This window comes from Lygodium microphyllum, chromosome 2, assembly GCF_053477565.2.
Source record: "Lygodium microphyllum isolate KBCC chromosome 2, Lygodium_microphyllum_v1.1.10, whole genome shotgun sequence".
Lineage (NCBI taxonomy): Eukaryota > Viridiplantae > Streptophyta > Polypodiopsida > Schizaeales > Lygodiaceae > Lygodium > Lygodium microphyllum.
Window position 1 is genome coordinate 2,628,548 of NC_141136.1, and position 144,179 is coordinate 2,772,726.

General features: G+C 42.6%; 3 protein-coding genes and 2 long non-coding RNA genes across 9 annotated transcripts; 4 read left to right on the forward strand and 1 right to left on the reverse strand.

The window, feature by feature from the left end:
* The first annotated feature begins 26,887 nt into the window (after positions 1-26,887).
* Positions 26,888-27,877, forward strand: LOC148039420 (uncharacterized). Its single transcript, XM_087690175.1, has one exon. The coding sequence runs from the start codon at positions 26,888-26,890 to the stop codon at positions 27,875-27,877; it is 990 nt and encodes a 329-aa protein (XP_087546301.1).
* A 4,701-nt stretch (positions 27,878-32,578) lies between these two features.
* Positions 32,579-76,624, forward strand: LOC148039421 (uncharacterized). 5 transcript variants are annotated; one of them, XM_087690549.1, is made up of 14 exons: positions 32,579-33,012; positions 33,193-33,315; positions 33,387-33,786; positions 33,929-34,909; positions 35,030-35,104; positions 35,196-35,372; positions 35,465-35,593; positions 74,612-74,851; positions 74,941-75,121; positions 75,573-75,727; positions 75,824-75,944; positions 76,010-76,201; positions 76,297-76,407; positions 76,490-76,624. In XM_087690549.1, the coding sequence occupies exons 2-14, from the start codon at positions 33,276-33,278 to the stop codon at positions 76,538-76,540; spliced, it is 2,853 nt and encodes a 950-aa protein (XP_087546675.1). In that variant the 5' UTR covers positions 32,579-33,012; positions 33,193-33,275; the 3' UTR covers positions 76,541-76,624. The 5 variants fall into 5 exon arrangements, with proteins under 5 accessions (XP_087546675.1, XP_087546669.1, XP_087546682.1 ...); XM_087690556.1 differs by lacking the exon at positions 76,490-76,624 and having other exon boundaries at positions 32,581-33,012; positions 33,387-33,513; positions 33,601-33,786; positions 76,297-76,467; XM_087690526.1 differs by lacking the exon at positions 76,490-76,624 and having other exon boundaries at positions 32,584-32,718; positions 32,919-33,012; positions 76,297-76,467.
* LOC148039422 (uncharacterized) lies at positions 34,969-76,473 on the reverse strand. The gene is made up of 4 exons (XR_015692788.1): positions 76,343-76,473; positions 74,244-74,342; positions 55,792-55,936; positions 34,969-35,799 (listed from the first exon to the last, which is right to left on the reverse strand). It is a non-coding gene; the product is annotated as an uncharacterized LOC148039422 (long non-coding RNA).
* Positions 37,645-38,584, forward strand: LOC148039423 (uncharacterized). The gene is made up of 3 exons (XR_015688300.1): positions 37,645-37,721; positions 37,817-37,977; positions 38,107-38,584. It is a non-coding gene; the product is annotated as an uncharacterized LOC148039423 (long non-coding RNA).
* A 36,200-nt stretch (positions 76,625-112,824) lies between the features above and the next one.
* Positions 112,825-122,715, forward strand: LOC148039424 (putative glutathione S-transferase parC). Its single transcript, XM_087690198.1, has 5 exons — positions 112,825-112,940; positions 113,141-113,374; positions 118,420-118,473; positions 121,627-121,837; positions 122,341-122,715. The coding sequence occupies exons 1-5, from the start codon at positions 112,825-112,827 to the stop codon at positions 122,713-122,715; spliced, it is 990 nt and encodes a 329-aa protein (XP_087546324.1).
* Positions 122,716-144,179: the final 21,464 nt, after the last annotated feature.

Here is a 144,179-nt window from a genome sequence, read left to right on the forward strand (position 1 = left end):
GTTGGTCGCTTGCCAACTGGGATTCTCTTAAAGAGACTCCTCATGTGGGTGATGTAATCTTGGATATCTTGCTTATCCCTTTGCTTGACATTCATTAGCCACACTAGTAGGTTATCAGAGTACCATGAATTGAAGAATCTCTTAATGAAGAGATTTTTAAGGCTATTGAAGTTAGCTTTCTCAACAGCATTTAGATTTGTGTACCAAGTCCTTCCCTTATCACCTAAGCATAGACTGAATGCTTGTGAGCATTGGAGTAAGGTAGTGAGACAGTTGGCATCACAAACCTGGTTGAACTGCTCCAGAAGCTGTACGGGTCATCATTCGGCTGGTATTTATCCAGCTGCTTTGTGGTGATGGGGATTTTCAATTGGCTCTTGGAGCCCTGATTAACTCCTAGTCTTGCAAATAGTGCCATTGCTAGTGCCACAGCACTCCACTCTGTTGCCATGTTATCTGGCAATCGCTTCACCATAAGCTCGCTTAGCGTGAAGTCTCCTTCTAGAGCTCTCACTTTCTCTGCATCTGGTCCTATCCGATTTCTGCTCGCTAGGGCTAACACTTGCTGGATCTCTCGCATTTCCATGTTCTAGCATAAGCTCTTAGTTTCCTAATCCTAGTTATAAGTCACTAAGCTTCGCGTGCTAGTCTCCTCTCCTCTCCTAGATCTATTATGACATCCTTGAACGTCCTACCATGGTGGTGTGTCCGGGTCTATAGATCGTAATTGGCGACTAGCCACTTGATTTCTGTTGGGCAACCACCTAGGTCAAGCTCCTCGTCTTACCGCCCATGGTTAGTGCTTGTTTTTGCCATGTCCGCGGTCTCTCTCTCCACCAAGTTATCGATGAGATTGATTAGGTCGGGTAGATCCACTCCTCTAATGGTGTCTGTCCCTCCTAGCTTCCTTGTTGCATCTTCCGCTTGGTCCTATGCTTAGGGTTTCGATTACCTAACTATGTCTCTAGATCTTCTCCTACTGGTGTGTTCGTTCTTTAGGTTATTACATCTAAGTGAGTTCCTTGTTAATTACAAGCAATTCTCAATTTACAGTCACTCTGTGTGTGTGTGTGTGTGTGTACTCTTTTGCATGCATTGTGCGCAATCAGGCTTTCAATTTTTCTTAAGTGCACTTCAAGTGCTAGAAAATAGTACGTTTGTAAAGACGAGATGACTATTCAGTTTTCGCACTCCCACTTATGTTCGTGGCCCAATGGGGCTCTAAGCTCGGTTCCTGGCCTTTCTTGCTGCTTGCCAGGGTATGCACCATGTCATTCAGTTTGTTCAAGGTCAATTTGGGGTCAGCTGGTCAGCTTACGGCTCTAAGCATGTCAAATTTGCTGCTAAGTGCATCAGCACTGTTCCAAACCATGCCGGCTACGATTTCTAGGTCATGAACTGCATGTAAGCCGTTGAATGAAATCTCGTGGTGTGGATCATGCTGCTCTAGTCTAAGGATGTGTCAAATTCCCAAATTTTTCTATTAGGATGTTTCCAATTATGCAAGGTCCAATTCTGAAAATCAAACGTCTGATTTACCAGAGGTCCGATTTGTTCTGGTCTGATTCAAGTATGTCCAATTTAGGTATGTCCAATTGTCACAATCAGATAGGGTGTGTCCAATTGGACAGGGTGACTGGTCCAATTTGGATATGTCCGATTTTTGGGATTGAATGGGTTGAACGTCGGCCAAGCAGTGGGTCGAGCGTCCCGATTACAACCATGCAACGGATCCGATTCTCACCTATCTGATTCTCAAAATCAGACAGGATGGGGTAGTCCGAGTGGTGATGTGGCGGAGTCCAATCCTAGTAGTTCGATTTTTAAAATCGAACAAATCACTTGGTCTGAGTGTCCGAATTCGCAGAATTAGACATCCGATTTTGGGAATCGAACACTAGTAGACCTATTTAATTCCGATGACCGAAATGCAATTTCGACTACAATTTGATCAAAATCTAGCGATTGGAGCTATGATAGCTAGCAAAACTTTTTAGAAATCAAATATGGGTGTAGGGCAAGGGCCTCATATACTTGAATCTCACAAAAAACTCTGGCACGCCCTGATTAATCTGAGGTAAGCTCATGGCCTCCAAGCTCTCTCTCTCTCTCTCTCTCTCTCTCTCTCTCTCTCTCTCTCTCTCTCTCTCTCTCTCTCTCTCTCTCTCTCTCTCTCTCTCTCTCTCTCTCTCTCTCTCTCTCTCTCTCTCTCTCTCTCTCTCTCTCTCTCTCTCTCTCTCTCTCTCTCTCTCTCTCTCTCTCTCTCAGAGGAACAGAGTCATCAAACACATTTACAGCAGCTTCAGGGATTTTCTCGATGACACAGGCAGCTCGTGACCGCCTCACTAGAGGATACTCAACATTGGCTCTTATGGAGCGACAGTGTCATCAGGCACATTTCCAGGAGCCCTGCACCAAGGGGTGGCTCTTTGATACTCTAGTCACTCCAGCACTGATGTATGGAGCAGTTATATGGGGGCCAGGCCTTGCCGATTATGTATGAACATTGATGGAGAGACCTCAGGTGATCATGATATCTAGATTGATTCACAGCAAGGCCTCAGTCCCACATGACATTGTGCGAGCAGAGCTTGCCACACCGCCCATGCTAGTTGAGGCATTATTTCAGACAGTCTGCTTCCTACACAGATTTCAGGATATGGACAGAGATCGCATTGCATACAGAGCATATATGGCATCTCAGGAGATGGCTCGAGCGGGGGATACCACATCATGGTATGCACAGACTAGAGCTTGGTTTGACAGACATGGGCTGGACATTGATAGACTCCCACCTCTTCTATATGATACTCAGGCTCCCACTTACACCCTCTCTCTCTCTGAGAGGAACAGAGTCATCAGACAGGAGATATGGCATATTTATATACAGAGGACATGGGTCAGCCCTGCACAGCTGCCATCGAAGATGGCACATTATTATACACAGTTCTTGAGCATATCAGAGCAGGGATTCATAGAGATTCCGAGATATATGCAAACCTATATGCCACATCGATTGAGAGTTCTTATTGGACAGCTCAGGGTATCATCACATCAGCTTATGATTGAGAGTGGCAGAGCTAGTGGCATCCCGCGGGAGGAGAGGATATGCCCCCTTTGCAGATCAGAGGTGGAGAGTGAGAAGCATTTTGTTCTCAGATGCCCGGCATACTCAGAGTTGAGATCTAGATACACATTGAGCAGCTAACTTCAGGGATGTATGACTGATATGGATCAGAGATCATTTGGTCGTTTTCTGGGAGAGGCATGGCACATCAGAGAGCAGACCACACAGCGGGTCCCAGTCAGAGAGGGGCCCACCCAGACGACTATTACACAGTTCTTTCAGACAGACAGAGTGAGAGCTACTATACCAGCCTCCAGCCAGACCTCCAGGCTCACACTACAGCAGGCTGAGGACCAGCGTACCCAACGCCGCACGAGGATCCGTGGGTTTCGGACCCCACAGCCACACCGATAGGAGATCCGGAGGATTCTTGATCTACATCGACAGCAGACTGAGATCCGACGACACTCGACACATTGGATCTCAGATCTCCAGTTTGCTCTTTCTCCACCGCCGATGTACCACATCCTGCATCTAGGAGGGATCACCTGCTATTAGCGACTTCGACGACTGCTACTACATCCCAGGATAGTATATCTCCCTGCATCTATTACATATACACATCGCACCACTTTATCACAACCGACAGTTGTTCCCCTATCACAGCCGACATTTGTCCCCCTTTTGTAGCCATTATCTAGAGTACCAGAGCTACATACGCACATACACATACACGACACTTATCACACTCACAGCACCGTATTTTCAGTTTCTAGTTTTTAGCTTTTCATTCAGCACTTTTATTTTGGATAGCTGGACCTCATCAGTTGTATCACAATTTGTCTCATAGGCCAGTTTTGGTCTTTAGAAGACGTTAATATAACTTTCTTTCTTTCTTTTCTTTCTTTCTCTCTCTCTCTCTCAAAGCTACGATTGCAAATGAGGCTTTTCCTTGCCTCCCGGGGTCTTAAACCCTTGTTGTGCACAACCTTAATCTTCCCAATCACTCCCCTTGTGATTCCAAACATCTAAGCACTCATTTTTTTCATTTTTCCCCTGTTTATGCCATGTTTGGGCCTATTTTACAATAGCAAACCCTAAGCTTTCCACTCTGATTTCTCATCCTAGCCTACTCCAAATGCAATAAATATCAAAAGCAAAGTACTGAAATGATTTCTTCCACTCAACTAATCGTCAAAAACCAAAAATACTTACTTATAGCACGGATTAAAAACCCAAAACCTCTTATCTAACTCAAGCTCCAGTTCGAGGATGAAACCCTTACTTCCATGCTCGATTTGATGTGCACAAGTGCTCAAGCTTGAACAATAATGGAACCAAAATGTAGAGGGAGTTCACGCTTAACCGCCAAGACCCACGGACAGCTTATTCCTTCAAGTGTTTCAAGCAAGCACCAATGAATATCTCTCACCTAGCCGATGCCCCTTCGATCCTACCAAGGTGTAGTAAGCTTACCTCAATGCCCAAATGAGTTGCCTCCTCCCTCAAGCACACCGGTAGCTCCATGATTCTTCATGCAAGCAAGGAGATGATGGAGAGCTTTACCTCCAAGATCCCTCACCTCACACACTCACTTCCTCACACTCTCATACACTCTCTCTCAAGCACACATAAGCAAGCAAGGAGAAGAGGAGAAGAGAAGAAGATGAGTCCACTTTTGCCACACACCAAAGAATGAGCTCTCTTTCACTTTTTGGAGTTTATATATATGCCCTAAAATCCCTTGGGCACCCATCCCTTTTTTACATGACCGGCCATTGTGGCAAGGTCCTCTTTTCCATTTCCATTCTACTTACCCTATTCTTTAGCCTATGCCCATCTCCCATTTACATTTTGCACAAGAGGGAGCCTGGCGCTCTTTTACAACTGGTTTTAGGGTGCTTTGCATTTAAACATTTTGCTTTTTGCCTTTTGACTTGATTTTTTAGGCCGCCCTTGCACCTTGCTTATTCTTTGTCTTGCTTCTTCCATTGCATCTGTATTTTACTTATTTTTCTTCCTTCTTGAGCTACGGTTAACAAATGCAGTGGATTCGATAGAGTTAGACAAAACAACCACAATATCGTCTCTTCAACTCTTGCCACCTCGGAGCCGTTTGCATGGGTATGGAAGATAGTTGTTTTGATTATGCTTGCATGAAGGTGCTATGTATATTTTTGGACATAACCATTTAGAAGTTTTGTTGGAATCTAAACATGGGCTCTAGTAGAGTGAATATGCAAAAGATGAAAGAGGTAGAAAGGAGACAAAGAACACATGTTGCCAAGTTCTTCGAACTTTAAAAACCTTGAGACAAAGATGAATGAGTTGATGGAAATGCAGACGGATCTATGTGTGTATGTGGATCATGCACTTGCCATGTACTCGACAAAGTTGCACAAACATGCTAAAGGTTTGCACGGTTTTGTGTGTGAGACAAAGTACACCCAGAGTATTCTTCACCAGTTGTCGACGATCTAGGTGGTGAAGTAAGGACACTCTTGGCGGTTGTTTCTAAGACAAGCAAGTTAATGAATCTACTAGTCAATGATATGTGGGCATCGTTGTGGGGGCCCAAGGATGACCATGAGCATGTGATTTGCCAGAAGGGTTGTCAGTTGACGTTCTTGTAGTTTCAAATGAGTGTTAGCAGGTTTAATGACTTACTGCAACAATTGAGTCATTAGATGGGTGGTCCCAACTAGGGAGGGAGATGTGCTTGGGGGAGACTTATAAGATCATACTATCTTGCATATTTTAAAGTGCTTGGGTGAGCTTTTTTTGTGATAATATGCACTTCATTTTTGTGAAGCTTGCATGGGATGTGCTAAGATTTGCAAGACTTTCTAGGGAGGAAACTTATAAGCTCATACTATCTCTCATGTTTTAAAGTGCTTAGGCCAATGGTTTTTTGTGATAATATATGCTTCTTTTTTGCAAGGCTACATGGAATGTGCTAAGGTGTGCAATGCTTCTGATGTGAGAAGGCATATTTGAGTGAAGTATGTTGAGTATATACAATGTCATGTCTCTTTCTTGAGGTTTACGCGAAGTAATTTTGATAATCCAATGATGATTGGTATATTCACACTTAATATTTAAATATATAATATTAATGGTGCATTTAATATGCATGTATGCAAGATGTATGCATATATTGAGACACGCCTTTGATGAAGCGTGTTGACAATAGATTCTACCGGCGTTTAATCAACATGGGGTGTTCGCATCAAGCAATTGGCATAGACTGGCCAGGTATGGAAAATATTTTTGGTGCCAATGGTAGAGGATATCCTACATAGATTGCAATTACAATGCGTGCATGCCTCTCTCGGTGTTTTGTAGTATGAGGCATCTAACATGGCTCTATTATATCTCCAAGACCTTTTACACCATATAGGGTGAAGACTCTCTGGTTTTGATGGGTTGCCAGAACCTCATCAACCAAACTCTCACCTGCATGCTAACCCCCTTTTACAAGACGAGTATGCATATAACACATCTGAATAGCATAGGGTTTCTGAATCTATGGAGGCAATGTTGAATGATGGACAAAGAATTTCCTTTGGTGCAGTTATGGATATTGTTGATGCAAATGGTGGGGGTGTATTCTTTTAGGATAGCCCCGATGGGTTTCGAAAGACTTTCATGTATAAGTGCTTGCTTACGAAGATGTGCAGTGTTGGTCATATAGCATTGGCTATAGCATTGTGTGGCATTGCTGCCTTGCTCATGTGTTGGGTGGTTGTACAACTCACTCAAGGTTTATGGCCCATTAATATGTCTTTAAAGTAGTTGATATAACTCTAAGAGACATTATGAGCTGTGATATGCCATTCGACAGAAATGTTGTTTTATTTGGAAGGGGTTTTAGGCAAGTCTTGCCAATTGTGGTGAAGGGAATATGCAATGATATTGTTAATGTTGCACTGTGTTACTCTTATTTGTGGCATTATGTGAGGGTCTTAAGGCTATTTGGGAATATGCGAGTGTTAGCAGCTGGTAATGTGGTGGACAATGGATTCATTTGTTGGATTCAAGGGATAGAAGATGAAGTGGGCATTACCGAAAACTGTGATAAGTTGTGTATTCCACCTGGCATTGTGTTAAATGGACACTTTATCAAAACTTTGATTGGTAGTGTCTATGGTCACGTGTCCAATAGTATGAGTGACTATACAATGTATTTTAGTGGAGCAAGCTATACTTGCATTGCGGAATATAGAGGTGGCTACTTTGAATGAGTGTGCATTGTAGTTGATGCAAGGGGAGGTTAAGTAGTATTATAGTACAGACAATGACTCATCTTTATACTCTGTTGAGTATTTAAACACGTTGGATGTTGGAGGTGGATTTTCTCCTCATTTATTGTTGCTAAAGGTAAATGCAATTGTTATTCTTCTTAGAAACCTAAACCCAAGAACGGGTTTGTGTAATAGTACATGGTTGATTTGTAAGGTCTTCAATAGAAAGGTGATAGATACTGAGATAATAACAAGGGAAAATGCGGGTAAATAAGTTTTTATTGTTAGAATGTAGGCATGGGAATCCACCCTAAGCAAGGGTCTATAAGGGTAGATGTATGTGAATGGCCTTAAGGGGCATGGGAAACCCTAACCCTAGCTTGGAAGAGGCTATATAAATAACCTATGGGTCACTATCAAGTGTAAGAGTGTGTACCCAAGTTGTACTGTAAGCAACTTACTAAGCAAGATTTTGTTCTTGTACTTTGAGCTCTCTTTTCCCTCTTGTGCACATTCTTCTTGATGCAAACTCTGATTTTCCACATGGTATCAAAGCCTTCTCTGATCCTTTCAGCTTCCTCTATCCTCAGCTTCACTAAGTGCACATGAGTATTCATCATCTTTATCTTTTCCTTCTTACTCCATAGCCAAACCTTGACCCCCTGACCTTGGAGGGCTTTGGGAGAACAGAGGAATGTTGGGGGTAAAGGCGCCTCCACCTAGCCGCCCGTGTATTACTACACTGACAATCACCGCCACTGCACACTACAAGTGGCGGGCGCCCGTCACCGTCACTTTATTCTTTATTCTTTTAGTGACAGTTTGAATAAAGGAAGGCCCGGTCACACATTGTGACTGTTGGAGTTCGCATTTCTTGTCTCTCTCTCTTTCTTACTATTGCTCTCCCGCCATAGCTTTCGCGTGCAAGCTTCAATCCTTCTCACCTTTCAACTGGTATCAGAGCTCAACTTCCTGACTTTTGAGCTTGGCTCGTGGCATTCTCAGCTTCCCATCGACTCCCCACTCTCATTGGGTCTCCTTCCCGGCAGCCATAGCTCATTCTCTTGAGCTCCCGTCACTCCCCAGCTTCTCGAGCTTCTTCCCGGCCTATTGAGGCACCATCAGGGCATTAACATTGAGGTATTGCTTCATTATTTCAGAGATTTATTTCAGTCCACAAGTCTAGGTAAACAGGGCAGCCACCATTGAAGCTTCCAATCTTCATATCTCTTTGCCACTGGTTGTGGGCTGCTAGAGGCTTATTCCAAGGCCTCTTTGGCTCATGTTTGAGCCCTCCAATCTCTCCAGACCTGCCACATGGACCACTAGGAGCAGCATCATCATCATGCTGATCTACACCTGATTTTGGACAGATTTCATTCAGCCACACACTAGTTACTTCAGCTCTAGCTCCAACTTGGCATTAAGCACTTGTTTAGGCTCCATTTCGGGCTTTTTTGCACATGTATTGATACTTGGCATTGATCCTTTGAGATTAGGCATTGGTTTGGTGGCTAAAAACAGTGTTTTAGGACCATTATAAACAGTCTACAGACATTTGATGCTAGTGCTACATTCACAATTTATGCCTATGCTTGTTTGGGCATGACTACATAACCGGTTTGATGCCTATTGCATCCTGATTGATTGGGGGATTGAAGCTACATGTCATGCTATGATTTTGGCTGATTGTGGGGCTAGAAATACACAATTTATAACAGTAAATGCATGCCGAATACTCTTGGGCTGAAGCTATCTTTCATGCTTTGATATATGCCTATTGGTTCAAGGTGTATGTCTTGGGTTATGCTATGATGTATTGATCATCAAGGGACGACTTCAAGCTTGTCATTGGATCCGGATACTTTTGGAAGCTTGAGATTATTTCAGCCCGCACTTATTGACATCGATCTATGCTTGACAGTGGTCAATGCTTTGATAGTTATATGCTCTTTGGGTACATGGTTACCCGACGCCTACGACTTGATGCATTTGTCTTGGCACAGTGTACCATGTACTTGTTGAGCTTTAGTGCTCTCTGAAGACTTGACTTGGATTCTCATTTGCTATTCCGAAATTTTTTATTGGATGTCATTTTGGTTGTCAAAGATCTTTATTGGGATGTATGTCTTGCTCATGGATGCTACCTACAATTGCTTTGTAGCCGTCATGCTCTTGGGATGCTATTGAGGCATTGTCTTGGTTGCCTATCTTTGGTACTTTGACTTGGTTTGATTGAGATGTTGAGCTCATTTATCCGCCATTTGTACCAGCGGGAGCATCTTGTATGCTTGACTGACATTGAGCAGGAGGTTTATGCTATTTGAGCATTTTGCAGATACTTGAGACTTTGGGATCTCTTATACTTAAATGTTGCATGGTTCATGCACTGATATCTTGGAGTTGCTTTTGACCTAAGCTTGGGTTTTGCACTCTTGTGAGCATACACCTACTAGTGTCAGGTCTTGCCAGTGTTATGTATACTTTGTCCTACTGTCCAGGGGGTATGCCTACTCATCACTGACGGATGCTTTGGTGACATGTTTGGGTGTTTTCTCATGGTCTTGATGACTGTTTGGTGCTGATTTATGCATGTTTATGGCTGGTCATGTCTTGGCTATCATTTATTGACTTGGTGCAGTGATTTGGTCAGCAATTGACTCTCACAGTACCCTGCTGTCATTTATTACAGAAAGCATATAACTTCGGACTAACATGGATTTTTCATGCTAAAATATTTTGAAATGATGTACTTCCACTAGTACTTGGTGGGCAGCAGCTTTGGTTACACTTTTCTTGCCATTTTCTCTCGATTTTGGTGATTTTTTTGTTATTTTCTACAGTAAACGGCAAGCAGTTTTGAACTGTCTGCAACCTTTCAGCGTGCATTATGGCGAGTTCGTCCACTAATCATGTTATTTTCAACATCACTAAGCTTGATGGTACGAATTACTCTTATTGGAAGAGCCAGATTTGGCAGGTATTGGTGCAAAAATTGCAGATCAAACTATTAAGGTTGAGCGGGCAGCCGCCTGCAACTATGCCAGATGAGGAATGGCTTGAGCTTAATGAGTTATGCAAGTCCACTATTGTATTATCTCTCACAGAATAGGTTCATTACAATGTATTTGAGGAAGAATAGAGTGCATGGAAGTTGTGGGATAAAATCAAGAATCTCTATGACAAGAAAAGTCCAGCGAGTCAGATGTATTGGCTGAAGCAGCTTATGGATCTGCGCATGAAGGAGAATGTGACTATGTCTGCTCATTTGAGCCAGTTCCATGCTATACTCAAGAACTTGACTTCGTAGGACATCACTTTTGCAGAGGATGTCACTCCTCTTTTCTTTCTTGGTACTCTTAATGAGTCATGGGATGTATTCCGCACTGCATTATGTGCCTCTGCTGCTACCTTGAAATTATATGATGTTGAGAGTGCTCTTCTATAGGAAGAGGTTAACCGTAAGAATTTGGATGCCTCTCGTGTGTTGCATGCTATGACACTTAGAGGCAGGAATGATGGATATGGAAAGCATGGCAATGGCAGTGGCCGTGGATGGGATTCTTAAAAATCTCAATCCAAGTCTCGTGGGAAGTCACGTAGCAAATCCCGTGGCAGGAATGCAGATGTTACTTGTCACCATTGTGGGAAAAAGGGCCATATTAGGCCACAATGCCATGAACTGTGCAATGAAAGGGGCAAAGATAAGGGGAAAGACAAAGTGTAGGATAAGTCTTCTGATCGCAACATAGTGCCTGCAAAGTCCAGTATTAAAATTGAAAAGATCAATGTTATGCAGCCTGAGGATGTTGATGATGATTATATCCTTGCAGCTTCTTCTAGTGCTTCGCAGATGACAGAGGTACACTCTACGTATGCACAATGTTGGCTCTTGGACTCAGGTGTGTCCTTTCATGTGACACCTTGCCAACAGTGGTTTCATTCATACCGTACTATTTCGGGTTCTGTGTGCTTGGGTGATGACATGTCTCTTGATATTGTGGGCATTGATGATGTTAGGCTGCAATTTTCTTTTGGCAGCAGTTTTGTTATGCAGGATGTACGTCATATACCTGCTTTGACACACAGTCTCATATCAGCTGGATAGCTTGATGACGCAGGTTATCATGTATCTTTTGGAGACTCTACATGGAAGATCACTCGTGGCCGACTTGTGATTGCGAGAGGTGCCAAGACTAGTAGCCTTTATCCCTTGATTGTATCCACTTCTTCCCTTGGTCATGTTTTTTCTGTGGATTCTATCCCACTTGTATCTCTTTGTCATGCCCGTTTGGGCCATATGTCTTTGAAGGGAATGAAAATACTTTTTGGTTTGTAGTACTTAACCGCCCCTTGATTATACATGTTTTGATTCATGTGACCATTGTCTTTATAGCAAGCAGACTAGGTTTGCGTATAAGAAGTGTGGTAGTCCACACATGAGTGAGCCCTTGGCATTTGTACATTCGGATGTCTGTGGGCCCATGCCTTGTTAGTCTATGGGTAGTGCAAAGTATTTTGTTACTTTCATAGATGATTTTTCACGAAAAGTTTGGGCTTATCCCATTAAGCTGAAATCCGATGTCTTAGCTGTGTTTCAAAGATGGCTTACATTGGTTGAGAACCAGTCTAGATATAGGCTAAAATGCCTAAGGACAGATAATGGGGGTGAGTATGTCTCACGTGCTTTTGAGTAGTTATGTGATGAGAGGGGTATTAAGCGTCAGTTGACCGCCCCCTACACCTCCCCCAGAATGGTTTGGCTAAGCGGATGAATAGAACCATCCAGGAGCGTGTACTTAGTATGCTTAGCCATGCAGGCCTACTACAAAGCTTTTAGGCTGAGGCAGTTAGTACAACTGTGCATATCATAAATAAATCACCTTCTAGTGGTTTGGATTTCCAGGTTGCAGAGGAGGTATGGACTGGAAAACCTCCCTCTTATGTGCATCTCCGTGTCTTTGGATGTGAGGCATTTTGCCATGTGCCCAGGGATTAGAGAAGTAAGCTGGATCCTAAGAGTGCCAAATGCATTTTCCTTGGTTATGGGGATGCAGGGGAGATGGGTTACCGTCTCTGGGATCCGCAGGCGCGGAAAGTCATCCGCAATCATGATGTAGTCTTCCATGAAGACAAGATGCATAGGCAGCCTAAGAGAATTGTTGAGATCCACATCAAGAGGAGCCGAGAGCTCTCGCACATCCAGTTGGACAGCCTACAACTGCAACAGATGCTCATGGTCAGGGTGTTAGACAAGCAGTTGGGCAGGCAACAGAGCTTGCCGTGAGACGGGGAACGTCTGTTAGAGACAAACGTCCACCTAATAGATTTCAACCCGCGATGCATTATGTCTTGGTTACATATGTAGGAGAGCCTTTCACTTATGATGAGGCTATGCGCAGGGGTGAAAATCACTCCTGGGAGAGGGCTATGCAATCTGAGATAGACTCCTTGCATAAGATAGTCTTATGTATGTATGATAGCCACTTGTCCAGATATTGCCTTTGCAATTGGTGTTGTGGTACGCTATATGGCTACACCTAGCAAGAAGCATTGGGATGCCGTGAAGGGTATCATGAGGTACCTGAAGGGCACTGCAGATATGTGCATATGCTACGGCAGCCAAGATACAGGTGTCGTGGGGTACACTGACTCTGATTATGCAGGACATGCAGATAGTAGGAAGTCCACTTCCGGCTATGTATTCATCTCTGTTGGAGGTGCTATTTCTTGGATGTCCAGGGTGTAGAAATACACGGCCCTTTCTACTACAGAGGCCGAGTATGTTGCAGCCACTGAGGCTTGCAAGGAGGCCATTTGGTTGGGTCGTTTGGTTGTTGACCTTGGTATTGATGCTATCCCTACACTACATTCGGATTCTATGAGTACTATTCAGTTAGCCAAGAATCCGGTCTTCCATGCGACGACGAAACACATTGAGATTAGGTATCACTTCATACGTGCGGTTGTTGAGGACAAATCTGTTGACCTTGTCAAGATCTCGACTGACCAGAATCCTGCAAATCTGCTCACGAAAAGCCTCTCTACAGAGTGCTTTGCCTTCCTCAAGAGGTTGATGGGGCGTGGGATGAGATGACGTCTTTCCGCATCCTGTTGTACATGTTGTACTGTCTTTTTTTCTTTTTTCTTTTCACTCCTGGGCAGATTCGCCTTTAAGTGGGAGGTTGTTGGGGGTAAAGGCGCCTCCGCCTAGCCGCCCGTATATTACTACACTGATAATCACTGCCACTGCACACTACAGGTGGCGGGCGCCCGTCTCCGTCACTTTATTCTTTATTCTTTTAGTGACAGTTTGAATAAAGGAAGGCCCGGTCACACATTGTGACTGTTGGAGTTCCCATTTCTTGTCTCTCTCTTTTTCTTACTCTTGCTCTCTTGCCATAGCTCTCACGTGCAAGCTTCAATTCTTCTCACCTTTCAAGGAGGAGGTTTCAGCTCAAGAGCTCTTCTAAGAAACTCCTCCTTAGCTTAAGGTGACCTGGCATGGCACATCAAAGGGCAACATAAGGCATCGTGGAGGGCAACATTGCACAAATTGCGAAAAAACAACGTAGATCTACAAGTGACATCTCCCAGAGCTCAGTGCGACCTATAGATAGAGCCATCCTCCGAGCCACCATAGGTCTTTCAAAGCCCCCCTAGTGGGCTATCTCCCTCTAAGAGGGTTTGAAGAAATTCTCCCTCTATTGTTTGCTATGAGCCAAACCCTAACTATAGTTTTCTAGCAGCCATAGCCAAAAAGCTTCAAGCTTTTCCATTTTACAAATTTTGTCAATTTCCAAGCATTAACAATGATTCTAATCACTGAAGCATATGCTTTGAAGTGTATTCCTGGTCTATGAGTAGCTCCAATACTGAGGGGACATCATAAATTCACCGAGAAGCGTAACTTCAATATCGAAAATAAGTCAAGTGTCTCACCAAGCTTGACAAGATAATACCTAAACATCTCAATCATGAGATGAGTGCTTCTAAGCACTGAAAAGGCATTTAATGACATCAGTACTATTGACCTATGAATACTGATGTGATTGAAATCTCCTCAAACTCTTCATTAAGTGTCGAGGTCATTAATCAACCTTGCTCAACCAAATGCTCGTATACTAAACTACAAGGAGGGGAAGAGCCTGAAGTCCAATCAAAGCTCATCTCGTTGAAACCTAGGAAAACAGTAAAGCTTAAATCAAGAGTCATTCGAAGAACATGACCTCCTAAATCCTATCTTGAGATATTGCATATGTATGATTTCCAACTGTTTTCAACTCTACAACTTTAAAGTTGGCTATCAGTTCTACTATTCGGTTGTACTTGGTCACCTGTAAAGGACTAGACATTGCCATTGCTTAAGGCAATAGGTAAGACCTTCCTAAAATGGCCATGGCCTATGCAGATGTAAGGCCTCAAATTCGCAAGTTCAATGGAAAAGATTTCCATCCTTGGCAAGTCCTGGTAAAATATAAAATGATGGAAAGAGGCTATTGGCCCTTCATAAAAGGAACCAAAGTTATTGACCCATCCAATCCCCTTGATGTAGAAGACGATGAAAGATGATGAAAGAGCTCAAGCTATCATCATGCTTCATTTAGATGAATCTTTAATTCATCATATTGACCAACTCTCCACTACCAAGAAGAAGTGGGATGAACTTGAAAGGCTCTACAGTGCTATAGGGAAGAACTCCAAGATCTTTCTAAAGGTGATTTTACCAATGATTCCTTGAAGAAGATGAAGCTTTGTTTCTATTAGGCACCTCTAAAGTGGTGCCTTTTTTTTGTTTTGGCATCGGCCATTTACATGTGGTACTTGGAAACAGTCGAGCGTGTGTGGATAGAAGATAGGATGTCTTAAACTTGGCCTTTGTGGCTTGCTAATGGAAAGTAGGATGCCTTATATCTTCCTTTCATGGGATGACCAATAGAAAGAGACCAATGATAATGGCATCGGGCTTTACTTCACCTGTGAATGCCCTGCTTAGAGATAAAAATGATTCGCGCTTCGAGAAAGTCATTTTCTGGTGCTTGGTCTTTGTTTCAATCGTGATCCATTTTTCAATATAACATTGCTATTTCTAAGTACCTTGTAGAGCAAGCAGGTGATTTCTTGCCTTTGTGTAAGAGTGAACATTTATAAGTACGATGTATGGAAGAGATTGTTTGTATTTCTGGAATTCTATGTTGCAAAATTTATAAATTGCTTTTAGTTTTAAGTTGAGAGAGAGAGAGAGCCATTTCTAAATATTATGGCGAAGTAAGCATGTGTTTTCTTATGGTAGTGTATGGGTGAGATTGTATGTATATTTGGCATTCTTTGTTGGAGATTTTATAGATTTGAGAGAGAGAGAGAGAGAGAGAGAGAGAGAGAGAGAGAGAGAGAGAGAGAGAGAGAGAGAGAGAGAGAGAGAGAGAGAGAGAGAGAGAGAGAGAGAGAGGGAGGGAGAGGGAATAAGGAGACGAGAGAGAATAGAATAAAACAAAAGATGGAGGGAGAGAGAAATAAGATTTATAGAGAGAATTGGGCAGGAAGCGAGAGGGGGAGGGGAAAAATATCTAGACATAGGGAATTTGGGGGGGGGAGGGAGTAGGGCACAAAGAGAGAGAGAGAGAAATAAGATTTATAGAGAGAATTGGGGGGGGAAGAGAGAGGGAGGGGAAAAATATCTAGACATAGGGAATTCGAAGGGCGGGGAGGAAGGGAGCAGGGCACAAAGGGAGGAAGAGAGAGGGAGAAATAAAATAACTTGGGAATGAAGAGGGGAATGAGAGGAGAAATGGATTATTGAGCGAAGTTGCCATGCTACTTCACGTAGAGCTGTCGCGAAGAGGTCTAGAGTTTCGTGAGTGTAAAGTGCGCATGGAACTCTAGTAATTATTACTAGCGTTCCGTGCGCGCTTCGCGGTTGGTTCTCTCTCTCTCTCTCTCCTTTTTTTCTCTCCTCACTTTTCTTTTTTCTCTCTCTTTTTTAATTCTCCCCCCTCTCTCCTCTCTTTTCCTTCTCTCTCCCTCTCCTCTTTTTTCATTTTTTTCTTCTCTCTTCTCTTCATTCTCTTTATAAATTTTTTCTTTTCTCTCTCTCTCTCTCTCCTTTTATTCTCTTTGCGCTTTTCTTCTCTCTCTTTTTAAATCTTATCTTTCCTCTCTCTATAATTCTCTCTCCATGTTCCCTCTCTCTCTCTCTCTTCTTCTTCGTATGCTTCTTTCACTTTCTTACCCCCAATCTCTCTTAAAGTATGTAAATTTTATATTTTTCCTATAGATAATTCTCTCTCTTCTCCTCTCTCTCTCTCTCTCTCCTTTTATTCTCTCTCTCTCTCTATCCCTTTTCTTCTCCTCCCCTTTCTCCTATTTTTTCTTTTTTTTTCTCTCCCTCTCTCTCTTTTAAATTTTATCTTTTCTCTCTCTCTCTCTTCCCCCTCTCTCCTTCTTCTCTCTCCCTTCCTCTCTCTCAAAAAATATTTAATTTTAAAAAAGACTTTTCTCTTTTCTCTTTTTTCCCATATCTCTTCCGCTTTTCCTCTTTCTTCTTATTCTTATTCTCTCTCTTTCTCTTTCTCTCTCTCCCCCCTCTCCTCTCTTTTCCTTCTCTCTTCTCTTTTTTCCTTTTTTTCTTCTCTTTAATTTTTTTCTCTTTCTTTTAAATTTTATCTTTTCTCTCTCTATAATTCTCTCTCTGTGTTCAAATTTTCTCTCTTCTTCTTCTTATTTTCTTTCTCTCATTTTCTTCTCTCTGTCTCTCTCCCCCTCTCTCATCTCTTTTTCTTCTCTCTCTCTCTCTCTCTCTCTTAAATTTTATATTTTTTCTCTCTATAATTCTCTTTCTCTCTGTTCCCCCTCTCTCTCCCTCTCTCCCTCCCTCTCCTCTTCTTTCTTTTTTGCTCTTTGTATCTCTCTCTCTCTCTCTCTCCAGAGAGAGGGCTCCCACGCATTACAGGATTTGAGTGGGTATCTGCATACCGGGCTACTACTAGGCAGAGCACATCTAGGGGCTCAGGAGGGGTGGCAGTTCTATTCCGTCAGGGGATACAGAGACATATCCAGTTAGTGAGACGAGATGAGGAGGCCAGTTACATATGGATCAGAGTACAGATATCAGATGAGAGATGAATCTATATGGCAGTATGCTACTTTTCACCACGAGGGTCCAGATATGCTACTACACAGGGTGATATTCAGGCCAGAGATTCCCCCTCCCCTTATTCACAGCTCTCAGAGGACATTATTCTGTATTCTAGTTTGGGTGAGGTCTTCCTTATGGGGGACTTCAACGGGCGCACACAGAGCCGACAGTGTGAGAGTTTTGATATGGAGCAGCCAGAGATCATGAGAGCATTAGACCCTGAGGAGTTGGGGATCAGTAGGGAGTCAGCAGATATTGGGCCAGACGCCACAGGGTATGGAGGGCATTTACTTGAGCTTGGTAGTAGACATCATCTCGTTATTTATAACGGGGTGGCACGATGGCCATATTTAGGAGGTCTTACGTGCTTCCCACATGGAGGGGGCGAGAGTACTGTAGATTATCTGCTCGGACCGATCGATGGGATGCATACTATCGAGTCCTTCGGCCTTGGGAGACTTCCACTCGGTGCCAATCACACCTTTCTCAGTTTCTCACTCCTCAGCTCATTACCATCACCACCTGCAGATATCATACCCCACATGCATACTACCATACACTTCACTCATGAGCTCTCACATGTTTACTCACAACATCTGGAGGAGCACATCACGTCACTTGATCCATATGCACCCTTTGATACACTGACCACTGATATCACACGCATTTTGCATGATTCTGCTACACTCAGTTTTCCACATCACACATACACGCACCCCCCTCGGACCGGTACCATGCCACAGAATAGGTGGTATGATGATGAGTGCAGAGATCTACGTCGACAGCTACGCGATTTGGAGGCCAGAGGAGAGATCACACACAGACATGCGCAAAATCGCATGCATCGCTTGACCCGCCGTAAAAAGCGGGAATGGGAGGAGGAGAGATATTGGGATATATACCACCTTCTTATGAGCAGAGATTGTGCAGAGGCATGGAGGCAGATTAGAGAACCACGCTCACCCACACCGATACATGACCTTGCAGTATGGCATGGATACGCATAGAGTTTATATCATGTACCCGCACAGCCGCTGATACCCACACCATGTACACCGAGACCAGGTATTTCATCCTTTTTCACCACTAGTATGGTGAAACATGTTATCTCACGGTTACAGCATGGCCGCGCTCGAGACCAGTTTGATCTTCAGGCAGAGCATATTATATATGGCAGAGACACATTGGCTCCACTCATTGCTCACCTCTTCAACCCTGCATTGTCTGAGGGGTTCCCTGACTCGTGGACAGAGCACACCATTGTACCTATCCACAAGTCAGGGGATCCTATGGATCCTAACACATATAGGACCATCATGATTGGGCCAGTTTTGTCCAAACTTTATGGCACGGTGATGGAGGAGGAGCTCAGCACGCTGGCAGAGAGAGAGTGCATGCGCACACCCAGACAGGCAGGGTTCACACGGGCATTTTCTACCATAGACCACATCTTCACTCTCCGTTGTCTGATCGACCAGACACGAGTGAAGAAACAGAGATTGTACTGTTGCTTTGTGGATTTCCGCAAAGCCTTTGACACGGTTCCGAGAGAGAGGCTTTTCAGACGCCTACTTGATCTGGGGGTGGATGATGACATGATGTGGGGTATTTATGCACTATATGAGCGGGTTACTGGCAGAGTCAGATGTCCGGGAGGTATATCAGATCCCCTTGTGAGCACCATTGGTGTAAAGCAAGGATGCCCACTCTCACCGACTCTATTTGGACTATACATTGATGAGATAGCAGAGTTTATTCAACAGTGAGCCGGTGGAGGTATAGATCTCAGTGGAGCCATAGTTCATATCTTACTATATGCAGATGACATTGTGTTGGTCTCAGACTCAGCTCAGGGATTACATCAGCATTTATTAGCGTTGGATGATTTTTGCATACAGAGAGACATGACAGTGAACCTTGGTAAAACCAAGGTTCTTATATTCCATACATCAGCTCAGATACGCAGACAGAGTATTTTCATGGTAGAAGGAGGGAGTATTGAGGTCACTGGATCATATGTATATTTGGGAGTCACCTTTACAGCAGCTTCAGGGACTTTCTCGATGACACAGGCAGCTCGTGACCGCCTCACTAGAGGATACTCAACATTGGCTCTTATGGAGCGACAGTGTCATCAGGCACATTTCCAGGAGCCCCGCACCAAGGGGTGGCTCTTTGATACTCTAGTCACTCCAGCACTGATGTATGGAGCAGCTATATGGGGGCCAGGCCTTGCCGATTATGTATGGACATTGATGGAGAGACCTCAGGTGATCATGATATCTAGATTGATTCACAGCAAGGCCTCAGTCCCACATGACATTGTGCGAGCAGAGCTTGCCACACCGCCCATGCTAGTTGAGGCATTATTTCAGACAGTCTGCTTCCTACACAGATTTCAGGATATGGACAGAGATCGCATTGCATACAGAGCATATATGGCATCTCAGGAGATGGCTCGAGCGGGGGATACCACATCATGGTATGCACAGACTAGAGCTTGGTTTGACAGACATGGGCTGGACATTGATAGACTCCCACCTCTTCTATATGATACTCAGGCTCCCACTTACACCCTCTCTCTCTCTGAGAGGAACAGAGTCATCAGACAAGAGATATGGCATATTTATATACAGAGGACATGGGTCAGCCCTGCACAGCCACTGCCATCGAAGATGGCACATTATTATACACAGTTCTTGAGGATATCAGAGCAGGGATTCATAGAGATTCCGAGATATATGCAGATCTATATGCCACACCGATTGAGAGTTCTTATTGGACAGCTCAGGGTATCATCACATCAGCTTATGATTGAGAGTGGCAGAGCCAGTGGCATCCCGCGGGAGGAGAGGATATGCCCCCTTTGCAGATCAGAGGTGGAGAGTGAGGAGCATTTTGTTCTCAGATGCCCGGCATACTCAGAGTTGAGATCTAGATACACATTGAGCAGCTCACTTCAGGGATGTATGATTGATATGGATCAGAGATCATTTGGCCGTTTTCTGGGAGAGGCATGGCACATCAGAGAGCAGACCACACAGCGGGTCCCAGTCAGAGAGGGGCCCACCCAAACGACTATCACACAGTTCTTTCAGACAGACAGAGTGAGAGCTACTGTACCAGCCTCCAGCCAGACCTCCGGGCTCACACTACAGCAGGCTGAGGACCAGCGTACCCGACCCCGCACTAGGATCCATGGGTTTCAGACCCCACAGCCACACCGACAGGAGATCCGGAGGATTCTTGATCTACATCGACAGCAGACTGAGATCCGACGACACTCGACACATTGGATCTCAGATCTCCAGTTTGCTCTTTCTCCACCGCCGATGTACCACATCCTGCATCTAGGAGGGATCACCTGCTATTAGCGACTTCGACGACTGCTACTACATCCCAGGATAGTATATCTCCCTGCATCTGTTACATATACACATCGCACCACTTTATCACAGCCGACAGTTGTTCCCCTATCACAGCCGACATTTGTTCCCCTTTTGTAGCCATTATCTGGAGTACCAGAGCTACATACACGACACTTATCACACTCACAGCACCGTATTTTCAGTTTCTAGTTTTTAGCTTTTCATTCAGCACTTTTATTTTGGATAGCTGGACCTCATCAGTTGTATCACAGTTTGTCTCATAGGCCAGTTTTGGTCTTTAAAAGACATTAATATAACTTTCTTTCTTTCTTTCTCTCTCTCTCTCTCTCTCTCTCTCTCTCTCTCTCTCTCTCAGTTTACATTAAAAAGTTTAATCTAACTGAGAGAGAGAGAGAGTGTGTGTGTGTGTGAGAAAACCTAGGGGGAGGGGAGAAGAAAAATGTTTATTTAAAAAAAGACTATTCTCTTTCCTCTTTCTCTCCCTTCTCTCTCCATAATCTTCTTTTTATCATTCTTCTTCTTCTTCTTCTCTCTCTCAAAGCGTGTGAAAAACTATGTTTGAAAAACTTTAAATTAAAAAAATATTTTAAAATTTTTAATTAAAGAAAAGTTTAAATTAAAAAGTGTAATCTAACTGTGAAAGAGAGAGAGAAACTTTTGATTTAAAAAGAAGTTTGATTTAATTAAAGGAGAGAGAGAGAACCTAGGCCCTACACATGAGAGAGAGAGGGGGGAGGGGGGAGGAATTTAATTAAAAAGGGGAAGGGGGAAAAGAAAGAGAGAGATTATAAGTGAGAGAGAGGGGAGGGGGTTTTAATTTAAAAAAGGGAGGTGAGGGGGGAGGCTTGAATGAAAAAAAGGAGGGGAGAGAGAAAATGAGATATTACGTGTGAAAAAGAGGTTTGGAAAAGGGGTGGGTTCGGGAAGCCCTCTGGAGGTTCGGGGCTTTTCGAACCTCTAGCGAAAATAATATAGTAATAAGAATAAGATAGAAGTCTCAAATAATTGTACGTATTTACTTGTGTTGAAGAACTTTGTTGCTTAAGTAAATGTTTCAAATTCATGTGCTTATCATCGAAAAGTTACTAATATATTATTGTACAATGCGTTTCAATGTGAAGGAGAACTTAAACATGGTAAGGGCTACCACATACATTTTGAGCCTAATTACAAGTCTTTGATGTCAAAGTGTCAATGCATTTAAGTGTAATTGTTTGAAGAAATACATGTTATGAACTCATGCATATTAACTTACACCCTTTGAAATATGAAATATGCTTAAAAATTTGTTTGAAGAAATACATGTTATGAACTCATGCATATATTAACTTACACCCTTTGAAATATGAAATATGCTTCAAAAAGTGTTTGAAAAGCTCCAAAAGTACAAGACAAAGGTGGAAAAACTCCAAATCCTTACTATATATTAAGGGGAGGTCGGGGGCTGCATGTGGCAGCCCCCGACCCCCCCTTCACTTTCTGTAGGGGTGCCACGCGTCCGGCACCCCTCGCCCGCCCACGATTCGTGGATCGAAGCGCCCATCGCCCCCTCTCCTGCGAATCCATATCCTCGGCCTATGTGGCGAGCTGCGTGGGGGCGAATCGCGATCTTTGGACTGCCTCAAGCTGCGCAGCAGCCAGCTCTATATAAAGAGCTGCTGCAAGTACCGTTTGCGACTGTGCGACTGCTGCGAGTATCGACGTCTACCACTGTTGTGAGTGACTGCTGCAAGTATCGATGTTTGCCACTGCCTGCGAGTATAGTCTTCGTGTATCGTCTGCAACTGCTGCAGGTATCTCATTATCCTGAAGCAATATCAGAAAGAAACCAAGCCAAAACTATGACAAAGAAATCAGAATTCAAACAACACACCAATCCCAGGGTCTGTGTCAATTATGATCTTTCTTGGACGGCCTGGGCTCTTGGCGATCCCACACTGTTGCTGCATGATGTGGCATGATAGCTATGGCACCAAGGGAGGATCAATGCAATCTTCTATCCCCCATGCATTATACACACAGACGAAGGCCGCTACGTGCGGTCTGTCTCTTTCTCTCTCTCACACATTTGATTGATTACTCTTATGATGCATTATACACACGACTTGATCAAGAAAGTTAAGCCATTCATCCTCTAATTAACATTTCCATCCATTCATTATGATGCTCATTTTCCTGAGCACCTTTCCTCTTTGCATTTCAAAGTTTAGTAGGCTCAATAAAATATCTTTGGAAAGAAGAGTCCCACAATTTGAAGCTATTCTAGAAAATCCACAGGATTTCTCACATATTCAATGCATGGCTCTAGGTCACATTCTTTAGGTTCCTTCTAAAAGCTATATTTGATAGCTTACAAACTATAAAGTATAGCTCTAGGTCTCATTTTCTAGGTGAGTCCTTTTGTGTAATGGTAGCCATTTCTATAACTTTCTTAAATAGGTCAAAGTTCAAAATAGCAAATGCATCTTTCATAACTAAAGATTTGTGCTACATTAAAGTCTTTTGATATGAAAGTGTGTTAATATTATTTCTTATGTGTTTATGCATGTTATTAATTAATGTGTTATGTGTGTCATTACATTATTAAGGTGTATTACGTGTTTTAAGTGTTTGATTAATTAATGTGCGTATGTGTTTTAGTATAAAAAATGTGTGATAACATTATTATGTTTGTGTTAATAGTATGTATTCATATGTATATATGTGCTAATAATATTTTAATTAATATTTTTTTCATTTAAGTTGTAATCAATGCTTGAATACTTTAATAGTTTAATGCTTTTATGATGTCCCTCATGTGTGTATGGATATTCATGCTTTGATGTGGAGAAAAAGGTGTGTCAAATATTTTCTCGACATAGTCTCATTGTGTCTCTGTCATGTATGCATAAATATTGTAATACTTTGGTGCGCCTACATCATGAAAGTATTCAATTACTTTTTAAATATGTTCTCTGTGTGTGTGTGTGTGTGTGTGTGTGTGTGTGTGTGTGTGTGTGTGTGTGTGTGAGATCTCTTAATACTTTGTGTAACCATGGCAGTATGGAGCATGCTGAAACATCTGATGCAAGAAACAATGTCCATGTACCAGACATTGTTTTGTGTACTCCCAATGCACGAATGAATGTGCGTAAAGCCAAAGACATGGCTAGGAGGAAGTCAGTACAGCATGCCCTCAAACGTGTCAAAGGACACAACACTTCTGTTGTATCCCTAAAGATCCTGCATCAGTTGGATGCAATTGAGAAGCAAATCAAGAGTTTAAACAAACGTCAAAGAGCTTCGAACTCCTTTTGTCAAAACTTTGGTGATCGCCTTCAAAGAATCGAAAAAATCCTGGCAGAAAAATATGAAGGAGGCTTGGCTGATGGGATAATGTTGCAAGACGAGATAGATGAAATAAAGGGCTATATAGGAGAAATCTATGAGTTGGTTCACAAGCACTGGCCAGGGTGTGCTTTGGAAGACCATGCAGAAAAGTTGCGAGACCTTGCTAAGAGCAATAATCGTATAGAGGATGGAGTGTGTGAATTACTAGCTCAAAAGAATGCAAGCGTGCTTGCACCTGAGAGCATTTACCTCAATGTGCATGTCACATCTCTAAAAGTTTGCCTTAATAGGTTCTCTGCAATGTTGAACCTATTGAATCGTCGCATGAGTTCATCATCCAATGCATAGTTCTCTTAGCATATCTAAGGATTTCAATAAATTTTTGTCGGATCCTCCGATAGATATGTCATTCTATTGTTGGGTTTGAGAATTTTCATGTCATTTAGACTTTTGTATTCCCCATGATAATGACATAATATGCTCTTTCAATTTATATTCTTGCACATGTAACATTATATTGTTGCTTATGTGATGTTATAATCTTCAAATTTTATATTGAAATAGTGTTTAGAACAAGTTTATCTTGAGGTATATCTTTGCTAAAGTCTTCCCTAAGAGATAGGAAGAAATTTTAGTACTCCTAGGTCATAAAAGTATGCAATTACTAATATCAAAGTACATTTTTCTTTTGCTCGACAATGGTACCTCCAACACATTTTGTGCTTAGAGATCGTGTATTACGTGCACGTAGGGAAATGCTCAAAATTACTAGACATAAGCGTAGACACGTTACAAGAGTTAGGACTGAATTACATGTTCGTGACCATGCAAGAGATATGTATGAACAACATCATGCAAATGGAAACTATATGGATGTTCAAATCCCAAATCAGCTATATCAAACCAATCAATTTCGTGATGCATCTTGCTCTGCTGCTCATGATTTGGTATCCTTTGAGGTTCAGATGTCTACCACAACTCGATAATACAATCCTAATGGTGGCTTGAGTGTGCATAGGCAAATGCTTAATGTCATGAGAGCTAAACATATGCACATGGCAATAGTTAGAACAGAATTGCAACAACTGCATCATGCTACCATAGATAGAGATAGATACAATGGCATCCAAGCTACAAGTGACCAAATGCCAGTTGCACCATTGTTGCCATTGGAAGTTCAACCACATCCTATTCGTCAAGGAGACAATGCAACTATCCACAATATAGATGTTGAGATGTTGGATAACCATGAATTGCTACCCTTCGGAGTGGGGGTACGTAGCACAAGTCCACAAAGAAATGGAAACACAAATAATCCAGATGGTGGATTAAGAAAATTTAGGCAAATGCTTGATGCTACTAGAGCTGAACATAGACACAGGGCAAGAGCAAGAACGCAATTACAACAATTGCATCGCACTACAACAAATACAATTGATATAAGTGCTCAAATGCCTGGTGCACCATTACTGTCCTTAGATGTTCAATTGCCTCGCCTTATTCAAGAAGAGAATGAAGCTATCCATAATGCAAGTGCAAGTACTGAGATGCTACATGACCAGTACAATATTCAAGCTCCTATATTTCTACCTCAAAATGGTGGATTTTGTTCAATTCTCCATGACACGCCATCTAATTTGGATATTCATCCATCAGTAACAATTTTGCTCTTCCAAAAACCAAATTTGCATGCAATTGGTACCCTTTGCAAGGTTTGTCACCATTGCATGGCTAAGTTGTGGTACGATGAAACTAAAACAATGCATACAACTTTGATTGGAAAGCATTGCTGTAGAGAAGGGAAATTAATTTTGCCACCTCTACAGCAGCCACCACAACCTCTATGGAATTTGCTTGATGGCATACATCCACAAAGCAGAGAGTTCAAAAAAAATATATGTGCTTATAATAGCGCATTGGCTTTTGTTTCAATGGGTGCAAAAATTGATGAGCTTTTGCCTCAAAATGGAAATGGTTATACTTTTCAAGTTCATGGATCAATATATCACCGGATGGGTTCCCTATTGCCAAGTGAGGATGGTCAACAAATACCAAAGTTTGCACAACTTTATATTTATGACACTGATCATGAGTTATTGAATCGCATAGGGGTTTTACCTGAGCTTTTGCCAGACTTACTACAAGAGCTTCAACAAATGATGCATGATCACAATGCTTATGCACAGGCCTTTATAGCAGTTGGTGCAAGCTTGCAATGCAATCCATCAATAGAAATAAGAATGTCCATTTTTCAAAATCGATCCACCTCTAGACGATATTTAGTTCCCACTGCAAGTGAGGTTGTTGCGATCATGCCTGGACAAGGTGATGATGATACACTTGATCATCGTAGCATTCAAGTTCGCACACGACAAGGCCATTTGATTTATATTTCTAACTTACACAAGGCATATATGCCATTGTTATATGTTCTTCTTTTTCCAAATTGAGAGGATGGATGGCATACTAAAGTTCCATATGCATTCATGGATGCTCATATTAATGCCAATAATCTTGCAAATAAAGATTGTGTCACTCAAATGCAATATTACGCTTTTCGACTTCAGATTCGAGATGATACTAATGCATGTCTTTTGTGTGGTGGTTGCTTGCTACAACAATACATTGTCGATGCTTATTGTAGCATTGAACAATGTAGATTGGCTTGGTGTCGTCGAATCAAGCAACATTGTGAGTTGAAATGTATAGGGGATTGGCTGATATGGTCAATGGTTTAGATGCAGTTGATACTAATATTATTGGGATTAGTGTGGGCAAGAGAATAGTATTGCCATCTAGCTTTACAGGTGGACCAAGTTTCATGTACCAATTATATCAAGATGCTATGGCAATTGTGCGTAGCAAAGGTAAACCTGATTTGTTTATCACCATGACATGCAATCCTAAGTGGTCTGAAATTATAGATGCTTTGTGGCCTGGTCAAACTGCACATGATCGACCAGATTTAACTGCTAGAGTTTTTCATTTGAAACATAAGGACATGATGCAGTCGATAGTGAAAAAGGAGTTGTTTGGTAAAGTTGCTAGATATGTGACTGTCATAGAATTCCAAAAGAGAGGCTTGCCTCATTCACATACGATCTTGATATTAGAACCACGCTTTAAGCCACTAGAAGCACGTCACTATGATAGATTGGTGTGCGCTGAGCTACCTGATAAGGAAAGGTTCTCGGATTTGTACCGAATTATTACTAAATGTAACATGCATGGTCTGTGTGGTGAGTTCAATCCAAAAAGTGCTTGCATGGTGGACGGAAAGTGTATAAAGGATTATCCAAAAAAGTTTATACATACAACTACATTTGATAAATCTGGTTATCCTTTATACAGACGTCGAGAGGATGGAAGAACTCATAATGCTAATGGTAACCTCTTGGATAACCGATGGATAGTGCCTTACAATCCTTATTTGAGTTCCAAGTATAGTGCTCACATAAATGTTGAGGTTTACTCGACAATTGCATCTGTCAAATATTTGTATAAATATATATTTAAGGGCCATGATCGAGCAACCATTCGGTTTACAAGTACGGGTGGTTCCGGATCCAATGATATTGACATAGAAAATATTGATGCACAAAATATTGATGAGATTGAGAGGTACTTAGATGCACGATATATTTCAGCTTCTGAAGCATGTTGGCGAATATTTGAATTCAAACTTCATGATGAGAAACCCGATATTCAATGATTGCAAATACATTTACCTGGAGAGAATATTGTTTCCTTTCGTGACTCTGATAACATTTGTGATGTGGCACAAAATGAAAATGCTCAAAAAACAACTCTCACAGGATGGTTTACATGCAATCGTTTGCACCTTGATGCTAACATAGTTCTCTATCAAGACTTTCCAATGTTTTGGGTTTGGAATGCACGCAAAAAATTGTGGACAAAGAGAAAGCAAGGAAACACATGTGGTCGAATATACTTTGTTTCACCTACGTGTGGAGAAAAATACTATTTGCGGCTACTACTCACTATATGTAAGGGGTGCACATCCTTTGAGGCATTGTGTACGGTTGATAATGTGGTGTATTCAACTTTCAAGGAGGCTTGCATTGCAAAAGGAATGTTGGAAACAGATGATAAATGGAAAATGTGTTTGCATGAAGCTGCATTGATGCAAACCGCTGCTCAATTAAGAAATTTGTTTGCATCCATCTTGGTATTTTGTTCACCTGCCCGACATGGGGCTCTATGGGAAGAGTTCTTAGGTCCGCTGACAGAGGATATAAAACATTGAATCTCCTTGCAAAATAGGCGAAATATTGATATCCAAGATGAGGCCAATAATCATGCATTGATGCATATTCAAAAACTTTTAGATCAACATGGACGCAATTTGGAAGAGTATCATGGATTGCCTGAGGTGACAATGCAAGAGTATACAAATCCTTTGATCCTTGATGAACAACTATATGATAAGGTAGAACAAGAGAATACCTTCTTAACAATGCAAGCTTTGTTGAATGATGGACAAAGAAATTGTTTTATGGCAATAATGAATGCTATTGATATTGGTTTGGGTGAACCATTTTTCTTAGATGGCCTAGGCGGTTCTGGAAAAACATTCCTATACAAATGTTTGCTTGCAAAGCTTCGCAGTCAAGGTCGCATTGCAATAGCTACAGCATCCTCTGGTATTGCTACATTGCTTTTGCCACATGGTCGTACTACCCATTCAAAGTTCAAAATTCCATTGCAGGCAGATAATAATTCTACATGCAGTATACCTGTTCAAAGTCACCTTGTAGCACTGTTAAAAGAGGCAAGTCTTATTTTGTGGGATGAAGCTCCTATGTTGGATCATAATACCTTTGAGGCACTGGACAGAACTTTAAAGGATATAATGCAGAGTGATATGCCATTTGGTGGTAAAGTTATTCTACTAGGTGGAGATTTTAGGCAAATATTGCCTGTTGTACCAAAGGGTACCCGTGAGGATATTGTTGGTGCTGCTATATGTTGTTCCAATTTGTGGCAATATTTCAATGTTTTAAAACTTACACAGAATATGCGGGTCGCATCAGATCAAGATCAGTTTGTTGCACGGTTGCAAGACATTGGAGATGGAAAAGATTTGACACATACTAATAATATATTGCAAATTCCACTTGCATTGTTGTTAAAGGGAGGATCTATGCAAGACTTGATCAAATTTGTCTATTGTGAAATGAATTGTGTAATTGATTACAAAACGTTCTTTAGTGGACGTGCCATTTTTGCACCTCGAAACAATGATGTGGAAATGATAAACAATCATGCATTGCAGCTGATGCCGGGAGAGGTTAAACAATACTACAATGCTGATTCTATGGATATAACTGAGGAGAACTCATTCCTCTATTCTGGGGAATATCTAAATTCCCTTGACCTCGGTGGAGGTATTCCTCCTCATATCTTGCTGCTCAAAGTAAATGCTCCAATAATATTGCTCAGGAACTTGAATCCTTCTAAAGGTTTATGCAATGGTACTAGGTTGGTATGCAAGGCTTTCAATAACAAGGTCATTGATGCAGAGATAATTACGGGGACCAATATTGGTGACAGAGTTTTTATCCCGAGGATAACTTTCATCCCAACTACACTGGAACTTCCTTTCTCAATGAAACGCTTGCAATTCCCAGTCCGTTTGGCGTTTGCAATGACAATCAACAAATCTCAAGGCCAAACGTTATCATTTGGGAATATATCTAAAAATCCCAGTCTTTACTCATGGTCAACTCTATGTTGCTTTCTCAAGAGTAAAGTCTCTGGACAGATTGAAAGTCTTGATTAATGAGAAAGAGGACATGGTAAATGGTACCATCAATATTATATATAATGAAGTTTTACAGAAAGTATTGTAACCTCTATTTTTTCAAAAGTGTAATGTTTGTTCTCTCATATTATATTTGCATAATGTTTTTATTTCAATACAATCAAAGCGTTTTTTTCTTCTTTGTTCACATATCTATAAAATGTAGTGTTGTACTTTCTTATGCTCTTTTTCAGTAGTGAGTTCTTTGTTGATGAAAAGCAAGTTTGACTTATTTTCTCTGATTTAATACTTTAATGTTTTAATCATATCTCTCATGTATGGATAGATATTCATGATTTTATGTGGAGTTAGACGTATGTTTGTTTTACTATATGAGAACATTGTGTTTAAATTATTTCTACCATAAGAAGTTATTTGAACTTTCTATCATATTATATTTGCATAAAACTTTTGGTGCAATATCATCAAAGTTTATTTATTCTTTTTTAATCATATATTTTCAGGAAATGAACTATTTTACTGTCTCTTGTTCTTTTTAAGTATTAAGGTTTTCAAAGAAAATTTCAAAGAAAAGTAAGTTCAACTTTTTTCCTTTAACAAAAAATGAAATGTTTTAATCTCTCATGCTCTTTTGAAATATTATATTCCTTGAATAGAACCATGTTTGACTTATTTTCTATGAAATTTTGTTTGCATTTATACAAAAGTAAGTTTTGAAAATTTATCATGTATAAAGTTATTTTATACAATATGCATTACAAACTCTTTTTCTCTTCTAAATTGGTCTTCTAATTTCAATATTGTAAAGTTATTTTTTAAATAAAAAAATTGATCAATATTACTAATTTTTATATTTTCTAAATATTATTGATAGATGGCCCAAACAGTATTTGAATATTATCGTGCCTCTCCTTATCAAATGAGACTTCAAGAAGCATTGTGAACTATTGCTACGGATGATATTATCCATAGAACTTTGGCTAGGGTAATCGAAAGATTACCCAATGATGGATTTACTAATGGAAACACTCCTTTATATGTAGAAATTTTATATTTTGGATGGATCCAATGCTACTATGTTAGACAAGCAGATGTTGAGTACTTCATATCTCGGTCCCATAGTAGACACATACCGAATGACTGGAGTAAATCAGAGTTTCAAGATTTATCATGTTTTGTAACTTTGCATCAGTTTCATCCAAATTCCGCCGACTGCTCTACTAATGTTAGAGCCAATCATATCACGTCCCCAGGTAATACTTACTCACCATTTTCATTAATTAATGTTTTGCTTTATAAATTTAATATTGTTATTTCTAAAGTCTTTTTTTTTTCGTTTTTAGATGTTGCAGCACAATCTGGGGCGGGGCGTGTCACAGCTTCGCCCATACATGTTCCCCGTGCTAGATCCACGGTTGATAATTCATCTAAGAAGAGAAAGCTTTCTTTTCGATAGTTGATTTTCTACAGTACAACTATCTTTTTGAAAACATTATATACTTTCTTTTCCATTTACCAGTTGTTATAGTTGGAATTCTTTCAGTGATATTTAAAAATCACTTTTGCTTCAGTTATGTTTTTCAATTATTATGGTTGAGATAATCAATGTTATTGTATTGAATTGTTAGATTTTATAATGAAGTTTAAAAATTGCAAGACTATTTGATTCATTACTAAGTGGAAGAATGTGTGAACAAATTAAAACATTTGTGCTTCACATCCCGGCGCGAAGCACCGGGCTGAGTCTAGGCGCGGAGCGCCTAATGTAAATAGAAAAGCTACAAATTAAGAGCTTGCATGGAAGTAACTCTTCTTTAATAATTTGTAGATCAATACGAAGACCCTCAAGGTCCAATACCTCTAGGCTCTATCTTTCATGTACGTGGCAATGAGTATTTAACCAAAAAAGCACCCACCATAGTTTGACCATCTATAGCTAGTATATAGTTTAGCAAGTAGAGTGAGCTGAAAATTATAGAAAGAAGAATGTGTCACATAAGGTTGACTTTGACTCCAAGAGAGTCTAATCTAGCATTTGCATGCACTACCCTATCTTAGATGCAAAATGATTTTCTATTCATTGAATATCAATGCTTATAATGATCCTTGTAGTCAGGGGAACCCATATCCTTTACCACCAACTCATCAATTGTTTCCATTACAACATCCATCTTGGTGACCAGCCAAGTGGAGCCATACTCACTTTTTACATAATACAAGGTGTCTTCATTGCTGCCCGTGAGAATGGAACCCATGACCTTTTACCACACCATTTCACTACCACTAGAGCTGACAATTCTTGGTGACACTAGGTCTAACCTCACTTTTTAAGTTCAATGAAACTTTCCATTTCTCGTGTGAAGCATGCCCTTTGTAAATTTGTCAATTTCTTTACTTTACATGTGCACCTATATGTCGTTTTTCCCTAGAAATTCTCTCCCTTTTTCTGGAAAATAATAATTAAAAGTCAAATCGATTATTATTATTTTTGAAATCGTAATTTGCTGACTTTCTGAAAAGAATAATTAAAAGTCAATTTGATTTTTTTTTGAAATGAGTAATTTGCTGACTGGTGGACGGCGGACGACGTGTTGAATCAGGATTCAGCAGCAAGAAGCTGGGCCGCTGGCCTTTCACCATGCTGCTCATTATTAGCATTTGTTGCATTGTTGCATTGTTGTATTGCAATATGGTTAGTAGCTGCTCCCGAACATTGAGGGCGCGGACCTCCATCAGTTGACCCGACACTTGACTGCATTCTCTTCATGGTGCGTGCCAGCATTCCATTCTCTCTGCTAATTTACTTTCTTTTGATGCGGACCTTCTTGCGGAGGCTGAGCAGCGGAGCATCCATGGAGTGCGAGTGCGCCTTTGTCCTACATTTCCCTTTGATCAGCATAATCTAACCTCTGGCAATGGTCCTTTTTCAGTTGTTCATGCCTTCAAACTTTCGTGCTCTTGTTTGTAGCGTTTCGCACCTTGGAGCACAGAAAGCCGCAGCAAACTGATACATTTTCCCTGTAAACGTCCGAGTACAGACACTTGACTGCATTCTCTTCATGGTGCGCGCCACCATTCCATTCTCTGTGCTAATTTACTTTCTTTTGATGCGGACCTTCTTGTGGAGCATCCATGGAGTGCGCCTTTGTCCTACATTTCCCTTTGATCAGCATAATCTAACCTCTGGCAATGGTCCGATTTCAGTTGTTCATGTCTTCAAACTTTCGTGCTCTTGTTTGTAGCGTTTCGCACCTTGAAGCACAGAAAGCCGCAGCAAACTGATACATCTTCCCTGCAAACGTCCGAGTACAGACACTTTTTTGGAATGGAGAAGTCAAGCAAACCTGCTGCAAAGAGTAGCTTTGGTGCGTTCACAGGAAAGTCGCTTGAGCTATTCTTGTAATTTATGGCAATGAACGTCTGTCTTTGCTGCCAGAAGAAGACCTAGGCGATGACTTTCTGTCTTCATGGAAGCCTAACAAACCATTACCCACGGCTGCCCTGGACTTTGACGATGAGCCGGCCCCTAAAAATCGGAAGTCGTCTTTCTCCCTGGCTAAAATGTACCTCTTGGCCACATATTATTGTTGTTTACCGAGATTTCTTCACTCCGATGTGAGCTTTATGTGTGATGCTTTCGGCTCTACCAGGGACATGGATTTTGATTTCGATGGTGGATTTAAGGCCTTAGAGAGCTTTGACGTTGATATGTCAGACATCGACTTTCCCAGCACTCGCAAAGCATCAAAAACAAAAACCAGTGGACAAGAAAAGCATGCGAAGGAAGATACCAAGATAGGAAATACTAGCACAAAGTTTTCTTTTGATTTCAACGGGTTAGCAGTGTGCTTTAATAGCTTCGCTCTTGGAAGAACTGCACGAGTTTTGCACCAAGAAACATCCCTAAGAAAGATTCGAGTTCAAATGTGTGTACGAATTATAGTTTTGTTCGCAAGCTAAGCAAAGCACTTCTTGCAGATTTGATGATCTTGATTTGGACGATACATTAAAGAAAAAGGAACTTGATAAGCCAGATGGTTCAAGGAGGAAAACGGCCTTATCAATGAGCCCCTCCTCTAAGTATTGCAAGCAAACGTGCCTATTGGATGATTTTGAGAAAGAAACATCTGGATCCAGCTCAGTACCACATGTTGGCATCAGCATGAGCAAGGAAATTGTTAAGGATCAGAAATCTGACTCTACATCTTCAGAAGAGCCATGCTTTAATGCTGCTGCTCAACCTAGATCGACTCTATCACCTCAGGATTCTCAAGAACAAATGTCTATTGACTCAGCTAACTGCTCACCGTTGGATGAAAAGGATCATTCTATGAAGGCTGCAGATGTATTCTCTCAAGACAGGGAGGCAGTGCAGGTTTCTGTTCAATCTGCAGAGTCTCCAGATGTGAAAGAGGCTGTACAACAGCCATGCAAATCTTCTAAGTCTCCAGAAGTTAAAGATGCTGAAGAGGCACCCATACTTGAAAACTCAATTGAGATGAAAGAACCTGGTAACATCACTCATTTTATGGAACAACCATATCATGATCTATTGCTTAACAGAAGCAAACAAGAAAAAAGCTCTGCAAAGGATCAAGGCACATCAACTGCTAACAATGACAATCACACAGTAGAATTTTCATCATCAGAAAATTTTAAGGCTCATTCCAAATCAGTCAAGCCCTCAAAGTTTTTTCCAAAGTTTCATGACAGAAGTGAAAAAGAGAATCTATTGCCTTTTGACATTGGCGTGGAAAGCGGCTTAGCATCACAAGAGCAGATAGGAGCTAAGCAGTGTATGGTAGAAACTGCTAAACTGGCTTCAACAGATGTTGTGCAGCTACCTTCACCATGTGATGACAAGCCTGATAACTCAAACCTGGGCATATCAGCACCAAAAACATATTGTGACAAAGACTCAGAGGATAAGAGAGAGCTCATTTACCAATCAGAAATCAGGTGACAGTCTAAGTGAAATTTTAGTTTTGATGTCAAACTAAGGAAATTAAATGGTGGCATGCACTTTTTGAACCTCATTAACCAAGGCACGAATTGTTTGCTTTGTCTGAAAATATGAAGTGGTTCCTCGCAAGAGATTTCAAAGGAATGCCACAAAATGCAATCAAGGAAAGAACTGCGTGATTTACAGGCCAGGTATCATTGACCTGAAAAACTCCAGAAAATTTTGACATTTACTGGCTCAAATTTCTCATTGGTCTTTAAATGCATGTGGAATGATGTACAGAAGATTTGGTGACAACAACGATGACACCGTAGATAAGAAGAATATCACAAGCAACAGTCTGCAGAAATTCAGCAATGAGGACTGCATGGGTGATCGGGAGAATGCCACAAACACTCTCCCAAATATTGCCATACTTGGAGAGTCATGTAAGACAAAGGATGTGAGATCAAGCAGCAGGTCACATTAATCTTTTTACTGCGTTGTTTTAAAATAGGTTTTTCTATTCACCTTAGTGCCCTTACAAGAAGAAAAGGTACATATTTTTCCAGTGGTTTTACTAAAGGAATGAAGAGCAACATGATGCAAGCAGATGCAAATGATGACAAGAACACTGAGGTAGCACTTGTGAGTGTCTCTAAAAAGTTGCCCCAGAGTTTGCCTGCAAGACCAGAAAAAAGGTGAATATCCTGGTAGCCTTTGAAGTTTCCCCCTCTGATATCAGTTCACTGCATTGTTTATGTCGGCGCCATCACCCGGTCTAGACCCTTCAAGTTACCATCGTAAGAATCTTCTGCTGTAGTGTTACTTTGTGGCACCATCAACATCTTTTTGCTTTTGAATCTGAATTCACGGCATTGCCTTTGTTGGCACCATTCATGTAGAACTAAGGAATATACAAAATGAATAAACAGACCATTTGTGTAGAACCAAGCAATATTCATGTAGAACATTCATGTCGAGTTACAAAACAATTACAAAGGAGTTGTTTAACTAGATCTAGGATACAACTTTACATGCCTAAACTTCAATTGCACTTTCGACCCTGCTTCCTCCTACTGTACCAGTGATAGACATTCTTGTCATGTGTCTCTTGTTTTTCATGTGCTCCATTGCTTAAATGCTAAAGCTGAGGTCTTCAATCTAGAATTTTGGCATAAATTTGGGTATCGGTTGTTTTGGATCTTCAATCTTCTTGCCTTGCTGTTTTAAAGTCCACTTACAGTGTTATTGGGGGAATCCTTCTAGCAAACCCCTGCAATTCCTAGTTAATCTTTAGGCAACTTGGGTAATTTCACTTTCGTCTACAGTCAGTCGCTATCATAATAGGATAAGCAACAAGTTTAAGATGGTACATATTTGAAAGTTGCATGACTTTAGATCAGAAGGAAATGGACACCTTTGAGGATTGCTGTTATCAATAGAAAGTTTTGAAGAACCAGCTTCAAAGTTCTTGAACCTTGTACGACGGTAACAGGGCTAGAAGAGCCACAACAGCAGCCCAAGACCCTAACATAAATGCACCAATGAGTTGTGCAACTTCTGAGCACTGAGAAATACTGTAGCCTAACGTAGCATCAGTCTGGCTGAAAAAGAAAGCCAAGATCTAACCTAGTGGTGTACATTGAAAATTAGCCATAAATAGTAACAAGTGGCCTCATTTTTATTCTAAAGTGACATTGCTTTTCTAGAAAAAGATTTGGGCTAATTTTAGAAGAGGGAGACATGTTGGATGAGCAAATTATGAAATGATCCACAAACAGGTCCAAACTCTAAGCATGCTCAACACTGATTTGCAACTGCACAGGGGAATGCCTTAAAAGTCTACGTGACCTTGAGTTGTTGACCAAACACTTATCTTGGCTTATGCACTGATCCTAGACATGTCAATTGACCCTTTTGAAGCACATACAAGTTGAAAGTACACTCTAGACTAAGGCTTAAAAGAGTAGGGGAAACTAGCCTTTCTTTCTATAGGAGGGTGGTGGAACCTTGTGTTAGAGATTATTCATCCCCTGGACTAGCATTTATCAGGTTACCATTGGTGCAGTCAGTTCTCTCGGAGGTACTCTCAGAGGGCATTATTCATTATTACTATTAATCAGTGAGCATTTTCAGTAGGCACAGTTTTGTCAGGCAGGCGTGATGGTGCCATGTGGCAGCAGGAGGACTGATCGTTGATTATTTTATTCATTTATGTTGTAGTTGGCAGTTTTTGATCAGGTCAACCAGTTTTTTTGCTGACCGACTGCATTATTTTATTGCATTCTTTTCTCCTATTTAGCCCACTTGGCAGCCTGCCCCACACACTTGTTTTTAGGTGTTCGGCTTGAGGAGATACGTCTACAGCCCTTGTATATCTGCCGTCTTCATTTCAGCATTCATTGACTGCAGATTTCTGCATTCTTCTATCTCTTTTCTCTCTACCTTTCTCTTGTGTTCATTTTCTTTTAGTCTTGTCCATATGGTTTCACATTTGCTGCACTTTGACATGGTATTAGAGTAGCGTAGGAGGGCTGATTGATTGTGGGCAGAGCTGATAGGGAGGATTCTTTGCGGCAAAATTTTTGAGTTTTAGCCTTTGGAGGTTGTGATAGTGAATAGTTGTGTGCGGAGAAGGAGCGAAGTTGCTGTTTTTTGCAGGTCTTTGCTGTTTGTGGAGGAGGAAAGGCTACGTTTTCAGCCTTTTGCTGCAGATTTTGAGTTTTCATCACCTCCGGTGGGTGAAACACTTTGAGGACGAGTAGAGGAAGCCCTAGTAGGCAATGGTACCGTGCGTGGAGTTAGAGGGGCTGCCCTTGTTTTTGTGTAGGTCATTCTATTTATAATGTTGACTGAAATTGACGTGGAGTTTCAAGCTATTATGGACCGTAAGGTCCCCATGTTGCTTGCTCTTCCTACAGATCAAAAGCTTGATGGGAAGAATTACTGCTTTTGGCATGTAATGATGCTTGCCATCTTGGAGTCTTATAATTTGGTGGAGCTTGTGACCGAGGCTATAGACCGTCCTATAGCTCGTGATTCCTCCAAGATTTCTTCAGATGAGAAAGCTGAGTTGATGAAGGTACAAGCGCATTGGGATAAATTGAATGTCCGCATCTGTTCTTTCCTCTTTTTCTCCTATAATCCAGCTGTCATTGCTCACATTGGTCACTTGACTGTGGCTTGGAACATATGGCTGGAGCTTGATCAGATGTACAACCAGATGACCATGATGAAGCGGGTGTCCTAGAGGATCAGATAAGGAATTTTAAGTCCTAACAAGTCTTCTTCTACGTGAAAGCGTGTTAATAAGCTTCAGCAATTGTAGATGCAGGTTCAAAATGCGGGGAAGGTGATTACCTCGGAGGACATGGTGATAACTCTTCTTTCTCAATCACTAACCAAATTCAATGCATTTTACTTCGCCTTGATTGCTTTAGGGCAGATAGGGACTCTTTGTTGGGAAGAGTTGGTTTCTATCGTTTTGGACCAAGAGGAGCAATTGAAAGGACAAACTGCTTCCAAATAGGAGGCATTGAGAGGTCAGTCCTCTCAAAAGAAGGGGAAGGACCAAAAGAAGAAGGACAAATCGAAGGACAAAGAGAAGGATTCTACTTGTCACATCTGTGGCAAGACAGTCACTGGAAGAAGGATAGCCTCGACAAGGAAAAGGAGAAGTCTTCAAAGGATTTAGGAGCAGTGGCTGCTCCCTCAGTTGCAAAGCATGTGTGTATTCACTGACCTTTGCTTGCTCTAAACTAGTCATTGTGTTGCATTGATGTCTCATTTGCACCTAACCAATTGCATTGCTGATTTTGTGCCTTTTTGACTGGTGTGTTTGGTCATTACTTGCTCGTGAAGTGCAATCTTATGTCTGTGATGAGATGCTCTAAACACAAAAACAGAATACCAATTGTATGACAAAGCACAAACTAATAACAAGGATTAGGATAACTCAGAGAGACAATGAACACAGAAAATAATGAAGTAAATGATTCCTGAATATACAATGCTCATGCAGCAAACACACTATGCCAAGAGTGAATACTGTACCACAAACTCCTATATCTCGAGGATTAGGGCAAGGGTAATGAGCTAGAGAGTATGTTGTACTCCGAATAGATCTCAAAACGCATCAAGGTAGCCTCTGTATGTCGAACACCAGCAAACGCAGCAGTGTGAGTGTTGGATCTAATGCAGACGGCAGAGAGGAGAGAATATTCAGTAAACGCATAGTGAGGAGAGAGAAAACAGCAAATGCAGCCTGCAAAGGGCTAGGTGATAGTTGCAGGAGAGAGAAAATTGCCGAATGCAGCTAGCAGAGGTTGGGCGAGAGCTTGCAGAGTATGGCGACAGTTGAGGAGAGAGAAAACTGATCAGGCGACAGCTCCAATAGCAAAATGTAGGCAGGTTGGTGATGTGGCAAGCTGGCGACAACAAGGAAACTCAGTAGTAGCAGTTGCCTGGCTGAGATCAGCTCCGAACAGTGGGTGGAAGATTGGAAACAGGTGCTAGACTATTGTAGACAGCAATGGCTAGCTTGGACTGCGATGTCCTCCGCATTCGGGGTGTGGGCAGAAACCGGAAATACCTGAAATCTGCAAAAACGAGATTGGGAAGAGTGGAGGGCAAGCTGCCTATTTATAGAAAGTTTGGGAGCCCCCACTTAACTCTATTGACAATCTGCAAAAACAAGATTGGGAAGAGTGGAGGGCAAGCTGCCTATTTATAGAAAGTTTGGGAGCCCCCACTTAACTCTATCGAAAAACATCCCATTTTAGGGTTTTAAGTAAAATAAGCCTAAAATAGGCATAAAATAAGTTGTTTAGGGGTTGTTTAAGTGGCTAAAGACATTTCTTAGCTCAACAACGTCTTGTTTGATCTTGTGGGTTGATGGTCTGCTGACTCGTTGCATTGACTTGCTTGCAGAGTTTTGAGCTATGACATGTGCACTTCGTGTCCTATGTTTTAGAAAACAAGTTGACTTTAATTGTGCGCCAAATGTGAGGTTGGAACAAGTACAAGTTATCATGTATAGGGGCATTGACATTGGGAATCTTTTGGAAGTAATATCGGCCATAATCTTATGGGCCATATTATGTCACCTAAATATGGACAATGGAGTTCGACAACTCTTTTGTAGCTCTCAACATAACAAAGTGCTAATTTTGCAATGTCTTCAGACTTTGGAGTTAGAGCTTTTCAAAATTTGCTTTTCTCTGAAACCTTGAAGTTAAAGACTATGGCATGCTCTCCTTCTTACACTTGGTAGCTCTTCACTGGTTTTTCTAAGTCTTCCTATTGCACTTCACATCCTCCATAGTGGTGTCCATATTTTGGCCACTTTTTTAGTGGGCGCCCACATAGTGGTGTGCCATCCTGGACAGCTTATGCCTATAAATAAGTAGTCACTTCATTCATTCTTCACTTCTACCACCCTACACTCTCTTTAGTCATTCTTCACGACCTTCTTTGGTCACCACCACCACCACTTCCTTTCTCTCACTAGCCCTTTTCACTACCCTCACACCCCTTCAGGTCGTCATTGTGGTTCGTGGCTTGTGGCTGTCTTTACCCTTCCTTTTTTGCTTCAAGTGCCCTGTTCCATCATCAAGCCTTGCATTTGGAGCATCTTCCACCTGGCGTCACCATCATGTGCGTGGCGCCAACATCCTTCTCCTTCAGGTTCCATCTTCACTTGTGTTTTTAGTTTGGAGGCCTTCTCCTTGCCTGGCATCATCATCTCCAACTTGGCATTAGCATCCTAGCCTCTGGCAATAGTCTCCATCATCGAGCGTAAGTGATTTCATCACTCGTCTATCACAGGGGCTGCCAGACCCACGCTTTGCTGCTTGGCTCCTCCTCCATCACATGGCATCATTCATCTATCATAGGGGCTGCTGGGACTTGCGTTTTTGTAGCCTGGCTTCTCCTCCATCACTTGGCATCACTCGTCTGTCATAGAGGTTGTTGGGACGTGCGTTTTTGTAGCCTAGCTTATCTTCCATCATTTGCGTCATCATTATCCATGTGGTGTCAGCATCTGGGCTGCTCTCCCTGTGTTTGATAGCTACGACATTATGGGATTTGCATTGTGCTGCCCTAGTCACTTCCTAGCATAAGAGGACTGTGGTTCACTTCCTCGATAGCTGGTGATCATCTTGCACGTCTCGAACATCATTAGAGGACTGTGGTTTACTCTCTTGACAGTTGTCTTTCACCTTCCAATGATTACTTCGATAGCCCACTGCCTGGAGGACAACATTTCACTCCCTTCACTGTCCAGATTTCCCACAGGTGTTGCCACTGATTTAGACAAAACAATGCAGTTATCTTTTGAGCTTTGGCTCCATTGTATTAGCTTTTCTTTGCATAGCATGATTTAGTGCATCATCACCGTCTTCTTGTGTTTCTGAGTTTCTCTTCTCTCTCAATGTTTGCTATACACACTCTATGTTACTCCCTGCAAATCCTATGGTCTCTCTCCATTGTTGCTTATTTTGACATGGTATTAGAGCATACTTGTTATTTTTGACAAGTAGTTGTTATGTTTTGTGGGCATCCCCTTTTGTTGTTGAGGGTGCAATTGATCAAGTGGCTGGGAAGGGATCCGTTCATGTGGCATGGTTTGCTACGCTTGGTTTATCTATTAAGGCCTTTGTTCACATGTGGAGTCCATTTTGATGGTTGTTCTAGTGCTTTTGTGTTGCGGGTGTTCATATACATTGTACGGCTTTTGTGTTTGTTTTGTATTTGTACTCGTGATACTTTGCTTGTTGTTTTCAAAGGTTTGTGTAGCTATTCACACTCCCTCAACTACTCTCTCCTTTCCAAGATAATTGTGCAAGTACTTTTCATTCTTGTTTCACTTCGTTGTGATCATACCAATGCCCTTGTGATTGAGCGATCCAATTTTCTATCCTATGTTATGGAGTTGTGGTCGAGTGTTCACGTGCTTACCAGTGCTCTTCACAAATGGTGTTGGATTGCTCTAGTCTTGGGAGACTCATCTTTGCTTCCATCATGATGCGGCATAGTGGTGGTCATGCATATGAAGGTGAAGAGATGGAATGGTGTGGTGTAGTGTCACATTTGAAGAGCATGAAGATATAGATGACATGCTACTGCTCTATGTAGTGGATATCATGGTTGTGCTTGGTGGAGCACAAGATGGCGTACATGTCTGTATCTTGGTTCACTCGGGGCCTATCGATGGCTCGAGTGGACGATTCTTCTCGGCTCTAGTGATACTACACACCCTCACATGCTCCTAGATAGAAGGGGCATGTGTGAGGGGTGGAGAGAGGACATGCCAATGCTCTTTCGTTATTAGTGGATTTGATGTGTGTCGTCAAGTTCACATCTTCCGATGATCCAAACCTTGGATTGGTGTGTCCAGCGCCAAGTTCATGTTGGGATGAGTGACATGATGCGTTCATGTGGTCTCGCATGAGGGGATATGAAGGGCGCGCCGATGCTCTAGTGGAGGAATCTTGGTGTCATGGCGAGCTATCCATGGAGCTTGTGTGACTTCAGGAGGTGCAAGTTGGCTAGCTCGACTACTTTACTTTCAAAGAGGGCTTATGGCATTTGGACTTCTTCTCTAGGTGCTTTCTTACACCGAGGTGCATCCAGTGGGGTGCATGTTGTTGGAGTATTCATGGTGCATCCTAGGTGTTCTTGTTCATTGCTTGTTCACCTGTGCTTTGAGAGAGGGTGTTAGAAGTGGTCATATCACAAGTTCACAATGCCCACAGCCTAATTTATGGGCACTCTCTTATTCTTTGTTTGGTATCTGTACATTGCCATATGCTATTTCCTGTCCGATGACATCTCGCTACGTCCCACCCAAGGGGCAATCACCATATGTAGCTTTGGACAAGGATATTTGGGAGTTTTCGAGGGAGGGAGATGTCATCCTACGAGGAGACTCTAATACTAGGACGGCCTCCTCGTGTCTTTCTTTGATACATCTGAGGAGATGTTATAGGAGTTGGACATGGCAGAGTTACAAATGGAGAGGATCTCTCAGGACATGGGAGAAATCCTGGAATATAGGAGATATCTTGCGGAGATGGACAAGGCACTTTGACTAGCCATCCTTAATGGCTTGGGTAGATACCCCCTTATCAAGCTCCTTCACATGTTACCCCCACCGGCATGGCATTAACATGGTAGATTATGCACTTCCTCCATCGATGCTTATACCATACATTCAGGATCTCTCACTCTCATCACATCTCCTCAGAGTTGTAGTAGATCATACTTATCTATCTTTCATTGTGGATCTCCGGTTTACTGATGTGTAGACCTAGTATACAGCCCATCGACACTCCAGGTGTTCTTTCCACAGAGAGAGAGAGGATATCCACGAGGCAGAACTTATCAGACTATTATAGGATGCAGATGCCGACATTCCACTATAGGATCTCACTCGAGAGTTTAGTGAGTCTTTTCACACACTAGCAAGAGTAGCCTTCCTACACTCTCGGCCTACATAGAGAGTTGGTGCTTCTTCCAGTATATCTTTATCTTGAATTGCAATCTTGATGGAATACAATGAGATTCCATGAATCTTCTTCACTCTTCAATTGCCTCTTGTTGTTATAAATGATTAGCTAGCCTTCAAATCAATTTGCCCCTTGATTTGCTAGGGGATTGGTTTTCAATTGTGCTTCTTGGGTGACAAATTGGGCCCCAAATATTTATTGACTCAATGGCCACTTAATCTTGTCAAATTTCTTTTAGTGATTGAAATTCAACTCTCTAGGCCTTCTCAATTTCTGAGCATGCTTTCCGAGGTGGCTGTCAAACCCTAATTTCTGTTGTAAATTAGGGTTTATAGTAGAGGGTAGTCAAAATCTCCACCTCCAATGGCTGATTTTACTAGAAATTATTGAGGGATGATAAGGATAGGTTGGAGGATGCGAGAAAATGCTGAGGAGAGAGAAATACAAACTTCCGTTTTGCGTGCACAAATTGATAACACAGAACACAATTAGGGTTAGGGTAATTCTGAGATAGTGAACACAATGAATAATGAAGTGAATGACTACTGAATATACGTTATTCATGCAGCAACAAACACACTATGCAGTGAATATTGAAGCTCGAACTTGTGTATCTCAGGGATCAAGGCAAAGGTTATGAGTTGGAGAGTGTACTGTACTCTGAACGGATCCCGAAATGCAACAAGGCAGCCTCTGTGTGTCGAACACCAAGAAACGCAGCCAAGGAGGTTGGATTTGATGCAGACAGGTAGTGAAGAGAGAGAAAGACAAAAAACGCAAATACATGAGGAGAGAGAAAAACTGGGCGACAGCTGAAAACAATAGACGATTGTGCAGGAAGTGTAGGTGACCGCTAGAGGAGAGAGAAACTCAGCAAACACAGATTCTAGATGATGGCGACAATCTAGCCATTGCTGTCTACAACAGTTTGGCGCCTATTTCCGGCCTGCCATACACTGTTCGGAGCTGATTTCAGCATGCTGATTGCTGCTGCTTGTTTTTTCTGCGTTTTTAGTATTTCTCTCTTGTGCAGCCAGCGTTTACTGTTTTCTCTCTCCTACAGCCAGTGTTTTTAGTCTTTCTCTCTCTTGCAGCCTATGTTTGCTGTTTTCTCTCTCCTCACCTGCGTTTTTAGTACTTGCATTGCCGTTTGCATCAGATCCAGTCTTTCTTGGATGTATTTGTTGGTGTTTGACATCCGGAGGTTGCCTTGCTGTGATTTGGGATCCATTCGGAGTACGACACACTCCCCAGCTCATTACTCTTGTCCCGATCCTTGAGATACAAGAGTTTGAGGTACAGTATTCATTCACTGCATAGTGTGTTTGTTGCATGAGCATTGTATATTCAATAGTCATATCATTTCATTCATTCTTTGTGTTCATTGTCTCTGAGATACCCTAACCCTACTGTGTTCTTCTATCAGTCTGTGCTTTGTTGTACGGTGTTATTTGTGTTTCTATTTTAGGGTATTTCTTCACATGGTATCAGAGCTGAGTTCTCAGTGAGAAACGTGGGCCTTGATTTGAAAGCTCTACACAAGAAGCAGGAACAATAGAAGGGTAGGTGACTTCGAACACTACTTCCACACCACTTCTCACATCCGAGCTAAATCAATTGAGGAACGAGTTGAAGTGGGCCTCACAGCTTGCTTCACAATTTGATTGAAACAAGAAATTGTGCGAACTCCTTTCTCTTCTTTTCCTTCGAACAATTTTGTTTTCAAAGGTCAAAATGAAGTAGCTACATCTTTATCATCATTATTTTAATTTAATGCATTTAATGGACAAAAGGAATCCACATTATTTCCCACATCTATACCTATCACAAATCCATTTAATCTCCCTCCCATCCCTTCCTCTTATTCCACTGCCACATCCTTTTAGCCTCCATTAAGTGCACCGCATGTTGTATCTCATGTAGGATCACATGTGTTTTCATTCATCACACTGGGGGGTTCTTGAAACTTAGACACAACTATTAGGACTCCATCTCTTCCTCAACCAGGTGGTGTTCCATCTTTTCCTCACGCACTTTCGGGATCACTGCAGCTTGGGTATTCACCCAAGTCTCTCTCGAGTGTGGATCAGTTGGTGCCACAGTTTGCCTCCATGGCATTAGCTAGTGGACCCTTTGGTCATTATGCTGTGTTCCAACCGACATTTGGATAGGGCTTACGTGTCCGAGTGCCTCCACCTCCACCTCCACCGCCACCTTATGGAAACATTCATGTTTCAATGCCTCTGCATTTGGCACTCATTAGACACTCACAACCTATTTTTGCCTACCCACTTCTTTCCCCTTTTCCTTATCAGACACCTCCACCACGACCACGACCACCACCATCTTATCCTCCACATCCATCATACCCCACATTTTCGACACCTCATGGTTCTACCTCATCTTCCACTAAGCATGCATTCAATGACAAGACTTCTTTTAACGGGTCAAACTTTACAACTTGATCGAACTTGATGAGATATATCCTTGACTCACAGAAACTATGGGATCTTGTGTAGGGGTTGGAACCCCAACCCGATCTTGCACTTGTTCCATACGAGGTCGTCCGCTCATGTAAGGCTAGGAATGCCTCTGCTATTGTGGAGCTGATGCAGGGCTTATTGCCTAAGTTTCATTCTTGGCTTCAGCATTTTGACTTAGTGTCAGGGCGATGGTGTGGGACCTTTCGCTTAACCGCCAAGACCCACGGACCGCTTATTGTTTCAAGCGTTCCAAGCGAGCTTTAATGGCTATCTCTCACCTAGCCGACGCGCCGTCGATCCTACGAGTGTAGTGAGCTTACCTTGATGCTCGATCGAGTACCCTCCTCTCTCTTGCACTCCGGTAGCTCCACGATTCTTGATGCTAGCTCAAGCATCCTCAAACCTCCTCCATCTCCAAGTTCCATCCTCCATAGCCGCGCACGCAAGAGAAGAGAAGAGAAGAGAAGAGAAGAAGAGAAGAGGAGATGGTGAAGAGCTTCACCCTCTTGATCCCTTCACTCACTTCCTCACACTCTCACACTCCCTCTCTCAAGAGCACACACAAGCAAAAAGGAGAGAAGAAGAGAGGAAGAAGAAGACTCTTTTTGCCACACACCAAAGAATGAGCTTCTCATTCACTTTTCAACTTTATATACAAAGCCCTAAATCCTTTTTGGGCGGTCATCCCCTTTTCCCCCTTTTACATGGCCGGCCGTAGCCTAGGCCCTTTTTCCAATTTCCCACCATTCTAATTTATCTTATTCCCAACTAATGCGTATACTTTGCACAGGAGCGAGCCTGGCACTCTTTTACAAAGATTCAGGGGTGCTCTCACATTTTAATGGTGCGCCCTTTTTCTCTTTTGTTGTCTCGGGCCAACACCGAGGTTTTTTGAGGGTCGTGTCCGAACATTTAATTTTTCAGGGACTGGTTACCGGTCAAGGTGCGTTTTTCTGCTTTTATCCTGCGCCTTTTTGCTATTTCCATTTTTTTCCATTTTCCGCTCCTCTGTGCTGCGGGAAACACGGTAACATTACCCCCCTCCTAGCCAAGTGCCAGTCCCATGGCACTGCGGTGGGACGTAGTGGCTAGTTAGGTCGGCTGCTAGGTGGAACAGGTGGGTGGATGACACTGCTTCCAATGTGGTTGGGTGAATGATAAGTGATGGGGTTTAAGGACGATGACCAGGAAAGATTCCGGCATGCTTTAGGTTCCATGAAGATACTCGGCATCTTTCACACTGTTGTGGCGCCCCTTATGTAGCCGGTCGTCTTTTGAGTATCCGAAACGCTTGAAGCAATAAGCAATCCCTTAGGAGGATGGTATTGGAGGGATTTATTCTGGAGAAATCCCCCGAATGTTGTTTGCCTTGAAAATCCATGGCCTTGATTGAAGATCCTTGTCTTTAAGTAGAAGATCTTCAGGCTTGTGGAATCAATAAGTGATCCGTAGATCTTGAGGTGTTGGGCATGGATCATTGGACGATGAGGTTCCAAGATCTATGCCAATGGCAGTTCTACCTTGACTTGGTTCAATCAGGGTAGCCATCAGCATGCAGATGGTTGGATGCCGGCACATGAAAAGAAGTTTTGATCATTAAAGGATGCCGTGGGCGATCCTCTTCCGCGGGTAGCCATTTCTTGAAACGCGAACATAACCTGCAAGAAAATTTATGCACTCCCTAAGGGGTGTGTCTGGCTCGCCGTGTAGTGTGTGGTGCCCGTGGCAGTGGAACTGGGAGATGGGTCTAACCTTGGGCAAGCCCTTGGTAACGTCCTACACTTGAGGACCCAGTTCGTGCTTCGTTGGAGGTGCGGTGCAAGTCTTAGGGTGACAGGTCTGAAAGTCCTGCCCTTGATGTGCCCTAAGCGTGAAGTAGGGAGGGGGCTAGGGAGAACCCTAGGTGCGGTGATTGTGGTGCTTCTTTTTTTTTTTTTTTTCCCTAAAAAAATAAATTAATAACATAAAGAGGCGTATACATGGAGACAAGCGATACAAGGGCATGACGGGAGTTTAGTCCTCGTCATTTGAATGGCGGGAATGGGATGGCGGAGGGCGGGGGGCCTTGTTAAGGAATCTTCGACTCAGCAAGTAGCCCTTGAGGTTGAGGCGGATTTTGAGAGTGGTGGTAGAAAGGAAGGGGTGGTTGCACTAGGTGAATTTGCTGTCGCTCATATCTTCGAGCAGTGCAACACAGAAAGATGGCAAAAGAGAAGCGCGTATCATGAGGCGAGTCATGGTGCTGTTGTCTATGGCGTTGGGGTCGAAATAGAGGGGTGGGAGGTGGCGTTCTTGGGGTGCGGGCTCTTGGTGGACTAGGATCCTAATTAGTCTAAGATAATTACAAGTGGTTATGAAGGCGGGGTCGGGACAGGAGGTGAACTTGCTAAGAAATCTATCTATAGAGCTGTACAAATCAGGGAGGGTGAAGAGAAGGGCGTCCCTATGGGAGGTGCTATTGGTGTTATAGATAATAGGGAAGTCGAACCTGCCGTGGATGGACGGATTAAAGTCGACCCCTACCCTTCGAGGATACGGCATAAAAGTAGGGTCGTTTCTCTCAGAAGGGAGGGTGTTGCAAAATGCCATCCACGCGTCAAGGTTGACGTAAAAAATGCGTCTCCTCCGGGTGGGTTGGCAATTATAGCCTTCCACTGATCTAGACACCTGGAGGACTTTATCCTGCTAAAATTCGCGGTCCTCGGCTCCCCAAGCAGTTGGGTGGGCCTCGCGCTCCACTAACCACTTGGCCTTGAGCCTTGCACCCATAGTGATGACGTCCTCTACAAGTTGAATGGGCAGTACTCTGTTCAAGGTAGCGGGAAACTCAAAGCGCAAGTCGAAGGGGTCGCGGTTATATTCCTGCTGTTCCCAGATAATCAATTCGGCATGGAATTCAGCAGGGGGATCTTGATGGCGCGGTAGGAGAGGGGTAGATTGTCTTGGAATAGGTCTAACATTCAGCTTTTTCCTTGCCTTCTCTACCATTTCTTTCCTGCGGTTAGCCTGGGCTGCTCTTCTCTCAGCAGACGTATCAGGGGGCTGCACTTCCGCTTGTTGTGGCTGAGGGGGTGGTGGGACGTATTCCTCCTCCTGAGGTCCCAGATCGAACTCTGGTTCACTCCCTTCTGCTTGCTCGTCTTCTTGTGCCTTCGCCTCTGTGAAACCAAGTTCATCTATTTCCTGCGCTATCAGGCCTACCTGTGCAAGATATCTTCTTTGCTCCTCTAGGCTCTGCGGCGGGCCTCCTAGCTGCAGCGGCACGTGCAGGCCTGCTGTTAGCGCTCTGCGTGCAATGGTTAGTTTCCTTTGCAGCTGATCATTGGCTTCATTTCCTTGCGGTCTGGTGGAGTGGAGCAGTGTATTGAGGAAGGTGTGCTGCTGTGCTATCATGGAGAGTTGGGCCGCCTCTGCCTAATTCTCAGCCAGCACCCTGTCTCCTTCGGCTTTGGCTAGCCGGCGTGCTAAGTCCCGTATTCTCCCCTCATTGTGATCAGCCTATTCTTTTGCTCTTTTTTCCATATCTTCCAGGCTCTCCCCCTGATGGAGAGTCATTGCCATGAGTTGTTGTTGCTGGGCCTGAGTTGGTCCAGCTTTACCTGCATTCTTCGCACCTGCTCTTCCCTTAATTGGTCCAGCTCTGCAGCCTCCTGTCTGATCTTGTTAAGCTGGCTTTGTGCTTTCAGGTTGACTGTAGATAGCTGATCATTCTTGCGCCGAAGATGAGCATTCGTTTCCCTCTCCCCGTTGAGACGCTCCATCAAGATTTTTCTCCTTTCTTCCCAAGCAGCGTCATGTTCCTTCAAGGCCTTTAATTCCTCGGCCTCCTTAGTGCTGGCTTCCTCCTTGAGCGCAGCGATCTCCCTTTGATATTCTGTTATCTACTTTGTTCTCTCGAGCTGGAGAGCGGCTTGTGATTCTCATTCTGCTGCCAGCTCCTCCACGGCTGTCCTCCTTTCTTCCCTGGCCCTTTCTAACTGCGAGAGCAGCTCCTTAACATATTCATTGTATTGGCCTGTTGGAGGTGGGGGGTGGGGCATGGTGGCGGTGGTGACAACGTCTTCTATTTTCTGCCTTTTCAGCTCCAGCCTTGGCTCCAGTTCAGCCGTGGCTGCCCTTTTGGCTCCTGATGCTGGGGTGGCCATGGCCGCTTCTCTTGCCAGCTCCCGTTCCACCAAGAATTGTAGCCAAGTGACCACGTTGCTCTCGTCGACTTTTGGGGTGGAACCTTGGGTGACTCTGTGTCAGAAACAGAATCATAATCAAAAGGCACGGGCTCCAGTGGAATTGTAGCAGGAGCCCAACTCTCCCCTGGATCTCCAAGAACGGGATGCTCCTCACTCGTTGATATGGCCGGAACCTCCACAAACCGCACATCGCGGCTAGTTTACACATCCCGCTTTACGGGATCATACAATCGATAGCCTTGGGACTGGGAGCTGTAGCCAACAAATACCTGTCTTCGGGAAGCTGCTTCAAATTTATCACGGTGAGCCTTGGGAATGTGAACATAGGCATCACACCCAAAGACCCGAAAGTAAGAAACATCTGGCTTCGTCCCAAAGTAAGCCTCAAACGGGGTCATCCCTTCCACGGCCGAAGTAGGGGATCGATTAAGGATGTGGACTACAGTAGCCACAGCCTCGGCCCACAGAACCTGAGGGGTCTGTCGGTGCTCCATCATGGTGCGCGCCATCTCGATCACACTGCGGTTCTTCCGTTCAAGAATGCCATTTTCTTGAGGAGTGTTGGTTTTGGCAAACTCCTGGTGAATTCCTTTATCTGCACAAAACCGAGCAAACTCATTAGAAACAAATTCACCGCCCTTGTCGTATCGCAAGGTCTTCAACTTCCGGCCCGATCGGTTCTCCTCAAAGAGAAGCCAATCCTTGAAGTGTGAGAAAGCTTCTGACTTTAATGCCAAAAAATAGGCCCATGTCATCCTGCTGTAGTCATCTACGATCAGCATGAAGTACAAGCTCCCACGCAAGGACTCATTCCTCATAGGGCCACATAGATCCGTAGATACCAGCTCCATCGGTGAAGTAGACCGCCGCGAAGCTGTGTGGGGAATGGCATCCCTATGCTGCTTCCCCCGAATGCAGGAGACACATGGCTGTTGGCTCACCACTATATCCGGCAACCCTCGAACAAGCTGTCCACGTGATGCCCTTCGAAGATAATCATAGTTCAGGTGACCAAACCGAGCATGCCATAACTTTGACTGTGACTGAGAGGTAAGAAGAAGAGTAGAGAGGGCGGTGGAAGACTTCAATTTATAAATGCCGTTCTCCTCATATCCAGATGATAGAACTTTTCTTGATCCACGATCAAGGACTCGCACCGGAGTACTGTCAAACTCCACCAAAAGGCCAAGGGAGCAAATCTTATGAACTAACAGGAGATGGTACCCTAAGCCTGGTACATGCAAAACCTCTGAGGTATGGGTACCACCTCGTCCATCTGGAATAAGCTGCATCTTACCCCGACCTGCAATAGATACTGAAGAGCTATCTCCAATGAGAATCTGCCCACGCGAGGGTCGCAACTGGGCAACACCATTTGATGAAGGAGTCATGTGCCGCGAGGCACCACTATCAACGATCCACTCTCGAGCCTGGGGAGCCGTCATCGCAGCATCAGAAGCATTCAGTGAAGCGTCTTCAATGACAGCTAGATGAAGAAATGCAGCTGATGAGGGTGCAGCCACCGCTCCAGAATCCTTAGTGTCCTTCTTGTTGGTGTCCTTCTTGTCTTTGTCAGGGCAATCCTTCTTCCAATGGCCAGTCTTTCCACAAATATGGCATGTGGAGTCTTTGTCCTTGTCCTTCTTCTTGTCCTTCTTTGACTTGCTACCCCCCTTCTTCTTCTTTTGGTCCTTCCCCTTCTTCTGAGAGGCTTGACCTGTCAGCGCCTCCGACTTGGAAGCATTGTGTCCCTTTAACTGTTCCTCTTGGTCCAAGACCATAGGAACCAACTCTTCCCACCGAAGAGTAGACTCTCGCCCCGAAGCAATAAGGGCAGAGTAAAATGTACCGAATCGTGGCGGCAACTGGGACAAAAGTGTGATCGCCATGTCTTTGGAGGAAATCGGCTTCCCCGCATTCTGAACCTGCATCTGAAGCTGCCTTAGCTTGTTAATGTGCTCCCGCAGCGAAGAAGACTTGTTTACGGACAAGGTCCGCATCTGTACCTCCAAAGAAATCCGCTTCATAAGGGTCATCCGATTGTACATCTGATCAAGCTCCAGCCATATTTCCCGAGCCACCGTCAAGTGCTCGATGTGAGTGATCACGGCTGTAGTACATGATAGAAAGAGAAAGGAACGAATCCTGGCATTCAGTTTGTCCCAATGAGATTGAGCCTTGGCCAACTCCGCACGAGCATCGGAAGAGAGTTTGGACTCATCTCTTATCGAGGGCCGGTCGATCTCCTCCTGTACCAGCTCCGCCAAATCATAGGACTCAAGGATGGCCAACATCATGACGCGCCAAATGCGGTAGTTGTTGCCGTCGAGCTTTTGATCTGCAGGAAGAGCCGGTAAGACAGGCACCTTCCGATCCATAATTGACTGGACTCCAAGTCAATCTCTGTAGACATCTTCACCTGTAATGCCTTCACAAACGCAAAAGCAGCCCCCTCTGACTGTGAAAACTCAGCTTGCTAAGGCTCTTCCGCGTCCTGAACCTTCTTCACCCGTCGGAGGTGATGAAAAAGCAAAACGTGCACTTGTAGGCTGAAAACTCAAACTTCCTCCGCGTCAAACAGCAGTAAACAGCAGCAAATCCACCACTTGGACTCCTTTCCTGTGCGCCCACACTCGCTTCAGCCTTGTTCCAAGGCGCAGCCCTCCTGTCTGCCCTCAAATGCAAAAAACGCAAATTTGTGTTGCGATAGAAACTCCTCTTCAGGTTGATTCTGCCCTCAGTCAGCCCTTTAACACTGCTCTGATACCATGTCAGAGTGCAGCGGTACGGAAGCGTAGGACTGAGAGAGAGAGAACGCAGAGAGAGAAGAGAGAGAAAGAGACAGTGGAAGATGAAGATCTGCTGTATAAAGTGTGCTGAATACAAAGATATGCAGATATATACACGGGCGCAGTGCGCTGGACTGCGTGTCTCCACCTCGACGATGCAACCTGCTGTTCACTTCGAAGTCCGCTGCAGTCTGCACTGTCTCCTGTCTGAAATCTGCGAACAGAGACGGAATCTGTGCGTGTCACCGGTCTGTAATCTGCGAGCAGAGAAGTGTGAGAGACTGCTGGGGATGTCGGCTATTTATAGCCAGAATCTGCCAAAAAACAGGGTGCAGAAAAATATCCTGTCGGCTGCATTAAATGCAGCCGACTGACTGCACTGGTCGGACTGCCACGTGGCAGTCCGACTGTGCAGTCCGACTGCCTGTCCGACTGCACACTGCACACCTGCCCAGCCTGGCTATGATCTCTAACAGTGTCGTCATGATAGGAGTGGCTGGCATGGGAGGTATGAAGAGGGGGAGAGTTGGCATCATTGGATCTTTTCCTTTTCCTTCTGTTGGGGGCAGGGGTGCGATTTCCGGCACATTGGTACTGGGACCAGGTGCCTCCGTTCGGTGCGGGCCCTCTGCGCCTTCCTTGTCTCTTTTGTGCCGTTCCTCGATGGAGCGACGGGTTGCCAGCTCTATTTCTTTCTCTTCCTTCCTTCTCAGCTCCTCCTCGGTCTTCTTTTTTTTCTCCTCCTCATCCTTGACTGACTCCCTTCGAGCCCTTTCCAGATCTTCCTTCTCTTTCTTCTTTCGCTCCTCTTCTATTTTTCCATGCAGGGCTTTGGTTCGTTGTTCCGCATGCCTCCATGGTGTGCCATGGGATTCTCCCTCTTCGTCTGCGTCTGTCTCCGTTTCATCAGATGACCTCTGCTGCTCTTTTGTGTGAGGCGGGGATTGTGACGGTGACTCGTCACTTTCTTCGTTGCCTCCCTTCTTGTCTTCTCCTGCTCGTCCTTGCCCTAGCGCTTCTTGGATGATTGCCGTAAGGACACCTCCAAACCCTATGGTGGAGGCCTTGGAGGATGATGCCTTGCGGGTTGATCGGGACGATGGGGACTCCCCTCCCGCGGCTCTTCCTCCTGTTGCCAGGGCCTTAGCCGAAGCCTCTATTGTCTTCCTCACAAACCCATTAAGGTTCACCTCGTCCAGCAATTGCGCCGCAATGCTGTCGAGCAGAGGTACATTGATTCGGGTCATTATGCTGTTGTACCTTTGGCTTGAGAACAAGGCGTGCACCATCTTTGCCTGTAGCTGAATTTTTGGGTTGGGGAGGTCCGCCAGGCTAATTCCGTCATTGGTATGGACCTTCACTTTGTCCATTCCCAACATGGCGTAGATGTCTCTTTTCGGCTTCCTTTCCACCTTATTCAGCAGCCCTAGTGTCCTTTCCACCAACTCAGGGGTCAGCTCGATCTGCACCTGTCTGGGGGCTTCATTGTCGCGCACCGTGATGGTGCCTCTGTTCCTATTGAAGGTGCGCAAGAAATCAACGCACTGGGTGTAATCCACCCTCCGGCCCACTGCGTCCAGGTACTTCTGCAGGTGGCACTGCTCTATGATTTGGCGTACCGCCGGCTCTTCGATGGCCACGTCTTCAAGGTTGAAGACGTGGCGGAACTTTAACTGGTTGAAAGCTCTCGTTTCCACCGTGAGGCCGTACTTTACTTGTTCCTCCTTCGAGAAGGGGAGCTTGCCCGCTTTGTCCTGGCTTGCCATGATCGCCACCTGTACGTTCAACCATTTTCACTTTTAGTGCTTTTGACAACTAATTTGCTGGAAGAATAAACGCATAGCAGACTTTATTGAACATAGCCTTAACTTTGCCTTTCAGACTTTTATCATCACCTCTTACCCTTGCATTTCAAATTTAACCGACGTTTCACACTTGGTTTACTTTTTAGATTCTATTTTGTTTATTTTTTTTTACATTCCACTACATTCCACCTTATTACCCCTTCCTCCTTTGGAAAAGAAGAATCCGTCCCAAGATTGGAGGTTGCGAGACCAAGGGCTTTCAGCAGAAAGGGCGTCGCTCTATTTGTGCAGGAGCCAAGCGTAGAAGCTGGGGTTATATTCCAGTTGAGTGGTGCGGTCTAGATCAAAGGGTTGAATCCCTACGTGTGTGATGTATGTGAGGACGTCTGTGAGGAAGTCACCAGAGTCGACTCGACTGGCGATGTGGAGCTCTTCCTCTGTTAAGAGGCGGTCAAGATAGGGATGCCCTATGATATGCTCGTTCATGGGTCGGCCCCGAAGAGTGGTTAACACTCTATACGAGGTAGGCGCGACGTAGGTGGGATCATACTCTGCCGTTTTGATGGCTAGGCGTTGTTCGGCGTTGGTCATTATGCGACATCAGTCAACCTCCCATTGCAACCTAAGAGCGTACCACTGCCTCAAGAAGGGTGATCCAGTATCAGCAAGGTGGGATAACCTTGCGATCTCTTGGTTAGTGATAGCAGAAGTGGTCCGTGGATCATATGACGTGATGAGGCGTTGCTTAATGGCTTGCTCTTTGGAGACCTCGCCACCGAGCAACTCAGCAGCAGAGCGAGAAGCCTGTGCAAAGGCGAATTCAAAAGTCTCCCAAGAGCAAGGCATATTGCGCACTTCTGTTGCAAAGGGTTCCGCTAATAGACCCAAGTCCAAGCGGTCATAGCTGAGGGCTAGCGACACAAAGGTGGCATCGAGCCGTTTGATGCGCTTGCAAACCAGCTCTTGTGTTGGGCTTTCTCGCAGATAAGTGCGTGGGTGGCTAGAAGATGAAACAATTACGATATATACAAACAATTATGAGACACAATGTATTAGACCAAATTATATAAAGAATTGAAAGAAATATAAATTTTAAAAAACTAGAAATCAAAATATACTTACAAACTCTGCCTCCCACGACTCTCTGCCACCCGATCCGTAATGCGATGATCCCATGGTTTCCGTTGAACTGGCGCCTGACGATGCATCCTCACCCATGTGTTTGTCAATTTTTCTCTTCGTGCTGTAAAAAATAGTGTCTCCCTCCCTGACGTCATCAATGACGTAGTTAAGAACACTAAAAGAAAGCATTCTCTCTTTATCATCCATAATGTCATTTAAAAAACACTAAAAAAGTAAGTGTCCTCTCTTTACCCCCCAACTACTATATAAATAGGGGTAGAGCGTCACCTCAAATACACATTGACAAACAACAACCCTTGCAGAAGTCTCTCTACTGTTCATGCAACAAAGCTCTACTGCAATAAGCCAAATCTTTCCCTTTGTCTCCACACCTACGCAGAAGTGATGCTTGAATCCATCAAGCATCTTCCATGGCTCCAAAGAGACGTCGAGATGCAGAGCGAGATCACACTCAAAGAACTCCCCAACGTGAAGTAGTCACCCGCCTTGGAGTGATGCATGACAATGCGTCCTCACCCATGTGCTTGTCAATTTTTATCTTTGTCCTTTAAAAAAAGAAGTTATTCTTCCTAATGTCATCAATGACATAGTTAAAAATACTAAAAGAAAGTGTTCTCACTTTATCATCGATGAAGTCATTAAAAAAACACTGAAAAAGCAAGCCCACTCTCTTTACCCCTTGACTACTATATAAATAGGGGTAGAGCACCATGTTGGATACAGGCTTACAAACAATGACCCTTGCAGAAGTCTCTTTGTTGTTGATGCGAAGAAGCTCTGCTACCATAACATGAATCTCTATGTCTCTCTCAACACCTGTGCATAAGGGCTCTCTGATATGCATTCCAGCTCGACCAGGCGTTGCGTCCATGCTTCCTTCCCTTCCCATCATTCTTGGAGTGCTATTCTTAGGCTAGGGACGAAGAATTCTAATGGTAGAATTGCTTCAGTCCCATAGGTCAGCCTAAAGGGGGTTTGGCCGATGGCCGTTTTATAAGCTGTGCGGTAGGCCCACAAGGCTGCCATCAACTTGTTGTCCTAGTCGCTTCGTGAGGCTGAGACTACTTTAGTCAGGACGTTGATAAGAATTTTGTTAGTTGATTCTGCCTGGCCATTAGCCTGAGGGTAGTATGGTGAGGATTTGCGATGGATGATAAGAAAGGTGGATAGGAGATGTGCTATCACTTCGTTGATGAAGTGTGTGCCTTGGTCGCTAACCAGTTCGATGGGGCAACCGAAGCGCGAGATCACTTGCTCCCATAAGAACTTGGTAGTCGTCCTAGCGTCGTTTTTTCGTGTGGCTCTCGCCTCTGTCCATTTCGTGAGGTAATCCGTGGCCACCACGATGTACTTGGCTTGTGAGTACTGCGCCGCGGGGTTGATTGGTCCTATGAAGTCAATTCTCCATTTTTTGAAGGGTTGGCGAGCAATAATTGGGGTTAACTCCATTTGATCCTTACGAATTGGGACTTTTGTCCGTTGGCACTCGTCACAATGCTTGACAAATCGCTTGGCGTCGCGGAAAAGTGTGGGCCACCATAGTTGGGACTGTAGCATCTTCCGTGCTGTCGTGTGTCCGCTAAAGTGTCCTTCTGCAATGCCGCTGTGCGCTTCTGAGAGCACATCGTGCATCTCATGCTCACACACGCACCTACGCAGCAATCCGTCTTGCCCCAGCCTATAGAGTTGGCCTGCAATCAGCTGGTAGGGCTGGATCTTCAAGATCAAGCGCCTAAGTCGTGCCTTTTCTATTGGTCGCTCAGGTAGTCCGTGCTCGAGCACTTGGACTATGTCGTCTGCTCAATATGGCGTCAGATCAGCCTTAAATAGATCTCTCTTGCTGGACAGGTGGAATAAGTGGGCGTCAGGTAACTCGTCAATGATGCCTTGTCCAGCGGCTTCTCCTGTGGGTATACAGGACATGTGATCAGCCATGTAATGCTGTTTTCCCTTTCGTACCACCACGGAGAAATCGAACTCCAGGAGCAGGAGGAACCATCGAGCTATGCGTCCTGTAGCACAAGGTTTGTTCACCAAATAGAGCAGGGCTTGATGGTCCACGAAGAAGATGAAAGGTGTGACCAATAGATAATGCCGGAATTTCTTCACAGCGAACACCATGGCTAGTCCCTCCCTTTCTGTTGTCGAATAATTCATCTCCGTCTCAGTGAGTTGTCTGCTAGCAAAGCTCACTGGGTAATCTAAGTTATGCTCACCAGGTTGGCACAACATTGTCCCCACGGCAAACTTAGAAGCATTGATGTGCACGTGGAAGGTAATGGTCCAATCTGGGGCTCGTAGAATTGGTGCTGTTGTTAGAGCCCTTTTCAATTCTTCGTATGCCCGTTGGCATGCCTCGGTCCACTCGAAGACAATCAGCAGCTTGTACAATGGCCTGGCGATCAGTGCGTAGTTCAGCACAAACCGCCGATAGTATCCTGTGTGACCTAAGAAGCATTGAACTCCCTTGTAACTAGTTGGGGGTGGAAGGTTAACAATAACCCTGACCTCAGTGGCAATGCCGTTCTTCGACACCACGTGTCCTAAGATGCATCCGTGCTTCACCCAAAAGTGACACTTCAAGGGGTTCAAGGAGAGACGATATAAGCGGCACCGTTCAAAGACTACGCGGAGTTTGTCTAAGTGTTCGATCCAGGTTGAATGGACACACATATCGTCGACAAAGACCTCTAACTCCTTGCGAAGCATGTCTTTAAAGATGGTGCACATGAGGCGTTGGAAAGTGGCAGGGGCATTGGTCAATCCGAAGGGCATGACTATGTATGCAAAGACGCCCCACTCAGTGGCAAAGGCGGTCTTGTGCTTGTCTGCAGGATGCACTTACACCTGGTTGTACCCTGAGAAGCCATCCAGAAAACTGTAGGCTTCCTTGCCTGCCACCCTCTCAAGCATGTGCTCAGTGTACGGCAAGGGATAGTTGTCTCTCTTCGTAGCAGCGTTCACCTTCTTGTAATTGACGCACACTTGAATTTTGCCGTTCTTCTTCATCACAATGACTATGGGTGATACCCAGTCTGTGTGCTCAATTTCCTAAATGAATCCAGCTCTCATCAGCTTGTCAATTTCCTCTTTGACAGCATGAGCGTGTTTTGGATTCATGGGGTACGGTCGCTGCTTGACCGGCGTTGCATCCGACGTCATGGGTATATTGTGAGTCACAACACTCGGATCTACCCCCCGTAGCTCTTCTAAGGACCAGGCAAATACGTCTATGTACTCCCGCAAGAGAGCGATAAGACTCAACTCTTCTTCACCAGTCAAGTCATCGACAATGAACACTGGTTGGGGTGTCTCCCCATCCAGGGCTAGGTCTACCTCCTTGACCTTGGCTGGTCCTTCGATTGGTTCGCTCGTATGCCCTCAACGCTTGGCACCTAACAGGACCACTACCCTATCCCCTTTTTTGAATTTAGTGAAGCGTTTAGGGAGGTCCTGCGGTTTCCGCTGTTCTTCTGATAGTGTATCCCTGGGGTGCTTTGCCTTATCTTGCCTTAACCGTCTGCGCCTCAGGTGGACGGGTAAGTCCCCCTTGGTGCGTCGGGTCATGGGCGGCCTAGGGATCTTTGGGTCACTATCCGAAGTAACTTCCGATTCAGAGTCAAACCCTCCATCTTCGCTAGAAGAGGTGGTCTCCCCTGGTGGCCGCAGTTCAGATGGCGATTCGGTTCTAAGTATTGATGTCGTTCCTGGTTGGGCTAGGCCTGCTTGCTCAAGGTCTACGGCTCCTATGCATTCCAACCAAGCACGATCACATTTCATGCGCATGACTTCTTGGTCCATTCTAAGGGCCTGCTTTTTCTGCGGCTTGGCGTCTGCTCGTATCTGCTCAATTTCTCGTCCTTCAGTGTCGTATTCTATGGTATCCACTTCACCCTCGCTCTCATCACTGAAGGATTGACAGTCTTCGTATTCATCGCAGGAATCTTTGTCATTCGACTGCTCATCGTCTCCTAGGGCTTGGTATGCCTCGTGTCGTTGGTCAGGAACCAGGGCCCAGTTATACATGAGGTTCAGCTCGTGCATCCTGGTCCATTGCCACTTGGAATCCTCTAAGAGGTCCTGGAGTGGTTTGAAGTTGGCAGCTGGGTTGCTAGCTAGCTGGTCCGTTAGGTATTCCAGTACCCCCTAGAGTTCCCTTTTGTTGGATGGCACTTGGAAGGTAACAGGCTTAGGCCTTCCATGGAGGCTTGCTGCCATCATGTAGATTGGTGTAGAGAGTGCTTCGTTTGTCTTGCCGATCGTTTTGATGGCCTGCTCATACGCCTCATGGTCTGAGAATGGCAGGTCAATTGTAGCGAGGATGTGCATCCAATCCCGCTCATCCTCTGGGTATGGGATATACTTGGTCAAGGATCCATAGGGCTCCTTGACTTGAGTGTTCCCTTTGAGCATAGCAGAGATGGCGTCTAGGTCGATTGGTGAGGTCTTCCAAGTGTCCATCTCTATTCTTACGGCGTCAGTTCTATTGCCAAGGAAGATCAAGCCGTTACCCCAATCTTCGATGACTCTAGCGTTGCGCATCCAGGGTCGGCCTAATAGGACATCGTAGTCCACTCCCTTCATGACTATAAAGTCGACAGAGAACTGGACACCTGCGATCTTCACTGGCCAATTCTTCAGAACCCCCAATGGCTTCACTCTCATACCGTTTGCTAGCGTGATGTTAAACCCAACAGCTTCGACAGGCGGGTTTCCCCAAGTCTGAAGCACTGCATGGCTAAGCACACTAACCCCGGCTCCCGTGTCTACGATTCCCTTCCTTGTGTCACCCAGGGCTAGGACCGGCAGGACTGCGTGCATCTCAGAGCCTTCCCAAAAGGCGTTGACGTGCAAAGATTTAGGCATGGAGTGCAGCGTCAAACTTGGCAATTGTGTTTCTGCATCCTGGTCTCGAGGGTCTAATGTGACTTGCTCTTGTGATCCCTCGACCCACTGCTTAAGGTCTTGCCATAGGGCAGGGTGCTGCTTAAGCAGATCTCCCAGGCTAAGTGTTACAGGGGTGGTCACTAGCGTGGTCAGGAGATCGTTAGATACTCGTCCTTCCTTTAGCCTAGACTGTTCGGGCCAATGGCCGCGGCTGATCTGTGGCTCTGTTGCGTCTAGGCTTGGTCTCAGCGGCACTGCTTGTGGCATAGTTGCTTCGGCCGACTTAGGTTGAGGCGGTGACATTGGCGTGCTTATGTTGGAGAGATCATCGATCTCATCCTCTATGATGGGTTTAGCATCTTTGAGATGCTGTTGAGCCTCCCTCACCCATTCCTTCACCTTTTTTATGGCCTCTAATTGTCGCTTTGGATGCGGGTATTTCTCTATCTTAGCGCTTCCCTTTTCGGCTGTCTTAGGGGCTGAAGTCTCTGTCTCCGCGTCTGAGACTTTCTTTCCAGTAGGTAGAGTCGTAGCACTCTCGGTCTTTAATGTGACCTTAGCTTCCGATCTCTTCTTTTTCCGCCTGCGGCTTTTCTTTCCTATTGAGGTTGCGTCAAGATTGCTAGGTCTTGGCAGAGAGATGCCGGCCTGCTTCGTTTGGGCTCGGGTCATAACTTGCAAGGGAATAGGTGTGGCCTCCCCATCGGGGTTTTCGACACCAGACAGCCCCAATGGGACGGATGGCAAATTAGCTGAGCTAGAGGACGGCTTCCGCTTTGGGCAGTCTATGAAAAGATGGGTGATTCCGCACTCTGCGCACCTTTGGTTAGCCTTGTCCCCGTTTTGCTGCTTTCTTTCAGGGCAGCGTGATGAGACATGACCGGGGTATCCGCAAGTCCAACAAGTGACTGGATCCTGTGGCTGCTCTCCTAGGCCTCTATCCCGTCCTCGTCCTAACGCCATCACTGGCACGGGTCAATAATCCATGAGGACCGTGTTGCCCTCGTCGTCATGCGAGATGTAAGGGTATATGTAGGTCTCTTCATCATTCGGCTCCTCCACGTAGTGTACTGGAGCGTCGCTCGGTGGGTGGGTCACATAAGGACCAGGCGGTCTAGGAATGCCTGTAGGATTTATGTCCATTCTAGGGACGGCTGGTTTCATATCGTTAGGTGCGGGTAGAGCCAATGGGGCTCCCCTTCCGAAGAATGGCTGCGGCCTGTTAGCTAGATAAGGCTGGCCGGTTGTACGACAGCAGGTCTGCATAGGAACGATAGTCGCCTGGCTGGAATAAGCTCCAAATTGCGTGAAGAGGGTTGGAAATCAGGTGCCAACTGGTGGAGACAGCAATGGACAACTTCGACTGAGATGTCCTTCGTGAACAGAGTGTGGACAGCAAGCTGAAACACCTGAAATCTGCAAAAACGAGATTTCGATGCAGCGGAAGAAGAAGAGAAGTGGATGCCGAACCCCCTACCAGTCTTTGCCTTCACTGGAGTGGAGGATCTTTGCTGCTAGGTGAGCAGATCCAGCTCTGATACCATGTCAAAAGATGACATACCAACGAGACAGTAGGGTTGGCGGGGAGGAACACGGAGTGAACTCGGCAAACATGGAGAAGAGAAGAGAAGAGAAGAGAGAGGAAACTCTGATGAGTGGAATGATGAAGACTTGAATCATGGAGTGAATGTGATACAAGGGAACAAGGGTGCCGTAGCACAAGGAAGATGATGAAGACAGCCATGAACCACGAACCGCAATGTCCTCCTGAAGGGGTGCGAGGGTAGTGGAGAGGTTGGAGAGAAGAGGTGACGGACTGAATGAATCAGCCATGAGGAATGAATGAAAGAGTGGCCTATAAATAAGCACAGTTAGTCTAGGATGGCGCTCCCTTTTGGGGCTGCAAACCCTAAACGTAAAACACAGAAATGCAAAAACGCAAACTGTGGATGAAGGGTTTTTCAATAGGCCGTTCGAGGCTGAATAACGTTGTTCGAGTTCGAGTCTAGGATTGGGACTGGTATGGTTCGTCCGAGTAGACTAGGGGCTTGGATTGTCCAAGCTGTGGCGAGACTTATACGACTATGGATTTGTCCGAGCATGGCACTGAAAGTTCCAGAATGACAAAAATCTTGCCAACTCTCACACACACCTTGATCAATCCTTCAACTATGATCCTGGGAACAATCATCCAATACAAAGGCACACTCAGAGCTTACCTACTGGGATCGAAAGGTGCGGTGGTGAAGATCGCTAAGCATGAAATGGTTTTCAGCCCTGTATCTCTCTCTTGGCTGATTGCACACAAATGAGCTCTCTCTCTGCTCTCTTGACTTCTTAAACCCCTCCTTGCTTAGTCTTTTGACTGATTGCACACAAATGAGCTCTCTCTCTCTCTCTCTCTCTCTCTCGACTTCTTAAACCCCCTCCTTGCTTAGTCTTTCCTTCCCCTTCGCTCTCTTTGTTGTCTTAATGCCTTGAAGCTCTCTTTTCCTTGTTTTGGGCCTGCTATTACAATAGAAATCCTATTGTGTGTTTCTCTGTTTTCCTTGTTTTTTCCTTACCTAAATGTATCCAAATCACAAGCAACAACTCACACTACTCCAACCTATTTACTAAATCAAAAAAACTAGAAAAACTTACTTGCAAAGGAGATCGAATACCTCTTCAAATCCCTCACTTCCTACCTATCTCAAGCACCAGTTCAGGGTAAACCCTATTTCAATGCTCGATTCGGAGCGCGCAAGCACTCAAGGCTTGAATCCGTGGTTCCGACAACGGAACCAAAACGTGAAAGCTCTTGCTCAATTGCCAAGACCCACGGATCGCTTCTTGCTTCAAGCGTTTGTAGCCAAGTGCAGTGGCTACCTCTCATATAGCCATATGCGCTCTCACACCTACAAGTGTAGTGAGCTTACCTTCATGCTTGATTGAGTTGTCTCCTTCCGCAGGCTCTCCGGTAGCTCCATGATCCAAGGAGCAACCTCAAGCAAGCTCGATCCTCAAGCTCCAAGCTCCATAGCATGTGCTAGACAAGAGAAGAGAAGAGAAGATAAGAAGAAGAGAGGAGAAGATTGAGAGCTTCTCTACCACGGTCTCTCACCCTCACACACTCACTCCCTTACACTCCCTCTCTTGAGCACAAGCTCAAGCAAGCAAGAATAAGAAGAAGGAGAAGAGGAGATCTAGTTTTGATTGCACACAAGAATGAGCTTCTTCATTCACTTCCCCTTTGGGTACCGATCTCTTTTTTTTACATGACCAATCATTTTAGCCTAGGTCCTCTTTCCCTATTCCCTTCCTATTTACATTGTTCCTTCACCTATGCCCGTCTATATTTACAAATTGCATAGGAGGGAGCTTGGCGCTCTTTTACAAAGATTTAGGGTATGCTTTTATATTTAAGACATGCCCTTCCCCTTTTACCTTTGCCATGGGTTTTAAATTTTCTCATTGCGCTTTTAGCCATTTTTCTCCTGCTTTTCCGTTGGGCTGTCTTTTCCACTTGTCCCGCATCTTTTCGATTTTCTTTTGCTTTCTGTTCACTTTCTTTGCACCGGGGTTAACAATTACACACTCCCCAGCTCATTACCTCTATCCTGATCCTTGAGATACAGGAGTTCGAGATATAGTATTCATTTACTGCATAGTGTGTTTGCTGCATGAGCATTGTATATTCAATAGTTATATCATTTCATTCATTCTCTGTGTTCATTGTCTCTGAGTTACCCTAACCCTAATTGTGTTCTTCTATCAGTTTGTGCTTTGTTGTATGGTGTTATTTGTGTTTTTGTGTTAGGGTATTTCTTCACAGTAGAAAGTTGGGAGGCCCACTCCTGATCGTTTTTGTCCATGTTTGGTTGGGGAGATTGGAGTGGTGGTGTGTGTGCATTCGAAGTATCTAATCCTTCTATTGTTCATGCTTCTACGGATGAGCTTTCCGATCGAAAGCCAAGGTTTCTTAGAGAGTACCAAGTTCTGATACCATGTGAAGAAATACTCTAAATGTAGAAAACACAAAACCAATCGTATGACAAAGCACAAATTGATAACACAGAACACAATTAGAGATAGTGAACACAATGAATAATAAAGTGGATGACTACTGAATGTACAATGCCCATGCAGCAAACACACTATGCAGTGAATACTGAATCTCAAACTCATGTATTGCTGGGATCAAGGCGGAGGTTATGAGTTGGAGAGTTTGTTATACTCCGAATAGATCATAAAACGCAGCAAGGCAACCTCCGTGTGTCGAACACTAGCAAATGTAGCCAAAGAGGTTGGATTTGATATAGACAGGTAGTGAGGAGAGACAAAGAAAAAAAACACAATTACCTGAGGAGAGAAAAATTGGGCGATAGCTGAAAATAGTAGATGACTGTGCAGGAAGTGTAGGCGACAGTTGGAGGAAAGAGAAACTTAGCAAATATAGATTCTGGATGATGGCGACTGTGTCTGACAGATGGCAACAGGTCCATTTGATGACGTCAACAGTAAAAACACAAGGTGTAGATAATAGGCGACATCTTTGGGGTACTAGGTGACAGCTCCTAGGTGCAAGCGATAGCTCCAGGATGCATGCGGCAACTCACAGGTGGAGACTAAGGCTGAAATTAGGCGCCAAATGATAGTATACAACAAGGGGAAGGTCTGACTACGATGTCCTCTACAAATAGGGTGTGGGCAGCAGAGATATGGCTCTTGAAACCTATAAAAACGAGATTAAGGGAGAGTGGTGGTTGCATGCATGTTCATAGAAAGTTTGGAACACCCAAATTAGGGTTTGGCATGTGAGATACAGTAACTCTCTAGGATCGTGCTTCTTAATAAAATAATAAGGTTTATTCATTAATTAAGCGTGTTTTTGGGATGTTTAAGTCAAGCTAATGTATTTTTAGCTCAACAGTACAGTCATTTGACTTGAAGCACCACTATCAATGAGCTAAGGGCTCTTTGAAGATGAGTTAACCACCACTGAAGAAGGCTCCTCCAACTCACGGATGTGAAGGAACATAGACTTATGGGTAATAGCTAGTGTAGAGTTAGAGAAAGGCTCAGATGATTTAGCTCCATCCTTTGCTCTTGGATGAAGGTGAGGTTACCTCTTCCAACACTTCTCCTCCAGATGTGTCCCCTTCCACAGTGTGGGCATCTAGTCTTCTTTGAATTTGTGTTAGAGCCTAAAGAATGCTTCCGTCTCCTTGGGCTTGGCCTTTGTGTTGGGTTTGACTTGCGCCTACGCTCACAGAGGAGCTTTAGTGGTCCTCGGTAGGACACCGAGGCTTTTTTTACTCTCCTTACGAGAGGTTTTTAAACCCAGCTTTATTCTCTTTTATTTTATGTGCCTATGTTACACAGTTTGGGCACTTATCGTGCTTTACATCTTTCGGGTGTGAACACACTCTAGCAACCCTAAGGTTTAAGGGTTGTACTTTGTACTTGCACATTACACTCTTTTGATTATTGCATTGGGAGTTGTGTTTTCACTCACACTCTCTTCACTATCAAAACTGTACTCTCAATTGAGCTTTGATCTTTGTGCATTCTCTCACATCTCACATTTGGTATTAGAGCAGACTTCAGAGCTGCCACCTCCAGTGTTAGCAGCTCCACCACCACCAGCTGTTCTCAGCTCCACCAGAGCCACCTCCAGTGTCTGCAGCAGCAGGTCCGCCACCACAGCGCCCAGTTTGCTGGCCTGTGCATGCCAGCCTCCAGTTCCCTGCGGCTGCTCGTGCTTGCACCACCAGCGCTAGCAGCGCCCAGCCAGCCCTGTGCCACCTGGCCCTGGCCTGTCCGCCTCCAGTGCCAGTCTGACTATGGACTTCAGCTCGCTGGTCAGCTCCCGCCCATGTTCCTGGTCTGCACAGCTGCTGCCCGCCAGTTGCTTTGACCAGCTGTCCTGTGCGCTGCCACCCAGCTGTCAGCAACATGTGCCTGTAGTCGACAGCTCTGCTGAGCTTTGCCACCACCGAACTGCCCATCACAGCTCAGTTCAGCCACCCATAAAGGAGGTAAAAGAAAAAAATTATCAAAATTTTATTCATATTTAATCTTTTGGAAGGGACTTGTGCCTGGGCAGCATATCTCTGTTTGTGCAAGTGTCTGGGACACATTTATTGCAGAGATTTTATGAATTTTGGGTCAGAAATTTGGGGCTTTTGATGTCAGCTCAGACATTGACAAATGTACATCAGTAAAAGTCTCTGTAATAGACTGAATTTGTGCATTTTGGGACAAGAAATTTTGGGGCTTTTACATTTTTTGTGTTGCTGAGCACTGTTTGTACCTTGGACAGCGTGTACATCAGACAGTTTTTTGACAGAGGGTGATTAGATTTGCTAATTACAGCAGGGTGCTTGCTGTAATTTATGGAAATTCTCAGATTTCCAGGTTGGTCCCTCTTGAAGTATTGTTGTTGTGCTCTTTGATCAGTGACATTTACCATGGCTAATATATGATGAAAAATGTGCTGATTGCAAAGAATCTTTGGGATTATGTCAGCAGTGAAGAAGTTCGGCCTGGAGTTGTGGCTCCAGTTACACCTCCTCTAGGAGGACGTGGTCAAAGACCTGCTCAACTTGTTCAGGCCACTCTAGCTCAGTCACTTTCCCAAAGATCAGCAGCACAAAAGGCTTGGGACACACGGGATGCTCAAGCATTGTCGTTGATTGCATTGGCAGTTTAGCAGTCTATCATCCCACACATTTGGTATGCAGCTTTCACAAGAAGCATGGCTGACCCTTGAGCAGATGCTTGTTGGAAAAAATGAGACAGCCATCTCGTTCCTTAAGAAAGAGCTTGAGAGTGTGAAGATAGATGAAGGTGATTCTATGGAGGATCATCTAAATAAAATTCAGGACTCATGTGAGCAGCTTATGAATGTAGATGAGTATTATTCGGATGCGCAGTTGATCTCTATGTTAGTTTGCTCTTAGAGGAAGAGCAAACAAGAAATAACAGTGGGGTGGATGTTATAGCCTCTGAGCAGGCTTTTATGGCAAGGTAGAAGGGCAAGGGCAGCCAAGCTAAAAATGCTCTGCAGAGCTTTGGGACTTCAGGTTCTTCACAGAGCAGTAAGAAACAGGGAGGGCATGCAAGCCAAGAAGGGCAAGTGCCACTAGTGCAAGAAGCCAGGTCACTACATTACAGAATGTAGGAAGTGCATAGTCAAGGAGGAGTCAGGGATGTCTGTTTCTGATGCACCTACTCCTACCGAGTCTGTGTCTTTTGTTGTAGACCGTGACTATTGTTTCTACACTTGTAGTTATGACTCTTGTTGGGTTGATAGAGCATTTAGCTCTATTGAGGATGTGAGCACTTGGTTCTTTGACAGTGGTGCCTCTAGGCATATTATATCCCGCAAGGATTTGTTTTTCTCCGTTATTGCAACTCCTATTGGCAAGTCTGAGCCTTGTTAGAGGTATTGGGGAGATTGTGTAGATAGCCATTGATGGCTCTATTCTCCGTTTGCAGGATGCATTATTTGTGCTAGGCATAAAGAAGAATTTGTTGTCTATTTCTTCTTCGGCAAAGTGTGGTCTGCAACTCACATTTGATGATGACAGATGTATGGTTAGAGATAAAGAACACATGACTTCGGTTTTGACTGGCATTTTATGTCATGGGCTATATGAGTTAGATAATATAATGCATGCTCTAGAAAGAGCTACCTCCTCCACAGGTTTGGGAGATGATTGTGCACGGCACATGATTGCTCATAGAACATCCTTTAGGAGGGTACGTGTGCGTGTGTTTAGGTTCGGAAGAACCTGTTCGGGCATTCTCCATGTGTTGAGGTTCACTGGTAGTCAGTGCATGAAAGGAGGCACATTGTGAGAGGTCATGGTGTGTTAGAAGATTGTGATTTAAAGTAGGAAGAGATTTAGAGAGAGCAAGAGATCGTTGAAGAAATACGCAGGTTCAAAATATTGGAGATACAAGTGATACTTGCTTGTAGAAATAGAAGATTTCAATAGTAGTTTGCATTAAATGTAGAACTATCTTTTCCCACCCCCCCCCCCCCCCCCCCCCCCCCCCACCCCCTGCCCCCCCACCCCTCTTTTTTTGGGTTTGTGGTGGGTAAGTAGAGGGTAGCTTGAGGGGTCTGCTTAGGGGTGTGCTTGGAGGGCTGAAGTTGAGACATTAAGAAAACATTAAAAAAAAAAGATTAACGCCCTTTAATTGAATCGTCAAACATTAAAATTTAATGTAACAAATAGCATTACTTGTGAAATTGATATTAAATTTAATGATCACATTAAAGTTGAATGTCATTGTCAAAGCAAAAATGCGGATGCCTACATAGGCGACGAGTTCGGCTATTGATCATGGTTGGCCATAGCCCCAGAGTGTTAGCTCCTCGAACTCCAATCACTAGTACCATCCAAAACCCATGCACACAAGCATCACCTCAACATAAATTGTGAACACGAGTATTAGATAAGAAACTTACCTTGCTATACCCACCACTTGTAACACATGCCCTCGTGTATATCCTCTTGCTAGTAGTGTCCCATGCCACCCTAAACGAGATAAAGGTGTATTTGGTAGGTATGAACCATTATAGTTTGAGCAAAAGTGGTTTTGTGCATGTCATGGAATTTCACGCCAAATAGTAGATTGACACTGTGATACCAATGAAATGTCCACCTAGGATTCAACATGCAACATGAGACACAACACAAGCTATATCCATGAAAATGCAGGGATTGGACATTAGATTGTTGTCAACTTTGGGAGAGCCTATGATGTCTCTCTATGGCTATTCAAGGGTTTGTGATGGGCGACTTTAATAGTTGTGAGCATCTAGAGCGAAAATCTTCACATCCATTTTGTGATGAATGGTCCTGAGCGGCAGGCTTGGGATGCTCTTGTAGCTTCATCATTGAAACAAGATATGTGGTCTTGGCTCCATCCTTTTGAGCCTAGATTTACATACGGTTCTCTTTAGTATTTTGATACTTGGGCTACATTGGATAGGATGTATTTTTGCTATAGTGATTCCTTTCTTTTGATAGTGCTTAATATGTGGGTGGAGAGATAGCATGTCTTTTCAGATCACTAACCTTCTTGTCAATTGTCTTATATTTTGTATGTACACTGGCTTCTTTGCTACAACGTGCAAATTTTAGCCCTTGCTGAATACCGTGGTAAACACAAATTTTGCTATGTATAAACAGCACCCAACTCTTTTGACTGACAAAAATTAGGCATATCTTTTTGAGACTGCATATGAATAGCCCAACACTGAGGCTCACAACTTACTTCAGCTATAAATCCTATTTGCTGCTGTAAATCAGCACCTTGTAAATCTTTTTGCTGAAATATTTCAGCAAAGAATACTTTTTTCTGATTCAATCAGTCCTTTTTGCTGCATGATCAATTTTCAGAGTATATGCAACAATTGATTGCTTCTTTTGGCAGAGGGATCCTATTTGCGGGGAATGGATACGTGGCTGATTTTTTGGGAAAATGCATGCACATTGTCTTGAGAATATGGGATTCCACTCTAAAAGCATCTGCTTTTAGAGCTGGATTGCAGCATTCGCAATCTTTCTTGGAGCATTCCATGACCTTGCAACAAGTTGGGGATACTTGTGATGAATTGGCCACTTCTTTTGAGTGGTTGAAATGTAGAGTGCAGGCTCTTCAAGATGAGCAATATGCAAAATATAAACTGTTGGCCCAATTGGATGCTTTGCAAGATAACATTTATCACACTTTTTTGCTCACCTCCATCAAATTTATGCATGTGAAAATATTGTGTGCTTGTTGAATGCACATGGCACTATGGTTATTGAGCCTCAAACTATCATTCAGATGTGTTTGGAATACTATAAATCTTTGTTGGGTCCACAAGAAACTCTCACTAATGGAGTTCATGTTGTTTGTCATTATATTATAGACATGGTGCGTGATTGGGCATCTTCCACATAGGAAAAGCCTTGGATGGGATGGCTTGCCTAAGGAACTATTTTCAACTTATGTTGATCCACTTAAGGACCCGCCTATGTTAGCAACTTTGGAGATCAAGTCGCAAGCCTTGTTGGAAGATTGCAGTGTTTTGTTTGTTATTGAAGGTCCCTTCCACCAGACTTGAGGGAGTGGAGGCTCATCTCTATTATGGGATTGTTGTGTAAAATCTTCTCCAAGGTCATTGCTAATAGACTTCAAAAAGTATTTCCACAATTGATTCACTTGCGACATTAAGGTCAGAATATTGTGCATAATATTTTAAGTGTTCAATTGAGGATAGATTATGCCTAAGCCTCTGGCCAACAAGTTGTTATGATTCAACTTGATATTGAGAAGGCTTTAGATCATGTCAACTGGTCCTTTCTTTGATATTTAATGTCTACCATGGGTTTTGATCCTTGCACGACTTCTCTTATTGATATAATCAATCGTGATGCAGTGGCACGCATCACAATTGATACAATTAGTTGCGAAGAGATTGCTCTTACTCACTACCTGTGTTAGGGATACCCTCTTAGTCCTTTGCTGTTTGCACTAGTGACTCATCCAATGCTTTCCTTGTTGGATAATTTGGCAATCAACAGGGAAAAATTTGGTTTGGCTCTTCCAAGTGGAGCAAAAACTTTTGGGACAGTATCTTGTAGATGATTTGTTTATGTTTCTTAAGGCTGAGAAGTCTAATTTGGTGTGCAAAGAGAGATTTGTATGCTTTGGGTTGGCAGGGAGGGATTGTTTCTTGAGGTGAGATCACTAGATATTTGGGTTATCCCATTAGGGTGGATGTGGCCCCTTGTGCTTTGCTTGATTGGATGTCTTCATGCATGCATGCTAAGTTAATGTATTGGAAATCTCAAGGCTGACCTCTATATGTGTGACTAAAAGTTGCACAAATGGTCTTAAGTATGATCTCTTATTTCTTGCCTTTGCTTCCTCGGACATAGAAGTCATTGTAATGTTTGGTGTAGACCATCTATTTTATGCTGTGGAAAAAACAAGGAAATTTAGATTTTTCTTTTATGAAAGATCATGATTGAAAGGGGCCAGGGTGGATCCCTTTTTTCTTGTAACAGGTTGTATTGAAAAACTCATCTGATTACACTTGATTAACACTCAAAATGGCACATCTGTGGCCTAAAATATATTATGTTTTCTTAAAAGGTTCCAAACTTTCAAATTTTGACCATAATTTCATGTCCCAAACGTTTTGGGTTTGGCTTGAAATGCCACATGGCACTGCTTTGGGATAAAGGAACATTTCGGTCTAGGAAACATGTTTCAAGAGATTTTGATCCTGTTTTGGTGTTTTGCCCCTAACCAAGTGTTGTTTCAGGCTGTTTGGTGTAACTATACTTTCAGGTACCTCTAGGTTATGGACTGATTTTGTCGACTACCTCAGTCTTGCTGGTCCTTTAGTGTCTCCAAGTTGTTGACGTCACCTCCAACAATCCAAGAATCAACCCTAGGCAAACCTATGCAATCTCCCGTCGAAAGCCCATATGTGCGAGGATCTCTGTAAGTGCATAGACATTAAGGACCCCAAGATACAAGTCCCCATTTTGATGCCTGACCCAAAGAACTCTCCCTGTGTGGTCTCACACACAAGCTGTCAAGCTCAAGGCAAATAGAAGTGCACAATCTACTCCTATTGTAGGCGCCGATAGAGTTCTCCCAATAGGTGTATGGCTTTGGCGGCATCCCCCTTTGCTTGTATTTCAGCCTTCATCCCCATGGTTAGATTGGGTTTTTGTGAAAACGGAGGATTTATTGAAATGTTCAGCCAATGAGATTTACCATAAAATGGTTGAGGATAAGAGATGGTTGACGAAGAAAGCAAACGAAGTTTAGTCTATTTGGGATAGTAAAACTAAGTGGCATGATCGATTGCTTCAATTGTGGAAGTCCAAGCTTCCTACTCGGGAAAAGTTTTCATATGGAGACTTCTTATTGGGGGTCTTCCCATAGAAGGCATGCTGCATGGTTGCAAGATCCCTAGCGTTAGAGGTATATTTTGTACTACATGTGATGTGTTGGGAACCCCTTCTCATCTTTTTATTTCTTGCCCAATTGCTAGACAGATTTGGGATTTTATTTCTTGAGTATGGTCCTTAGTGACACGTTGGTGGATGGTTATTTGTTCTTGGGTTTTGGGCAAGATACCGTCCATAGCAACTTAATAGCCGCGTCACCCTTGTCTTTTTCATTTTATGCAATGGATGGGCCTTAGGCATATGTGGTGGATTCACAATGCTTTGTTTTTGATTTTGCCTTAAGTATCCGTGGTCATGTGGGGCGTGTTTGAGGATTGCTATCATGGCAAATAACTTCCATGGTTTTGACTGGTTTGATACTTGGAGAGGTGGTTGCTCAAGGATGGATATCGTTCGCATCACCCCTATTGTGCCTGCTTCAGTATCCCCTTATGTTAGTCTTGTAGCTCTGTATTTTCGTAGCCTTTTGGCTCCATGAGTGTTTGCTGCTTGTCTTTGATTGTGACAGGTTGGCTAGAAGGCCTATTGTAAATATTTCAATTCATTATTTCAAACTTCTTCATGAAATAGTAGGGGAGGTGGCCGCAGTGGGGGGAGGGGATATAGTTGCCAGCGGTTTCCTAAGCGGGAGGTACGAGACGGGTTTTATAGGTTTCATAAAAAGTTAGAAATGGATTTCATTTGAGATGTAAAAGACTACAAGACTTCATATACACAGAATGTTTCTCATTTAGCATAGCAAACAAAGATTTATCAATGGTAGCTTTAACTATGGAAGAAGCCGTTGATATATACATGCATCATTAGCAACTACTCAAATAAAATTATTGTAACTTATGCAAATATCCATCACATCATGTAGAAAGAACCATGATAAGCGCTTGCTACAAAAGATGAGACATAGTTTTCATAGTAGGGATTTTTTGAAAGTTTAAAATAAGTGTTTCAAATGTTTATGAAATGGCGGAGTATGAAACAAGTTTCCTAACCTCATGAAACGGGTTTCTTGGCAACTATGGAGGGAATAAGGTCAAAAACTACCCATGAAGCTCGAAATACATTAGCATGGGGTCCTTTGTTATCAATAGGGAACTGTTCTATGTGTCCCCTTGGCCAAATGTTTCCCTCCCACACCCACTGAAATTGGACTAAAGGATTAAGATGATGAGTTTTTTTTTTCCCCGAATCAAGAATTGTCGCAAGGCAATGGTGGGCAGGAGAATAACTGAATAACTAACTTTGCTTCTTGAAATAGGCTAATTTGCTTGACAAATCGTACAGTCAATTAGTTATTTGCTCTCATCAAGTCCTTGGTGATGTAAAAAACCTTAGGGGGTTACATTTCTCGTGTATTTGGGCCTGTAAGGGAGCTGTGACTTAGAGGGTTGTTTATTTGGACTTGTTGCGTGTGAATCTCACAATTTGCTCAACTTTTTCAGCAGGAGGGGTGTCACATTCTTTTTTGGATTCATAAGGTAGCCATTGTGATATGAGGGGTGTTGGACACCAGAGTTTGTATGACAGCTTTACGTATGAGTTGGCCTAGAGTCCTCAGATATTGAAGTTCCTGACCTCTTGTTGGGTATGGCCTTTTCTTTAGTTGCCCCTCCAATGTCCTAGCACCTTCAGGTTTCCCTTAAGTTTTTTGGTCAAGGTTGACTATATAGGTACCTGCTTTCACAATATCGTAATTTCAGTTAGTGCACATTACTTCATTGCTTGTTTGCTCTCTTGCATGAATGTACAAGTTGCCTCTTATTATACCTGTTTTCTTCTACTTTATTGCAGTTGTGTTTTAATTTGATAAACAAGATGGGTTGGACAGAAAGGGAAAGAAGGGGAGGGGGTTTGTATGGAGGGAGGAGGTGCAGTGAGGGAGGGAGGATGGGAGCGAGGGAGAAGGGAGGCAGGGAGAGCAGATGTAGTAGTTCATTCTACAGGAAGCTTTCTGGACTACAGAAGACCTTGGATTCTCTCTCTCTTCAGACAGGAAACACTAGAGTGGAATATATTGGGACTTCCAACATACGCAAGGTGCAAAATAGTTCAGATACTGCAAGATCTAATGAGAGAAAGGAATCAAGCAAACTCCCGAAAATAATGCCGATAGAAAAGCCATCTCCAGCAGGGGCTGGGCAAGCATCTAATTCTACTATGAAGATGCCAAAAACAGCTTCAAAGTATGCAACAAAATTTGCTCAGTTAGCTTCTTCAGATCGTACTTGCAACTTATGTCATGTACTTAGTTCTCTGGATAACAATTTGACAGGTCTTTGATAGCTGCACATGTACCTCAAGGAAAACGCAAGGAGAACGAGTTTTTATTACCCAAGTTGAAGCCTTCAGTAGTGTCCGGGAAAAATATGGTCGATAAAGGAAGCCTGTTAGGAGGACTGCATAAACTCTCTTTGAGAATCACTACGCAACCTGATGAAAGGGGTGAAACACAGGTTCTTTCTATCGAAGGCTTGCCTAATATATGAATTAAAGCTGGTTCTTTCCTTGAAGGAAGTATCATAATGGAAAAAACTTGCCACCGACAGCTACCAGTTCAATACAATCATGGGACATGTTACATGTTTTTACCTGTATCGTTTAGTTCACAGGCACTTACTCTTGTCTGTCCCTGGAAGTTGAATATAGGGCCAAATAGCCAGCTAGATCAACAGCTAGTTTTCTTTATGAGCCTCTATAGCCCTCAAGATCACCTCGGTCACACTCTCAGCATGTCGACTTCATGTTCTGTCGGAGGATCATTCTCTATAATCTTACAAGCTAGTTTTGAATATTGAAGTGGTGCATGCCTGTCGGGACTTATTGAGATGTCTATCATGCATTTGTCACTGTCAGAAGGATCCTGGTAGCAAATAAGCATTCTGATCTTTATGTGCTTTGATGAAGGCAACACAAACGAGTCCAAGAAAGGATTTGTCGAAAAGGAATGCCTGTGTAAAACCTAGAGACCAGCCAGAAAACCAGCTTGGTAGTACCCTTCTGCGCAAAGTTTCCAGCGGTCTGTCTTTGTTGAGCAAAAACAAAACTACTAGAATTCTGAGGTAATTTGGCATGCAAATATTCCGAAGGTTCCTTCGTAAGTTCTTTGAATTGTTTGACCGTTAAACTGTTCGCATGATGGCGTAACACGTGTGCAGGGAAGGTTCTGATAAAGCATATAGATTTGATGCACTAAGTAAAGACACAAACCTACATGGCAATCTTCCTCAGTCTAGGGCAGAAGATAATAAGTCCAGAGAGCCAGAAGTTTTGAAAGAGGTAATGCTTTACGTTAGCTAATGGCATTTATGTGTTCCTCACCTGTAAAAAAAAAGCACATGCAGCATCCTGCAGTGCTTATGGAAAATCAAGATTCAGCAATGGTCAACCTTGAACGCGAGGGGAAGATTGAACAAACCCATGCCCAAGAAGAGCAGAGGTCGATGCAGGAAGATATAACGCATATGGACATGGTACTGGTGGAGGACGATGGGATAGAAGAGAAATCAGAAGACTATGAAAGGAAGTTGGATCAGGTGACCCACCGGCGAAGGACCGTAGTAGAACGAATACTTATCACCCACTTTTGACATAGTCTAATAACTATTGTCTCATTTGAATTGTGGCACAGCTTTTGAAGACGCTGAAGGATAAATATGAAGAAGCCATGGACTTACGTGTTAGAGCTCTTGTGGTCAACAACTTCTTCCTGATGCTTAGCAACCCAGTTGACGATGAAAGGATATCCTTCGCTGTTTCAGGATTTTTCCTGGCCTTTGGCATATCTAAAAGATTTTGTTGAGTATTTCCTTGACAGTCGACACATCCAAGGCATTACAAGTTATGTCAGGAAGGTGTTTACGCAAATCGGTTAAGGATGGAGATGCGTATCATCATGGTGCTACACGCAAGTCTCATCACTTGTGCACAGACCTATATTGGCAGTGCTAGTAGATTGCCAGGTTGTGTATGGTATGCAAGCCTGGTTTTAAAATTGCGATGTCCCAGAAATCGTCTTTGTGCAGGGATGTTATTCGACCTGCGACTATGGCGAGATTAATCATTAAACTCGATTGTTACAAGAGCCTTTGCTTGATTTTTCTTCAATCTCTCTCTCTCTCTCTCTCTCACTTTCTCTCTCTCATTGTTTGCTCTCATAGGCCATTTTGGCTTCATTAAAGAGTTTTAATGTATCTACTTACACACGCACACACAGCTACACATGTATACACAAAACATGGAATTGTGGGATAAGAGTTGAGATAGCTTGGGATTGTTTTTGGCCTACTACTATTGCAAAGTCTCAAGTGGATCTCTACCCAGAACGAGCTCAACATGAGGCAACGTTGGTAGATTGAAGTGCTGGAGGAGTATGATTTTGAAATCAAATATCGACTTGGAAAGGAGAATGTAGTTGTCGATGCACTCAGTCTCGCAAGGCATTCCTTAATTCTCTAATCTTGCAAAACCCATCAACGGCTAGATCTCTAGCCACAAAGGTGTCCATGTCAAACAACCCAATACTTGAGCTAACTAGAGAGGAAGCATGCCATGATCCAGCCTATCAAAAGATGCTAAGGGAAATCCCTATCAAGGATCAGGACCAAAAGCTACAGGCTAAGTATCATGAATTCTCTATCAGTAGTGGACTTGTCTACTATAGCTAAGTCAGCATGCACCAACTCTAAAGAAGCATGTGCTCTATTTTTGCTTTCTTGTGAAAATGCTTTTTTTTGTTGCTTGTCCATTATACAAGCTTCACATGGTTCCTTCAATTCAGTCACATTACAGGTAGGTGAGCAACTATACCTTGCTTGTGCATCTCCTTCAACACTGCAAATCCAATGTGTTCAAACCTTTCATACCAAAGCTTACTTGTGTCCACTCCAACGGTGGCTCTAAGAGCACTTAGCTTATATAACCAATTCATCTCACTAAATCAAGTCTTATTGTCATTCCTTTACTTTTGACATCCTCAATAATATCATTATTGTTTTTTTCTTTTTTTGACATATAATAGGTAAGACTACCCATGCAATATGTGATTGATATGCAGGAGACTAAATGGAGAGAGAGAGAGAGAGAGAGAGAGAGAGAGAGAGAGAGAGAGAGAGAGAGAGAGAGAGAGAGAGAGAGATCCAACATTCATAGAATTGTCATACTATATGGCAGATTCATCATTCAAATTAGTGTGGTCTCATTTCAATCAAAATCTTAAAGGATACATGCTTTATCGAATTCATCAATTCTAGAATATTCAATAAGGCTCTAGAAGAGTGGTTGCAATGTGCTTACATAATCAATGCTCATGTGTGATCATTATGTCATCGTCTAGAAGATTTACCTTAATCTCCTCAACTCTAGTATAAATAGGGGCCTTAGGCTACAAGTCCTTTAGTCTTGCCAATACTATTTATGAGGCTCTTGAGAGGTAAGTCTTCTCTAGTTCTAGTTCAAGCCATGTATCTCTAGTTTTTGTCATGTTTTATCTTTGATTAAGAAATATATTGTTGTAATTTATCCTTATGAAGGCACAATTTTTTCTTTTTCTTCAAGTTATTATCTTGTAAGTTGCAAGACGATAATTATTGTCCTTGCCAAGTTCTTGTTGCCCTTGTGACAATTTGCAAATTATTCTCTTGTAATTTGTGAGGCAATAATCCTTATCCTTACCAAGTTCTTGTTGTCCTCATAAAAGTTTGGCAACTTGATCTTGTCTACTAGTTTGTGATGGATACAATGATGGAAAGTGTCATTATCACTTTACAAGGTACTAAAAAAAAATCAAGAACTTCGTGAGAGTAATACACAATTACAAGAAGAGAAACCCCAAGTTTGGGGTTAGCCATCCAAGGCTTGCAAAATCAACTACAAGAACTATGAGAGGTAAGTTTACATCAAGTAGGCATTTTGATATCTTATAGTTGCTCTCCAAGTTATACTAAGTAGCCAAACATTAGCTACTTGAAAAGTTCGATGGAATAAGATCAAAGTTTAGAGTTTGTGAGTTTGTGGGCATGGGTGGCAAGGAAGTAGGTGTCTTAAAAAATTAAATTAGAAAGTCTTTGGTGATCTCTTGAAGAGTGAGAAGTGCCAAGATTGTCAATGCCCCATGGCTCACAGAACTCTCAAACAAGCTTTTGGAATGGAAGGCGTTATATAATAGGTTGCATATAGTATTATATGCTACAGAGTTATCTAATTCCTTGGCAATGTGCTTAATATCTTCCTCATTAGCACTGCCACTAACATTGATACTAACACATGTACTTGTTTTTGCTTGAGTATTCTAGAAACTATACATGCACTTGTGTGTGCTTTTGCCCACAACCTTCACCCACTCTAGGTCTGCTGCTCATGAACCTTACACTCGAGCCTCACCTAGTGCACTTGAGTATTGTGTGCACATGAGTGCATCTAGGTGCACTTGCATTGACATTGACACTCACACTAACACTAACACACATACATAAATATGCATGTGCACTTGTGTATACTTTTGTGCACTTGTGCCTATATCCTTAGTCACCCTAGAGCCATTACACGTAAGCTTGAAGAAGAAAAGAGAATAGTCATGGTGGATCATAGATAAAATAGCCCATGAGTTTAAGAGAGCAAAGAAAACCACACACTCTTGCATGATGGTTGTCTTTTAAATAGGCATATGGATACATTGCATTTGTTCTAGTTTGACTTGTTAACTAATACCTTTATCCATCCAACTCATCATCCTCAACTCTCCATACTCTAAGTTATAGTTCATATTGTGTTACATAAAAAGAAGGCACCACTTGTACATATGCACATGTAAATGTTTCAATGCCTATCCTTGGTGCCTATTTGGCTACTTCAAGGTGGTAATGTGGTTACATTAGTTACATTGTCCCCTCTCACTAGGTGCATCCTATGGCTACTACTAATGGCTGGTTAGGCTCGTTGTCTTCAGGTCTTCAAGTCCTCTTCTTCTTGTCTTTAGAAAATATGCCCTTTTGCATTTTTGTCTTTGTTGCTTTCCTTCATAAAGTATGATTGTTTGTTGAACCTACATGCCTCTTCATGATGTCCAATCTTCTTACAGTGATTGCATTTGGGTAATTGTTTTAGTCTACATTCTGTGCTAATGTGTCCTTTCCTTCCACAATAGTAACATTACTTGAGATCGTTCTTTGTACAAAAAGTATGGTATCCTTGCTTATAGATGAGTTGTAAAAAAATTATGGTATCCTTGCTTATAGATGAGTTGACCTACCTTTTAAGTTCATTTTCTTTTAAAAGAAGTGGAGATATGCACTCTTCAAGGTTAAGTGACTCATGTGTAAGGAGTGAATATTGCATAGACATATTCCTTTATTAGGCTTACAAGTAGCATTGCAATGGTATCCTTTCCAAGGATTGTGACTTTGATTCCTTCAAGTTGGTTGAATAATCTTCTTAATTTTGATACATATCTTGCAAGTGAATCCTTGTATTTGTGGTGAAAACTATAGAAATTAATCTTTAACTACATCTCTTACTTTTTTACTTTTGTGCCAAAAAAATTATTCAACTCCTTCCAAACTTGTTTGGCTATTTCTTTAATATTAATGTGATGGATGAGGCTTCGATCAAGACATAGAACAATTACAAAAAGTTCTTCTTTGTTCTTCTCTATCCACTTTTTAGTTATTTATGTTGGTAGAGAATCCCAAATTACCATCCATAGTTTTTTGTACACAAGTAGAAATTGCATAATTGCATTTGAATAACCCAAGTGCGATACTTCTCCCCCCCTTCGAATTTTTCAATATTGAGTGAAATATTGGAATTTAAGGCCATGATTTTTACAGAGAGATCTTACCAAGCTTATGATGATGCTTGGCAGTGTCTAACTCCTTACAAAAAGAGGATACTTTTATAGATTACAAATGTTTTTACTAATGAGTGCAAAACCCATATACACACAACCCTTTAATGAATTATAGTATCTAGTTAAGGCTTCCTTGCAAGTGCAAACAACCTTTATTTAAAACTAGTTCAAAACATGCAGTATGAATATAGTTTACGTATGAACTAGTTCAGCCACACAAGGGTAAAAGTAGTTTGAACACGAACTAGTTCGAGCAACCAATGTGAATGGGGTTTAATGAGAACCAACTTAGAGAATAGAATAGGTATGAGAAGGGTTTCTTGGGGAGGGCTCCTTATTAACCTTAATATAAAGGTTAAAGCTCTCTAAGAAAAACTTATCATGTTAGTAGCAGTTTGACTATTTTTAAGATGACATTGACCTGCACAAGACATGAGTATGTTGATGATGATACCGAGTTGTGGAATGCATCTTCTTGGACTTTTTTGACATATTTAGAGCTCATTTCTTCCTCACTTCTGCTAGTTGGTTGGTTATGCTAGGGTTGCACACGCCATGTTGTGGCCACTAGACTAGTGCCATCTTGCATGGACCAAGACCGGGTTGAAATGTCTTTTAGCCCCACTGATTTTTTAAACTAGAGCTGAATTTTAGTGTATGGATTGAAAATTAGAGCTAGAGGAGAAAGGGTAGATGTTTGAAAATGCAATAATCTCATTGTCAAAAGTCAACTGAACACATTGAAACAATATTGTTGCCTTGAGTCTAGACCACATAAGATGCTATAAATTGGTTAATTTGTGAAATCACAAGTTGTTGGAAATAAGGCAAAGCCTGTTCGTGCACAGTACACAAGCATAAGCCGACATGAGATTAATGAAATATTGCTTGATAAATAACCAAACACTTGTAAGAACTAATGTATAAGGATTCAAATAAGGGGAACAATCAGCGATAATTAAAACAATAAACCGTTGGATGATAATAAAACTAGGACTTAAATCCATGATGTAGGTGCATGTGCCTTCAGAGTAAGCACGACTTCTTACTTCCACTACAAGTAGAGACCGTAGTCCTATTAGATCTGTAGATATTGAAAACACACCTATTCATGGCCTTATCAATGAGGTTATTCAATTAGTCCACCTAGAGGCCAGGCATATCACACCCAACACAATGAAAAGAGTCAAAGATTTGGGGAGAACCTTAGATGACTTCCATGCCTTCTGATATGCCTCTAATTTCAATGTCTCCAAATGACCCCACAAGCCATGGAATGCAAGCTCATAGCATTGCAAGACCAAAGCACTAGCACCCTAAACTGGTTATTGAACATCAACAGTGACACGAGACAACAACTTACAACCATGCAAGTAGAAATGGATAGTATTCAAAGAGTACTATTGAATGCCAGAGCTGGAGGAACCTCACAAGATTTGTAATCAAATCTATTGTAGTGATGGCTATTGTCGACATTGACTGCAAATAGACAGACTTATTGCTTTGTCTCTGTTAACGCGAGTGGAAAACTCCCATTAGTGGCAAAATAACTTGATAAATATTGAGAAGAGGATGACCCATATAGCTTCATTGAATAGTTTGAGCAAGTATAGGAAGTGAATAACCTTACAGGTTGAGAATGCACAAACTTTCAAAATATGCCTTGAAGAGAAGGGGCAAACTTGGTTTACTAGGCTAGATGCCATTGGGAAATCGTGATTTCTACTACTCAGGGATCTCTTTATCAAGAATTTTGTAGAGGCGAGCTATGGTGACAACCTCATAATCCACCTAATGAATATTGAGCAGTAAGAAGAGGAGAGCATGCGAGACTATGTCTCCAAAGTAAGAAGCATCTCTAAATGCATGAAAAGTGTGCTGATCTCAAACTAAAAAGTGAAGGCATGACCACCTTCCAAGGGACTGCTCTTGTCTCTAGTGGTAGAGCGTGCCAAAATAGTACCACAAACCAAGAAAGATGCCATAGAAAAGGTAGGGGAATATTCCAATACAGAGTAAGCAATTGGCAATGATAGATAAGATCCATGAATGGGTTAGAACAATGCATTGAGAAGAATTGCCAATAATTGAGGTGGCCATGGAGACCCTTAGTCTTCCCAACCTCTCCCATGCTTCACATGCATTTCTCCCTACACCCCAAACTTTGGCAAATCCACTATTGAACACTATATTTTGGTCAACACACATGTGCAAATGAGCCTATAAATTTGAATGATGCATGGCATTCTAAATTTCAATATCAAGTGATAGAACTGTATTAAACTATATTATCTCTAGGCCAAAGGTGGGACTCTCTCTCAATATATTGGCATTTGAATCATAGAAATGTAGCATATAAACAATTAATGGCTCATGATCTATATTAGAAAACATTAAATTGTTCCTAGTGATGATGCATATACATTATATTTTTTGTTTTCATTATTTTTAGTGAATAGTTCTTGGTCGTTTTGCTCCAAGAATGGAACTTTCCTAGTCTATGAGGACAACTTCCTCAAGCCAGTAGGAAGCTCAAGAACATACGATGTTAGCACCTCTAAATCAATAGGTCACAATAAAGATGCCACTCTCTCTCAATATATTGATCATTTGAATCATAGAAAGGTAGCATACAAACAATCAATGGCCCATGATGTCTTTTAGAAAACATCAAATTGTTTCCAAATTATGATGATATACATACATTATGTCTATACATTATAGGTCATAATACTTAATAAATATTTCTCTTTGGTAAATATAAAATTCCCCATGTTTGTGCTCAAAGTATTAACTATGCTTTATGATGATTACACTCTCCTAGTGAATGCAGAAAAAATAATCCAAGTTGAAAAAAAAAAGCATTGTGAATGCTTGGCCTTGGGTATGGGTATCAATCATTAAGGCCTCCCTATTACTTTTTGTACGCTACTCATGCTATCGTAGCAGGAATTAAGGAATCAATGAGAAAATGTATTTTTTGCAAGCAAAGAAAATGAGGGCTCTTATAGAATCACCACCTTCAACTATGACAAAACCTATCATAGAGCTACCAACATTAGGGGACAAAGGTGATGAAGATGATGAAACATTGGAAAAGAAGATAATGCTAGTCTCTTTGATCCCACAGAGACAAGGCAAATAAAGCTTTGATCCTTGAGGTTGTGAACAGGTGCATAGAGTCATTTGCTTGCTAATTGTAATATGACATGGTTTATGTCACAATGGGTTCGGCCATCCTTAACATTTGTATGAAGGCTTTCCTTGCCAACAAAGATATATTATTTTGTTTTCCTAGAGGTCAAGCATTGTAACAAATTTCCATTTGCACATGAACTTGTTATATCCTTCTTGTCTCCTTTACCTTGATCTTTATATAGAAAAAGCTATATCTAAATTTGACGTATAGGCTTTGTTGCTTCTAATCTTTAAGAAATGAAATTATTTTGGTTGTTGTGCTATAGAAAACATGAGTTTTTGAAATGCAAAGGCCTTATTGACTGGATTGAAATAAAAGACTCAATATATTCAGAAGAGTCGCCAAGAAGTCAAGGGTTTCCTTGAAATTCATCTTCTCTTTGCCTTGTTGCACATCATCATGAAATTCATGTGTTTGAATTGATAATGGGATAGCTCAACAGACGTGGCAGTAGTAGGAGGGCCTATGAGTGTTATGCACGGTCATAGCAAGGTCACAACATAAGTGTTGGATTTATTTGATACCAACTCAAAAGTTAGCTCCAAATCAGGAGGGTAGTGTAATCCTAGCATGGTATCAACCTTTTTGTTGTGCCCCCTTCAACAAACTAAGCTGACTCAATCCTGTGCTAGGAATAGCTAATCCGAATAGCTATTGTAGAGAAGGCCTCCATCAATGTGTCGACATCCATGGCATCGACATCCTCCTCAAACACAACCCAAATCTATAAATTAGATAAGTTTTCTGATAAGAATTATCAAGTTTAAAATTTGAAGCTTACAATATTGCTACAAAAATTAATTTTATTTATTGTTGTCAATGGTAGTTGTACATGCCTCCAGCCTAATAAACTTGATTTAGCAAACTGATTGGAAGATGATTTGAGTGCACGTCCCAAGCTTCTCCTTCATTTGGGAGACAAATAGACCCAAGTCGTTTGCACATTAGTCATAGTGACTGAAATTTGGACTCGACTAAAAACCATGTATGAGCCCATTGATGTTTCTACTCGAGTGGCCGCCCTAAAAAAGATTATGACCCTTATGGTAGAAGAGTCAAACATTCCCATCTCTGTCAAGACATGGCAATTTGCATTGGATGACACCTAGTCTCGTCCTTCCCATAGACATCCAAGCTATGCTGCCTCTTGCATCCCTTCCATCCTCACGGTAGCCTTTTGTCACCACTCACAAAACTGGTCAATTCACCCTTTTGGAATCTAATTCCCTTAATTCTACAATAGAATATTCGTTGCAATACACTTGCACCTTCCTTACTTGATCCATCCTCTGCTCAACTTGCCATGGCTGCCTCTTCCACGTAAGGCCGATGATTTCATAAGTTGTCTCACACTTCAAATCTAGAAAAAACCCTTAGCCATCCTTGCATTCAGCCTCCCATTCCTCTCTCCTCCTCATTCATGCTAATGAAACCACATTGCAAGATTTGCAATAGGCCTCGATACACAACTCAAGATTGTTGGCATAGTTAGTCTTGAAATGGAAAAGGTAAAGGAAAAATGAAAATTATGCCCATGCCCTATTATGCATCTGAGTCCGATAAATCTGATACTTGTGATGATCAAGATGAAAGAGATGATTTATTGGAAGCCTCTTTTGAGAGCGTCCTCATGGCTTTTGTTGCTAATGATGCCATGGTAGACCTAGAAATCAAGAATCTTTGGGTTCTTGACATTAGGTCCACGTGTCACCTTACTTCTTGTTGTCTCTTGCCCAAAATATGGTCATATTTACCTTCTAGGATTCTATCCACATATGGTCGAGGTCTACTCTACTGATACTATGGAAGCATCATTTAGTTACACCACATTGCCATGGTACTATTGCCTTGCTCATTTGAATATGGACACTATGTGTCACATTAGCCGTCACTATATGGCAATCGACTTCATCTCACCCAAACACGCCAAAATTTCCTTATGTGAAGGATGCATTTTTGGCAAACTTGCAAATAAACCCTTTCCTAAGGGTTAAAAGTCAACCAGATGGCCACTACAAATAATACATCCTAACATTTGTATGCTCCCTACCCATTCTCTCACCAAGAACACATATTTGATCATCTTCATAGATGGCTACACTCATTTCATGTGTATGTTCTTCCTCCAAGGTAAAAGCTCCTCCTCTATCATTAAGCTCTTTTGATAATTTCACCATATGTTACAAAATCAAACTAGTTGCACCTTAGCAGCCCTTCAATTTGACAACAATGGTAAATATATTTCTCTAGAGTTCAAACACTATTGTTGTGAGATTGTTCCTGCAATCCGTAACAAAATGGATTGGCTAAGCATAAAAAATGCATGTTGCTAGATGTTGCTTGAGCTCTCCCTAAAATGACTAGCCTACCACTTACCTTCTAGAAAGAAGCCATTGATATTGGCAATTATATCCAAAATAGAACTTATACAAGGAGCATCCATGATATTTCTTACACATGGTGGTTTGGCACCGCACCCAATTATGGTCCACTACACGTTTTTGAATGTCGTGCATACTCATATCTGGCACTTGATGTTAAGAAAGAGCTAGCTGACCACACAGTCAAAGCTATCTTTGTTTGTTATGAAAAATCCTATGTTGTGGAAGGGTATCATCTCTGTGAGACAAAACATGGATCTCGAGCATATCATTGAACTATGGAGGACGGAAGTCAGTAACAAGACTCATAGTGACATAGACAAGAAGACAAACTATTACTCAAGTGAATTAGGTTCCAAGATGTAGGCTTGGACTCATAAACACAATCTTGCGCTGACCATGACAGAGACATAGAATGAAGTACAAAGTACAAATAACATTGCATTGAAAAATGAACCAAGTACATGTCTTTATAGCTTTTCAGCTTCTCCACTCTCCTCACCGTGCATATGGGATTCAGAACATCTCTTCTTGGAGCATACATCATTTGTTATTTCTCAACACCCCCTCTCAAATGATGAGTCCCTACACTTGTTGGCATTTCCCCCCTACATGCTAACATGGCCCAGGAGACTAGCTAATAGGCAGCCTAGTCAAGTTAAAGCTTGAGACTTTACATCTTTGGCAAGGGTTTTTACAAAGCAAATCCACTATGGGAATAAATTCCTTAGAATAATCTGTCAGAGTTGTTGATGGTAGCGGAAGCATCTTCTTCTTCTTCTTCATTCATGAATTGACTTTGGTGGTGGTCATTTTACATCTGCTGTGCTCTTTTCTTGTGGAAACACTCAATGGAAATATGGCCAGTCTTACCACAATAATGACATGTCATCCGACTTTTGTTGTCGGTATTGAATCCTTGACCTCTTCCTCTAGGTCTAGCAGCTCCTTTGGTGTATAAGAGATTTTCCCTTGATCTAGTTTCTTTTACATCTTTGCTTTTAAATTTGCTTTCTCCATCAAGCAGTGAGTGCTCAATGTCTTTGAGTGAGAGACTGGGAACATTACTTAGTGTTGAAACAAGGTTCTCATATGGTTCATTATTAACACTGGCAAGTAGCATTGCTATTGCCTCATCCTCATCAATGTTCTTTTTAAGAGTTGCTAGCTGAGTTTTAAGGCTCTTGAACTTATTGATGTGTATAGTCATAGATGAGCTGTCTTTTACATCCAACTTATGAAACTGCATGAGTAATTTTACCTTTGAGTTTTTTGCTTGTGTACCAAAGATTTTGTCAAGTTCTTCCCATGCCTTCTTTGCATCCCTAATGCCAGACATGTGGTGTAATACATAATTTGATAGACCCTAGGCAATAATACCTAGAGCTTTGTTATTCATCTTTTTCCATGCCTTTGTTTTAGACTGTTAATCTGCAGCATCTTCTTTCTTGTCATCTGCATCTTCTTTCTCATCTTCAAACAAGTCCCACAAGTCTTTCCCCATAAGGTGGTACATGGTCTTCTCCTTCCAGGCATGAAAGCCTTCACCATTAAACTTTGCTATTTGTTCCACTTCAATCATCTTAGAAGGAGGTCTTACCACGAGGACACTCAAGTAGTGTCTAACCTTTTTCAAAGAGATTGAGACTTACAAATGGATTTGATCAATAGGGCTTTAAATCATTACGTGTTGAGAATGAAATTTTAAGCAGCTGAGGTAAAATTAGTGAATTCATGAGTGAGTTAGATACACAAGTGTCAAGTGTTAACCCCAACACGAAGAAAGCAAAAGGAAGTGGAAAAGACGCAGGGCAAAGGCGGAAAAAATGTAGCCCGACTGAAGAAAGAAAAGGAGAAAAGGCCAAAAGCGCAAGGGCAACCTTAAAAGTTCAAGGTGAAGGAAAAAGGGAAAATGCGCAATTTAAAATAAAAAGGTGCACCCTGAAATCTTGTAAAAGAGTGCCAGGCGGTGGAAAATCCGGAAAGCTAAAACGGAAGGTAAAGACAAAGGCCAAGGCAAAGAGAAACGGAAGACAAAGGCGCGCGAGGAAAAGCGCAAGTCCAACTATTGTAAAAGAGCGCAAGCGCATCATGGTTTAATTCAAGGAGCGCCGGGCTCTCACCCGTGCAATTTGTAAATGTAGACGGGCGGTGGAAAGGAAGCTAGGAAGATAGAAGGACAATGGGGAAAAGGGCCTAGGCTACGGCCGGCCATGTAAAAAAGGGGAAAAGGGGATGACCGCCCAAAAGGGATTTAGGGTTTTGTATATAAAGTTGAAAAGTGAATGAGAAGCTCATTCTTGTGTGTGGCCAAAAGTAGCTCTCCTCTTCTTCTTCTTCTTCTTGTTCTTGCTTGCTTGAGCTTGTGCTTGAGAGAGGGAGTGTGAGAGTGTGAGGGAGTGAGTGTGTGAGGGTGAGGGACCGAGGAGGAGAAGCTCTCCATCTTCTCCTCTCTTCTTCTCTTCTCTTCTCTTCTCTTGTCTCGCTTGCGGCAATGGAGCTTGGAGCTTGGAGCTTGAGGATGGAGCTTGCTTGAAGCTTGCACTTGGATCGTGGAGCTACCGGAGTGCGCGGGAGAGGAGGTAACTCAAACGGCATCGAGGTAAGTTCACTACACCTGTAGATATGGATGGCGCATCGGTTATGTGAGAGGTAGCCATTAGTGCTCGGCTTGGAACGCTTGAAACAATAAGCGGTCCGTGGGTCTTGGCGGTTGAGTGAAAGCTCTCACATTTTGGTTCCGTTGCCGAGACCAACGGATTCAAGCCTTGAGCGCTTGCGCGCTTCGAATCGAGCATTGGAGTAGGGTTTTCCCCGAACCGGTGCTTGAGGTAGATAGGTAGGAAGCGAGGGGGTTGAAGAGGGTATTCGATCTCCTTGGCAAGTAGGTGTTTTGCTTTCTTGAGATTTATGTTATGAGATGGAGTAGTGTAGGTATTTACTTTGTGTTTTGGATGCATTTAGGATAGGAAAAAACAAAGAAAAAGAAACAAAACAGTAGGGTTTTCTGTGGCTGTATAACGGGCTAAAACAGGGAAACAGGAGACCAGATTCAAGTTTCTGAGTGAGACAGGGACAGGGAACTAGCTGTGAGGTTCTAGAGTGCTGGGAAAGGACCTTAAGAGGCGTGGGAGGCCAGGACAGACCTCAGTTCCTTGGTTTGCCTTGTGAGAGAGAGAGAGAGAGAGAACTTCTGGTTCATAGGACGAGGAAGCGCTACCCCGATCTCTAGGCGCCGGCGATTCGTGCTGCTCCAGGTGAGTTTGGTGTTTTCCAACAAGTGCTCTAATCAGATCTAGAAAGTTTGTGGTGATTGCGTACAGCAGACAGTAAGGAGGGGTCAAACGCAGGGGAATCGCGCCCGCCGCCGACGCACTCGGACCAACTTGCAGTGGTCCGATTCCCAGAATCGGACCACCCGAGTTCAGGAGTCGGACCGTCCGAGTCCCAGAATCGGACTAGCCCAATCGGACGTGCCACATGGCACTCGGACCACTCAGACTCGGACCAACCCGTTCGATTTTGAGAATCAGACGCTCGGACCAACCTTTCCGACTCGGACACTCGGACACTCGGACAGTCCAGAATCGGACCACCCTGTCCGATCCGATTCCTAGAATCGGACCACTTTGAAAATCGGACTACTTTTTTGATCCGACTCCGAGAATCGGACGTGACCAAAATCGGACCACTGGGCCGATCGGACCAACCCAAAATCGGACGTCCGATTCTGATAATCGGACTCCTGAAAATTGAACATCTTAGAATCGGACAAAAAAGTGTCAAAATCGGACAGGTATCTAGAACACAAATTTTGACACATCTAAACCCCAAGATTGACCCCAAAGGCTACCTAGAGCTAAAGGCACATGATAGATCCACCACTGGGCTAAAATTTAGAGCACTTAGTTCAAAATTTGGCTATAAACGGTCCTCCAAATTGTGCATGGCTTTTACCATAACGGCCCTGCGGGCCGAGAGGGACTGCCCCCCCAGACCCCCACAAAGGGGGCTTTGCCCCCTCCGCACCTCCCCTAAGTAGGTTGGAGGGAAAACGCGCGCTGTGACAGGCCCTCCAAATTGGACCCTAGTGAAGTAATGGCTATACACGAGCATGGATTCTCACTTGCAAAAGAGCAGCCAAAAGCCCATACCCGAACAGAGAGAAACAGAGACCCTAGAATATCAATGGGCCAATCTAGCCATCAAGGGCAAAAAGGCCACACCACGAGAACACAAAGACATTGTGTTCAAACCGTGTCTAGTCAGAGCAAAATGCAAATTCAGCAAGCTACAAATGCGAAGATGACTAGACATGACACTCTTGACGAGAGATGTACCTTGAATAGCACTGCACTGACGATCCAAGACAGCAGTGGAGAATCCACATCTGGTCGTGTGGTCGAGAACTCAAGGGTATCTGTCAGAAGGCTTAAATTTACAAGCCGAGACCCAGAAGATGAAGACATAGAACCATCTGCTTATCTTAGGGTCAAGCTCACCGCGAAAAGAGAGCATACTATACATGCTCTAATTGATGAAGGAGCAGATTTTAATATCTTGACCTATGAATCATGGACCCTACTAGGCCAGCCAGAGCTCACACCGACTAGTGCAACTCTTAGCCCTTATGGGGGACACTCACAAGCACTCATAGGGAAGTGCAAAATCCTTGCGACAATTGAAACAGAAAGCTTGCCTATCCTATTTTATGTTCCTCCAAATAGTGCTAGCTGTGGGAAAGAAACCCTCCTAGGAAGACCCTTCAAAAGGGTGACCAAGTGTGAGGCCGACTATGTAGCACAGAGGATACACCTGACACTACCGGGTGTGAGGATTGTCACAACCTTTAGCAAGGGTGACCTCATCAAACCTCAAGGGGAGGGCAAGGAAGGTGCTGACGTGACAGTCAAACCTACAAACGAGGGCAAGGACTTGTTGGAAGAGTTGATACAAGCACATGTCGAACAACGAGAGCCAGTGAGCGAGGCCATGCCGGGAACAAGAAGGTCAAGAGACAAGGCCAAGGACAGGGTTTGGACTCACAAATATTGTAGAAGACCACGAAAGAAGCCCAAGCCTTATAGGCGAAGGCATCGATGGAGAGCTAGCACAACGCTGCGATGGATATCCAAAGCGTTGCTTCGTGCTCAAGGGTATTATGCAGGCAATCACTGGATTTGGGTACCCAAACTCCCTGCTAAGCCACCTCTATCAGAAGCCCAAATTATGTCCAAAGCAAAGAGACGTAGGAGGAAAACTAAACGAAAGGCCAAGTTTCGAACCAAAAATATTGGAGTGATCGAGCCCCTCACTACTAAAATCAAGAAACCAAACATGGCCTATCAAAAAGTAGATCCTCAGCCTAGCGTGCTTAACAAGCAGATATCAGATGTAGCCATTGAGCATGCACAAAAATCAGTAGTGCCCAAGGAGCCTTTGATTTCCCAAGGGGAGAGCAAGCATCATAGGCACAACATTGCTCAAGGCAAGGCTGATAGCTCACCAAGGCAAATGGCACGATCGTCTAATAGCCTCGAGCAAATCATTCAGCCAGTGCCAAGTCCACCTAAGAGTCCTGGATCTCCTACATCCTCTTTTTCCAAACGGACACAGGAAGCACAACCGCGGTTGTCAAGGGAAACTGCTCAATTCCAATCTCTATCTCCATCTAAGCTTCAAAATGTCCAAGAGATGGGACATGGCTCCATCTGTAGCTCTCGACCCAAGGATATGCATGAGCAACCTAAGGTGACCAGATCAACTCATGCTCGATCTACACAGATGAGTGCTCAAAGGCCAACAAAAGACACAACCACTTCTGATCGCCCTAGGGACTTGACACCGCAATCCATCAAGGGTAGCCAGCCCACTAAACTAGCTGCTACTACTTCCAATCAGGGACCACAGCAGTCACAGCCCTTGGCTGTGACAATGCCCCTTGTGGAACGTGTCCTTAGTAGTTTACCTGTGGAGGAGGTGTCGCAACCAAATCCATCGACAATTCCAGCACTTTCAAAGTGCCTAAACCTAGGACGAAGGAGTCAAACACAAGGGAGTTGGTTGAAAAGCTAGACTCTCCGAAAAGAGCGGCAGTTGTGCCCTCACAGCCGGGCAAGGCTATTCAGCAAACCACGGCTATGTCCCATAAGGACACACTAGAGAAGGGAAATGCTGAGGCCCGACCAAGCACATCAACGGTTGATATAGCCCAAGGTCCTGAGTCGTTGAGAGAGGCACCTTCATTGACCAAGAAAAAGAGGAGAAAGCAGAGAAAACAACAGTTGCAGGTGGTTGTGGACCCCAAGAACATTGAGACGAAGGGCGCTAGAGAGCTGATGAATAAAGCATCGAGTCCATCCACCAATGAACCCACTGATGCCTCTCCTAATAGCAGTGAAACCTCAAACACATCTGTGTGCTCTGACAACCCAAAGCAACAGTTGCCATCAACAGTTGCTTGCAATACTCTATCCAGTGACAATAGAACTCACATTGATCAATCAAGAGTGGATACAACGCTGTCACAATAGGGTGACAAATCTATACCAGTCACATCCGAGAAGAACCATGACGAAATAGCAGCAAAACCTCAGGAGAAACGTGAGAACCCCAAGAGCATAAGAAATCCTAGCATTGACCAATCTTGCTCATCTAGGCCTGAGCCCCCAGCCATGCTAAAGCCTAAGGGAACTCTTAGAACTTTGCATGAGATAGCAACCGAGCAAGCCCTCGTTGAACATAGAAGTGTCGCAGAATGCTTAACTGAGTTGGAGACTAAGCTCAAAGTGGTCGTGCGTGTCTACGTCCTTGCGGACATGGGCACGATCCCCAAGGAGCAGCTTGGAGATTACTTGACCTTTCCTCTATCATGGGAAGAACAAGAACATCTTAACGGGCACTATGACAGGCTCCTGCATGAACATATGCGACTCATCCCTGACGAGGAGGCTGACGAACTACGCTTAATCGTCACGTTTAATGAAGTGCTCTGCCGACCGAATCTCGTAGACATAGAGCTACTAAAGCGACTGTCAGCAGGCCAGAGTCAATTCGAGTAGCGTTGGTGCAAAAGCCGCGTTGTAATGGCCGAAATAGGGGCTCAGATCATGACGGTCTCAGAAGAGCGATTGGCCAAATGGCGGTCTCAAAGAGACCCAACCTATGTGGCACTGACTTCCCTTCGAGTGCTGTCTGACATTCGGGGTACGGACTTAGCTGGAACTAGGCTACAGGGCCCTTTAATTGATAAGGTTCTCACTGAGGAGGAGTTACATATTGCCAGCAGACTCGGTCAAGGTTCCATGCTACTTGACGTGGCAAAATATCTATCAGTATTAAGTAAGTTGCCGCGAATACTGGATGCGTGTGCCACGCTCCTGTACAACCCCGAGTTCTACACTTGGTTCTTATCCTCATGAAGTGACGTGGATTCATAAATATGTATATAAATAAACACTGATTCTTGTGTCACCTTGTATAAACAATATTAACACACACAAGCAATGATAGTCAAGCGCAGGCAGAAGAGTTGGGTCTGACAGGCTAAGCTCCCCAAGTTCTATTCTCATCACACATTTAAAAGCTGTGTGACCATTCCCACCTCCAAGTGAAGGGCATGCAACCCACATTACCGCCATAGGAGGCCTTGACCAACAACATTGGTGTTGTAGACAGGGTGCAGTCCCTTTCTATACACCTTCTTCCCGTTTTGGTCTACCCTTCCGAGGATGTGCCCTATCCCACTCCATGACAACCGGTCCACACAACTTAGCATAAGCCAATATTGGCTAATGGCTGGAGGCAACACGAACATCATCATGGGGGCCATCCCTTTACGATGAAACACTGCATGCCTCACCCCTCTCCTTCTTGTCATATGCGCTTCATAAACCACACTAAAATCCCTTCCATGCAAACATTTTATCCTGTATCAAGGCCTAAACCCTTGGATTGCAACTTGCAGGTTTCCTTTTGCGGCGGAACGCATGGAGAATCATGGAGATCTAGCATGCAAAGATGCTCTTCGCAGAAGATGGGAGCATGTGGCATGTGCCCCTCCACCGGAGCGCTATGTGCTCACCATCAAGAGGTATGCCAAGAAGCGAGGCCCTAAGCGGCACTGCCCAGGGCGAAGGCCGAAGAATCCTCGAGTCAAGAAAGTCGAGACTCGAAACACGCAACAGGTGGCAGCACTAGTGGCACGAACTCCCACCTCCCGCTCGGGCCCCAGATGCTCAAAGGCAGAAAGGGCAGCTCGGAAAAGAGAAGAATTTAATGAATTATTTAAAGATATTCTGGAGACGGTAGCGGGCCGGGATTACACCATTCATGTCCCGGCCGACATGTTCCCTGCTCACCCCCACGGGAGCCCCACACCAGCAGAGCCCCAATCACCCGGCCACCCAGACTCGCCTCGCCTTGTACAAATTGAGTAACCCATGATGCATAAAGGGCTTATCAAATGATAACTGGCCATAACTTTTTGTTTTTGAATGGTTAAGTGTTCCCAACTTGTTAAGTATTGACATATTCCTGAATTGTACGAACTTTTCATATCTGCGTTTAATATATTTCACGTCTTTAGCAAAAGAAAAAACTAATTAAGCGCAGGTGATAAATATCTAAGTCAACACCATAGAATTCCGATAAGTGATGTCTCCTTGCATTGCACTGGTTTATTATAGTTGCGGCATATACAATGCATGTACTCTCATGAAGCGACAAGTGGATACAGGATAATACAGGTCCTTGTGCGAAAATGTTCAATGCCCAATCACCGCAACACCAACAACCCCACAACGAGCCGCGGCAAAGCCACGCTGCCGAAAGCACCCTTGCCAACCACCCCCATCGCATGGTCCAAAGCACATTCATGGGACACGCTCTCTTTCTGGGTAAAACTCTATAGTTGGCTCACGACAGTCATTACCTCACTTGTACCAACATCGAGTATGTCGCAAGGAGGTTTGCAAAATCTCAAGTGTATCTCTTCATCTCAACAACAGTTCCTCTAGCATCAAGGCTGGTGACACAATCATCTCTGTAATATCCATCCTTCATAGCCTTTGGATCCCAACATTTCTCAATCCAAATGAAAGGCTAACAGCCTCAATGTATGGCATTGATTGTATTCATTTTTCCCACCAAAAAAAAAGAAAAAAAAAGAAAAGAGAGAGAGAGAGAAAGAAAGAAAGAAAGAAAGAAAAAAAAAGGGGGGAGAAAAAAGAAAAAGAAAAAAAGAGCACACACGATCACGGCACCGCACCTAGGGGTCCTGAAATTAGGTACGTCTAGTGAACTTGGTCGATTGGCTCCGTCCCTAATCCCCTAGCCCTTTGTACATCCCCCACAATTGTTCAGGGCACATTAAGGGCAGGACATACCTAGGGAGCTCGCCTCGCCTATGGTTAGACCTGTCACCCTGAACCACTTGCACAATTCTTTTGGACTAATCTCAATGCCATTACAATCCACAGTGGTAAGCAAGGCATGAAAGACAATGGAAAAGTACACCATACCTTTCACGCACTATCGGTAGTCACTAGCTACCAAGCGCTAGACATCAAGGAGCTCACTTATGCTACATGGCCTTGACAGACCATAATGATGTCTCAAGCAATCTTCAAGTGTACTCCCCGTCTTCATCAACAAATTTTTCCATCAACTTAGCCCCTTGCTTCACTAATTGCTATACAAGGAACTAGGCCGATAGTCTTCTAACTAAGTAATACCTAAATATGCACGTGTACACACTTAATATTCCCACTATAACCTATACACGGTTTGGGTCCTCAAGTGCAGGACAATACTCCAGGCTTGCTTAGAGTTTGACCTATCTCCCAAACTAATCCAAATATGTCTTGTGCACGATAAGAAGACTAGCACTACCCCTTAAGGAGAGACCACATGTGAGGTTTTCCAATTGCAGGTATAAGGTGTTGTTCGCTCTTCATCAACACTCAACTTTGAATGCTCGTCCCTTACCATCCGACAAGCCCGCAAAGAATCGTCATGTGCAGAATCCCCAACAGACCAACACTTGTGCTGGCCATCAATGCAATCCCCAACACAGTATAGCCCTACCACCAACTCCAACAATCTTACACCAGCCACCTTGGCCACCAACATGCCCCCAGGACCTTCTGCCACACCACCACCAACACTCCTCCACGAAAACCACATGCGTCCTTGTCACCCACGTCTTCGGTACATGCTACAGCTTGCTACCTACGACGGTGAGTGCCATGGGACTGGCACTTGTCTAGGAGGGGGGTAATGTTAACCCCAACACGAAGAAAGCAAAAGGAAGTGGAAAAGATGCAGGGCAAAGGCGGAAAAAAGGTAGCTCGATTGAAGAAAGAAAAGGAGAAAATGCCAAAAGCGCAAGGGCAACCTTAAAAGTTCAAGGCGAAGGAAAAAGGGAAAAGGCGCATTTTAAAATAAAAAGGCGCACCCTGAAATCTTGTAAAAGAGTGCCAGGCAGTGGAAAATCCGGAAAGCTAAAACGGAAGGTAAAGACAAAGGCCAAGGCAAAGAGAAACGGAAGACAAAGGCGCACGAGGAAAAGCGCAAGTCCAACTATTGTAAAAGAGCGCAAGCACATCATGGTTTAATTCAAGGAGTGCCGGGCTCTCACCCGTGCAATTTGTAAATGTAGACGGGCGGTGGAAAGGAAGCTAGGAAGATAGAAGGACAATGGGAAAAAGGGCCTAGGCTACGGCCGGCCATGTAAAAAAGGGAAAAAGGGGATGACCGCCCAAAAGGGATTTAGGGTTTTGTATATAAAGTTGAAAAGTGAATGAGAAGCTCATTCTTGTGTGTGGCCAAAAGTAGCTCTCCTCTTCTTCTTCTTCTTCTTGTTCTTGCTTGCTTGAGCTTGTGCTTGAGAGAGGGAGTGTGAGAGTGTGAGGGTGAGGGACCGAGAAGGAGAAGCTCTCCATCTTCTCCTCTCTTCTTCTCTTCTCTTCTCTTCTCTTGTCTCGCTCGCGGCAATGGAGCTTGGAGCTTGGAGCTTGAGGATGGAGCTTGCTTGAAGCTTGCACTTGGATCGTGGAGCTACCGGAGTGCGCGGGAGAGGAGGTAACTCAAACGGCATCAAGGTAAGTTCACTACACCCGTAGATATGGATGGCGCGTCGGTTATGTGAGAGGTAGCCATTAGTGCTCAGCTTGGAACGCTTGAAACAATAAGCGGTCCGTGGGTCTTGGCGGTTGAGTGAAAGCTCCCACATCAAGAGACACTGATTGAGTATCAAGAGATACTATTGATGTTGAGTCTCCTTGTTGAGCTAGATATTGTTGACTTGATTCCAACTCTTCAAAAATCCTCAAAGGCTTGTCCTCCTTGTTGATTAATCAGTGGCATTGAGTTTGCAAGGGGTCCCTTGAGCCTTCCAACTAGTAGAGATAAGCAAATAAAGTGAGAAATGAAGTTTAATCACTTTTGACTATGGTGGACTGTGATTAGGGTTCTCAGCCCAGTTGGTTTTTCGTCTGTAGTAGCACGTACACGCAATCAACTGACAAAATATTTGATAGAGGGATGACCCATATAGTACAATTCAATTTTCCTATGCTTGTAAGGAGAATTACGGTCTATGTGTCATGCGCGCAGCAGGAGTGGTACGAAACGAACAAAGGTCGGCGTAGTTTAGGCAACAACGATGAATAATTCTGAAAATGCCAATGCTAGAGAGCATCAATGTTATCGCTTAAGGTGCTAGAGGGGAGTGCAAGAAGTCAATAAAGATATGTCTAGAAGGGATCTTGTGGAGATATGGCTTAGATGAGGAGATTAAAGGGATCCAACAGGGGTATGTGCTATTTGGCTATGGCTGCCAAACAGTGAGTATGAAGCTCAAGTGAAGAAATGGGGTCAAGCACTTGAACTAAGCTAGGGGTAGATGAGGAGAATTCGGAAGAGCAGAGGCGGAAGCTGAGCCATGCTTGATTGGCACCATGTGACAAAACATGGATCTAGAGCATAACACTGACTATGGAGGACGGAAGTTGGTAAGAAGACTCATAGTGTTAACCCCAAGTCGAGATGGTGGAGAAAGATGACAGAGAAATGAAGGAAAAAGTGAAAAAAATATGAAAAAAGAGCAAAGACATGCAGGCGGTCTCTAAAGCTAAGCTGGGGCAAAAAGCGCAATTTTAAATGAAAGGTACCTCAAAAAGCTCTAAAAACTCTTGTAAAAGAGTGCCAGACTCCCTCCTGTGCCAATTGTAAAATATTAGATGGGTGTAGGCTAGAGGCATAAGGCTAGAAGAGGGAAATAGAGAAATGACCTTGCCACAATGGCCGGTCATGTAAAAAAGGGATGGGTGCCCATGGAATTTTAGGACTTGTATATAAATTTCAAAAAGTGAATTGAAGCTCATTCTTTTGGTGTGTGGCTAACAAGAGTTCTCTTCTCCTTCTCTTCTTCTCTTCTCTTTGCTTGTGTGTGTTCTTGAGAGAGGGAGTGTGAGAGTGTGAGGGAGTGAGTGTGTGGGAGTGAGGGATCAAGAGGGTGAAGCTCTTCACCATCTCCTCTTCTCTTCTTCTCTTCTCTTCTCTTCTCTTTTCTCGCTCGCGCGGCTATGGTGGATGGAGCTTGGAGATGGAGGAGGCTTGAGGATGCTTGAGCTAGCATCTAGGATCGTGGAGCTACTGGTGTGTGCGAGAGAGGAGGCAACTCATTTCGGCATCAAGGTAAGCTCACTACACTCGTAGAATCGATGATGCGTTGGCTAGGTGAGAGATAGCCATTAGAGCTTGCTTGAAACACTTGAAACAGTAAGCGGTCCGTGGGTCTTAGCGGTTAAGCGTGAGCTCCCTCTACATTTTGGTTCCATTGCCGGGACCAACAGATTCAAGCTTGAGCACTTGCGCGCCTCATATCGAGCATCGAAGTAAGGGATTCATCCCCGAACTGGAGCTTGAGATAGGTAGGAAGTTGGGTTTTTTGATCTTCGAAGCAAGTAAGTATTTCGGGTTATTGTGTTTGTTTGATGATTGGAAAACATGGAGAAATCATTTTCGTTTTTTGCTTTTGATTCTTGTTGCATTTAGCGTAGGTTAGGATTAGGAAATGGAATCGGAAAAGGGTAGGGTTTCATTGCAAAACAGGGCACAAATCATGCAAAAAATGGCAAAAAGATTGCTTGGGATACTTAATGTCGGCAAGTGAGTGATTGGGAGCGTCCAAACCTTACCCGAGAAGGGGTTTAAGAGCCAAGAGGCCAAGGGAGAGCTCATTTGCAACCCTTGCAGTGAGAGAGAGAGAGGCTGAGAGAGAGAGAGAGAGAGAGAGAGAGAGAGAGAGAGAGCCCGCAGAGAATCGATTCGATCTTGTAGCCGGAGAGCCTATCGATCGCTTCAGGTATATCATTCACTTCCCCTTCTACCCTAGTTGTGATCTGGAAGGTTGTGGGTGAAATGATTAGCTAAATTGTCAGTTTTGATCAAAATCGCCTCGATGCTGCCTCGTCACATGCAACTGGCCCGTTGGAGCGGTTTTTGGGCCGAGTCCTAGAATTGGCCCTCGATCCTTTGTCTTTCAGCCGACTCAGCCCAAAACCCTACTTGGCCCATCTAAGTGACATCGCTCGGCCCCACTTACAAACTCGGCCCTCGGTCCCGTCCGAGCGACCTAATTCGGTTCTCGGCCTGCGCAAAACTCGGCCCTTGGACAAACCTGATTCGGCGCTCAGCCCCTCTGAGTAGACTTCCTCGGCCCATCCTAATGACCCCGTCGGAGTGCACCTTTTCGGCCCGTCCGAGTTAGCACCTCGGCCCATCCGAGTCACCACCTCAACCCGTCCAGTCCACCCTATTCGAGTTGTCCATTTGGCCCTTCAGCCTGTGCACCTCGGCCCATCCGAGTCACCCACTCGACCCCTACAATTTGGACAAGTTAGGCCGAGTATGAACTTTTCCAAAATTTCCAGAAATTTGACCAGACCTAGCTAGAGCTCAGTCGCACAACTTGTCGCGAGTCCTCCTGACACTCAGAACTCGATTCTGGTGCAAGGAATAGGCAAAATCATAAGGCGCAGCCGCTTAGCAGCTTGCATAGGCTGTTGCGAGACCTAGAGTCCTAGAGACAACCCGCTAAGCCATAAACCCTAATCGGACCAAGAACAAGCAAGGCAACATAGCAGGAAAACCCAAACCCTGTCAAGATGGCTAGAGAATTGATCGACAAGCCTATTAGACCCAAAACGAAGCGAGAGTGCATAAGACACTTAGATATTGTTTGTAGCACTCACCTTGAATTTCTGCACTTGAAGTACACTTAAGGAAAAATAAAAGCCTGATTGAGCACAAGTGCACGAGAAGGAACACACACATTCAAAGGAGATAAATTGAGGATTGTATTTAATAAGTCAAGGAACTCACTCAGATAAACAACTCAAGGAATCCACCAATAGGAGAAGACCCAAAGACATAGACAGACTATCGACACACAGAGTAGGACCAAGCAAGCGGTGCCAAAGAGGTGGATTTGACAAACTTACTCAACCTGATTGATAGCTTGGTGGAGCATGAGAACACGATGATGGCAGAAGAAAACCTTGACAGCAGGCCGAACGAGGAACTCGACTTAGGAGTCTTTCCAGAGGCAATTCAACATCTGGTTAGTAGCTACGATGCGCACGCCCGGTATGAGCACCGTGGCAGGACGTCAGATGCCATCATCGTAGACTTAGAAGAGGAGAGGAAGCTAGTCCACAAGGCACTGCAAAGCATAGTAGAGTACAACAGAGACCAGTATACTAGGAGCCAAAGGCAAAGCATAGAATTGCGCGAGGTACAGCGGGTGTTGAACCTAGCCGAACCGAACTGATCACGAGAGAGCCTTGGAAGGAGACTTAACGCTGAGCGAGCTTCTCATGAAGTGACTGCTATAGACAACACATCAGTAGAGCAAAGTGCCACAGCACTAGCAACATCACTGCTAGCAGGATTAGGAGCAAACCAAGGCTCCAAGGGCCAGTCCAAAATCCCAATCGTTGCAAAGCAGCTCGAAAAGTACTAGCCCCACGATGATCCATACAATTTTGTAGAGCAATTCAAGTAAGTCCCTGAAGCCAATGGCCTCACTGACCTGACTCTACGCCCTCAAGCGTTCGGGCTCTGCTTAGGTGACAAGGGTAGGACTTGGTATACGAGTTTAGATGCCACAGAGCAAACCAACTTCAACGGCCTCAAGAATCTCTTCATCAAGAGATTTGCCGAGCCTGGATACTCCGACAATCTGCTAGTGCGACTGATGAATGTCAAGCAGAAGGAGAAGAAGGACATTTGCGATTACGTGACCCATGTGAGGAGTCTCTTCAAGAGAATCCCTACAGGCAAACGACCAACTGAAAGAGCAGTGTCAATTGTATTCATAAGCAGAATTTGAAATGAGGAACTATATAAGGCTTTGTCAGACAACTTAATCTTGCAAGGAGACGTGCTAGCTAGGGTTTTTTAGGAAGCCATCAGAGTTGACGACCAGCTGAAAGAGAGAAGCTCCATGAGCTTAAACTCAGAAGAAACCAACTCGCGGAGCTCAGAGAGAGCTTCAACCTTTAGCGAATGATCAGGCCCAACCACCCAAGATAAGGGGAAAGCCACCGAGACAAACCAGGACTTTGACCTGGTGTAAAGATGGAGATAGCCAAGCTGCAAGACATGTTGAGATGCCCAACACGCCCACACGTCCAATGTGTGTACTGTGGCGGAAACCACTTGCCAACCGAGTGTCAAGACCCTAGGTCAAGACCTTGCGCTAATTGTGGTAGGTTCGGTCACGACGTTTCACATTGTAGATTACCAAGAAGACTTCCGTACTCACAACCATACGGCCAGCCCTACCTAGCGAACAAGCCGTAGCCATTTTTCAGAAGGGGAGCCCCATTGGCCCTCCAAATCCAGAGACCCCATCATCCATGCAATGTACTCCCCATCTTATGCGACATATCACCATGCAGGCACAACAAAGTAAGTGGCGGATGCAACAGCTCCAATCAAAAAGTGAATGAAGAAGCTCATTTAGAATCACGCCGGAGATGGCAACTACAGAGGGCCTTTCAAGTCCTCAAATCCCTCCAACACTAAGGCTCATTCCAAAATCCAGGGCCTTTCAATTCCAGAAATCCCTCCAATACCAGGGCTCATTCCAAACTCCATGACCTTTCAGTTCCATAAATCCCTCCAAGACCACAGCTAATTCCAAACTCCAAATCCTTTCAGTTCCATAAATCCCTCCAACAGGTCCATAAATCTCTCTAGCACCAGGGATCATATCCAATGCAAGGGCCTTTCAGTTCCATAAATCCCTCCAATAGGTCCATAAATCCCTCTAGCTCCAGGGATCATATCCAATGCAAGGGCCTTTCAGTTCCATAAATCCCTCCAAGAGGTCCATAAATCCCTCCAACACCAGGGTTCATTCCCAACTCAAGGGCCTTTTAGTTCCATACATCCCTCCAACGCACCCCACGGCTTGTATACAAACTCAAAAAGCCACCTAGCTACCCCAGCAACACCATTCGACTCACCACCCCCAGCAAGTGTCATGGGACTGGCACTCAACTAGGAGGGGGGTAATGTTGACCCTCAGACGAACAAGGTGGAAAATCTAGAAAATCTAAAGTAAAAGACAAGGCCAAGGAAAAAGTGGAATGGAGGATGAAGACACGCCAAGAAAAATCAGAAAATACAAGTGTGAAAAATTCCTAAATCAAGGAGAGGCGCACACGAAAAAGCGTAAGTCAATACTTTTGTAAAAGAGCACAAGGTGCACCATGATTTATTTTAAGAGCGTCGGTGTGCAAATTGTAAAGGTAGATGGGATGTAGGAAGGAAGCTAGGAAGACAGGAGAACAATGGAAGAAAGGGCCTAGGCTATGGCCGAGCATATAAAAAGGGGATGACCACCCAAGGGAAAGAGGATTTTGTATATAAAGTTCAAAAAGTGAATGAGAGCTCATTCTTTGGTGTGTAGAAAAGTGGACTCTTCTTCTTCTCTTCTTCTCTTATATTCTCTTGCTTGCTTGTGAGTGCTTGACGGAGGGAGTGTGAGTGAGGGAGGGAGTGAGTGTGTGAGGGTGAGGGATCTTGGAGGTGAAGCCCTCCTCCATCTCCTCTCTTATTCTTCTCCTCTCTTCTCTCATCTCGTGCATGGCTATGGAGGATGGAGTTTGAAGATGGAGGTTTGAGGATGCTTGAGCTTGCATCAAGAATCGTGGAGCTTATGGAGTGCTTGATAAAGGAAGCAACTCAATCTTGCATCAAGGTAAGTTCATAGAGAGGGATGGCGCGTCGCCTATGTGAGAGGTAGCCATTAGTGCTTGCCTGAAATGCTTGAACAATAAGCAGTCCGTGAGTCGTCTTACTGGTTGAGCTTGTGCTTGCCTCTACATCATTGTTGAGAGCTTGTAACTTTGTTGCATCCCATGCTTCTGTCTCAAACACCTTGATGAGCCTTATAGAAACATCTACATCTGAGGAGCCATTGCTAGTGTTGACAATAGGACTTGAGATGTAGTAGCCAAGTGACTAGATGTGAAGCATTCCCTCAAATAACATAGTAAGTTTCCTTTGATTTGGATTGGGAAATGCACTTTCAGTAGGGATGTCCTCATCTCTAATTTTAGAAAGCATGTCAGAAGATCGAGTTAAGGGCATTGTTCCAATCTCCAATTTCATTGGGACATTTCAGCAAGCTTTGAATGTACTTCATGTAGAAAATATCCACATAAACTATTCATTAAGGAACAATCCCTGCAATTTTATGATAAATGTGGTCCTTCAGAGTGTTGGAAGGGGTGATTAAGTGTTTTTAGAATGGCTTACCTTTGGAGCAATATGAGGTCATAAAGTCTATATTTTAGACCTAATAATTTATGTCCCCCATAATGAAGCTTCGTTCAGTAGAGAGCACCTCTACATGAATAAGATAAAAGCGATCTTGTGCATACTTCGAAGCATAAGTGGCTTGCTAAGTGGCCAAGGTTTTATTCCAGATTGGGTAGAAGATACTAAAAGCAGTGAGAGTTAGCACACATAAAGATTGAAGATACTAAAATAAATGAGAGTTAGCACACATAAAGATTGAAGATCTAAAAGAAGCTTTGAACATTGAATTCCAACTTATTCTAGATTGGGTAGAAGATACTAAAAGCAATGAGAGTTAGCACACATAAAGATTGAAGATACTAAAAGAAATGAGAGTTAGCACACATAAAGATTGAAGATCTAAAAGAAGCTTTGAACATTGAATTCCAACTTATCCATGAGTTGTGCTACTTGGAGAATCAGCAACCAATGTTATGTCTCCATCCTTTTGTGATTTCCATGCTTCTACAAGCATCATGGAGCTATTTATAGGATACATGTATAGCTAGGTAGACCTATTTGTAGTAGGTGTACCATTATGAAGTTATTATTGGACAAACAAAGCAGTAATATGATTACAAGGAGTAACTATTGCACTATTATGGGCTGATGCATTGTCATGCTTGTCAAAACCAAAATTGGATCGCTAATTTGAACCTAAGGCTGTACTTTGAACACGTTCATCTATAAGGACTTTATCAGAATCTAATGCATGCTTGAGGAGCTACAACTATTTGAAAATCTCTACCAAAAGATGTAGCTAGATTAGAATTGATTGAGGCATGCCATTTTCAAAAATTCATAACACGTGTAGGCCCATGATCCATTATGTGCATCCATAATTTTATGCTCAAGGCAGGTTTGCTGCAATTCAATGTACCTATTATTATCCTTGTCAAAGTATAAGAAAGCAATTAACAACCATGTCAAGACAATAGCAAGGTAGTTCATACCGATTTCATAGGTTGATTATGCCATAGCCAATTTACATTTACAAGCACAAAAGTACCAACTTGAATACTTCTTAGATAGTTGCAAGAAGCCCTAGGAATAGAACCTCAATGACAACTTTGATTAATGTTGGATGAAATCTAGAATATGGAGGATCATAGGCAAAAGGAGGATCAACCCCAACTCCTAAATCAAGAATTGGAGCATGCTTCCTTTAGATGATGCCTTTAATTTGCAAAGTAGATTACCTATTCCTAGATATGGCATTTCCAACATCGAATTATGAAGCCAAAAAGTTCTTTTCTCTTAAGAGGCAACTAGCTTGGTTTCAATTAGTACACATTTTTCTAGAGATCCATAGGTTAAGGAACTTTGGCTTTTCAACTCCATGGAAATAAGTTTGAGCTATGAATTTTGAGGTGCTATAGTAATGACCTTGTTATTATAGCGAGTTATGTCTTGGTCTTGTTTGCATTGTTTAAGCAAGGTCATAAAGCTCCCATCAAGATTATTCTGGACATATACAAGAGGCTTAGCAATGTATTTGTTAGCACCATTATGGAATCTTCAATTACATATTATTTAGATTTGAACAATTTCAACATTCTAGCTAGAACAATACCTTCCAAACCATTTACAACTTTTGGATATTGCCTTTGCAATGAAGGACTTGAAGAGAATGCTGAGTTTGGGATCTTGCAACTTGTAAAGATAGGTGTTGTGATGATTTGAGGATGTTGCTTTAACCTCAGAAGTTGTGCATGTCATGTATACTAAAATACTTTAACATGGGTACATATCTAGGTAAACAAGGATGTTGTAGGAGCACTAGTATGTTGGATGAAAAGTTGAACTCATATATTCACCATTATTTAGCAATTCTTTGGGATGAACATGAGAGTAGGTGTAGTCAATATAAGCACCATGAACAACATTGTGACCATTGGTATAGAAGTGATGAGAATTAGTATGATTAATAATGTTGTAATGAAGCTAAAGTATCCTAGCCTAAAACTACTAAAGTATTTCAACCACTTTAGTTAATCAAAGTTAGTGTGGATGCAAACATGGCTGCAAAGGTTCCAAAAAATCACATGGAATATGAGAAGAAATATTATTCTCAACACAGAGACTGTGAGCTTATCATAGAGTCTAGCATTCACCCCCAATGTTTAAAATTGGAATAGCAAGCATCATTGCAAATTAGGGCCAGCTTTGGTAAACTTCAAAGGAACTGAGTTTGTTAATAAATGAAAGAAGAATTCCTACATGCTCTTCTCTCAATGTTATCTATCAAACAAACCATCTTTTGATAATCTCTCTATCTTCACAATTATCTTTGGATGCAAAGGGTGCAAGTTAAGAACCCTATTTCACTATAGTTTACTTTCTGCTACTTTCTATTTTCAGCTCTTGCAAATTTTGAATCACTTACAAAGAAGTATAACTTACATGAGCTAAAAGTACACCAAAAGAGCTTTCTAGATAGCTGTGAAAAACTTGGTTTTTGGTTCAACCTACCCAAAGTTATGGAAATTTTTCCATAGTAGATTCTGCAACGATGATGGTTACCCAATCATGTAAGAGTTCATATTTGAGTATATCAAGTTTCTATTTTTATGATTCCACAATGATGTGTACATATGATAGTATGCTTACAACCATAAAGCCAACCCTTCATTTGAAGATTTTGGAGATTGTAGTTTCCTTTGTATACCCTATCCTCTCCACAATTTTATAACCCCATATAAGAAGTCCAGTTTTTTTTATTTTTCATGACAAAAACATCCAAGCAAGGATGGATTGTAATGGTGAGGAAATAAAGGTAATAAATAGGAACATTTTAAGAAATAGGGGGAAATAATACCAGCAACATGGCATGATATATAATATGTAAGGAGGCTCATCTTTCAACATCATTAATCAATTATACAAAGTCTCTTTCATCTTCTTTAGCTCTTTGCATAGCTTTCATGGCTATCATTTTTGCTCTCACCTTTTTTATCATTCTCTCTCCGTTTCTAGCCTTTGTCTCCCCTCTTTGTAGTCCTCTCTCATTTGCACTCCATTCCTCTCTCTTTCTTTTATTTCCTCTCTAACACCATATTTGAGAATTTGGGAATCTCCCAAGTCCCACTTTCAAATAAGGGGTAAAGATTTGGCCATGTGACTAAATATTAACCCATGCTTCAAAGTGGATCTTGGAAAGACAACCTATATATTAATTAGGGTAGACTCCACTTTCAAGGGGACAAGATTTGATCATGTGCCCAAATATTAACTATATTGGGAATTCCCAAACTATATGAGAATTTCCAAATCCCCTAATATGGCATTCTCTCCTTGCATGCCCCTCTCTGATAGCTATATATATATATATAATCCCCTAAAGAGATAAATTTCTTTTTTGATTAAAGTTATGAGATGAAATGATATTTTAATGGTTGAACATGCGCATGCAATGTGTGCATACTCTAAACATTACCCACAAGTGTATATCATCTTGTATATTAACGAGAGGTTGGGGGGAGAGGGGGTGCTACATGGTGCATGCATAGACCCCCAAAATCTCTCTATGCCACTTGCTCACTATTTTTGTCTCTTTTTTTCTCATAACTTGCTTTGTGTATGTGTGTGTCATCCCATTAGCCGATTCATCACACACACACACACACACACACACACACACACACACACACACACACACACACACACACACACACACACACACAATCTTATGTCCATACTATGAAGATAGATGAGATCTTTTAACTTCAATACATTCAGGGATCTGTACATATAGGACATGGCAAGACACGTTATATATGAGCTGGAGACATTGTAGAGTTCTAATTCAATGAATTAGCTACAAGGAATGAGATTATACTTAAGAGGAGATGGGAAAATAAAATTAGTGACCAAGAGTTCTTATGCATGTGACTTCATGTAGGGAATCAATGGGAACTTATAGGACTAGTGTGAACATGGAAAGGGGGTTAAAGTATGGGAGATTGGGTAGCAAGGGGGCCTTTTTTTTTGCGCAAATAGGGCACAAGTGGCTTGCAACATTCAAGGGTGAGAAAGAGACAAATCTCATGCAAAAGTAAAGGTCAGACGAGAAGTGTTCTTTTGCAATTCAGTGAAAAAGAACAAGGTTGGACACTCTTGGATAATTGAGGAACTAATTGGGGTAGAAAAGAAGTCATTTTATGTCAAAATAGGATTTGCATGCCAAATATTTCTATCTTGAATTTTCAAATGACTCTTCAATCTCTAGGCTCAAAACTTCATGCATATACTTGCCTATACTAAGTGTATGCTTGAAGTATATGAAGAACCCTCTTTAAGGTGATTTTGGGGTAGCATAAAGGAGGTTTTTAATTGTTTTTCATAATAGTAAAACATTGTTGGATTCATGTAATTAGGTCCATATAGGGACCTTATAGGATTTGATGCTTACCATCACTTGGTATCATACCCGTTGATAGTAGCTACTCTATCCTACAAGTTTCTTGGATTAGACATAAGATTTGTAGCTCATGAGGATGCATAAAGCATAGACAATAGATAATCTTACAGTAGGGATTTCTTTGAGTTTTCATCTCAAAGCTTTTGGATAAGCATCTTTATCGGACTTGCTTTGTTGTGTATCTTATGAATAAAAGGGCATTTGTGGTTGCAACTTCAATCAGTGTATCTCTATTCTTAAAATGGTTCAATCTTCACTTTTCTTATTCTTTTCTTGCCTTACTCTCTACAAATTTCTCTCTTACTCCCCAATGGTTAAGGCCTTTGACTTTTTACCCCTCGATATTTGGTGAACTCGATGTGAAGGCCATCGAAAGGATGTAAGATGAGTGATGCATTAGGTTCGAGTTCTTCTCCAAGAGCAAGTAATGAGATGAATCAGTCGATTCAAACTTTCAATACATATTTACAGTCTCAGTAGCTACTACTACAACAGCAGCAACGGATGCAAGCTTCTGCAAAATTGGAACCTAAAGTAGTTAAGTCTTTGCTTATTGTGGAAAATGAATTGAAACTATTTAATGGTCATAATGTTTTACCTTACTTGCATCTATATGCAGTGAAAATGGTTTTTTTTTTTGGTGATTGTATAACTTGCATGGAGTCAATACTTTATTTGGCTCACTCACTGTGCATGAACTAAATGCATACATTACCAAATTGTATTTGAAGGATCCAAATTGGGCTAAATTCAAAAAGTCTCTAAGAGAAGAAATTTACATAAACTATGCTAATTTGGTTACTCATAAGACATTCCAAGAATATGTAACTAAGCCCAACAAAGGACTTGTAGCTACTAAATTGCTATGAGAATGTAAAGGCATATATGATCAGTTAGATGCAGCAGAGCAATAGGCTCTAGATATTATGAGCATAGTAAGTGCTCTTCAAGAGCAACATGATTGCTCTCACAACTTACAAAAGAAGAACTTGAAAGAGAAATTAAACTAGAACTTGATTATGAGATAACTCAATTATAAGAAAATTTGATTACAAAAGGATGCTCACAATAGCATGTCTTCATTACAGGACAAGACTTGATACAAGACACAACTAGAACAATATAAGAACTTGAAGAGGACTTACCTCACAAGAGTCTCACAACTAGTGTTGGAAAGACTAAAGGGCTTGTTGCCCAAGGCCCTTATTTATCTTAGAATTAAGGAGTTAAGGGGAAGCTTCTAGATGATGACATAAGCATCATTGACATAAGTGATGACATAAGCAATGTTGATGTAAACCTCTTCTAAAAATTTTCCAAGAATTATCTAAAACCTTCTTAGAATTGTATGGTACTTTCTCGAATCTTCTAGAATGTTCTGGGATCTACTAGAAACTTCATGGAACTAGGGGTTCTACCAACTTGCATATGAACCAAGGGTTGTCCTTGCTTGAGTGTTTGCTACATTACTCCCCTTCTAGCAGTACTGAGTTCCATTGGGGACAGTGTTATGCTTTTGAATAGGCCTTTTCTAGGTTGGGTGTTAAATAAGTCACAAACCTTAATAAGAGCACTTTGAAGATGTGAAGTTGGTTCCCACATTTGCTCACTTGCATCATAGCCCTTCTAATGGACAAGATATTGTAATCTACCTCTTGAAATTCTCTAATCTACATTCTAATGGATTTTGTCTACTTCATAGTCTTAGTGATCTTCAATTAAGATTGGAGGTGATGGCTTTGGTATTCTTCTAGGGATACTAGATATATGACATAGCGCCAAGATTGAAACATGGAAAAAATGATGGATTTTCATGAATGAGAAAAGTAGAAGATGCTAGGTGGCAGGATTTACTTGGCCAAGAATCATGAAGGGATCAAGTCATTGATAATCCAATTTTAGGGAGGTCAAGATGAATGCAAATCACATTGAAGAAGCCAAACGCGATCTCCAATTTTGTATGATGGGTGTTGTATGTGAAGCTTATTTGCATTTCTCCTATATTTCACTTGAGCTTGTTTGATCTGTGCACTTACAACTCTTTATGAATATCAAAGAGGTATTGAGCTAAGTCTATAGTAGATCGATTCTTCTCTTGTGATCTTACATGATTTTCTATCCTTGGATATTGACCATAATTAGTAAACGATGGTGTGAATTGAGTGGAGGCGTGGGAGAAATTGTTAAGATGGCAAGCTCAACATGTGCGGACATTGATGATGGACCACCCGGCTAGATTGATCCATATGTTTACACTTAGTATGTAGGTGGTCGTCATGATCCTCACATGGCCATTAATTTATCACTTATTATATTTAGTTTGTTGCACCTACCTATAGATGGCATAATTATAGTGTCAAACAATTAGTATAGTCAATTATGCATTGTTTGACTCAGTAGGCCACTTTCCTTTATGTTGTATCTTATCTATATTTTAAGTATATTGTATTGTGTGTGAAAGAAGAAGAAGAAACTAGCAAGAAAATGTTTTGGTCTCCATCTCTCTTCTTATGTTATTGATTGATCTTCCTCTTGTGTATATGGTGTATGTTTGGCATAGCAACTCAAGCAAGCCCCCCCACCACCACGCGATTTGTGACATGGCATCAGAGTGGTACCACAAAGAGAGGCAAGTCTTGAAGGCTTAAGTAAATGAGAAGAATCAATAATTTGAGCGAGCAAGCAATGGATAAGAAGCTCTCCCATTCTCCCACTCCTTCTCTTGGATAGTGCCTGTGAAGGCATTGAAAGTAGGGCGACAGAGTGAAAATCTCATATTGCTGTGAGATTTGACGTGCAAGCAAAGATTTGGTTCCACTACTTTTTTAGTCATCTAAGGCCATTTCGGGCTTTGTTTTAGACTCGCAAGGTTGTAAATAGTAGTTTCACGATATATTGTAATTTTGGATGTGCTGACCGAAAGTGGGTGCATATATTACAAATTTCAAATCTATAAGTTCTAAGGTATCTTGCAAAAATCAAATACAAATTTTATGTGCATTGTTGAGCAATCAGTGAAAGAGTTTGCTTGGTGTATTGATGTGCACTTGTTGTGAAAGACTACAGAAGACTTGCTTGTTGTTTTGTATCAATTTTGTGATAATGGTAGAGAACAATAGAAACCCCATCACTGAGAAGATAGAAAAGAATAACTACCCATTATGGAAGTTTTGTATGACGAACTTTGTTATTGGAAAAGGCTTTTACAAGTTTGTTTTAGGTGAATAAAAGGAGCCAAAGCTGAGTGACCCTATGACTATAGATGAATTAAAGACATGGAAAGAATGGAATGCAAAAGAAAAAAAGGTGATGTATTGGCTATCTACAATCATTGATAATATTGTACTAAGCATATTAGAAATGCAAAAAATTCACATGCAGCTTGGACGATTTTTAAGAACATGTTTTCAGTAAATACAAAGGCATGGAAGATTGAACTCAAGCAAGAGTTAGATACTTTGAAGAAAGGAAAGATGCCTATAAATGTGTGTATTTTAAAAGTGAGAAGCATTGCAGATGTCTTAGAAGCTATTGACGTAATGTCTAATGATGATGATTTGGTTTGATCTACTTTGGGTGGCATTAATAATGAGAAGGCCTAGAAATCATCTATCACTTTTGTATATGTATGCAAGCTATTTTTAGTTTTTGATGAGTTGGTCTCTCTCATGATCACTAAAGAGATCAATATACAAGGTGAATCATCTAAAAGAAGTGGTGAGCATATCCAAGCATTTTACCCAAGTTTCAAAAGGGAACATGGCAAATCCTCTTCAAGAGGCTGTGGTGATAACTAGCAAAATAGGGTAACTTAGCAGCTCGATGAAATACAAGTTTCAAGAACCCGTGGAAACTTTAGAGACAAGGGAAACTCTAGGGGAAGAGGTGGATAGAATAACATAGGTTCTAGTATTTATGGTGTTGTTTGTCATTATTGTGGCAAAAATGTCGTATTTTTAGCCCATTATTATGCTAAGAAGGATAATATTCATAGTGGTATTTTACAACAAGGAAACTATGCATAGTCTTCACAACAAAATAAAGACAAAAATGAGCATATGTTCATTATGCAGCATATGATAAATGATGTTACAAGAAACAAGATGCATGTCGATATATGGTATGCATTTCTTCTACTGGTAGAAAGGCAATGTTTTAAGCAAATATTATCCATATATGGAAAGGATTTTGCATTTTAGCTAACTAAAATAGGTTGTGTGGATGTGAATGTGGTGGATCTGATGGTGTTATTTACTATTCTGTGTATTCCATGGAATTTGAGGCCAATTCTTACGGTACAAGCTTATTTTCCTAAACTAATGGAGTTGCTAAATGAGAATATATGAACAAAGATTTTGGATCCATCATCACTATCGTACTCCAATAGATGGTTTGTTGTGCCCAAAAAGAATGTCGCATTGAGATTTATCCAAGACATGCAACCAGTCAACAAACTCACAATTAGAAATGTTAGTGCAGGTCTTGTGGTCGATGACTTTGTAGAGGCATTCGCTGGTAAAGCAATTTATTATTTGGGGGATTTATACTCAAGGTAAGACTAGTTCTAGTTAGCAATAAAGAGCAAGGAAATCACTACTATGAAGACACCCATGGGATTAGTACACGTGGATGTATAGTCTTCCTTAGGGTGCAACAAATTCTATGGCACATATGATGAATGCGATGAATAAGGTCTTAAGGGATCTCATACCACAATTAACTATACTATTCTTAGATGATGTACTAATAAAGGGTTGTGCAAAAGGATGATAAGATTAAAGAGTTGAATGAGCATTGTTGTAAAGAGTTTGTTGCTAGTCATATAGTTGACAATGAAAAGATTTTGGCTCGCTTAGAGGAATTACATTCGATTATTTCTGGCCAAAAGTCCATGTTTAGAGTTGAAGAGCTATTTGGTTGTGGATCATATGTGTGGGCCCTATGGCAAGAAACCTTCACCAACAAAGATAAATGGATCAACAAGATGTAAGACACTTGTTTTAGTGTTTCAGAGGTTAGAAGGTTTTTAGGGCATGCATCTTTTACCTCATATAGATACCATAGTTTGTGCACGTAGCTAGCCATTTGTGTTAGTTATTACAAAATGGATAGAAATTTCAATGGGATAGAAAGCAAACCAAAGCCATGAAGAAAGTAAACAAATTGTTGAAGTCTGCACCGACCTTAGGAGGGTAGATTATGCAAAGGGAAAGTCTATTATCATTACAATGGGCATTATCTTTATTGATATTGGATTGGAAATTGGTAAATATGATCATGAAGGGAATAGATATGCAATCATATTTGGAGAAAAAGTGTTAAATGAATGGCAAAGGAAGTACCCACAAGTGAAGAGAGAGCTATGGGGTGTTGTAACAACTCTTAAATGCAACAAAGTGTACTTTATAGGTACTCGTGTGGTTGTTGAAATGGATTGTTTGCCATTATTGAATATGATTGTTAGTTGTGCCACATTTGGATATTGCATGCTAAGGTGAATTGCATATATAAAGTTACTAATGAAAGGAAATTCTATTGTCATTTTAAGAATAAAGAATAAAGTGATAGTGACGAGTGGCTGCTACCTACAATGTACAAGTGTGTGGGTAGTAAGTATAGGTAAATATAGGTAGCTATGGTCTCTAATTTCCAATAACTAAATCCTAAAAATTGCACCACATTGCAAGGAGAAATAACCCAATGGTAGACATGCTATCTAGAGCACACTTTGAGGATAAAGCTGGAATGATGGATGATGAAGAAGAGAGTGAATTTACCATTGAAAATACATTTACTACTATGGGGGCCGAACGGGAAATTGTTGTAATTGTAGATACATCATTCATTAATGTAGGGACAACATTAAATACAAGAAGTATAGCAAAAGAATTGATAGGGACAGCTCTGGTGAAACAATGAATATAGTAGTAAACAAAGTGCGTGCAACGATAGATCAAGCTCAGACAATAGAGAAAAAACACTTTATGTATTAGTGTCTGAATACACTATTCAAGAGAGATGAATAGTCTAAAGAGAAATACAAAGAATTAAAAAAAAATCATATGGGTTTTTTAAATTAAAAGATGGATATCTTTGGAAACATGCAAAGAAGAAGAAAGGGACTCTACTACAAGTCATTAAGTAATAGAGCTATGCAATTATAGGTAATGCAAGAGTTTCATGATAGTCTATGGGCTAGCCATAGAGGTGTTTGGGACACATTTGAGAAGATTGAGGAAAGGTATTGGTGGAAAAGAATGTATAAGAATATCTCACACTCTATTGAATCATATAGTGCTAGTCAAATGTATTCATTTGATTAGTAAAACATAGAGATAGGTTGCAACCAACCTATCCTTTGTCTCTTCATTATAATTTAGTGATAGATTTTGTCATTATGCCTAAGAAATTTGGCAAACGAGATACATTGTGCTTGCGCATGAGGATTTGACTAATCATCTGGAAGATAGAACTCTATGCACTAAGACAATGCAGATTGTATGCCACTACGGTTATGTAGGCAAGATTACAATTGACAGAAGAGAATTAGATATAGATGAGACTCATGCATTCTTCTCTCAATTGGGATCAAACTTGCATGAACTTCAATATATAATTTGGAGAATAATGGTAAGAGTGAGAGGGGCCATCTGCCTATCATCAAGGCATTGGCAAAGTCATGTAAAGGCATAGTAAAGGAGTGGTAGCAGTTATTACCATATGCATTATGGGTTAATTAATAGATACATAGTGTAGTGACTAGATATATGCCTACTAAATTGATGTATGGACAAAAGCCTATTATGCCTATTGAAGAGATGATTGCCACATGGAGTGTGTTACCTTGGGAAGAATGACCAAGTAGAGAAGAATTGCTTGCTCTATGTATTGAGGTGGATGAAGAAGGCTATGAACCTATCAAAAGCATGATATTTTGACACTTGCCTAAGGATCCGTAGGTTTGGAAGGGGGTGGATGCCATATGATTTTATGTCCATATTATGAAGACTAATGAGATTCCATAACTTTGTGCATTCAAGGGTCTGTACACAAGACATGACAAGATGAGTTATAAAGGAGCTGGAGACATTGCAGAATTTTGGTTCAATGAATTAGTTACAAGGAATGAGACTAGACCTAAGAGAAGGGTAAGTCAAATAAGTCAGTGACCAACAGTTCTTATGCATGTGATTTCGTGTAGGCAGTAAGTGGAAACTTATAGAACTAGTGTAAACAAGGGAAAGCGAAGTAAAGTAGAAGAGATAGGGGTAATAAAAGAGCATGTTTTTTTGGCATAAACAAAACAAGAGTGGCCTACAACATTTGAGGGTGTGAAGGAGACATATCTCACACAAAATTAAAGCTTTTTGTGAAGAAGAACATGGCTGAAAACTATTGGATCATCAAGGAACTAATTGGGGTAGCAAAGAAGTATTTGTGGCCTTTATAAACTACGAGAAATAACGTATGCAAGTCGAGAATTATTGTTTTAAATTTTCAACATGAATCTTTGATCTCTAGGTTCAAAGCTTAATGTATATGCTTGTCTATAGCCTAAAGGGTACAACTATAAACCATAATCTATACAATGTGCATTCAAAAGGTATTAAGAAATACCCTTTCTTTACATGCTATAATGCCATAAAATGACTCCTTTTACTTATGGGTCTTTTTCAAATTATAATTAAAAAATCCCTTTTGTAAATTTAATCATGTAAGTTTTACTAAATCAAATACCATTTTCTTTGAACTTGCATGGTATCTTACATGTGAAGAACTCTCTTTGGGGTGATTTTGGGATAGCATAAATGAGGTTTTTTACTCTTGTTTATAATAGTTGAATAGAGCTTAAATTCATGTAGTTAGGCCCATAATATAGAGATTTTATAGAATTTAGTGCTTATCATGCTTGGTGTCTAGTTGTTGTTGGTGGCTATTATATGCTACATGTTTTCTTGGACTAAACATGAGACTTGAAGCGTATGAGGATACATAAAGCCTATGTACAATAGAGACTTATCTTATAGCAAGTTCTTGTCTCAAAGCTTTTGGGTTGTGATCCCAACATAGGATATTGTGCTCCTACAGTAAGTGCATGTATTGGACTTGTTTTTTTATGCATCTTATGAATAAAAGGGCCTTGTGATAGCTTTAATAAGTGGGTCTCTAGTCTTAAAGTGATTCAATCCTCACTTTTAATATTCTTTCATGGCCCTACTTTCTACATCTTTATCTCTTAATCCACCACAATTAAGGCCTTCAACTTATTATCTCTGACATTGATTGATAGAGAGAGAGAATAAAATATTTAATGTATTCTTATATAATAATAATATCTTATATAATATGACATTATATATGTGTGTGTTGCAACAAAGCATTAAAACAAAAATATCCAACTTGACATTAGGAACGAGCCAAGTTTTCTAAATCCCAAATTGATTCAAAACTAATTCATAATGCAAGGGAAAAGACCTTTACGAGCACATCTAGTTCACTTACTTTCAAGAAGGCAAGATGTTGCATAGTATAGAGGAAATGTTCATATTGATATAATGAGTTTACAACATTTCAAAGTTTATAACACCCACAAAATGCCCCGAAGTACGATTGGGTCAAGTACCTACATATTGCAACACTTCAAATGCGTATTACAAGTGTTAAAAACTCACCCAAGTGTTATTTATGTCCACTTTACAATGGTTATACCTTATTGGCATCCATGGGGTGTTAAGAACTCTCTGATAGCTAGAATGTTGTAGCCACCAAGGGAATATTTACACTTTCTTTTGGAGCAACGATTGCCTTATTAGACCTTTTATTAAGGATATTTTATTATTATATTATTTTGGTTGTAAGTTCAAGAAGCGCCAAACCTCTAGAGGGCTTTCCCAAATCTATCCCCCTTTTTCAAACCTTCTTTTTTAAATTAAAACTCCCTCTCCCCTCCCTCTCACGTGTAATCTCTCCCTTTCTCTTCCACCTTCCCTTTTTTATTAAATCCCTCTCTCCCCCCTCTCTCTCATGTGCAAAGCCTAGGCTCTCTCTCTCTCTCTCTCTCCCCCTCTCTCACGTGCAAAGCCTAGGCTCTCTCTCTCTCTCTCGGATTAAATCTTTGTATTTAAACTTTTATTTTAATTAATTATTTTAAAAAGCTTTTTGTAATTTCAAAGTTTTTTTACAATTTTCACACTTCGAGAGGAAAATAGAAGAAAAAGAAAGAGAGTGAGGAAGTACAAATCTTAAAAGAAAGAGAGAGAGAATTATAGAGACAAATGATAAATTTTAAAAGAAAGAAGAAAAAAAGGAAAAAGAAAAGAGAATTGAAGTGTGGAGAAAATAAAAGAGAGAGAGAGAGAGAGAGAGAGAGAGAGAGAGAGAGAGAGAGAGAGAGAGAGAGAGAGAGAGAGAGAGAGAGAGAGAGAGAGAGAGAGAGAGAGAGGAGAGGAGAATGGGAGAGAGAAGAAAAGCAAGGAGAGACAAAAAGGAGGGAGAGAGAAAGAGAGAGAGAAGAATAAAAGAGAGTTTCAACATATAGAGAGGGAACTAAAAAGATAAAATGTAAAAGAAAGAGAGAAATGAAAAAAAAAAGAGAAAAAGAAGAAATGAAAGAGGAGAGGAAAAGAGAAGATAAGGAGGGGAGAGAAGAAACGCAAGAGAGAGAGAGAGAGAGAGAGAGAGAGAGAGAGAGAGAGAGAGAGAGAGAGAGAGAGAGAGAGAGAGAGAGAGAGAGAGAGAGAGAGAGAGAGAGAGAGAGAGAGAGAGAGAGAGAGAGAGAAGTAAAAAGATAAAATTTCAAAGAAAGAAAGGGAAAAAATTTTAAAAAAGAGGAGAGGAAGAGAGAAGGGCAAGAGAAGATAGAGGGGAGGGGAGAGAGAGAGAGAGAAAAGCAAGAACAAAAGGGGGAGAGAGAGAGATGGGGAAAAAAAGAAAAGATTGATATTTTTTTAGTTTAAACATTTTATGAGAGGGAAAATGGAGAGAGAAAGGATAAAATTTAAAAGAGAGTGAAAAGGAAAATAAGGAAAAAGAGGAGAAAGAAGAGAAGAAAAGGAAGGGAGAGAGAGAGAAGAAAAGGAGAAAGAGTCTCAAAGAGAAGAAGAGAGAGAATTATAGATAAAGGAAATATAATTTAAATTTAGTTCAAGAGAGATGAAGGGGAAGAAAGAAAGAGAAAAGAGAAGAAGAAGAGAGAGAAGAGATAAACTTGAAATAAGAGAGGTTTGGGATGGGAGGCCGAGCCTGGTGGTCGAGACAGCGAAATCCAACGGTCGTGCAGTGGGCGCAGGATAATGGGAGGAGGGGGCTAGAGTCGCCTACGAGACAGGGAGCTGCTCCTTTTCTGCGTGCGTTGTTGAGGTTGTGCGTGTGGTGTTAGGCTGTACGTGGAGTGGTCCACAGAGAGAAGGAAAGCGAGTTGATGAAGCCAGGCAACTAATTGCCTATCCCAGAGAGGGAGGGGTCTTTATAAGCCTGTTACTGGGCAGGAGAGGAGGAGGAAACGTGCCTCTCATGGGAAGCCAACATTCTGTTCCCATCATTGAGCAAGGGTCTAAAGTGGGCACTTAGCTCACTTTTGAATAGCAGCTGGCTCCAAGTCCCCCCCTTTTTTTTGGTCATGTTAACTAAGGTTATTTGGTTGGTTTTCGGTTGGTTGTCATGCCTTCCCTCAACCAATATAAAAACTTGACCCTTCTTTTTCTATGGTGTCACTAAGAACCTAGTGTGATTTGGATGAGGAAGGTCATATACGTTTTTCGTGTTGCCTTCACAAGATTGTTGGAAGGTTGACAAGTTAATGTATCAAATTACTTTAAGTTATATGTGAGCTCCTTGTTAGGCGTTCGAGTACCAATCATTTCACCCTTCTATACTTATGCTATGAAGCTTTGTATATATGCACTAGCTATGTATGTATTTCATTTGCATAATGAGTGAGTGAGTGTGTAAGGATGTGTGCAAATATGTGTATGGTATATATTTAATTCATTTGTAAAGGCTTGGATTTTTAAGAGTTTGATTTGAGAAGAAGCTTAGTATGATCTATCACAAACACTAGGTTTTTTAAACATTATCCCCATAAGTATAGTATTCGTTTGGTCCCCCACTTGGAAGATCGGCATCGAGGATATGTGTGATAGGAGAGGCAGTGTTTACAACTAATGTGTATTATACAAATGTTAAGTGATGATATCTGTGTGCAAGAGGATATGCATGCAAGAAAACTGTAAAGTTAAAAGGATGATATCAAAAGAGATGATATATCAATACAACAACTAGCATGGGAGGGAATATTTGGTTCCTTGCAAGAAGGAAGACTACACAAGTCCTCTTATACTACTCTAAGCATGTATTTTGTCTACTTAGTAATACCCACCCTTTGCCCATAATTTTTGGGATCCAAGACCAAGTGGGTGGTAGCTACGCACCACCCATGCATCCAAGCTTAGACCCATAGTACACCCTAAGTTAGCCTACCATGCCGATGAGTTTTTGTTTGTCAAGTTTAACAAGAGGGTATTCTTTTTTGAATGCCTTATGGACAAGTTGCCAAAGGTGGGACCTAATAAAGCCAATGATCATCACCATGTCAGACTAGCTCGAGGGACGATTGCCAGCCCTATGTAGATATTTATTACCTTGAAAGGGGAGCTTTGTTCTTTTATCATATGTTTTGATAATAGTGTAGCCACTTTTGCATGAGATTTCCAGGTTCAAGAATGTAGTATTCAAGGAGATAAAATGGTTAGTTTTACAAAAATAAAGTGAGTTTTCAGAAAAGTCAAATTCCAGCTTTAGTCCTTTGTAGATGGTAAAGATGGAGTTCAGGTAATGTCCAAGAAAAATGGATGGATTAGGCACATTGACCATAAGCAAGTTAATTAAACGTATGTGTGAAGACGGTTTGAGGACGTCATACTGCCCCACGGAAGCTAAATTTTTGGAAAAGTTGTATTTGAAAATGCCAAGAAGAGGTTGCACCACAATGGCGAGCAACTAAAACCCATGGGGATCCACTTTCCTTCTCTTTTGATAATTCCTTCTAGTGTGATAAAGGTGTTGTTTATAATCAAAGTGTTAAGATGTGGGCACTCCTCAAGAGAGAGGGATAGGTCCTTATTAGACCTTACATTAGTCCATATCCCATTATCTTTACATATTGAGAGAAAACCTTTTTTTTTTTTGTTCGGTGTGGAAGACCCATTTTATGAGAGTATTTATAACAGTGACGAGGCCCCATTATGTGGGATATTCTCATAGCATTTCTTTATGTCGCAGTAAAGAATGCACCAAATATTTTGTATGGCTGATTTACAAACACTTGTTGTAACCCAAAAAATTTGGATGTTAACCTAGCGAGTAATGCATTTTTCTATTAAGTTCTGCATCAGATCCTCGTTAGTTCAATTTTGTATGGGGAGAGTACTACGATTACGGTAGTAGTCTTTTGTGAATATATACAGCTTGATGCAAGTTAAGATAGTGAAGAGATGTTAATAGTAATCCACTGATCTTATGTGTCTCCAAGTCACATTGATAAAAGTCGAATATGTCGAATCTCTCAAATGCGAGGGATTTAATCGGTACTTTGCAAAATAATGAAGCCCTATTGGGAAACTTGTCTATCCTTGCAATATACAAGTACACATACACATATATATAGAGAGAGAGGGGGGACACGAGAGAGAAAAGAAAGGAGAGACAAGAGAGAGGAGAGAAAAATGACAAGCTTATGAGATTGAACAAATAGACATGCGCATATAAGTTATATACACACATGTATACACAGTTGGCTTCTTTGTGACTCAACCACATGCGAACCTTCTTGCCATATGAAACATGCATTAGGACGCAAAGTCCCCTACCTATTATTGAGACCGATTGGTCCTTCAAACCCTAGTGTGAAGCATTGAAAGAATATCAACGTGGAGCATCGGGAGAATCTAGGCGTGGAGCGCCTAATATATATAATGTTAGTTTTATCACTAGCTTCACTAGTTGCATAGTTCTCTTTATCTCTCATAATGATCATTTTATACCTAAATTTTTCTCGTATATTAATTCTCTCTTGCACTCTCTCTATTGTTTTTTCTTAGTCTCTTTATCGCCCTCGTTGTTTTCTGGGTTTTTCTTTTCGGGATAGAGAGAGTAAAGAGAGACGTGGACGCAAGGCCCATGCTTATGTAAGGATGGCCATCAGCCACTACACTCGAGCGAGGAACGAGTTCTGGGTGGAGGCTGTCCAACAAGAGCCAGCTCCTCTTGCAGTCCAACCCCATCTACCAAAAGATCCCTGTGCTCATCCATGGTGGCAAGTGCATATCTGAGTCTCTCATCATTGTGTACTACATTGATGAAGCCTGGCCTTCCAAGGGCACTTCCTTCCTCCCCAAGGACCCCTACGACCGGGCGGTTGCGCGCTTCTGGGCTGATTATATTGACAAGAAGGTGAGGATTTTCTCCCCGTCTCCGAGCTTTGGTTCTCTGTGATTCTTTTTGCTTGTACGATGCCAGATCCATGCAGCAACACATCCCATCAACTGCATGTAAGCCTGCTCTCCTCAGCCTGCAGTTGCATATGTGTGCATGTAGTCATGTGGTTTAGCGCGTCTACAGATCTTCTTTCTCTACAGTTGTAACGCTCTTGCATATAAGTTGAAATGAAGGAAACTATGGTTGATATAGGAGGACGGCTCTTGCACGCAAGTATATGGTGAAAGAAAGTTGCTTTTTCCTATCTTTCTGATGCACTCAGCTGGTCTGGCGCTTCTTCTTCTTCTTCTTCTTCTTCTTCTTCTTTGCCTACAGTAGCATAATCCTTTCATACACACATCTGCCTTTTTTTGGCATGCAGTGCATGGTGTTTTGGCTTCCCTGGTTGCATATTCCGACTAGCTGGTCTCATCTGTGGTTGTATTGTGTTGACATCTGAGTCTCTTCCTTCCATGCAGTTCTATGATGCAGGGTCTCGCATCATCCGAAGCCCTGAGGGTGAGATTCAGGAGCATGCCAAGAAGGACATGGGTGAGATGCTGGCAACATTGGAAGGTGCTCTGCGTGATGTCTTTGGCGGCGGCCGCCCTTACTTTGGTGGGGAAACGCTGGGTCTGGTGGACATTTCCCTTGCACCATTTATATGCTGGTTCGAGGCCTATGAGACCATAGGGAAGTGCAAGCTAGTGGATGAGAAGCAGTTGCTCCATCTGAGCAGATGGGTAGAGAAGGTGAGCGAGGACCCGAGCGTGAAGGAGGCGATGGCGCTAGCACCCCCTGACAAGGTTGCAGAATTGGCGAGGATGCTAAGGAAACAATCTCTGGGTGCATGAGCACCCTCTGATTCCCCCCACTTTCTCTCTCTCTCTCTCTCTGTGTGTGTCTCTCTCATGAATTCTCATGCATTAGGAGAAATATGGACTCTCTTTTTTGCCCCTTAAGGAGTGAATAAACAAATATAGGCCTAACCAATGAGAGAGCTGGGATTCCAGATTCATGTAACATGAATCTTCTAGCCATATCTTGGACCAAATCTTCCCTTAGCAATAAAATAAGGGAAAATGTGGGGAGTACAATGCTGTCACTTCTTGGAAGTTTGTGCCTCAAATTTTCATTTTCTTATTTTTTATGTTTGACTTTTCTTTTCTACCCTTTTCAGTTTCCCCCTCTTTCTTAGGCGGAACTCAAATTTGTCATATCTCTTTCCCCGCTTCTTATTTCCTGACGAAATTTTACAGCCTCACTGTTGCTTGCCCTGTCTGTAACCCTGTAAAATTTCATTTGCTTTGCACAAGCACAAAGAGAGTTTCATGTGTTTTATGAGAGCAGAGCTTGTTTTACCAAAGCCCTAAGATTCTCTTCACAAAACTCTACAGGTATATTTTTCTCTTCCATAGATGTTCTATGGTAAAGTTTTATCTCGTTTGGAGAAAACCTGTGCAAGTTATGTGCATTCTTTGACATGTAATTTCTTTTGTTTTGATGCTCTAGGAGTCTCTTACAGTCAAGAATAGTGATATTTTGAACACTCAACTTCTTCTTCAACATCTTAGGGTTTCTCTGTAAACAAAGCTACAGGTATATTGTCTTGTTTTTTTGTTGCTCCACTGTTAAATTTTATCTCGTTTAGAAAAAATGTATACAAGTTACATACATACTGAGCTTTCCTTTGTTTTTTTACTCCAAGAATCTCCGAGGGTGAAGAACAATGATTTATTAAGAACTCAACTTCTACAACATCTTTGGGATTTTGAACACACAACTTCTTCTTCAACATCTTAGGGTTTCTCTGTAAACAAAGTTACAGGTATATTGTCTTGTTTTTTTGTTGCTCCACTGTTAAATTTTATCTCGTTTAGACAAAATGTATACAAGTTACATGCATACTGAGCTTTCCTTTGTTTTTTTACTCCAAGAATCTCTGAGGGTGAAGAACAATGATTTATTAAGAACTCAACTTCTACAACATCTTTGGGATTTTTTGCAGAGAAAGCCACAGGTATATTGCCATTTTTTACTACTGTTCCATGGTTAAATTTCAATGCATTTGGACAAAGCCTATATAAGTTATATGTATGCGTTGACCCAAGATTTCTTTTGTTTTTGTACTGCAGGAATCTGTCAGTGAAGGAACAATGGTCTTGCTATAAATCAACTTCTTGTTCAACATATCTAGGGATCTTTGTGAAAGAAATTACAGGTACAATGTTTCTTTTTTAAATTGATCCATTTAAATTTAATTTCATTTGGAGAGAACATTTGCAAATTATACACATGTTGATAGGTAACTTTTGTATTTGGTTGTTACAGATGTCTTCACGGAGGAAAAATATCAGTAGCATACTTGCAGTGGAGGTCTTCAACAGGAAAGATAATGACGGTAATTGGATTTGTGATAAGTATTATAAGTTGGATTGGATTTTGATGCACCCAAGTACTCGAGGGAGTTTCAAGGTCAAGCGCAAGGATGTTGCAAACCCTAGCAAACATTGGAAAGGTAGAATTCTAGAGTTCAGAAAAGTGTTTAATGGCACAAGTGCAGTAACAGAAGTGTTGATTCAACATGTTTATACGCATAAACAAATCTCTGTACACGACGAGAACAACATTGCAAATTATAAACAAAACAGTAAGTTGTTAAATTTTATCATTGATTATTCTTTTGTATCAGAGTTGTTTTTAAAAGTCTTTGCAGTATTCTAATTCAGTCTTGTTTGATTGACAGCTCTATATCCATCGACTTTGCATGAATGGCAGAATGTGGAATGTTTAAGTGGCAAGATACATGTTTGGCATGAAGAGATAGGTTCTTTGATCTATGATAATACCTTTGCAAGTCAACTTGCCACTCAAAATATCTTTTTTTATAATTCATTGTATGTGGTAGAAAGCCAGAGATTGCAGCATGTCCCATTGCCGCCACTGTCTAGTGGTGAATGGTTCATTGGTAGCTTGGAGTTGTCAGGAGCTTGCAAGTCGAAGATAAAATCTGACATCAATAGTGCTATGAAACCCACCACAGGCTCCAAAGATGTGCATCTTAGTTGGTTTATTCCATTCTCATTGTTTGCACATTTGTTTGGTTCATGTGATGTTTTGAAGAAAACAAAGATTACTTATCAATGCAAGTGTCCATCCGAGGAATGGATGAGTCAGCTATTGGGTGAGTCTTGGCAAGTCAAAAGAACACATTTTGATGAGACGATTGAGCGCAGGGTCAACCAATCTGATATTACATTCAGGAAAAACTTTTTTACTACTTTGCATACCTTGATTTAATTGACATAGGTCTCGCTTAGATGAATTGTTATGTTAGTCGCATTGATCACTTACCATTATTTTTGTTTTTATTACAGGTATTTCATTGCTAGACAAACTCTGTGCGTTCGCTTTCGATATAGAAGATGGCGACTTTTGCGAGGGGAGTGGATCAGCTTGGATCAAGATATCCGAGATGACACACATACAGTGCTCGTAGATGTGGTAATCTTGTGGAGTGGTCATAATCCTTTCGTAGTCAGCGCGCAGAGAGTCATTGGCCCATTTATTTTCTGAGACAAGAAATCCAATTAATGTCCAGTGAGCCCCTCTACAACTTCTATTTCAAGTTAGATAATAGAAAAGTCAGGACTCGTAGTGAGCAATCCATGACATGTAAACAATGTGCTTCTCCACATATCCTTGAGATAGTGGAATCCTTGTAAAAAAACTTTATAAAGAGCGAATACATACCTTTTTTGAACTTCTAAGTACTTTAAATTTTAGTTTACTGTGATCCAAGCGTGCGATAATACATAATGTAATTACTCAATCGTGCAGTTAAAAATCATAATTAAATTGCAGGTTAGAGGTCTATAATCTAGAGAATATTGTCTTTGCACAATGATATATTGTAGCGCATCTCTGCTGCTCGTTTCTTAAATTTTAATATTAAATTGGATCCAAAGGGAATTTCAAGGCCTTTTAGATTTATTTTCTTTAAAAAATTATATATTTTCTCTCATTAGACTTGAATATACTCAGCGACCCAAACATATTCGAGGATATAATAATATAGAACGAAGCGTTTGTCTGTATGAGTAATTTTAACAGTGACTTTAAGGTACTGAAATAAAGAAACTAAGGTAAGAGTTTTAATTTGAAACTTTAGAGTTAATAACTTTATAAAGAACCTTTATTTAAAACCCTAGACACATAAAATCTATAACTCCAAACTCATTTTCACTTTCATTCTCTACTTCCCTACACTTGTGCTCTCCTTCCTTCTCTCTTTGTGTGCCATGGCTACCACTCCCGCCTTCGCCCCATGGATCAGCTCCACATGCTACGCGCACATAGGGGACCAGATATACCCTAGGTTTTGTGTGACCTTGAGTCTGGAGAGCTTGCTTTCCGCTGTAGACCCTGACTCTAGTATACTAGCATCGTTTTGTGATGTAGTGAACCCTCTCACTTGCTCTATTCTCGACTCCACTCTCAGGTGGGTTCCCATGGATTTTTTGTATAGTTTGTGTGCCGGATCCAGCCATGCAAAGGTGATAAGTCGAGCCCTGGTGCATGTGGGGCAACATCTCCACGCTAGAGCAGTGCCCACCTCGTCACAGGACCACGTCACAATGGATCTCATTGAGAGGGATGCCGCCTTTGCCATATATGTTATGTGCACTGAAGTGCAAGAGGACAGTGACGAGGACATCGACGCACCCTCTCGGCCACTACTAGAGTACTTTGAGAGGGAGCTTGAGGAGATCACTCTCGATCTGAGTGTTGAGGCAGCACAGAGCTTGGCCATTGTGCACCCACCTCCCTGCCCTGATGAGATGCCCACAAGCGAAGAGCCACCCCTCTCTTCTCTCCATGCTATCACCATCGAGGGGGTGGAATATCTACTCATGCAGGATGTGCTAGAGTTGTTGGAGCTTAGGGAAGAAGAACTATACTGTATCATGGTGCGTGATGCACCTAGTGATTTCATAGATTTTGATTTACAGGATGCCCCACCACATGTTGATGAGGTGGCTCGTTATGATGGTACGAGCATCGATGACATCTCTGCCATTGTGAGCATCCATGAGCAGATTGAGGATGCGGCGCCACAGTATCAGATCTCTGATGAGGAGTTCGAGCAGTTGCAGGAAAGCCTTTTTGGTCCTCGACCCGACTATGCAGTGCCTACCCAGGAGAGAGACGAGGGCAGCCCAGTGGCAGGAACAGACCTGGATGGTCCATTACAGCGGCAAATAGATGATGCAGAGAAGATAATGTTCTCGGTTTCATATGAAACTTAACTAGTAGGGCCTCTAGGGCATCGGGAGCGCACACATGTGTTTTTGTCGGGATCGGCCCCCCAGATGTGCCCTAGCCGGAGGCTCGCGTCTGGGGGCCTGAATCTGGTTCCAAATCCAACATGTTTTTGTTGAGAGAGAGAGAGAGAGAGAGAGAGAGAGAGAGAGAGAGAGAGAGAGAGAGAGAGAGAGAGAGAGAGAGAGAGAGAGAGAGAGAGAGAGAGAGAGAGAGAGAGAATATATTGGATAGAACAGAAGATAAGATTTGATGCTAATTAGAGGTAGATTAAAAGCTAAGATTACAGGTTGATTAGGGTCTATCAAGATTGAAAGCAAGAGAAAGAGACAAGAACCAACTGGGTTTTAAAAAAAACACAGATATAGTGAATCAAAGGGGTGTAGTTCTGCGATTTGAATGTTAATCCAATTAACATTTGCATACTTTTTTTTTTGCAGAATGCAGGTGCAGGATGTACCAAGAGAAAGAGAGATATTCACTTTCAATTGGAGGATGAATATGCACCAATGTTCAAAAGAACTGTGGAAAGAGATGATGCAATAAGATGCAGGATGCAACAAGAAAGAAATGCAGGGAAAAAAAATGTGGACCTTTGGGTTGATGGGTGCATTTATCCACCCGATCCACTCACTCGAAACCCACCACAATTTGAAGGGCTTACATCATTTGTAAAGTTTGCTTGTGAAGGCAATGAAGGATTGTATGGATACACATGCAGACTTGTCACACAAGGATTAGCAGGGGCTCATCAAACCTTGACAAATATGCAGACAAGATTACAAGGGAATATGCAGTCTTTGATGGAAAATGATAGATTATTGGCTGAAACACAATATTAGTGAGTTTGGGAATCTCCCAATTCCCATTTTTTGAATACTAAAAAGGTGGCACACGGATAACATGCCCATAAGTTTCTCAAAACCATATGATGTGACCTATCATTGGAAAGCGCTTGAAAAATGGAATCTATTGAGCTATAGAGCACTTGATTCGGAGTTATAGTGTTCAAGTTATGATAAATCCAAAGATTTGATCACGTGTCCCAAACTTATGGGAAATTCCCATATTCTCCAATATGGTGTTCTGAGAAGGATAGAGAGAACCAGAACCTACAACAAGCAATGTCTGTCATTGAAGATGCTATGCATGCTACACACGTGCAGAATATGGAGTCACAGTCTAAAGTCAATGACTTGGAGAAGGAGAATCGAAACATAGAGAGGAAGCTCACAAAAACTTTGGAGATTGGGCCCACTTTAAAAACCAAAGAGGCACGTCGGCGCATCCGATCCATTAAACCAATTGGCCAATTAGCCAAAGGAAGTGGACAATATCATAGACGGATATATGCTCAATCTACTACAATGAGAAATATGTTTCCTCATGCAGAGAATGATACTATTGCCAAAGTCCTTAGCAAGGATATGGTCAAAAATGCATTGGAAAATCGTAAATTCAGGGACATTGTGGATGGTGTTGCTAGTGAACGTCATAGGGATGTGAGCAACTTGTTTACTGCTACAGATGCTCAGGGATTATGTGACAAGGTGGGAATGAGTTCTGAGTCATATAGTATGCTCTATCAACAATTGGATACAGGTTTTAAGCAAGTCTTCAATACTAAGCGAGTAATGCCTCTGCCAAAACCATTTCACGTGAAGAAGGCTCGAAAACAACTAAATGAGAAAGTTTTAGAACTAATTGGTGAGCCTACGCATCTGGAACACACACACATATTGAAGTATGGTTCCAAAGAAGTTGCCTTTGTATTGAATGCATCCAACAACTTTGTATTGGATATATGTAGGGTTCAGATTGCTATGGTCAAGTTCTACAATATGTCTATGGAAGAATGTAGAGGCAAGCTTAAGTTTGTCCTCAAACTTGATGAGAGTGAGATTATCAAGGGGCAAAAACTTGAGCGTGTGAGTATAACACTTATGAATCGAGCATTGGATCCCAACATCGATGAAAAACATCCTTTATACTTCAGTGTACAATCGGAGAATGAAATATGGTGGCTTGCAGCATTTGAAGTACCAAAGGAGGACCATAAAGTACTTAAAGTTTTTTTAAACCTCACTAATATACCCAGTGTTATTCAACAGCAAAATAATGGAGCAGTTTTACACGTTGAGGGGTTTGGGGACTATCAAGTTGAATGGCATCTTGCAGGTGATTTAAAAACATTGAAGGGATGACCACCCAAAAAGGATTTAGGGCTTTGTATATAAAGTTGAAAAGTGAATGAGAAGCTCATTCTTTGGTGTGTGGTAAAAAGAGTCTTCTTCTTCCTCTCTTCTTCTCTCCTTCTTGCTTGTGTGTGCTCTTGAGAGAGGGAGTGTGAGAGTGTGAGGGAGTGAGTGTGTGTGGAGTGAGGGATCAAGAGGGTGAAGCTCTTCACCATCTCCTCCCCTTTTCTTCTCTTCTCTTCTCTTCTCTTCTCTTGCGCGTGCGGCTATGGAGGATGGAGCTTGGAGATGGAGGAGGCTTGAGGATGCTTGAGCTAGCATCAAGAATCGTGGAGCTACCGGAGTGCAAGAGAGAGGAGGGTACTCGATCGGGCATCAAGGTAAACGCACTACACTCGTAGGATTGATGGCACGTCGACTAGGTGAGAGATAGCCATTAGAGCTCGCTTGGAACACTTGAAAGAATAAGCGGTCCATGGGTCTTGGCGGTTAAGCGAAAGCTCCCACATTTTGGTTCCGTTGCCGGGACCAACGGATTCAAGCTTGAGCACTTGCGTGCTTCGAATCGAGCATTGGAGTAGGGTTTTCCCCGAACCGGTGCTTGAGATAGATAGGTAGGAAGTGAGGGAGTTTGAAGAGGTATTCGATCTCCTTAGCAAGTAGGTTTTTGGTTTTTTGGATTTGGAAAAGCATGTTGGAGTAGTGTAGGTGATTGCTTTGTGATTTGTATGCATTTAGGATAGGAAAAAACAAAGAAAAAGAAGCAAACAGTAGGGTTTTCTGTTGCTGTATAACAGGCTAAAACAGAAAAATAGGGACATAGATCCTTGGAGTGCCGTTTGATTCGAGCACCATAGTGATTCCAGGCATGTCTGGCATTTTCTTGTAGTGTTTTGTACCTATTTGGAAGGCGCTAGATGATTCGGTGGAGTAGAGGTTGACCTAGAGGCATCGCGCACAACTCGCGGGCCGTCGTCCGTGCCGTCAGACCAGGCCGTCCAAGTCCCGGAATCGGAACAATCCCAGAATCGGACCACTTTTTTGATCCGATTCCCAGAATCGAACCAGAATCGGACCGAATTTGACCACCCTGTCAGATCCGATTCCCAAAATCGGACGTGACCAAAATCGGACCACTGGGCTGATCGGACCAACCCAAAATCGGACGTCCAATTTTGATAATCGGACTCCTGAAAATCAGACATCTGAGAATCGGACAAAAAACTGTCGAAATCAGACAGGTATCTAGAACACAAATTTTGATGCATCTAAACCCCAAAATTGACCCCAAAGGCTACATAGAGCTAAAGGCACATCACAGATCCGTCCACTAGGCTGAAACTTAGAGCAAGTAGTTCAAAATTTGGCTATAAACGGTCCTCCAAATTGCGCATGGTGTTTAGCACAGAGGCAGCTCTGCCCCCTCCACACCTCCCCCAAGTAGGTTGGAGAGAAAAACGCGCGTCGTGACAGGTCCTCCAAATTAGACCCTAGTGTAGTAATGGCTCTACATGAGCATGGATCCTCACTTGTAAAAGAGCAACCAAAAGCCTATACCCAAACAGAGAGAAACAGAGACCCTAGAACCTCAACGGGCTAATCTAGCCATCTAGGGCAAAAAGGCCACACCACAAGAACACATGTACATTGTGTTCAAACTATGTCTAGTAGAATTAGAATGCAACATCATCAAGCTATCAATGCGAGGATGACTAGAGATGACAGTCCTGATGATAGATGTACCTTGAGCAGCGCTGCACAAACGACCCAAGACCTCAGTAGAGAATCCATGTCTGACTGTGCAGTTAGGGACTCAAAGGCATCTGTCAGAAGGCTTAAATTTACAAGCCAAGACCCGAAAGATGAAGACATAGTACCACCTGCTTATCTTAGGGTCAAACTCACCGCGAAAAGAGAGCATACTATCGATGCTCTGATTGATGGAGGAGCAGATTTAAACATCTTGACCTATGAATCATGAACCCTACTAGGCCAACCAGAGCTCACACCGACTAGTGCAACTCTTAGCCCTTATGGGAGACACCCACAAGCACTCATAGGGAAATGCAAAATCCTTGCGACAATTGAAACAGAAAGCTTGCCTATCCTATTTCATGTTCCTCCAAATAGTGCTAGCTGCGGGAAAGAAACCCTCCTAGGAAGACCCTTCAAAAGGGCGACCGAGTGTGAGGCCGACTATGTAGCACAAAGGATACACCTGACACTACCGGGTGTGAGGATAGTCACAACCTTTAGCAAGGGTGACCTCATCAAACCTCGAGGGAAAGGCAAGCAAGGTGCTGACATAACAGTTAAGCTTGTTGATGAGAGCAAGGACTTGTTGGAAGAGTTAATACAAGCACATGTCGAATAACGAGAACCAATGAGTGAGGCCATGCTTGAAACAAGAAGGTCAAGAGACAATGCCAAGGACGGGATTTGGACTTAAAAATATCGTAGAAGACCCCAAAAGAAGCCCAAGCCTTATAGAAGCAGGCATCAATGGAGGGTCAGCACATCGCCGCGATGGATATCCAAAGCGTTGCTACGTGCTCAAGGGTACTACACAGATAACCGATGGATTTGGGTACCAAAATCCCATGCTAAACCGCCTCCATCAGCTGAAGGCCAGAGTGCATCAAAAGCAATGAAGCACAGGAGGAAATCTAAGAGAAACTCTAGGTCTTGAAGCAACAAACCAGACATGATTGTTCGAAAGAAAGAGCCTCAACCTAGCATGCTAAATAGACAGATGTCATATGTAGCCATTGAGCATGCACAAAACTCATTAGTGCCCAAAGAGCCTTTGATTTTCCAAGGGGAGAACAAGCATTATAGGCACAACATTGCTCATGGCAAGGCTACTCGCTCAACAAAGAAAATGGCACAATCATCTAATAGCCTTGACCAAATCATTCAGCTAGTGCCACGCCCACCTATGAGTCCTAGATCTCCTACGCCCTCTTTTCCCAAACAGACACAGGAAGCACTACAACAGTTGTCAAGGGCGACTGCTCAATTCCAATCTCTATCTCCATCTAAGCTTCCAAATTTGTAAGAGGAGGGACATGATGCCATCTATAGCTCTCAACCCAAGGATATGCCTGAGCAACCTAATGTGACTAGATCAACTCATGCTCGATCTACACAGATGAGTGCTCAAAGGGCAACAAAAGGCATGACCACTTCCGATTGCCTCAGGGACTTGACACCGCAATCCACCAAGGGTAGCTAGCCCACTAAACTCACTGCTACTACTTCCAATTAGGGATCACAGCAGTCACAGCCCTTGGCCGTGACAATGGCCCTTGCAGAACGTGTCCTTAGCAGTTTACCTATGGAGGAGATGTCACAACTAACTTCATTAACAACTCCAACACTTCCAAAGCACCTGAATCCTAGGCTAGAGGAGTTAAACAAAAGGGAAGAGCTAGACTCTCCAAAAAGGGAGGTAGTTGTATCCTCACAACCTAGCGAGGCTATTCAGCAGGCCACGGCTATGTCCCATAAGGACACACTAGAGAAAGAGAATGCTGAGGCCTAACCAAGCACATCAATGGTTGACTGAGTCCAAGGTCCTGAGTCTTTGAGAGAGACACCTTCACTGACCAAGAAAAAGAGGTGAAAACAACAAAAACAACAATAGTTTCAGGTGGTTGTGGACCCCAAGAACATTGAGACGAAGAGCGCTGGAGAGCTGATGAATAAAGCATCGAGTCCATCCACCAATGAACCCATTGATGACTCTCTTAATAGCGGTGAAACCTCAGATACATCCGTGTGCTCTGAAAAATCAAAGCAGCCGTTGCCATCAATAGTTACTTTCAACACTCAATCCACCGACAATAGAACTCGCATCGACCAATCAAGAGTGGATACAACACTGTCACAACAGGATGCTAAGACTACGCTGGTCACATCTGAGGAGAACCATGATACAACTACCATAAAGCCTCAGGAGAAACATGAAAACCTCGAAGGCATAAGCAATCCTGGCATTGATCAATCTTGCTCATCTAGGCCTGAGCCCCCAGCTATGCTAAAGCCTAAGGAAACCCTTAGAACTTTGCATGAGATAGCAACCGAGCAAGCCCTCATAGAACATAGAAATGTTGCAGAGTGCCTGACCGAGTGGGACACTAAACTGAAATTATTCGCACGTGTCTATGTTCATGCAGACATGGGCACATTCCCTAGGGAGCAACTTGAGGAATATTTACCTTATCCGCTATCGTGGGAAGAGCAAGAATATATTGACGGACATTATGACAATATCTTACATGAACGCATGCGACTCATCTCTGATGAGGAGGCTGACAAACTACGCTTAACCGTGACATTTAATGAAATGCTCTGCCAGCCAAATCTCTTAAAGATAGAGCAACTAAAGCGACAATCAGAGGGTAGAAGCCAATTTGAAAAATGTTGGCTTGAAAACTGCGCTACAATGGCCGAACTTGGAGCCCAAATCATGACAATCTCAGAGGAGCGACTGGCCAAATGGCAGTCCCAAAGAGACCCGACCTATGTGGCACCAACTTCATTTCGAGTTCTAGCTACAATTCGAGGTATGGACCTAGCTGGAACTAGCCTAGAGAGCCCTTTGATTGATAAACTTCTCACTGAAGAGGAGCTACATGTTTCCAGTAGACTCGGACAAGGCACCATGCTACTCGATGTTGCCAAATATTTATTATTGCTGAGTAGGCTACCATAGAAGCTAGATATGTGTGCCACACTCGAGTACAATCCTGAGTTCTACAATTGGTTTTTATCCTCACGGAGTGACATGGTTTTATGAACATGTACATAAATAAACAACATGTTTTGTGAATGTGTAAATAATACCAAAAGAAGCAAAGGCCAACACACCCCATGAGCAATGATGACCAAGTGCAGGTGATACGCATCAAGTCAAAACTAAGGGATTTAGGTTGGCGATGTCTTGTTTAGCTGGACATTTTCATTATGGTTGAAGCATGTGACTTGCATGTACTCTCATGCCTTTCCAAGTGAATGCAGAATGATATAGGTCACTGTCTAGAAGCGTTTAATATCCAAGTCACCACAAGTCCACCAACCCCACAAAGAGCTATTATGGAGGAAAGTGACATGAATACCAAGAAACAAAAGCCATGACAGAAATGCCACTGGATGAGAACCCAAGGACACCTCTACAGAAAGCACATATTGCAATTGAGCATGGCCAAAGCATAATCATTGATTACCTCCTCCTTCTTGGCTAAACTCTATGTTCGGGCAAGAGCCACACTCTCAACAAGGGTGAACGTCTCTTCATCATCCAGGATTCAATTCGCAAGATGCTCTGCCCTTGTCCATGCATAGCTCACTCCAAGTGCCACCTCAATTGTTCGAAGTCTCACATATTACAAAGAGGTTTGCAAATCTCTAGTGTATCTCTTCATCTCGACAATAGTTCCTTTAGCATCAAGGCTGGTGACATAATCATCTCTGTAATATCCATTCTTCATAGCCTTTGGATCCCAACATTTCTCAATCCAAATGAAAGGCTAATAGCCTCAATGTATGGCATTGATTGTATTCATTTTTTTTCCACAAAAAAAAAAGAGAAAGAAAGAAGGAAAGAAAGAAAAGAAAAGAAAAGAAAAGAAAAAAGAAAAAAGAAAAAAGAAAAAAAAGCACACACGATCACAGCACCGCACCTAGGGGTCCTCAAATTAGGTACATCCAGTGACCTTGGTCGGCTGGCTCCGTCCCTAATCCCCTAGCCCTTTGTACATCCCCCACAATTGTTTAGGGCACCACATTAAGGGCAGGACATACCTAGGGATCTCGCCTCACCTATGGTTAGACATGTCACCCTAAACCACTTGCACAATTCTTTTGCACTCCATCTCAATGCCATTACAATCAACAGTGGTAAGCAAGGAATGGAAGACAATGGAAAAGTACACCATACTTTTCAAGCACTACAAGTAGCCACTAGCTACCAAAAGCTAAGACATCAAGGAGCTCAATTATGCTACATTGCCTTGACAAGACCATAATGACCTCTCAAGCAATCTTCAAGTGTACTCCCCATCTTCATCGACAAATTTTTCCATCAACTTAGCCCCTCTCTTCACTGACCCATTGCTATATAAGGAACTAGCTAAGTAATACCTAAATACTTATGTGTACTCACTTAATATTCACACTATAACCTATACACGGTTTGGGTCCTCAAGTGCAGGACAATACTCCAGGATTGCTTAGAGTTCGACCTGTATCCCAAACTAATCAAAATATGTCTTGTGCACAATAAAGAAGACTAGCACTACCCTTAGGGAGAGACCACATGGGAGGTTTTTCAATGCAGGTATTGATGACTCCAACGAAGGTGCCATTCGCTCTTCATCAACACTCAACTCTGAATTCCTATCCTTATCACCCTGTAAGCCTGCCAATAATCATCATACACTAAATCCCCAACAAACCGCCACTTGTACTCCATCAGTGCAACCCCCCCAAAGAACAGCCCTACCACCAACTCCCATTGCCCTCCCACCTACCACTTAACCCACCAACGTGCCTCCAATGACCTTCCTCCCCACCACTACCAACACTCCACTATGGCAACCACTGACGTCCTTGCCACCCATGTCTTCGGTGCATGCTAACGCCTGCTACCTACGACGGTGAGTGCCATGGGACTGGCACTCGACTAGGAGAGGGGTAATGTTAATCTCAACATGAAGAAAGGAAAATGAAATAAAAAAGACGCAGGGCAAAGGCGGAAAAAAGGTAGCTCGACTGAAGAAAAAAGAGGAGAAAATGTTAACCTCAACACGAAGAAAGCAAAAGGAAATAAAAAAGACGTAGAGCAAAGGCGGAAAAAAGATAGCTTGACTGAAGAAAGAAGAGGAAAAAAGGCCAAAAGCGCAAGGGCAACCTTAAAAAGTCCAAGGCAAATGCAAAAGGGAAAATGTGCATTTTAAAATACAAAGGCACACCCTGAAATCTTGTAAAAGAATGCCAGGCCGTGGAAAATCCAGAAAGCTAAAACAGAAGACAAAGACAAAGGCCAAGGCAAAGAGAAACGGAAGACAAAGGCGCACAAGGAAAAGCGCAAGTCAAAACTTTTGTAAAAGAGCACAAGCGCATCATGGTTTAATTCAAGGAGTGCCGGGCTCTCACTTGTGCAATTTGTAAATGTAGAGGGGCGGTGGAAAAAATGGCCTAGGCCACGGCCGGCCATGTAAAAAAGGGGGATAAGGGGATGACCGCCCAAAAGGGATTTAGGGTTTTGTATATAAAGTTGAAAAGTGAATGAGAAGCTCATTCTTGTGTGTGGCCAAAAGTAGCTCTCCTCTTCTTCTTCTTCTTCTTGTTCTTGCTTGCTTGAGCTTGTGCTTGAGAGAGGGAGTGTGAGAGTGTGAGGGAGTGAGTGTGTGAGGGTGATGGACTGGGGAGGAGAAGTTCTCCATCTTCTCCTCTCCTCTCTTCTTCTATTCTCTTCTCTTCTCTTCTCTTCTCTTGCTCGCGGCAATGGAGCTTGGAGCGTGGAGCTTGGGGATGGAGCTTGCTTGAAGCTTGCACTTGGATCGTGGAGCTACCGGAGTGCGCGAGAGAGGAGGTAACTCAATCGGCATGGAGGTAAGCTCACTACACCCATAGATATGGATGGCGCCTCCGCTATGTGAGAGGTAACCATTAGAGCTCGCTTAGAATGCTTGAAAGAATAAGCGGCCCGTGGGTCTTGGCGGTTGAGCAAAAGCTCCCTCAATAGTCTTTTTAAAATTAAACATTTTTTCCCCCCCCTCCCCCCTCTCTCATGTGTAGGGAATAAGGATAAACAAAAGAAGAAAGAGAAAAAGACGGAGAGAGGGAGAAAAGAGGAAATAGAATATTCTTTTTTAAATTAAACATTTTTCTCCCTCCCTCTCATGTGTAGGGCTTAGGTTCTCTCTCTCTCTCTCTCTCTCTTTGTGTTAAACTAAACTTTTTAATTTAATTTTTTTTAAATTAAATATTTTTTAAATTTAAAGTTTTTTTGACAATTTTTCACACACTTTGAGAGGGAGATAGAAGAAGAAAAAGGGGAGAGAGAGAGAGAGAGAGAGAGAGAGAGAGAGAGAGAGAGAGAGAGAGAGAGAGAGAGAGCGAGAAAGAGAGAGAGCGAGAAAGAGAGAGAAGAATAAGAATAAGAAAGAGAAAAATACGGAGAGAGGGGGAAAGAGGAAAAAGAATATGTTTTTTTTAAATTAAACCTTATTTATATAGTTTTTGACTTAGAGAGAGAGAGAGAGAGAGAGACTGAGAGGAAATATACAATTTGAAAGAGAGAAAATAGGAGAGAAAGGGGAAGAGAGGAAAGATAAAAATAGAGAGAAGAAAAAATATAGAGAGAGAAAAGAGAGCAAAAAAACACTTAAAAGAGAAAGAGAGAGGAAAAGAAAAATAAGGAGAGAGAGAGAGAGAGAGAGAGAGAGAGAGAGAGAGAGAGAGAGAGAGAGAGAGAGAGAGAGAAAGATACAAAGAGAGCAAAAAAGAAAGAAGAGAAGAGAGTGTGAGAAAGAGAGGGAACAAAGAGAAAGAGAATTATAGAGAGAGAAAATATAAAATTTAAAAGAAAGAGAGAGAGAGAGAGAGAGAGAGAGGAAAAGAAAAAAGGAAAAGAGAGAAGAGAGAGAGGAGAGAGGGGAGAGACAGAGAGAAGAAAAACCAGAAGAGAAGAAAAGGAGAGAGAAAAGAAAAAGAAGAAGAAGAGAGAATTTGAATACAAAGAGAGAATTATGAAGATAGGAAATATAAATTTTAAAAGAAAGAGAAAAGAAAAGAATTTAAAGAGAGAAAGAAGAAGAAAAAAGGAAAAAAAGACGAGAGGGAGAGAGAAGGAAAAGAGAGGAGAGAGGGGGAAATAGAAGAAATGTGGGAAAAGAGAGAGAATAAAGGAGAGAGATATGAGAAGAGAGAATGTGAACATAAAGAGAGAATTATATATAGGAAAAGATAAAATTTACATACTTAAAGAGAGACTGAGGGGAAAAAAGAAAGTAAAAGGAGGAGGAGGAGAGAGGGGGGGAAGATGGAGAGAGAAAGGAAAGATAAAATTTAAAAAGAGAGAAGAAAAATAGAGAGAGAAGAAAAAGAGAGGGGAGAGAGAGAGAGAGAAGAAAATGGCAAAGAGAAGAAAATGAGAGAGAGAGAGAGAGAGAAGAAGAAGAAGAAGAAGAGAATATAAACAGAGAGAGAATAATAGAGAGAGAAAATATAAAAATTAAAAGAGAGCAAGAGAGAGCAAGAGTGAGATAAGAAAGAAATTAAAAAGAGAATGAAGAGAGAGAAAAAAGAAAAAAGAGGAGAGGGAGAGAGAAGGAAAGGAGAGGAGTGTAATGTCCCCATTACTTAGTTTATTTTAATGTGCATATACATTCCAAAAAAATTTGATTTATGTTGCACATTTTTAAAAACTAACTCTAATTATGAAACTGACTCTTATTATGAAGATAATTATTATTGTTAATGAGGTATTATATATTAGTTCATGGAAGAAAGACTTGGGAGACCCTCCCAAGACTAGCTTATTAAGACTATGTTTGTAATATAGAACAACAAAAAGAACTAGCCTAGTGGATAGTCACTTGACTGTTAAGTACACTTGGGTGACAATACTAATAAGATGGGTGACCTCTTGGGAAGATTTTCCTACAAGCTAGTGGAAGCTTCTCATGCGCAACCAATGGCACTAACAAAGCCTTCGTAGCATGTTGCCAAGTATGCCAAGGCCAAGATGCCAAGATCTATGCCTTGGTCGCCACCTTGGTTGTGAGCCTTGGAGTGACACCGCTCGACGGCGAGACGTGCGGTACTCACCCATATATTCGTTAAATTGGTATCCTTGCACTAAAAAAATGGAGCTGCTCCCTGATGTCGTAAAAAATGCTAAAAGAAAGTGTTCTCTCTTTATCATCGATGACATCATAAAAAAAGCTAAAAAGCAAACATCCTCTTTTTACCCCCCGATTACTATATAAACGAGGATAGAGTGTCACGTCAAAACCACACAACACACATACACAACAATGACCCGTGCAGAAGTCTCTTTGCTAGTTGACGCGATGAAGCTCTGCTGCAACCAACCGAATCTCTCTCTCTCCACACCTACACGGGAACGCCACTCAAATCCATTAAATTCTTCCATGGCTCCCAAGAGACGTCAAGATACTGAGCGAGGTCATGCTCAGGGCCAATGCGAAGAAGTGGTCGTTGCTAAGGGAACTCAACAGGATATTGAAGCGCAAGCGGTGATTAAACCCAAAACTATTCAAACCGAATAACCAGCCATCCCATAACAAATTGAGGATGTGGCCATAAACCGTAATCACGATGGATGGCTGAATGAAAATAATCAACCGGACGAGTTGTGGATTGTGGTGGTTCAAGACATTGGGGTCCCCAACCCAATGCTTCCTAAACACTCTGTGGAGTGTGGAAAAACTCACCTGAGGGTAGGGGTCCTACGCTCTAGAGGGAAGTAGGTGTTTTTTATTTTTGATCACTCGAGTACTTAAGAGGGCAAAGGGTCAAGTGGTAAGTGCCCCTACTATGTAGGATGACTCCAAAGGCTCAGGGAAGCTTAGAGGGGCTCTAAGCTAGTAAATTCCCTGTTGATTTGCAGATGGAGTGCGATCACATATAACCCAATCTCGAGGGATTGCAAGGTCCTATTCTAGGATAGACGGTGTCTTTCTGCGAAAAGACGGTCCTATCCCAAGGGATTGGAAGGTCCTATCCTCCTAAGCTGGACGGTGTCTTTCTGTAGAAAGACAGTCCTATCCCGAGGGATTGGAAGGCCCTATCCAAAGATTGGAAGATCCTATCCTAGACTGGACAGTGTCTTCCTATGGTTGGGTGGACCCGATAAGTCGGGTAACTTTCCAACATTAGATAGATCTGATTAAATTTTGACCCTCCCAATATTGATAGGATTAGTTACTAGGTTTAACATCGTTTTAGGGGGCCGGAGTTGAGATTTTACCTTATGAGTAGGGGGCGATGTTTACCGCAGCACAAAGGAGTGGGAAAATGGAGCAGAGGAGCAAGAAAATGAAAAAAGGAGATAATCGAAAGGGCATAGGACAAAGGAAGGAAAAGGCGCCCCAGATGGAAGTCAGACCCTGAAAATTTTGAATGACGACCTCTCTAGAAGGCCTCAATGTCGCCTCGAGAAAAGAAAAGAGTAAAAGTGCACCATTAATTGTGAAAGCGCTCCCGAATCCTTGTAAAAGAGTGCCAGGCTCACTCCTGTGCAAATTGTATGCACTAGTTGGGAATGGGATAAGTTAGAACAGTGGAAAATAGGAAAAGAGGGCCTAGGTTAATGGCTGGCCATGTAAAAAGTGGGGATGACCGCCCAAAAAGTAGGGCATGTATATAAAGTTGAAAAGTGAATGAGAAGCTCATTCTTGTGCGTGGCCAAAGCTTCTTCTTCTTCTTCTATTGTTTCTTGCCTTCTTGCTTGTGCTTGAGTGAGGGATTGAGGGAGTGTGAGGGAGTGAGTATGTGAGAGTGAGGGATCGTGGAGAAGAAGCTCCCCATCTTCTCTCTTCATCTTCTCTTCTTCTCTTCTCTTCTCTTTTCTCGCATGGCTATGGAGGATGGAGCTTGATGGAGAGGGCTTGAGGTTGCTTGAGCTTGCCACAAGTATCGTGGAGCTACCGGAGTGCAAGAGAGAGGAGGGAATTGGATCGAGCATCAAGGTAAGCTCACTACACTCGTAAGGTAGGCATTGCACGTCGGCTATGTGAGAGGTAGCCATGGCCGCTCGGCTTGAAACACTTGATCAATAAGTGGTCCGTAGGTCTCGGGGTAGAGCTCCGCAACTCCCCTTCATTTTGGTTCTGTTGCCGAGACCAACGAAATTGAGCCTCGAGCACCGCGCGCATCGAATCGAGCATAGGAGTAGGGTTTGCAGCCTGAACTGGTGCTCGAGATAGTTAGGAGATTTAGGAGGTTTTAATCCTTGGAGCAAGTAAGTATTTTGATTTGTTGTTGAATATTAGAGTAGGACCATCCATCTCCATCTCTGTTTTTTATTTTTGTTGCATTAGGTTAAGATTAGGATAGGAAAAAGAAGGAAGACAGAAAGGGTTCTGCTGCTGCTAGAAATAGGAAAATAGGGGCACAAATTCTAGAGTGACATTCGATTTGAGCACCACAGTGATCCCAGGTATGTCTGGCATCTCCTTGTAGTGTTTTGCACCTATCTGGAAGGCAGTGGATGATTCCATGGAGTAGGCGCTGAGCTTGAGTCATCGCGCGCAACCCGCGGGCTGTCGTCTGCGTAGTTGAACCAAGTTGTCTGCATCCGAGTCTTAAAATCGGACCACCCGATTTTTGGAGTCAGATCGTCCGACTGCTAGAATTGGACCACCCCATCCGACTGCGAGAATCGGACCACCCCGTCTGATTGCGAGAATCGGACCACCCTGTCCGATCCGATTCCAACAGTCGGACCCAGTGCCAAAATCGGACCACGTGTCCTAGTCTCAAAATCGGACCAACTGCAAGGATCGGACCACTTTTTCTAGTGTGAGAATCGGACCATTGGTCCTAGCGCCACAATCGGACCACTCGTCCTATCGCAGGAGTCGAACAACCCTGCCCGATTTTCACAATCGGACCACTCTGTCCAATTTTCACAATCGGACCACCCTATCCGATTTTCACAATCGGACCATGTCCGAGTCTCAAAATTGGACCAGCCCGTCCGATTCTGAGAATCAGACCACTTCACTATAGCTTAAAATAGAGGGTTTTTGAACCTGCTTGACAGTCCTTGCTACCCTGTTCACATCTCTGGCCACCCCTGGAAACCCAATTTAGTCCTTAGAAGCTAGAGACCGGACAAGATAACCAAAGATTTATCCCAAATAGCTAGACACTGAGCGGACCGAATTTAGAACTTGACTTGACTTTCGATAACCAACCAACCAACCTTGAAGCAGAATAGAGAACGCATCATGAACTTTCAGTAAGACCTTAGATCAGCCAGATGCTGCGCTTAGAGCCATATCAGGCTACGAACGCGAGGGGAAGAGTGGAGTTTGCATTGAGCATTTCCTGCATCCGCACCTCACTTTTGAATTTATCACCAAAGGTGCACTACAAGAAAAGAAAAGCATGTTTTCACACTGAGCACTAGAAAGCACAAATCACAACTTGTGATAAGATTAACAACTACTTTCAATAACAAGGAACTCATCAGGAGATATAATAACATCAAGGAACCCACTATTAAGAGAAGATCCCAAAGCATAGTTAGGTGCCTGAGAGTCCCATCAGTAGGACCTTAAGAGGACACGAAGATCCAGAAGGCAACAACATAGAGGATCAGACGCTGCCGGAGCTACTCAAATTGATCGACGACCTTGTGGAGCTAGCAGTGGGAGCAATGTCAGGATCACGAGGCGGACAAGGAGAGGACTGACTGGACTTGGGAGAATTCCCAGTCTTAGTGCAGAAGTTAGTCAATGAGTACGACTTGTTGACTAGGACGGTAGTTCAGGGCAGAGCAGTAGAGGTAGTGGTAGCAAGCCTAAAAGAGGAAAGAAAGGCAATTAGAAAGGTGCTAGAGAGCATAATTGCCTAAAACCACGAGCAGAAGGCTAGGAAACTCCAACAAGATGTAGAAATGTATGAGGCCCGGTGTGTGCTAGCCTTGGCTGGTGCAACCAAAGCAGGGCCAAATGCAGAGAGAGAACGAGCAGCAGAGGCTGACTTATCGTTGAGTGAACTCGTAGCCAAGCGGCTCATAGACAATACGTCTGCTGAGCAGAGCCGCAATAGCCTTAGCCACCGCATTACTCTCAAGATTAGGGGTCACATAAGGGGCAATCTAGAATCCCTATTGTAGCAAAGCAGCTAGACAAGTATGAACCTAGCAATGACCCATATAGCTTTGTGGAGCAATTTGAATAAGTTTGCGAAGCAAACGGTCTCACGGACCTTGCACAATGCTCTCAAGCTTTCGGTCTGTGCTTAAGTGATAAGGGGAGAATTTGGTACACTAGTCTAGATGCAGTTGAGCGCACGAACTTTGCCCATCTTAAGGACCTCTTTATCAAGAGATTCTCTGAGGCAGGGTACTCTGACAATCTCATCGTCCGGTTGATGAATGTCAGTTAGAGGGAAAATGAAGACATAAGGGACTATGTCACTCATGTGCGTAGCCTCTTCAAGAGGATCCCTACAAATGAGTGACCTAACGAGAAGGCTATATCCACCGTATTTATAAATAGAATTCGAAGCAAGGAGCTCTATAAGGCTTTGGCTAGTAACTCCACTCTACACCGAGACATGTTAGCTAGAGTCTTTGAAGAGGCAATAAGGGTGGACGATCAGCTTAGGGAGTGAAGAATGAGAAACACCAATCAGGACAATACAAGTCAGAGAGCTCCAGAGTGGTCAACAATTTCAGGAGAGAGAGAACTCTAGCATACACGATAAGAGAAAGAGTGTTGACCAAGGCCAGGAGCTGGCTAAGGTGAGAATGGAGCTTGTACAATTGCAAGACCAAATGAGAAAACCTGTGTAGTCACATGTGCAGTGTATACACTGTGGCGGTAACCACCTCCCAGCCAAGTGCCAAGATCCTAGATCTAGGCCGTGCTCAAACTGCAATAGGTTTGGTCATGACGCATTACATTGCAGATTGCCAAGGAGATTCCCATATGCGCAGCAATACAACCCTCCATACTTAGACAATAGGCCACCTAACCTCTTTGGCAAGGGAGCCCGGTTGCCGCTTCTAGCACCAAATGATGCAAGACCGGTCA

What these genes read in the sequence shown, in the direction of transcription:
- LOC148039420 (XM_087690175.1), top strand. Translation starts at nt 26,888, where the DNA reads ATGGTCAATGGTTTAGATGCAGTTGATACTAATATTATTGGGATTAGT.
- LOC148039421 (XM_087690526.1), top strand. Translation starts at nt 33,276, where the DNA reads ATGGAGAAGTCAAGCAAACCTGCTGCAAAGAGTAGCTTTG. An exon ending in ATTTACCAATCAGAAATCAG is followed by an intron (nt 34,910 to 35,029) that starts GTGACAGTCTAA and finishes GAAAATATGAAG; the next exon opens with TGGTTCCTCGCAAGAGATTT. An exon ending in ATGAAAGGAAGTTGGATCAG is followed by an intron (nt 76,202 to 76,296) that starts GTGACCCACCGG and finishes ATTGTGGCACAG; the next exon opens with CTTTTGAAGACGCTGAAGGA.
- LOC148039424 (XM_087690198.1), top strand. Translation starts at nt 112,825, where the DNA reads ATGCAACCAGTCAACAAACTCACAATTAGAAATGTTAGTGCAGGTCTT. An exon ending in TTGGGGGATTTATACTCAAG is followed by an intron (nt 112,941 to 113,140) that starts GTAAGACTAGTT and finishes GTACTAATAAAG; the next exon opens with GGTTGTGCAAAAGGATGATA. An exon ending in GATAAATGGATCAACAAGAT is followed by an intron (nt 113,375 to 118,419) that starts GTAAGACACTTG and finishes ATAAGGAAAAAG; the next exon opens with AGGAGAAAGAAGAGAAGAAA.